Here is a 143,279-nt window from a genome sequence, read left to right on the forward strand (position 1 = left end):
AGAGCAGGAGCCCCGGCGCCAACTGGTTTTCCCGTCCAGCCTCCGTGAGGGGTTGTGGGGCCATGGGCACCACCGGGTGGAACCCAGCTCCCATTAGTCCTGCCCATCTCCCAGGGAGGGCCAGCGGGGCCACATGGACGCGGTCCTCCCTTAGGCAGGGCCGAGCAGGGCCACCGCTGGAGGGTGCGCAGGCGAGGGACTGGGCGAGTGGCCGCAGAAGCGTCTGTGCTCCGCGGCGGGGATCTTCTCTCGGCTCATCAGCCCAGCCCCAGAGGAGGAGAGGTGGGGAGGGGGAACCCTGCAGGCAGGGCAGGGGTCGGGCTTTGCCCCTCCCCAGTAACTGCGCCCCCCAACACACACAGAAGTTTCTGGGGTGGGTCTTCAAACCTCCTGGGCTGCCAAAACGTGGGCTGCGGCCGCTCCCTGCCAAAATGCAGGAGCAGCTTCCTCCCGCAGGCTGAGCAGAAAAGGGGAAAGGTCGAATCTTAAAACCCCCGGCCTGACCGGCCGCAGGCAGGACCTGGGGAAACTCCGACCAGACCCCATCTAAAGCGAGGTCGGGCTGGGCCCCCGGCGTGCCAGGTGGGAAACTGAGCCCAGCGAGGAGCAGGGCGCCGAGGCCGGGACCCCCTTCCGCGCGCGGGCGCAGTCCCGGGGCGCGTTCCCCGGCCTCGGACCCCGGCGGCGACCCGCGCCGACCTCCGCCTGCGCCCCGAGGGAGGCCCGGACCCCCAGCCCGCAGGACCGCGCGCCGCCCCTCCCCGCTGGTCCCGGCGAGCGCCTCGCTTCCCCTCCCCCCTTCCCGCCTCCCCGGCCCGTGTCCCCGCCTTCCCCGCGGGCGACGGGCGGCGGCGGCGGCGGCGGCGGGAGGAGCGGGCCGAGCCGAGGCAGCCCGGACCTTGCGCGGTGCGATGTAGCGAACCAGCGGGGACCGGAGCTGCGCGCACAGCCGGAGACGCAGCTGGATCCGGGGCCCCGGCCGGAGTCGAAGCCCCCGCGGGAGCCCGTGGCGAGCGAGCCCGGAGCCGACGAGCCGCGCAGGCAGCGCAGCGCGCGTGGGTAAGAGTCGTTGGGCTGGGGGCGCTGGGTCGCCGCGGGGTCGGGGCGCACGCGGGGAGGCGGTGGCGGATTCCGCACGGTGCGCGGCGGGCGCTCGTGGGGCGCGGCGGGGGCGCGGCACCCAGCGCACCGAGCGCCCCGCGCTCAAGGCCGGGCGCCATCGAGGCAGCGCGAGGAGCTGGTCCCTGCGCCCAGCGCACCGCCCCAGCCGCCGTCGCCGAGCGAGCGCTGCCTCACCTACTCGGTGTCCCACCCCGCGCTTCGGCCTCGGGGACCCCGGGGACCCCGGGGGCGCGGGCCCCAGCCCTGCGCGGGGCACGGCCCGGGCCGCCCTTCGCAGCCCCCCGGGGAGGCGCAGGCCTCGGGGGACCTCCAGGAGAAGGCGCTGGCGGGAGGGCCGCCCGCCGCTTCCCGCCCCCCGCGGGACGGGGCCCCCGCACGAGCCCAGGCGCTGGCCCCTCTGCACGCCCGGGGACTTCAGCCGCAGCTTCGCGTCAAGAGGGTATTTTTTTTCTAAACGATACCGCTTCATTCGTTGGTTCGTTGGTTCCTTCGGGCAGCCACGCCGCAGAAAAGCCACAGACGTCGGCCGGAGCCCCGGCTCTCTTCGCCGAGGACCCCGCCGCCCCGCCGCCGTGCTCCGAGGCGCCCCCAGCCCACGGCGGCCTGCCCTCGCCCGCGAGGGTCGGGCTTTGCCTTACCCAGACAGAAACCCCAAATGCTCTTCGCAAACATCCAATAAAGACATTCCCGCGGCTTCTCCGGGGTACGGTTGCTGACGCGGGGCTCCCGAGCACACAGCCGCTTCTCTAGAACCGGGTCTTGGAAGTCTGGGATTGACCAGCCTCCTAAACCGGAGCCGCCTCGGCGGCCGTCAAGCGCGGGCCCTGGGGCCAGGATCGCAGAAATGGGAACCCAGGGCTGGAATCCTGGTTCCAGGGTTTTCTGATTTAGGAATCCCTTGAATCTAAAAATATTTGAGCACGCTTTTCTGAGAAACTAAGGCTTGCGTATTCTATTGGCATCCCAGTGGCCTCTGACAGCCATGGGGCCGGAGGAAGGCAATCCCAGGTTGCTGTCCACTTGGCCAAAGACGGCAGGTCTAGGGTACTGGCTAAAGCTACAGGCAGCAGAGGCAGCGGGCAAGGGGGACCTGGCGGCTCCCTCCCCTAACCTCATACTGCTTGAGCTCTTCATCTCTGCTGGAAAAGGAAAAGAGGTGGATGGGGGCATGGAGACCAGGCTGCCAGGACTCCAGGGTGCAGAGGCAGCATTTGTTGCTTATCCAGCCAGGCTCAGAGTGCCCTTCTCTCAGGAAAGCAGCTCCTGGGAAGAGGAGGCTGTGGTAACAGCATAAGCTGTAAGTTCCCCCGCCAGCCTCTGCCACTTGCCCAGGCTTCTCTGCCCCTCCGCTCAGCCATTCTCAGGTACCAGAGAACGACCAGTGAGTGGACGCGGGTGAGCCATGAGGCCAGCCCTGCCAGCTGCTGACAGAGTTCTAAGTTCCATGCTCCTGCGGGCACCGCATTCAGCCATCCTGCCTGAGTGCATCCCAGGTCTCCACACCAGGAGAGGCTGGGGGAACCCCAGAGAACAGGAAGGCTCGGGCTAGGGACTTTGGAAGCCTAGAGAATCCAGAGAGATGGTTCCTAGCCCCTACCTGAGCACCCCTTTTCCCCCTCACCCAGTAATTGCTTGTATTCAAAGAAACAAGAGCTTTTATTGGAGGGGGGGGTGTAGACCAGACTGAAGGAGGTAGGTGGTCCCAGATGCACTCCCAAAACTGGGTTTTCTAGTTTGAACTTCTCCACGGCCTAAGAGGCTTAGGGTTGGAATGTCCCAGAGAGTCATGGATGGCCTCGAGGGCAAGCCACAGCACATTCCTTCCTTTTCCTAAAATCCCTTGATTCTAGTGCAAAGATTAGGGCAGGGTACCCCCGAAAGGTGGGTGGAAGGATGTCTTCCAGGGAGATCCTCCAACTACTCTTCCCAAGTAAAATTGCTAAACCATTCTTGGGTACAGAATCTGTTTTGAGTGAGCCTGGCCTCAGGAAAGGTCCCTATGGTGACTACTTCAAGCCCCACAACAGGCCAGGCTCCTCTGCTCAACCCAGCTAGGACTCTAAGCCTCCAAATTTCCTGAAAGTCATAGAATCATTGCTAGCTCTGCGTGGCCTGGAGGGATGGGGAATAGGGCACATGGTTCCGTCTCCAGTAAGCCCCCTTCCCTCCTCTCCTCCTATCCCCATCGCCAAGTGAGCTGGTAGGAACTGCTGAGTCCCAGGTCAGACATGGAAACGGGGGCACACGGCAGGCCAGGCCTTGCCCAAGGTCACACAGCAAAGCTGGGAGAACAATGAACCCCTGCTTTTATTTCTGAAAGGGAGCTGCCTCCTGTCCTGTGTGTGTGACCTATGTCTGTGAGTCTGCATGAAGCCCCTTCCCTGCCTGGGATAGTGCCTAGCAGAGGGTGAGGTTGAGGAAGAGGACAAAGTGCCCAGGGCCCTTCTCCAGCCAGCACTCTAGCAGGCCAGGGCATCCTCTCCGTCAATCCCTTCCTCACCCCTTGCTCATTCAGCACTGCCCGAGCCCAGCAGAACAGACTGCCCTGGGCTGTCCCTACTAGTCTCAGTCGCTCTGTGGGGCTCCGGGCCCGGGGACACGGAGCTTCACCCACAGTAGTCTAAGGGCCTTTCCATATCCACACAGCAGGCATCAAGATTTCCAAATAGAGGGACCATTGCAACTGCCTAGAACACTGCCAGAGGCTCGGGTCCAGAGGAGCACACAGCAGGTGCTCAATAACTGCATGAAATGCATCAACAGTGAGGGAGGCAAACCCCTCAGAGGGGACAGGTAGAGAGCTGCAGAGTCACAGAACAGTCTCCATCTGTGGAAGATCTGACTCTTACACCCTGTGGACAGCGAAAGGCTGGGACTCAGCCTCCGAACGCCCATAGGCACACCATTGATTCCATGTCCCCACCCAGGAGGGTACTGTGCTTCCCACACTGGCCTGACACTTGGCAGACTTAGGACGTGCCCTCCTGTACCCTACCAGCCCGATTTTGCGCTGAGCAGTGTTCTGGAACCCAGAGGTCAGCCGTGTGTGCACTTATGTGACTATACCCAACACCCCATGGGTGGGTGTAGTGAATACGGGTGCATCTGTGTATGCAGCACACCTATGTGGGTAGGTACTACATATGTGTCTATGCATGCTCCTGGGTCCTGTCTGTGCCCAGACAGGCTGGGTCACACACTGTCCTTGAAAAGAGTTACCTGCTGCAGCAAGAGACTCAACCAAGAAATATGGTAAAAGATGAGGTTGAGGGCAAATGCTGGGCAACCCTACTTCCCATGTCCCCCTCCTGCCACCCTCCCCCCAACACACATCTAAGATTACCTTCATGGGGGGGGGTCTCCACGCAGAGAAATTCCCCCTCTGGGAGGAAAGGAAAGGGCTGGAGTTGCTGAGCCTCCCTAACCCAAACCCCTAAGATACATCCTCTGGCCTCAGACCCAGACCCTGACCATACAGTCAGAGGCACCCAGAGAGAGTGTGCCACCCCTAAGGAGCTCTGCTTTCTCCCAGGACCCAGAGCTGGGGGGGGTCTCAGGCTAACGCGGAGGGGTGAGAGGCGGGCCTGTTGCCACCCTGCACACCTTCCCCCACATCCACACCAAGTAACTCAGCCTGAGGCTCTGGGTCTCCTGATGAGCCAGGGTGAGGGCTAGAAGGCAGTATCTGAAGAACACCCCAGATCCTCACCCCCAAGCAGAGACACTCCCTCTGCCCCAGGAACAGATGGGGATGCACTGGGCCCTGTGGTGAGGCACTGCACCTGGAGAGTAGAGCAGTGCTTCTCCTCCGGGTTACTGTCCTGCCCAGCGCTACTCCCATCTGGGGGAGTTGGTCAGCAATTGAGGGGAGGAGGGCAGCCTGGGGTCTAGCTGTGGCCAGAGGCACGGGTCAGGGTCGCACCCTACCACCCTAGCTGCCGTCTATTTATTCAAGACTCTGAGGGCTCGGGGCTGGTTAACAATTGTTCGGCAAAATCCTTCAACAAACTTCACTGTCATAGGAGGACTCCAGAAGGGGATCATTCTCAGAGGTGGGGAGGGGCCCCCCCGCGGTGTCTGCCCCCCAGGAGGCCTCGGCGGTGCTGCCGCTCAGCTACTGCTGTATGAGAGAGAGAAGCTCAAAGGCGGTAGGCTTCCTGGACTGCGGACTCCGGGCTGGGAAACTGCAGGCACCTGGCCTGCTCGCGAGGCCAGGTGCCTGCAGCTCTGGAAAGCCCAGAGGAGGCCCCAGATCGCTACAAACCTGCCCTGAAGGGGGCAGAAGCCAACCCCCTGGCTGCCAAGGCCGGGGCCTGGCTGATTCTGCTGGACTGGTGCAAAACAAGGGAAGAGAGCCCTGCAGAAGAGGCTGTGGGGCCTGGCGGGGCTCTCGGGGTCTCCTGCTGCACTCGCCAGAGGCCTGGAGCCAACAGAAACGTTTCGTCTGATTAGAAGCCATCAGTTCAATCCCAATCCCGGAAAATTGACTGCGGTGCAGAGGGGGAGGCCAGAGAAGCAGCCTTGGACGACAGGGTCCAAGCTAATTAGGAGGCAGCATCGGGGGCCCATTAGAACGCAGGCTGCTGTCACTCAGCCGGGCTCAGGTCCCGGGAGAAGAGGCCGAGGAAGGAGGGGCCAGCGGCCCCTCGACGGGGACGCCGCCGGGAGCTGCCGGAACGGGCCCCGGGCTCTGCCCCCGCCCTGGCGCTGGCTCGGAGGCGCCGGCTCCGTGCGATCCTGCCCCGGGAACATTCTCTCGTCCCGGGCTGTTCTCGCCGGGGGCTGAGGACTTCGAGGCGGCCCAGACAGGAGTTGATTCTGCGCAAAACAAGTCATCTGGGGCTGGAGGTGGGCAAGAGCCGCGCGGGACTCGGAGACCAGATGCGTTTCTTTTGTGCGGCCGAGGGAGAAGTCGGTGTGTCAACGGGAAGGAGGGAGCGGCGCGGCGAGGCCGCGGGGGGTGGGGGGAGGGGGCGGGGAGGCGGCGGGAAGGTGGCTGCGGCGGGGGAGGGGGACGGGGAGGGGGACGGGGAGGGGGCGGGAGGGGGAGGGGGAGGGCACGGCCGGGGGAGGGCGGGCGGCTCGGGGCCGGATTCCGCCCGCGCTCCCTCGCTCGCCGGCTCCCTCCCTCCCGCCCCAGCCCCCTCCCACCCGGGCCCACCCCACCCACCACCCCTGGCGCAGGGACTGCTGGAACCTGGCGGTGCGCGCTGTCGCTTTAAGACAGCCTCTGCCGGCGCCGTACGGAGCCTTAGAAACCGGCCCCGGATCGGGAGCCGGAGCCGGGGCCGGGCGGGCGGCAGAGGCCCGAGCGGCGGGAGCGCAGCGCGGAGCGCGAAGCCGGGGACCCGCTCGCGAGAAACCGCTGCCGCCGCCGCCCGCCCGGCCCCGCAGCCCCGGGCGGTCCATGGGGCGGGCGCGGCGTCGCTGCGGGCCCGGGCAGCCCTGGGGGGCAGCCGCTTAGGCGCTGTGCTCTTGTCCCCGCAGGTCGCAGCCAGGGCGGCCGGGCGCGCCCGGCCCCGGCCCCGGCCCCGGCCCCGGCCCCGGCCCCGGGAGCGCCCGCCGCGGTCCCCGCCTCCATGGACGCCTTCAAGGGGGGCATGAGCCTGGAGCGGCTGCCGGAGGGGCTGCGGCCGCCGCCGCCGCCGCACGACATGGGGCCGGCCTTCCACCTGGCCCGCGCCGCCGACCCCCGCGAGCCGCTCGAGAACTCCGCCAGCGAGTCGTCCGACACGGAGCTGCCAGGTAAGCGCGGCTCGGCACGGAGCGGGGCGGGGAGCGGGGCCTGGCGCCCGCGCCGCACGCTCGGTCCCCCGAGCCCCGCGAGCTCCGGGACCTCTTCTTCTCCCGTCCTCCGCGGCCCGGGAACGCGGAAATCTGCGCGCTTGATAAGACGGAACTCCGTGCCCTGCTCCCAGCCGGTGCCCACGCGCCCAGACACCGGCAGATGCAGGCGCCGACCACGGGGGGGGGTCGGCCCGACAGCCCCTCTTGATCCGGAGCAGGCGGAACAGGAAGGAAAAAATTCGGTTTGCGCAGCGAGTGCCCAGGGGGCCGCTCAGACCGCAGGACCGTAGATGCAGAGAGGAACGGGGCGGCGGGCGAGAGACGCTGCCCAGGGAGCCGGGGTCACGCACCCCGACGGGCGGTGGGCGACGGATGGAGAGGGAGAAATCCAAGAGAAGGGGTGGCGGGAAAAGTCAGAAAAACAGACTGCGGGGAAGGGGGGACCACCTCAAGTAAAAAAAAGAGGGCAGCGAGGGCGAGCGGGCCAAGAGGTGCGGCTCCGCTGGCGGGCAGGCCCCCCTCGTGGAGGGAGCCCGGCCCCACTTGCGCCGCGGGACCCGGGAGCCGCCAGGCCGCCCGGCCAGGGCCCCGGCTCGGCTGGGGCGCGTCTCCCTCCGCGCTGCCGTTTTGCCCCCCGAACTCGGGCTTCTCCCCCGCAAGCTGGCGGCGAGCGGGGCCGGCGGGTGGGCGGTGCGGGCGGTGGCGCGGCTGATCCTCGGCCGCTCGCGGGCCCCGGGTCTCCCGCTCGGATCCCGCGCTCCGTCCCGCCGGGCGCCCCGTTCCCCGGGTCGTGGGCGCCTCCGCTGTGCTTTTTTCTTAATCCACCGCTGAGTGTTTCTCTACGCGTTTTTAATCTCTATTTGTTTCTGTTTTGCATCTCTAAGTGACTTTCTCTGAGAGGTTCTGTTTGCTTGGCTAAAAAAAGCAATCCGCGCTGGACTGGACTTTTGTTTTCAAAAGTTTGAAGCGTGGCCTTTGGTTGGTTTTTACTTTTTAAAATCTGGAGAAATGTACAGCGAGCGATTCCTTTTTAAAACCAAATCCGTGAGGATACATTGAATTTTTTAACTGTGTTTTTCGATATAGAAAGAATCACTGCGCGAGGCGTATTTCTCTGGAATTTAAAACATCCACATGCAGCATTATTCTTGGAGATTTTTAAAAGTCAATCCAAAATGGCGCGTTTCTCCGGGATTTTTTTTCAAAATCCATTTGCAGCACTGTTAGTTTGGTAATTTATCTAACTATAGTGTTGTATTTCCCTGCGACTTAAAGACTATCCCTAGAAGGGCATTAATAGGAAGGGGTTAAAAAAAATCTATCTACAACAGTACATTAAGTTTTTTTTTTAATCCCGGAGAAATAAATGCCCACATCTGCCTGGAGTTTATACACGTACAGCACTGTATTTAGTTAGGGGTCTGTTTGCACGGAGGTTTCTGGATTCTTAATTTGCATTTGCTCTGTGTTCCTATCTGCCTATTTTTAATAGTTTGAGAGCCTTTCCATGGTGTTGGGATAGAATTGAGTTTATCTGGGCTTCTGTATTTTGTTTTTGATTTTTTTTTGTTTGTTTCCATGTGTCTATGACTGAATGTGTTTTGTGTACCCTGAGAGAGCGAGAGGCTAGAGCCCCAGGTCACCTAGACAGAGTGTGTCGGTCTGGGCTGCCGCCTGAGGGATTTTTCTGGGCCTCTGGACTTGAGGCCTGGAGCTAAGGCTGAGAACACAGCTGTGTTGTGCCTGCCCAATGTGGCTCCCACACAGCCCTGGGGAGAAGAAAGTAGAGGGGCTGCAGGTTACCGCCTGGCTCCTGCTCCACCGACTCACTGGCTTCAGGCTAGCCAGATTTGATATTAGTTCAGAAGAGCAGAGACACCCCCAGATTTAAATGCCTAAAAGCCCTCAAAATTTCATACATTTGCGGGCGACATAGGCAGTAGGGCTTGAGCCTGAGCCGAGCTGCAAGGGCAGGCCCTGCCCAGTGGGGAACCTAGGCCCCAGCCTCGGGTTCCCTGGCTCTTTGGGGCGTGCGACCAAAGGTGACTAGTGAGGATCAGGCACCCGACAGGCTCTTTCCAGCGGGAACAATGCTAGGGCTCCTGGCGGGAGGAAGGGCCGCCAGCGCTGATGGCTGGCGCTTCGGTGGAGCCGGGACGGGGTGCAAAAGGGCATAAACCCAAGGTGACTAGAGCCTGTCCTGCCCGATTCAGAGAAGGAGCGCGGCGGGGAAGTCAAGGGGCCGGAGGACAGCGGTGCGGGAGGCGCAGGCTGCGGTGGCGCGGAGGACCCCGCCAAGAAAAAGAAGCAACGGCGGCAACGCACGCACTTCACAAGCCAGCAGTTGCAAGAGCTGGAGGCCACGTTCCAGAGGAACCGCTACCCCGACATGAGCATGCGGGAGGAGATCGCTGTGTGGACCAACCTCACGGAGCCGCGCGTGAGGGTGAGCCCAGCGTGCGCGCCCAAGGGGACCCGTGCGGACCGCTCCTGGCCGGCTCTGCCGCAGCGCTCCAAAAGCTTTAGACTTTGTCGGCGCTCAGACTTTGTCTCCGTCCCACCACTCTCCACCGGAGAGGAGGATTCAGCTTTAGGCCCGGGTGTTCCGGCGGCTCCTGCTGTGCCCTTTGGTGGTTAGAGCCTTCGGCCGCTGCCGCCTGGCCTATCCTAGTGACCCTCAGGCTCTACTGCAGCCTCACCCCAAGATCCGTGGCCCCAGGGGAATTTCCCCTGCCCTGCAGGGCCCAGACCCCATGCGAATGTTACCACCCTAGACTGCACGGAGGATTCCCTGCCAAGGGGGCCCTCGGAGCTGCGGCCCGCCTTCCCCCAAAAACGAAAGGGAAAGGCAGGTCTTGCCTGGCAACCTGGCAGAGGCCTGAAGGGTACCTAGGCTTGCAGGTCTCAGAACCTCCTGGGGCAGTGGTCCCAATCATAGCCTGCTTCTGCAGAAGCTCAGCACAGTCCCCACCTGACTGGTCTCCAGCCAGTCAGCCAGTGAGTAGCTGGACCCTTTCCCTGTTGCCCTTTCCTGTAGGGCTGGGGTCAGGTGAAGGAGGAGCAGCTCTGGTGGAAGAGTAACCCTCAGGTCCAGTCCCTTTGGAGATGTAAGATCTCTGACCCGTGACCAGACTGCACCCTCCCTCTCCTTGCTCTTTTTGGTTTCCAGTAAAAGCAGGAGAATAGAGGTTCTCTTGCCAGAGCCACAAGAGTATCATTTCTTCTCTGAGTGCGCAAATATTTAATCAGATAACTGGGAGGACGTCCCAAGCCAGCCCAAAGTGCTACCTGGCCTACTGACTCCCTGCTATAACCCCAGTTCTTGCCCCCTCCCATCAGGCTGGCCAGCCCAGTGGGACACGAGTGAAGACAGCACTCAGTAATCCTGTACTCACTAATCCTGCCCGGGTTTATGGTGGTAGGGGTGGTGTGGGGGTGGAATCAGGCAATCTCAGTGCGGGGAGGATTGGTAAAGGCTGAGATGCAGGGGTCTGGCAGGCTAGCTCAGGAAACTCAGCCCAGTGCAGGAGGAGGGCCACGGAAGATAGAGGGCACACAGTATGAGAATGGGAGGATGGGCAGGGACCAGGAGTGGGCAAAGAACAGGTTCTTACTAAATTTTGTGGGAGAAAGCGGAGGGGGGATTAGAGAGAAACTACTAAGAACTGAAAGGAAATTAAATATTTGCAGAGAAACGTATTTGGCATATATGGAGGCGGCAGGAAAGAAATTAAATAAGGGAGGGTGAAAGGATCAAATATTTGAGAAAAATAAAGAATTACCTATTTAAGAGAAACGGTGACGGTCAGATATTTGGAAAGACGGGGAAAACTAAATATTTGGGGAAGAATCAAAAGGATCAAAAGTGAGGGATAACGGAGAAAGGGGACTGGAGGGAAAAGAAAGCAGTTCAGATAGCGGGGTGGACCAAAAGAAAATAAACATCTGGGGCAAAAATGAGAATATCAAAGATTCCCAATTAAGATGGGTACAGACTATTCGAGGAATGAAAAGGTAGATGAAGAATGAAAGGAGTCAGGAGAGCCTGTATTTCAGGGAAGAAAAATACCTTTTGTATTAGAGGGAGAAGAAGAAGAATGGAATATTTAGGAGATAGACCGGGATCCCTTTAGGGGAGAAGGCGGGAGACGGAAGAAAGCAAACGAATATTTGCTAAAATAAAAGAGGATCGATCCGTATTAGGAGAAGACATAAGATTTAACTCGGGGGAGAGGATATAGATCAGAAAAGGGGATAGAGGAAAACTTTTCTGGGGACCTGGGTACAGGAAATGAACCCTTAACAGGAGCGCAGCGGCAGGGGCGGAAATCACGAAGAAAAGAGACGAAATTCGAAATTCGGAGAGAAGGCAGCGGCGGAGGGCTGGGGGTGGAGGGGGTGGGGGTGGGGGTGGGGGGTGGCGGGACCTTCCCGCCCTCGGCAGCCCTGACCTTTCTCCTGCACCCTCCCCCCAGGTCTGGTTCAAGAACCGGCGAGCCAAGTGGCGGAAGCGGGAGCGCAACCAGCAGCTGGACCTGTGCAAGGGCGGCTACGTGCCGCAGTTCAGCGGCCTGGTGCAGCCCTACGAGGACGTGTACGCCGCCGGCTACTCCTACAACAACTGGGCCGCCAAGAGCTTGGCGCCGGCGCCGCTCTCCACCAAGAGCTTCACCTTCTTCAACTCCATGAGCCCGCTGTCGTCGCAGTCCATGTTCTCGGCGCCCAGCTCCATCTCCTCCATGACCATGCCGTCGAGCATGGGCCCGGGCGCCGTGCCCGGCATGCCCAACTCGGGCCTCAACAACATCAACAACCTCACCGGCTCCTCGCTCAACTCGGCCATGTCGCCGGGCGCCTGCCCCTACGGCACGCCCGCCTCGCCCTACAGCGTCTACCGGGACACGTGCAACTCGAGCCTGGCCAGCCTGCGGCTCAAGTCCAAGCAGCACTCGTCGTTCGGCTACGGCGGCCTGCAGGGCCCGGCCTCGGGCCTCAACGCGTGCCAGTACAACAGCTGACCGCCCCGCCAGGCCCCGCGGGCTCCGCGGCCGGCTCGGCGCCCGGGCGGGGCGGCGCGGAGGACCTGCAGCCGCGCCCGCGCCCCCCGCGCCCCCCGCGCCCCCCGCGCCGCCCTCTCCTCCCCACCTCCCCACCTCCGGGCTGGTTGTGTGTTTGCTTTTCCGGACCCCACTCTGCCCTCCCAAACGGGACGAAACAAAAAGACGTCGGAGAAAAGTGCTGCGGAAAAAAACAAAAAACAAAAAAACAAAAAAAACAAAAACAAACAAAAAAAAAAACGGATGAGTTGCAATTTCCCTCGGGATGGCGCGGGTGGTGTGCGTGTTCGCTCCCTCGGGCCCGGCGGGCGGTTGCGCGGAGGGGACGCGGCGCGGGAGGCCGGCGGTCCGGGGAGGACGCCCTGGCAGCCCGCGTTCCCGCCGCGCTGGCCCCGGAGCGCGCGGCCGCGCCTGCGAACTGGACGTGCGGAGCCCGGGCAGGCCGGCCCCCGCCCCGGCGGAACCGGGGCGCCCCCTCCAAGCTGGGCCCGGCCGAGCGTACCTTATAGCTCGATTCGGATCCGAGTTGGAGCGGGCGCTGGGTCGGGGAGGAGGTGCGCAGCTGGGGTCGGGGACTCGCTGCGGAGGGCACGCGCGGCCACGGCGCGCCGCCCGGAGCCCTCGGCAGCGCGAGCACCGGAGTCCCGTGGAGGCCTACGGAGCCCCAGCTGGCGGTGCCGAGGAGGTGGCGGGCGAATGGGGTGGGCTCGGCTCCTAGCGCCCCCGCCCCCCGCCCCGCGCCCCGCCGAGCTTCGCCGCAGGCCCGGACCCTCCGCTCCGCTCTCGGGCTGGGAGGCGGCCCCCTCGGCCGGGCGCAGAGCCCCCTGCTCACCGCCCGCCGTGCAAGAGTCGAGCCGGGAGAGCTCGGGGCGCGGCCGGGACACCCCCTCCCCACCGCGCCGCGCCCACTTTGCACACCCGCTCTCCGGCCCGCGCCCCTGTTTACAGCGTCCCTGTGTATGTCGGACTGACTGTATAGAATTATAAATCTGTCTATATCGACTTGTCCATGTACGTCTATTAAAACCATAGTACAAGCGTGCTAACCACTGCCGAGCCCGACTGCTTCATTGAACTGAGGAGGGAGGCGGGTAGAAAGGGAATGCGCCACCGCGGCCCGTGGGTAGGGGAGAGGAGCCCTGCGGCCGCCTCCTGGGGGAGTCCGAGGTGCTCTCTCTAACCACTGCAACTCCTGCCCTGCTCAGCCAGCCTCCACCAGGGCCCTGCTCCGAGCTCCCTCTGCGCGCCGGCTCAGGCGGATGCACCGCTCAGCCCTAGCCAGCACCCCCACGGACACTGCAGACTTTCTTCCCCAGCTGTGTTGGCGGCACCCCGAAGCCCTCAGGGTGCTTTGTGGCCCTTGACCGCCCAGACAGTTGCGGTGAGGGCCGCTGAGAGCTCCTTTAAGTGCTGAGGTTGCGTTTTCCCCTGTGGGCCCTGCCCTAGCTGTGACGGAGTGTCCAGGATCCCCCAGTGTCTAGTCAGGGCCTCCCTCAGCCTTTTCTCCTAGAAATCCCACTCTGGGGCCTCCAGCAATGCTGTGCTGGAGAAAGTGATCATTGCACAGAATTAATGTCTCACTTCCCTTCCACCCCAACTTAGCGGAAGGAGGCTGATGGTGCTTCCACCCTCCCCAGGCTTTGGAAACTACTGAACAAGACCAGCCTTTAAACTGCCTGTAAAATTCTGCTTCCCTTAAGTAAGTCACTTCCAATGGCAAAACAAAATGTTTGCAGCTGCAGCGGGGGAGGAAGGAGGGGTTTGGTATTCGGCTGCAGAATCACCTTGTGACTGGGATTGGCACTGCCCTGGAGCTGGACCCAGGCTAGCCCTAGTCGGAAGTAGGGCACAACCATAGGCTTAATCATGAGCTAATAGCTGGAGGGGCCCTGTGCCCGCATTCTCAAACCAGGTCAACACTGCCTCTGAGGTCAGGAGTGTTGTCCCTATTATATAGATGATGGAACTGAGACTTCACCATGCTTTGCAACAGGGCCAAAGTCACAGGGAGTCAACCATCTTTAGATTCCAAAGCATCTTTCCACGGTCTTCCCACATTTAGATGAGTGAGGAAGCGTCCTTCCCGGAGAACGACCCAACCTAATGCTGTAGGACTGACTTATAGTGTAGGGTTTGAGGCAGGCCAGAGGAGGGAGGAGGGAAGGCTGGGGCAGGGGGCTGGAGCCAGACCACCCCTCCCCCCAACAGCTCCAGTCCAGAGCTCCGACCCCTTACTCTCTGGAAACATAAACACAATCACATCTGGACTCAGAGTGCCTCCCCTAGCCTCACACATCTGCTAAGGCCAGGGGGGCCCTGGTCTCAGTGGAGGGCAAAAGGCAGGAGAGACCTAGGAGATGGCACCCGAGGAAAAACAGAGGCAGAGAGGCCTCTCCTGAAAGTCAGGCCCAGCCTCAGGTGACTGTGGCCAATAAGGGGCTCTGGTGGAGCCTCCAGTGTGGCTTTGGGGCCACAAACCAGACAGCTGCAGATATGGGTGGCAGGGGAACAAGCAGTCCCAGAATGACCCGATCACCCACCAAGGGCAGTGTAAGACCCTATCTTGGGCTCCACCCAGCTCTTCTGACCCAGCTTTCTGGGGCTGCAGATAGCAGTATCCAGCACTTCCCAGCTGTACCAGCTACAGGATCATCTCCGAAGGAAGCCTGAGGAATATATGGGGCTCTGAAAGCCCAGTCCTCAAAAAAAAAAAAAAAAAAAAAAAAAAAAAAGGTAAAAAGTCCTGGTCCTCATCTACCTGAAGAAAATTGGGAAGGGGGTGTCATTCATTCACACAACATTTACTGTGTTCCTGCCCTTGGTGCTCAGGATCGAGTGCTGGAAAACAGTTCCTGCTCTCATGGACAAGTAAACAAACACGTGTATAATTACAAACTGGGCTGAGTGCTTTTGAAGAAAAAGAACAGGGGAAAGGAGTGGTCTGCCTGGAACAGGGTGCTCAAACCAGTCTGTTCCGCAGAGGCGGGGCTCTGTCTCTGTCTTGAGCGCTATCATCTCTGGAGCCGGTTCAGGGTCCAGGGCCCAGTGCTGAGTGTATCCTCCTCATGGGTCAACACTTTTACCTGCACAGTGACACGAGGAGGAAGAGATCCACCATCGCCTTTCCCTGATGAGGCCAGGTCACTTGCTGGAGGTCCCCAGCGGGAAGTGATAGAGTGGGTTCCAGCCCGGGCAGTGCCCACTCTGCCTTCTGCACTGGGCTGCCGCCTGCCATGCACCATGGGCAACATGGCAGGAAGGGAGAGGAATGTGACCTTGAAGGGATCATGACTTCCACTGGCCACACATGATGAACCCCAGGAAGGAGAAAAGCAGATCTGGTCCTTGCTTGGTGCTGGACACCCCAAAGGGCTGCCGCAGGTTTAGAGTTGTGAATTAGAAACAGGCGGGTCAGAGGCTGGTGCCCAGCACTTTTCTGCAGGCACAGTGGGGTATCGAGGCAAAGTGCACAACCACCAGAGTGCCCAGTCATTGAGAGGAACCCAGTTACCTCCCCTAGCTTTATGGCCCCAGCCAGGCTGTAGGCCTCCCTCGGTGCCATGGCATCCCTTCGTACAGCTGCCAGAATCATCTAGAAGGGGCAGGGAAGTCACAGCTGGAAGATCCGCCCGGGAGGGGGCACTGCCCAGCGAATCTAGGCCCTGGAGATGGCTTGTGTCGTCCTCTAGCTCCACATGCCTGAGCCTGCTGCTGCCCTGGGAAAATGCAGCAGACACCAGCAGGGTTCCTGTCCCAGTCCCTGGGAGCCAATGGGGGAGACAACAGTAAGGGTGGCTCATGCCCACCAACCTCCCCATCTCCTGGGCCAGTTACTTGGCCCTGGCATCCCTAGGAAGCTTTGCTGTGGTCTTTGAGAGCAAGGGTCTGAGTCCCGGCTCCCCCTCTGAGTTGCCTTGGACAAGAGACAACGTCTCTGAGCCTGTTTCCTCTTCCATAAAAGGGAATAAAAATCACTTCACATAGTTGTTTAAAGGATTGAAGGAGATAACACATAAGACACTCGTTATGGGGCTGGCATATGGTTATTACTGGTAGTGGTGGCAGTGTTATTAGAGCAACACATCTTGCCTCTCCCCGTGAGGGCCCAGTTCCCCACTTTCCACACTAACAGGGCTTCTCTAAGTGTCTCAACAGGGAAAATGTCATATGGAGCCCCACTCCGTTTTTCCCTCCAGCTTTGCTTGGTATTGTGGATGTGAACCACAAATGCCTTTCCCACCACATCCTACCCAGGGACCCATCCTGGCCTTGGACACTCAGGAACCCAGCCCATTGTCCCCTAGCCAGGGACTGGAAGGCCTGGAGGAACAGGGCCCAATCCCTGCTGTCCACTGGGCCTGAGGAGAGGCACACAGGCAGTCAGGACTCTGAGAGATGAGCTAGCGGAGCAGAGGGGGCCTTCAGCCCAGAATTCTCCACTAAGGGGTCCCTGCAACATGGGACAGAGAAGCCTGGATGCTTCATTTGTGCTCTATCATCTTACTGATAGCTAACATCAGGCCCTGAGTCCAGGCCCCACGAAGCACTAGATAACAATTACAGGCTCACTCCTCAGGGGAGGGAGGGGCTCCTTCTCACAGGGAAAGACACTGAGGCTCAGAAAGAAGCAACGGGGGGATCCCTGGGTGGCGCAGCGGTTTGGCGCCTGCCTTTGGCCCAGGGCGCGATCCTGGAGACCCGGGATCGAATCCCACGTCGGGCTCCTGGTGCATGGAGCCTGCTTCTCCCTCTGCCTGTGTCTCTGCCTCTCTCTCTCTCTCTCTCTCTCTCTCTCTCTCTCTGACTATCATAAATAAATAAAAAATAAAAAAAAGAAAGAAAGAAGCAACGGCTCGCCTGTGATGCCACACTGAATGAGACACAGGTGGGACTCACAATCCAGCCCTCTGATCCAGGTCCATGGTCCCCTCCACTGCACTGTACACTCTCTTGACATTTGTACTGGGCAGCAGGGGATCAGGGGAAGGGTAAACAGTTATAATCCATTTCAATTCCTAATAAAAAGCTGGGCTCAGGCGTGCTCTGGGAGAGAAAGAAAGGCACCAGGCCCCCAGCATTTGCCTCCACTAAGCTCACTTGGCTCTGGAGGGAGGGCAACAGAGGGCACAGGTGACAGGGAGCCTGAGACAGCCCTGGGATGAGGGCAGCAGAATGGTGTGGGCAGGTGAGGGCACAAGGAAACTCTCTGGCTGGCGAAGGCTGGAGTATCAACCATCAAATCCAAACTCCTGTCTCCTTCAGTACTACAAACCTCTCATTTCTTAGATGCATGCTTCCAGTTGGCCTTCCTCAGGAAGCCCTCCCAGGCTTCCCCCCAGCCCTTGCTGGCCTGCCTCCTTGCCCCCTCACCACAAAACCCCACTCCTCACACTCCTGTGTAGCTGGTGTTGCCCAGAGCAGGTGTCTACCTACTGTGTTGCTATAGGAACTTCAAGAGACTCAGCCACCAGAGCCCAGCCAGGCTGGTGGGAGGGGAGGGGGTGCTGTGACCTGGGGCAGAGGAACAGGTCAAAAGCAGTTGGGGTGGGGGAGCTGGCTCTGGCTGTCTCCATCATGTGGCCACATCTCACTCTGCACTAGCCCCTGCTGTGCACCATACATATTTTCTCTCTCTTTTAAAAAAAAAGAAAAAAAAGATTTTATTTCTTTGAGAGAGAGAGAGAACGAGAGGGAGGGAGGGGCAGAGGGAGAAAGAGAAGCAAACTCCCCACTGAGCAGAGAGCCCGATGGATGTGGGGCTCGATCCCAAGACCCTGAGCCGAAAGCAGCTGCTTAACTGACTGAGCCACCAGTCGCTCCTATTTCTCTTATGTCTCATTTTATAGATGAGGACGCTGAGGCTCAGGCACGTCATGTAACCTGTCCAAGGGCACACAGCTTTCAGGGACGCAGGTCCCAGCCTGACCACAGAACCAACAGCCCTGTCTAGTGTGGACACAGCCTCCCAGAGGCAGGGCACTGGCAGCTAGGCGGGGAGGCTGCAGTCATGGAGAGTCAGCACGCAGAGGCGGACAGGTGTGCACAGCGGCACCTGGAGAAGTGTCTGCACCCAGTCACACTGGATAAACACCTGCTGAATAAAGGAACTGAGGGCCTGCCTTCCCTTCCCCCTCACTCCACAAAACGTATCTTGGCCCTTTCTCCCTCCCCCTGCTCCTTTCTAGCCTCTCTCTTGCTTCTTTCCTTCCTCCACACACACTTACTCCTTGCTCTCAGCACAGGCAGCTCTGGGCACTGCTTTTAAAGGTGAATCAACAGGGGCACCTGGGTGGTGCAGCTGGTTAAGCATCTGAATCTTGGTTGCGGCTCAGGTCCTGATCTTGGTGCCCTCAGATGGAGCCCCACATCGAGCCCTGCAAGGGGCTCTGCACTCAGCACGGTGTCTGCTTGGGATTTTTCTCTCTCCCTCTCTCTGACCCTCCTCCTGCTTTCTCTCTCTCTCAAATAAATAAACCTTTTTTTAAAAAAAAGTTAATCGACAAAAAACAAACCACCCAATTCAAAAATGGGCAAAGGATTTGAATGGACATCTCCCCAAAGAAGACAGATACATGGCCAATAAACACATGAAAAGATGCTCAGCATCACTACTCATTAGGTAAATGCAAATCAAAACCACAGTGAGATACTGCCACACATCCATTAGGAATAAAACAAAATATCAAGTGTTGGCAAGAATGTAGAAAAACTGGAACTCTTATGCACCCATGGTAGGAACATAAATGGTACAGGTGCCCTAGAAAACAGTATGACGGTTCCTCAAAAAATTAGACATAGAATTATCATATGATCTAGCGATTCTACTTCTGGGTATTTACCCAAAAGAAACAAAAGCAAAAACTCAAAAAAAAAATACTTGTACACCCACGCTCATTGCAGCATTATTCACAGTCCCAAAACGTGGGAGCCACCAAACCTGTCCATCAGATGATGAATAAACAAAATGGGGTCTATGCATATAATGGAATACTATTCAGCCTTAAGACAAGATATTCTGACACCTGCTACAACATGGACGAACCCTGAAAACATTGTCCTAAAGTGAAATAAGCCAGACACAAAAGGACAACTACTGTGATTCTGCTTATCTGAGATACCTGGAGAAGGCAAATTTATGCAGACAGAAAATAGGAAGACGGTGACCAGGGAGGTGGAATGGTCATGGCTTAATGGGTACAGAGCTTCATTTTGGGATAATGAAGTGTTCTGCAGATGGATAGTGGTGATGGTTGCACAACAATGTGAATGTAGTTAACACCACTGAACAATATACTTTTAAAAGGTTAAAACAGAGGGACGCCTAGGTGGCCTCAGTCAGTTAAATGTCTGCCTTCAGCTCAGGTTGTGATCCTGGAGTCCCGGGATCAAGTCCCACATCAGGATCCCTGAGTGGAGCCTGCTTCTCCCTCTGCCTGTGTCTCTGCCTCTCTCAGTGTGTCTCTCATGAATAAATAAATAAAATCTTAAAAAAAAAGGAAGAAAACTGAACAAGACAGGCTATAAAACAGTATATAAGCACCATATCGTTTTTGCTCTTATATATGCAGAGGGAAATTCCTGGATGTGCAGAAAATGTTAACACTAGCCACTTTGAGGTGGTGGGAAATGAGGGATTTTTTTTCATTTGTCCTTTCCAAGCGTCTTGCACTAAACATGTGTTACTTTTGTAATGTGACATGAAACAATGAAGATTACTTTAAAAATACAAAGACCTGTGATCTGCAGGACAGGGAGTGACATGCCCAGGGGTCCCTGTCCTCACTCCAATGGGGTCAGTCATCACTGGCCTGGAATGACATGTCAATCCTCAGGATTCAGCCTCATTTGGGGGCCAGTGTGACAAGTATCAGGTAAACCTTTGCTGTCAGATTTTTGCAGAAATGAAATTTTTGCTTTCAAATACATTCTTCTTTAAATGGAGGCCAAATTAATAGGTGCCAAGAGGAATGTTTGGAGAGAATAATAATTTGTAACTCTCTCTCTCTCTCTCTCTCTCTCTCTCTCTCTCTTTGGCTAAGCAAAAGAGGGGGGGGTCAGGGTTTAAAAATGGCTATTGTAGGCAGGGAGTCTATCCTTGTCCCATGTGTCCCTTCCTGCCCCCCTTGGTCCCCCACCACAGGTCCTCCAACTCAGCAACCTCTGTGCACTCCTACCTTGACTGCACACACACACACACGCACACATATGCACACAGGGTGTGCCTGCCAGCCAGCATGATCATGGAATCTTTATTAAAGAGGTCCAAATTACCAAGGTTTTACTACACTACTAAAAATAGTCATGCTTACTTAGCCTGCTTAATAAGCACACCATTTCTAATTTTTCTGCCTGAGTAAACTGAAACATCATTCCAGAAATACATTTTTACTGAAACAAGAAGGCTTGTTTTTTTCTTCTCCGTTCATATATTTTCCCCCCTTTCCCCTTCTCCCTCCTCTCCACCTCTCTCAGCTCCCTCAGCTCCCTGCCCCCTCCTCATTTTTAAATTTCAAAACAGAAAGGGGGAGAGTAACAGTAATTTGGACTTGGCTTTCACACAAAATGGGCCAATTTTTTTTAAGTGTTGGTAATTTGTCCTGAAAATGGATATAGGGAGTGGGGCGGGGGAAGCTTTGAAGAATGGGGTTTTACGAGAGGAAAATGAGGCCTGAGTGTGCGGGAATGTGTGCTGCACCTTCCCCTCGTGCCTGGGACAGTGCGGGCACGTGTAATAACCACAGCTAATAGCACCATTATTGCTATTATCACATTATATTATTATGATCCATCAGAATCAGACAAAGCATATTAACCCATTTAATTGAACCAAGGGCTTAACGTCCCAGTGACTTCACGGAAAGTGCTTGGCAAACTCTCCAAGACACTGTAGCCACAAAGCAGCCGGCCACTTTGCTGCTTGCCAGCCTGTGGCAGGGCCCAGTGAGGGTTTCCCCAAACTGTTCCTGCCTGTGGCCTATCTGGGAACCTTCCAGGACACACTGGGATGGATGCTTATCCCCACCCTTACTCCAGCCTTTTCATGCACATACCTCTCTGTCCCGGCAGATAAACGCAATCTAATAAAGGATAGATTTACATGAAACACCCCCCCACACACACACACACATACACACAGTGTGGCCCAGGACCCCTCCTCCATCTCCAAAGCTGCCACTCCTTTGGAGTCACCAAGGCATACACCATCCATGGTGAACGCCTAGCTTCATGCCGACACTTCCAAAGCTCCTTGACTCTCCCATAGTCCGGACCCCAGGGTGGGGCTGCTGAGGTCACCCCTGGCCACCCCCACCCCAGGGCCACAGAGACTCGCCCAGCCCAACAAGAGAAGGATACTAGCAGAGCTGCAGCTGGTCCAGGTGCCTGGGGGAGGCCTGGGCCCCCCCAGCTTCCAGCCCCTAGACTGGGCTTTTCTCCTCTCTGGGGCCTGGCCTTCCCTTCAATGGACCCTGAGTGTCCCCCTCTGTAAAACAGGCGCTGGGCCTGCCTGCTTGCCTCGTGGGCTTCGAGGTCAGGGTTTGAAGAGACCCTGGATGTGACCAGTATGGAAGGTTCTGGGGTAGGCTCTCTCCTCTCACTGACTACCTATGGTTGGAGACTCTCTACCAGCTCGGTCTCCCGCACCTCCACCCCGTCCTCCACCACGGTGGCCCTGCCAGCCAACCCTAAGGGAAGCAGCCTGCTTTATTTCACTGGGGATGACAACACCCATGAGGCTTTAGGAGGGCTACTGCAACACCCCAGATCCTCCACTGGGTCAGGAGCTACCACCTGAGTGACATGGCATCGCCTTTCCACCCTGATGTCCATGTCCACTGGGCCTGGGGTGGCCGGGCACAGGATGGCCCTTCCTCTGCCTCAGCTCAGCTGACGTCCAGGGAGTGTGAGGGCCCAACACAAGCACATCACAGAGATTGAGAGTATGGGCTCTGGAGTGAGACAGTTTCAAGTCTCAGCACCACCACTCTAGTGCCACATCCGCCTCTCCAAGCCCCCTCTCCTCACCTGCAAAATGGGGAGAGTGATGAAAAGGCAGAGTGTTTGGCACCATGCCTGTGACACCAGCTTCAGCTCGCTCCTAGGTCTGTACTGCCCACTCCTCCTCTATCCCCCAGGACTCGAAAGCTGGCATAACTCAGGCAATCCATCACTGGCATCCAGGTGTTAGGGCAAGACTCCCAGGCCACCGCCCCCACCCACTGGGACTGAAAGAAGTATCTGTGGGTCTGAGTTGAAGGTCAGGTACAAAAGGCCAACGGTGAGAGCAATCTGGGAGGGCTTCCTGTGAGAGAGAGCCTGGCCCTGAGCCTCAAAGGTCAAGTAGGACTGGAGTGCAGGAATGGAGGAGTACAGACTGAGTCCTGGCAAAGGGAGCATGGGAGGTTTGGGGTGAGGAAGGGGGAGAGAGAGTGGGGAAGTCCTACGTGCCAAGCGAGGGGAGTGAGGCCTCTCCTGGGTGGCAGGAATCCAATCTGGCCAGGTTACTGCCCTGCTTCCATGTTGCCAAGCTGAACACTCAAGTTCCTCAGGATCTGGCTCCAAACTACTTCCCCAGTCCCACAACACCACCACCCCCACACCCCATACACTGTGGTCACATTTGCTAAGCCCTCTATAGCTCTACCATCATTCCTTCGTGCATGGGGTTCCTTCTGCATGGAATGCCCTTCTACATGTCACAGGTACATGCGCACACTCTCCCCACCCAGTTTAACATTTCATTCAAGGTGAAAATTGTGTGATTTTCCCTGATTATAGCATACATATTCATTCTTAAGATTCTTAAAGTTCTGGGGCACCTAGGTGGCTCAGTCAGTTGAGCATCTGCCTTCGGCTCAGGTCATGATTTCGGGGTCCTGGGATCGAGCCCCGCGTCATGCTGAGCAGGGAGTCTGCTTTTCCCTCTCCCTCTGCCTCTGCCCCTCCCCTGGCTCACATGCTCTTTTGCTCTCTCTCTCCCAAATAATAAATAAAATATATTTTTAAAATATTTTATTTATTTATTCATGAGAGACAAAGAGAGGCAGAGACACAGGCAGAAGAAGAAGCAGGCTCCATATAGGGAGCCCGATGTGGGACTCGATCCCAGGACCCCAGGATCACACCCTGGGCCAAAGGCAAGCACCAAACTGCTGAGCCACCCAGGGATCCCCTAAATAAAATATTTTTAAAAATTTTTTTAAAGTTCAGAAAAGTGTGAGGACAAACTAAACCACCTGAACGATGTCCTCCCAGATGTCCCTCTATCTACATATGTGTGTAGGTACACATACATCATATATGTGCACACACTGCTACATACAGGATATCCTGTCATGCGTTACTCAAGAAGCCACTTTTTTCACTCAGTATGAGATCAAGAACATCTATTCTTATTTTAAAAAATCACTATTTTTAAGAGCCACATATACAGATTCATAAGAACTTAACCAGCATCCTCACCAGTGGGCATTTAAGTAACTTCCTATTTTCCTTTCTTTTTTTTTTAAAGGTTTTATTTATTTATTCATGAGAGACACAGAGAGAGGCAGAGACATAGGCAGAAGGAAAAGCAGACTCCCCGCAGGGAACTTGATGAGGAACTTGATCCCAGGATCACCCCTGGAGCCAAAGGCAGATACTCAACCACTGAACCACCCAGGCACCCCAACTTCTTGTTTTCTTCCACTGTCTCTCTATTATAACAGGCCACAGTAACATCCTTATCCATGCATCTCTGTGCACTAGTCATTTGGCACCTTGGGGTAATTTCAAGAGCAGAACTGTTGAGCCATGGGAACACGCACATAAAATCCAACCTGCGTTGCCTTAGGAGAAAGCCACACCTATGGGCATAGCCAGAAGTGGACAAGGGGGCTCATTCTCCATATACTGGCCAATACTAGGTTTTGTGTATTATCTTTGCCACCTGGAAGAGAACAAATATTGCATTGCCACTTTGTATATGTGGTTTTATTTCTCCTTTTCAAAACAAAATACAGATGGTGTCATGTATGTACAGTTCTGTGACTGGCTTTTCCCACCTGCCAACTTTCATTCCTTTTCTGCACACTCATTCAAGGGTCATGGGCAAAGCCACCTACTCGAGCCAAGAGACTCACAAAGTGCCCCCTTTGGGTGCCGACAGCTTCTACCCTTGCTCATGAATTATCTGTGGGTGCAGGGGCAGGCAGAGAGCCAGAAAAAAACAGACCTCAAGGTCAGCACCCAAGGTCAACCTTCTGGGTACAGAAACGGCTGGGGCTGCTCTACAAAGCACTGACAAGGCTGGCTCATCCCACCTGCCAAGTTCACTCCTGCTCGGCACATCCCCTCTGATGGCCAAGCCTCCATGTGGGCACACTTCACTGAAACCCAGGGAAGGGTGACTTCTAAGCCAAACCCTCTGCTGCCCAGGCTGTAATTTCCTGATTAGGCGCAATAGTCACAACCCTTTCATGCACACCGACTGCTTCTTGCCTTCTTCCTCTCCATCTCTGAGGCTCCCAGGGCCAGGGGACACTGGGCCAGCAGACTTCAGAATCGGGCCCTGCTCTGAAGGCAATCATGGCTTGAATCTTAAAATTCAAAAAATAGCTTTGAAAAGAAAGATCAAGGTCACTGTGAGGCTGGAGAGCAGAGGGTATGTGTGTAGCCTGCATTTTGCCCTTTAATGACAATCCTGGCCAAGTGATGGTCCCTGTGAGTGCCTGCTTACCCACTTATAAAATGGAGCTAACAGTTCCTTAGAAGATTGGTGCACAGCTTCATAGGAGAAGGGCACACGCGCCAGACTTGCATGGCTGTGAATCCTGGTTCTTCCTCCGTAGTTGTACAGACTTGAGGCAGGGAGTGGTTTCCATCACCTTTCTGAACCTCAGTTTTACCAGTTTAATGGGAATAACAAAAATACCTTAGTGTTGCAACAAGTCTCAAATCATGTATGTGAAAGTATCTTGTAAACACAAATGCCGAAAAAACAGAATAGAAGGCGTTGTTTCCTCTGTCAACAAAGAGAATGGGCTATACCTTCAGAGCCTGGGCCTGAAGCCTGATTGGATGCCTCCTCCTCTGGAGGCCTTTTTATGAAGAGGACTTTTTATCCCAAACCACCAATCTAGGTAGGCATCAAGGTCCTGCTGGGGAAGGAGGGAGTCAAGGGCTATGTGTGCTGAACTGTGGGGCAATGGGGTGCCTCTGTTGTGAGAACATCATTGTCCCGTCACTGGTTTACAGAGGCTAGGATCAGTCCAGTTTCCCAAGAGTTCTAGAATGGACTCTTCATATCTCTTTGGCTTCTTCCACACTTTGTTTTCAGACTTTGGTTTCACTTCGCAAAAATCCAGCCACATGTGGTACCACCACCCCCAGGGCCACTTCACCTAGAGGCTTCTGAGCCCAGCTGGGGATTCAGGCAGTGGTTTGCAAAGCCCTCTTTAACATTTCCCAATTTTAGTTTGAGAAGTCTCTATTAGACAGAATGATCTTTTGGCCAAATATAATCCAGATTCCACATGGTCAAATCTATTCAGGGGGTTCCATTTGTAAAGGGCACAGTTAGCAACCAAAAATCATCCTAGAATGATCCCAAGCATGACCTGCCTCTCTCAGAGGACATCAGTGAGGATCCAGTTCCCACCCCCTCCAAGGACACCTGTCATGTCCATTTCTCCTCTTTGCAAGCCTCACACTCCAGCTGGGTCAGAACCTCTGCTTAAAAGTCTCTGACTCTTGGTCCTCGGCTTTTGCTTTCTTCTTCCCTCCCTGTCCCAGTTCCTGTTGGTGTAGATCCACCGTATCTGACTGGTCTCTTCACCTGCTCTCTGTTCACCCTTTACCCTGATTCTCCATCACGGAGAAGAGACCTAGAAAGTACCAATTGAGAAAGCATTCAAGCTCAACAATTCTCTTCCCTTCCCTGTCTAGTCCTGGCTCTCCCCCAACCCCCCAGCACTTTGTCACCTAGAGTCTATAGTAAAGTCACAGACAGAACTGAACAACGGTGAGGGGTGGGGCTGACCAGCGGAGCTCCGGGTAGCAGAACATGGGGAAGAGCGGGGCAGTCACATGTGGATAAATCTGTCTTGGTCACATGGGGTCCCCTTTCTCATCATTTCCCAAGCCCTGGGACTAGAACTAGCAGCCATCACTCTCCCTTCTGGGTAGCCTACTTAGAAATTCAGAGCCATCCTCTCTCTTGAGAGCCTGTGAACCAAGTGAACAGGCCTAGGCAACCTGGGGCCAGGCACAGAGACCAAAGCAGGGAGAGAGACTACTGAGAGTGGAGTGTGACTGGGTAAAGGGCCTTTTAAATTAGGAGGGGTCCTGTCTCATCCACATTTGAAGAACACACAAGGTGTGCAGTTTCTAGCATTTCCGTAAGATTTCTAGGGGCTGTTGGAATAAATAGAAGAGAGTTTATATTCTCACTCACTGCCCGGATCTCCATAATATAGGGACTGCTTCCTGCTGTGGAATCAACAAGCAGTTAAAAAAAAAAAAAATCCGGCCACCTTCCAAACACCTCCAGCCTTGGATTCCAGATCCTTCCCACAGGAGCTAGGGGAGGGCCTGAGTGTGACCAAAAGACTCAAGCCCCAGGTCCCCGGCATCCCAAGACAGCTACCAAACCGCCAGGCTGGCAGAATGCAGATGAACGAGCCATCTGGGGACAGCTCTGCTGGATCCGAAGGCTGGGGGTTGGTGAGGAGGGTCCTGCTTTCCACTGCCAGGCCTGGGCAGGCAGAGCACTTCTGCCCCAAGCAAATCAATTGAAAGTCGTGGCCAAGCCTGTTTGAATTGGTGAGGACCCAAGTGGGAATTCCAATCTGCCAGTGTTTGCTCTGCAGACGAATAGAGCCAAAGAGAAATGCTGCTTTGGGACTTTGAGCCAAATATCCGCTGGCTTGTTCTGGCAGCGGTGCTGGGCCAGCCCTCCACACGTCACCCTCTCCCGGCTCTCTGCTCTGTGACAACCTTCTACTTGTGCCCTTAAAGGCGGCTCGCCCCGGCACACCGCAGCCCAGTCCTGTGCCTGGGACTCCCCTGTGGGACACAGGCCTTCCAGGTCCCGCGCCATCTGCCCATTCCATGCCAGCTCCCCGTAGAGACCCCTTCACCGCCCACCCCCAACACAGGTTCCTGACCTCTGTTTCGTGCTCTGGGCGCCACCCTGGTGTTGGCCCCGTGCTTCTCTGCCCCTGACCAGCACGGCCCACTGCAGCTGGCCACCCAGCAGAGGCAGAGCTGACAGCGAAGCAGCACCGGCCACAGCTGACCACAGCTTTCCTCACAGCCTCACACATGTTTCATTTGATCCTTAGAAGTGGGTCCATTTTATCAGCCCATTTCTCAGAGGAAATAGCTGAATTTTCAGATCTGGCACCTTGCCTGAGGTCACCCAATTACAGAATCCTGACCTCTACATTCCAGAACCGTGGCACTTTCCGACTTACCTCCCTGAGGCTGATTTTTTAATCTTTTGTTCACATCCAGGGACCTAGGGCGATTCTCAGGATTCCTGGTGAGACCAGGGGAATGTGTTTTCATATTCTCCTGAGCAATGTAGGCACACAGCATGCCAACCGTGTGCACAATACAGGCAGGCAGCGGCAATGTCTGCTTTGCCTCAGGCCTGAACCGGAGCCCTCCAACGCACCGGCATAAGGTCTTCTGCGCCTCAGGAAACAGCGAGGCTACAGCCCCTGCCCTCAGAGGGCTCCCCTATAGCATGATGATGGGTCTCACCCTCCAGCGCAAGCCTTCTTCGTGCTTTTACACGATTTTCAATTTTCAATTTGGCCCTGAGAGTGTGAACATTTGCAAATGCCAATGACCTGAGTATCTTAGAAGACATGTGCTCTCTGCATTCAAACAACCGTCACTTCCTCAGCGAAAATCTCTCCTCCAGTCTGGCTGGATTACTGCTTCCTCCACATAACCGAGGGCCCCAAGAGAACCAGGACTGGACTGTGGGTTTCTCATTACAGTACCCCCAGGACCCAGCACAGCTCAGTAAGGAGGAGTCGAATGTATGAACAAAACCATGAGGAAAGGTTTCCATGTGCCATTGTCCCAAGGCCTTGAAGGCGCTGTCACCCATAGTGGGAGACCATGGGTCCACACAGGGATTCTTCGTCCAGCTGCTCTGTCTTACCCCATGTGTTTTCTGCTGACCTGACTCCCCAGTGTGGGTCTGGGGCTTTGTTCCCCTCAACTATAGATGCCAGTTTCCTACTCCAGCTCCACCCAGAACATACTCCTCCCACTGTCAGACAGGGCACTGCTAAAGTGATGAACCTCCAGAACAGCCCCCAGAAATGGGAGCAGAGGGGCAGTGCAGGGCCTCTGGCCTGGCCGGTTAGGAACCAGGGGTGTCATTTCAACCAATCCTGCCCTTCCTATGCCTTCAGAAGATTCCATCATGCTGGATCGAGGTAGTGCCAGGACAGGGGCAACCCTGCTAGTCACGTGGCCAGGAATGACACAGAAAATGTCACCTTTTAAGTGAAGAGTCCTAACTAACCATAGGAGGGGCAACAGCCCAAAGGGCCTGATACTGCTGCTCCGTGGACACCATATGAAATGCCCCAGCACTGCTGGTGGGTCACTGCCCCAGGCCAGGCTACTGTGAGCTCCATGCCCACACAATACAGTCCTACTGGTCATGACCACACCCATTGCAGCGTCATTACCACTGTGAGCCTAGAGAAAAAGCAAAGTCAACTTCCAAAGAGGGGTCCCCATGGGAGTAGGTACATAGAAATATTGCTCTACCTGGTGTAAGGCACCCACAAAGAGGAGCCCAGCTTTAAGAGGTCCCAAGATTAGTGTGGTTATACCAGCCCAAAGAAGCCATACACACTTATGAGGTTGCTGGAGGCCTTTCTTGGTCTGGGGTCCTCCAGGAACCCAGTGAGTCCTCGCTGCTGGGGTCAAGGGATGAGACAGCCAGTATGACCCTTGGATGTGGCTTCTAGCCAAGGGCAAGTCTTGAGCATCCCTCTCTCCACTCCCCAGGCCTGACTGCATTATGTGGAATGGGGAGCAATCAGACTTCATGGGTGCCTACCCGGGCCCAACCCCCAGTGGCAGGCAAATACCATGATCCCAAGTAACTGCAGAGAGGGCAATTCAGAAAGCCTGTGTTGAACAAGAGACTGGCTCAACCTGCGAGGCACCTCAGTGCCTGGCTTCCCACGCCCTCTCTACTTCTCATCAGCCTTTTCTGAGGACTGGGACTGCTTCTTCTGTGGCAGGTCTTCAAGCATCAGGCTCAACACGTGTACAATCTCGTAGTACAGCTCCTGAAGCCTGGAAGAGGAGCCAGAGGAGAGGGGGCCTGGGCTCGGGGCGGGGACTCCATGCCACCCCAGCCCCACCCCCCACATGCTTGCACCTGTGGATTCACCACACCTGGTAGGTATGGGTTCAGGGAAGAGCAGGGACTGTAGAACTGGATCAGATCAGCTAAAATCCGGGTCTGCTGCTCTGCCTGTGGCCCCCAGAGTAAGTGATTTTAACCCATGTGTGGGGTTGGAGACACTGTGTGAAGGTGACCAGACACTGCCTGGCCCCACTCTTAGGCCACAAGTGGATGTTCCCTGACCCCCTCCTTGGAGTTCCTCCAGCCTGTGAAGCTCTCCAGGGGGCTGTTGTCACGAAGCCACCCTGCTCACATTCTCCCTCCCTTCATCAAGAGCTCACTGTGACTCCTTGTGCTCATGCCCCTCCCCTTCCTATTCAGTAATGGCCCAGGTATAACTCCAGCTGATGCACATGTAGCATAGCCTTGAGCCCAGCCAACTCAAAGCTCCACACACTGTTTTTATAGAATCAGCTCCCATGTGGCAGATGGAAAAGGGGCAGACACCTCCCCAGAGTCCCAAAAGAAGGTTGTGTCAGAACCAGGCCAGGAGCCTCAGCTCCTGCCCTGCCAAGCAGCACTCTTTCCTCTGACTTCTCAAAAGGGGGCAATGAGAAAGGGGCTGGAAGAGTCCAAGGGACCAGCACCTTGATACCAGGGGAGGGGCAGGGGGACAGAGGCCTCTGGGTCACAGGCCTGTCCATATGGCAGCACCGCCCCTGTGCACACAGAGTCCTACACCCCCAAGAAGGACCTCGCTTCACCCACCCTGCACATCGGCCACCGCCCCCTGGCTCTCCCAGACCACCTGCCTTGGCCCCACTCTGAAGGAAGCCTCGGGACTAGGAAAGGCCTGATTTCCAAGGGACCAGGGGCAGCGGGGTGGGTACTGACTTGTAGACTGTGGTGTCCTGGTTGTCCAGAGTGGACAAATAGACATCAATGAAGGGCAGGCTGGTGCCAAAATCATCCAAGACCATGGGGTCTGTGTGTCGCAGGGTCTTCTTGAAGTTCTCCACCAGCTCACTAAAACTTTTGTAGTCAGCGTTTTTCTAGAGAGGGGAGTATAAAGAGGGCAATGGAGACGAAGAAGCAATAGCCAAGATGCAGAGAGACCTGGGGACCCTTCACAAGGGGCCCAGGCAAAGGCCTGAGCTGACTTTTGGGTTCGCCCTGACTCCTTCCAAGCCTCGATCCCCCTGACCACCATAGCCTCATAAGCCACCATCACTGAAGTGAGTACAGCTGACATGGAAAAGAGCCAGGGAGAGCCCAAGTGTGGCTGGGCGTGTTCTCACTGTGCCCTGGACAAATGGGCATGGTCCAGACAGATGTCTCTAGCTCAGAGAAGGGTCTAAGGAGTGATGCACTGACTGCACAGGGGAGGAAGGGTGGGGATTCAGGACCCCCCAGCAGAGAACCCAGGGCTCTGCAAGAGGAGCTCAGAGAGCTTAGGCTGAAAAAAGAATGCTCCCTCCCCAAGCTTTCACAGGTGTATCGTGCTTGACAGGAGACCTCCAGCCTGGTGTGCTTATCCTCACTCCACTTTAGAAAAACCAGGAGCACCTATCAGGACCTCCATGACCTCACTCAACTCCGTGAATGGGGCCTATGGACTGCCTGGTGATCAAGGAGCCTCAGTCACAAAAGCATTCCAGGCAGTGGGCCTGGCAGTGGAGTTGTGCCCAGGGAGAAGGGAGAAACCATAACTATAGTTCTCAACTCTCTAAGAGGTCCAGAGAAATACAAAAATATAGAGAATAAAGCCAAACTGTGGAAAACACAGAGCATTGGAACCTGCCCAGCCTAAGACCAGAGATGCCCAACACCACCTGCTGTCTACACTGGCCCCAAGGGCCTCTCTGTGGTCACTCCTTCAGGTCTGATGGTCCATGTGCCTGGAAATGGCCTACCTGCATCTGCATCAGCTTGCTGACCTCTTCCTGCTGCCGCCTTACAATCACCTGCTTCTCTTCCATGAGCGTCACATGTCTCTCCAGCATCAGCTCCCGCTCAAACTTTTTAATGGAGTCCTAGAGAGTGGAAAGATGGAGGCAAGACACAGGCTTTCACTGCCTTCCCACCCACCTACCCCCATCTTTCTTCTTCCCTAGCCTTGCATTGCTCCTCAGCAGGATGAGCCCCACCCCATACAGGGCCAGCCTCAACTCAAGCTGCCATCTGCAGTTGCAGTGACTCCCCAAGCCCCTGTCCTGCTGACTGCCATCACGAGACAGGAAAATGCACTGGCTCAGGAAGAAGAGCAGGGCTGGGGACAGGAGGGCCCACCTGACCACCTCCCCACCCCGTCCTGGACACTTAGCCTATGGCTCTGCCTGCCACACCTAAGCTGACCCCCTAGCCTTACAAGGGCAGCCTCACCTCAGTGTGAATGATCATTACACCCACAAACATACTGAGGAAGACGAAGGAGGCAAGCAAGATGAAGGTGATGGTGAACGTCCGGCTGAGAGGCAAGTTCCGACTGTCCAACTGCTCCTGCAGGTCTGTCCAGCCATCAACCTGCTTGGGCAAGGCAGGGTGTGCCCAGGGGCAAGTGCCAAGGCTCATTGGGGCAGGCCTCCTCCTCACCTGTGCTACAGCAGCCCCAGCCCCACTGAGGAGGCAGCTGGCTCTGCCTTCACATCAGCCCCTCACCCACTGTCCAAGGCCTCCAGTCCATACATGGTGGCTGGGGATGCAAGGCGCCACTGGATATAGACACTATTGGCCAAGGTGCCCTGGAGGCTCTTCTCCAAAAGGCCTCCCATCCTTCCAAGAACTATATTGTCTCTCTGCAAGGCCCTCCTTTGGAAAGATCTCGGAGTCTACCCTTCTAGACTTGGGCTTTGCGGCTTGATTCTAGGTGGATTTGTGATAGCCTAGTCCCAAAAAGGCTATGTGACATGGGCTTCATTTCTAAAGTAAACTTAATCCAAAAGTGTTCTCTTTTGAGAACTCTTTTAAAGTTTTACAACTCTGTGGGACAAATGGGAGTGCTCTAGGGAGTCACAAGATTAGAGGGAGAAATGGACCCCTGGCCAGGGCCCTGGCCTCTCCTGAGAGGCCAGCCTTCCACTTCCCCAGCCCAGCTGAGTATCTGAACATGAGGAGGACCCCATGTGAGGCCCAGCCTGTCCACATACCCAGCTGGCTCTCCCTTTGTAAGGCCTCTGCCCCCACCACTGTTCCCAAACACAGTACCGTGGCCAAGCTGAAGAGGGTAAAGAAGGCCACAGCCAGGTTCCCCCAGTTATTCGGGTCACCCTTGTCTGGAACTCCAAACAGGCAGAAGCCCAAGATAGCGAAGATGTACATGAGGAGGAAGAGCAGGATGAGCACGGAGGCCACGATGTAGGCTGTCTGCCCCACGGCAGTGATGAGTGTCTGCAAGGCAGAGGTACTGGGGCTAGGCCAGATAGCCAGGCTGGGTGGGGCTCAGTGGACAGGTCCAGTCTGCCCAGACCACAGCTGTCCCCAGTATCCAGTGCCAGGCCTGGCACACAGTAGATGTTCTATAAAGGGTTGGATGGATGGATGGATGGATGGACGAATGGATGATTGTGAACTGTGTCCAAACTGAAGGCTGGACCAATCCAATAGTGGTTGATTGGTGCCTGGCCTCTATCCTCTGTCACTTGTGGGCAGATGGTGCTGGTTGCCTCAGGCCTGGGTGTCTCTCCAGCAACACCACTGGCCACTCCACTTGAGCCCTGGCCTGCCTTTGTGGTCATCCCAAGGTTTCCTGCTCCTGCCTCTCAGCTGAGGGCCAGCCCTGAACTCTCCGCCAAGCCCAGGAGGAGTAGGGGAGCTACCCTGGGAGTGGGAATGACAAAGGCTGAGAGGAATATGACTTCCCATTCTTTCTGGATCCTGTTTCAGATGCCCTAGAAAGTGGGCATTTGGCTTGCCTCCACACAGCAGATGCCTCCTCATTGTTCACTCTCTACACTCCACACAATAGGTGCTTAAGACATAGTCACCTACCTAGATGCTGCCACAGACATGATTTCAAGGCAGGTGACCATTATCATTTGTCACATTTCAAGATGAGGAAGCAGAGGCTCGGAAAAGCAAAGAGCCTTGGCCAGCATCACATTCCAATATAGTGGCAGAGCTAGAACCAACTCCTGAGCCCTTTGCCTTGTGCCACCAACTTCAACCATTAAAGCCTCATTTTCCAGGTCCAGAAACCATTTATTGGCTTCACACTATGAAAAGAAGCACTCGAGAGAGCTGGGCCCCAGGACAGGGAAGTGATGACAGTTTGGGATAATGTGGGAATCAGAAAGACAAGCTGAGAGCCCCGGCATTACCCTACGTGTGGACTGGCCTGACAGCCGCCCACAGAGGTGAACATTTCCTCTCTTTGGGAGAAGAAAATCAAGAGGTGAGATGTACAAAATTGCCTCCCTCCCTGTGACACAGAGACAGAACTTCTTTCACAAGAACTACTGCAGGTAGAGAAGGAAGTGGCCATGAGAAAATGCTACACAGGCATACAGTACGGATGACGTCTGCCCAGGTGGGCCCGGAAGGGGCAGCCCTGAGCCAGAGAACCTAGAGCACCAGGGACAGGAGAGTGGAGGACTGGCCCTGGCTGGGGGCTGCACTTCCAGGCCAGCGTGAGGCCCAGTGCAACCTGAGGCCAAAGCTGAGCAGCCTCGAGAACAACAGTGGAGAAGAGGTCATGCTCACCAGAAGGCCTGACATGTGGGACTCCTGACAGCTGGCCCTGACAATGTCCTTCAAACACAATCCAGGCGAGCTCCATTAGTCTGCAGTTCAGAGGTACAGAAATCCAGTCCTAGTGGATGACTGCCCAGAACCCCACAGGCTGATGACTCCTCCCCATGGAAGTCCTGGGCTTTCAAAGCTATGACCTGGTTCCCATAAGTGCCTGATTCTGAATTCCCAAATTCTCTGGGGAAGCAATTCCTAGCCGCTAGCTCAGCCATCCAAAGCTCTAGGTTAAGCCACAGCTGCCCTCCTGGCCCTGGGGCATTCAGGGTAAGGAGAAGATCTTGAGGCATGGCAGGTGCCCAGGCCCGGCCACTCTGAGAGGGCCCTTCTGTGCCACTGCTTAGATGTGTGGAAAGTGATGAGCTCCAAGAAGTAGGAGCCCAGCATCTGATGGTTGTCCTTTGGGCCTAAATACAGATGAACAGGGGTAGTGTGGCCTCCTGGTACCCAGCCAACAGAACCTCTTTGTGTGCAAAATAACAAGGAACTATTTCCTCATTGTCCAGGTTTATTGTCATGGGGGGGGAGAGAATGTCATTTTAATTAATCAGAGGACAGGAGCCAAGAATTTGCCAGAGTACCAGCTCTGTGGGCTTGGAGACTATGACTCTGTTAAAACATCATTTAGACTTCAAGGAATATAAATTAGCACAGAGGTACAGGTCCCCACCTCCAGCTCCACCTGGCCAGTGTACAGAGGATGTGTAATCTAGAGTCACTTCTGTGCTCCTAGGGATCTGGGGTCCTATGATATTCCAAAGGCCATAGGTGAGCCACAGCCAAGTGGCCTGATGATCCCCAGGGAACAACTGTGGGATATGAGGCTCTGCTTAATGACAGAAACCCCTGAGGTCAAACATGGGCCATATGTCTGTGTGAATATTCTATCTGCATGCCCATGGGTCTCTGTTCATGTCTACAAGAACCAAAGGCTGTGGTCACCAAGCAAGCCAGGCTGAGCCTTGGGATAGATGTTGGCCAGCGGGAAGGGCTGTCCTCTCCTTACTAGATCCCTGCCCTGCAAATAAGGGTTATCCATACCACGCTGTAAACCTCAGGCCTTAGCCTCTAACAAGGCTGCCACAACATAGTTAAGATGATGCACTTGGCAGACAGCTCATGCCCTCAGCTTCACAAGGAGTCAGTCTGGGTCACTGTCCCTGCCCCAGACCTCAGTCCTATATGGTTCCCTCCTCCTCACGCAGCCCTGGGCTTCCTTTCCCTCAGCTCACAGCCATCACCTTCTTCCTCACATGTTTCCCACCAGTTTCTGCCACTTTCATTCTGTGCTGACTTCTCTCCTGGCCTCACCTGAAAACTCTTTCCTTGGCAGGACATCATTCCTTAGCAGCCCTCTCAAGGGAGGCTGCCTATTCTTCCCAGCCTGATTCAGGAGGTCACCCTTGCCTCTCTCTCAGAGACCCTATCTCCATTGGTGAAGCCCCTGCTTCTAGAAAGAGCCAGCCTTCTAGCTAACCATTCCCCTTCATGTCTTGGAATCTCTGCCTGCAGGATCCACAACATGCTGCTGTCATCCTCGAGGCCTTCAGTATCCCTATGGAATATCAACCATCCCCCAGGCCTCTTTGTCCCTCAACTCCTTCATCTCTAGTGACCTTTGCACCAAGTTAGGCCTCCACTATCTTGGTGTCTGTCCAACACCTGCACTAAGCAGACTACATTTCCAATCGCCTGATTGTGCCCTCAATCTGAGGTATCTATCACCCAGTATCCGCCTCCCAAGGACCTCCAGTCTTTTTTCCTGTCCACATGGACTCCAATGCCCGGCACCTCTGAAACATCCCTCCCCTGCTTCTAGGACACATTATAGCGTCCATCTCTGGCCTACAAACAATGGGAGCCACTCTCAGGTTTGAAAGGAAGGTCCAGGTCCAGAAACCAAATCATCACCATGATTTGATGTACCCTTTAGAGATTCTCCCCAGCTGCAGGGGCATTTCTGCCCCAGGGCTCTTGCAGGAGTATGGGAAGCCAGTGCAGGAATCCTGATGAAGGTGGGTGAGAATGGTGAAAAGATGATGGCCAGTGGGGGCAGGGTGGGGAGGGAGGAGGTGAAAAGATGTGGACAGGTCACTAACCACGTAGGAGGCCGTGCAACAGGACTTTGAGACAGAGGCGTCAATGCTGACACTCAAATTTATGACCTGGCAGTTGAATGGGGATGGGGCACAGCCTTCACAAAAAGATATAATACAGAAGGAGGGGCCGGGGTCTGGGGATATGATTGGGGGAGAGCGATGACTTCCAGCTTAGACAGGATGGGTTTGAGGAGAATGTGAGTTGTCCAGGAGGCTGTGAGTCTGAAGGTCAGAGAGAGCCATGGGCAGGTGAAGATCCCTGAAATGTGGAAAAGATCACCCAAAGAGGATATGCAGAGTTAGGGGAGTGGCGAAAAGAACTTAGGGTATAGTCCTGAGAAAACAGCACATATAGACCAAAGCAAGCAGGCACCCAAGAAGTGCTCATGAGGCTGGAGGAACAGCAAAAAGAGGCAGTGACAGGACAATGGAACTGGCCAGTGGACTTGGCAACAAAGAGATTGCTGACAACCTCAGAGAGGCTAGTTCCTTTGGAGGGAAGAAGCCAGGGCACAAATGACCAGTGAGGAAGCAGGGACTAGGAGTTACAGACACATCTTCCCAGGATGCAAGGGAAGGAGAGGAGAGGAGGCCTGGCCTGAGTTTGGGAGAGGACACACAGCCATGGCACTACATGAGAGCATGAAATGAGTGAATGGGGATCTGTGGCAGGGGAAGCTCTTTAACATTCTCATCTTGTCCCCCAGGCCTGGGACCACTAAGTGTAGGGCCCAGGTCCTAGACAGAAGCCCAGGCCTGGCTGGGGGCAATCTCTCAGCAGAATAGGCTGACACACACCCTAGCTGGTCAAATGAGTCCAAAGCAGCCCCTTTCCGGAGAAGCGTGGACACAGGGCACAGTGCCAGGGAAACATACTGTCCCCGAGGTGAATGCTCAATGGCAGGTTGGGTCAGCGATTAAGCTTTTTCTGATACCTTCTGAGCAAAGAAAAACTAGTCACCTCACGACCTCTCAGCGGGAGCACCATCTCTAGAGCTGCCTGAACAAAGTAATGAGATTGTTCTCATCCAGAGAAGCAGCAGATTTTTAGCTGTATGGGGAAAGCATACAACTGAAAGTGTGTGACCAGTGCCACCAAAAAGCAAGAGACCCCTGGGAACATAGTTTAAAGGCCTTGCACCATGTAGCATGGGAGAGAGGAAAAGTTTGTGTGGCCACTGGAGCCAGCCACACCTCTCAAATCTCAGCTGTGTCATCTAACTGCTGAGGGACTGTGAGTCTCAATTTCTCCATCTGTAAAACAGAGATGATGACACTTTTCCTCATTAAGATTAGGTGAGGTACCATTGGTAAAGATCAACCTGCCATACAGTAGGATTCAGTAACTGGATGATGGTGGTAGAATGATGACTTCATCAGGGGCTAGTGGGCAGACATGGCACCCCTAGGTCACTCACCCGGATGCCACGGCTATAGGTGATAAGTTTGAGGATGCGCAGGGATTGCATGCCATCAGCAATGTTGAGGTAGGGGTAGTGCTTGCCCTTGAATCTTCGGAGACCGTAGGGGATGAAGATTGTGATGATGATGATTACATCCAGCAGGTTGTAGCCATCTTTCCAGTAGTTGATGGGGTCCACGTAGAGCTTCATGCAGAACTCGGAGCTATAGACGGACACAAAGACCAGCTCTGAGACCTGCAGGGATGTCAAGGGTTAGATGGTCAGGCCAAGCTGCAGCACCCCATAGTTCTGTCCTCTCCCTACCTGGGGCACCCAATTGGCTGTGTGCATCTTGGGGAGAGTGTACTCCTAGGTCCCCTGTGTGTGAGGGAAACCCAAGCAGAGCCCCAGGCATGCAGTGGACACACAGTATTGTGCCTGATTCTCTTCCCCTTCTGCGTCTCCCCTCCCTGCAGCCCTCAGCCCTGGGGGTCACACCCAGGTCACACCCAGGGTGTTCAAGAACGACGGACTGACCAGAAAACAGAATGACCATCTAGACCCCAGTATAAGGCAACTCAACATATCAGGTGACCTGAATGTAAGCTTTCCCAAAGAGAAGATCCCAAGAGTTTTCTGGCCCACCTGAATATTCAGGAATAAAGATGAAATACTCAAATATCTACTAATATATATTAGTAATGTTCATCACAATACTGAAAATCAGTTAACTACTTCTGACGAACATTCTGCTTTTTTCCCACTTTTACACTTGATGAAATAATCTAATCTTATTCAAATTTTCATGCATCTACAACTCCAGGGACATTTTCCCAAAAGGTACTTCCTGAGTCATCTTACTTTTTCCTTATTATCAGTGCATTCACTGAGTGAAGCAGCTCTGATTAAGCATGAGCTTTGATTAAGCATGGCCTGCATGAGCCAAGCAAGAACTGTTTTAGCATGGAAAAATGCAACCATGAATAAGACCAAAAGTGTTCAGTGCCCAGGAAGCTTATGATCTAGTAGAGGGGAGACAGAAATGAATGCTCAAACAAATACACAGAAAACATAACATCAGGTAGGAAGGAAGGGAAGAAAAGGAAACAGCCAAAGGAGATAGGACTGGGCAGGCCAGGGAGGGAGGAAGGCGCCCAGCAGGTATTTTAGAAAAGGTGGGGAGTGGAAGCCTTAGAATGGAGCCATAATAAAAACTGGGATGAAGTTCCCCAATGGCAAGTATGAGAGCCTTCAGGGGAGCAAAGATTGGTTCAAAGAACAGAGAAGTTAGCATACTAGAAGAGAAAGGGGAGAGCAGAGCAGGAAATGCCATTGGAGGGGCAGGCCACATAGGGAAGCCCTTGTAGGCCTGGTGAGAGCTTTGAAGTTTAACCCCCACCTTGGAGGATTCTGAGCAAGGGAGTGATAGGAACTGATTGGCATGTTTAAGAGACCTCCGTGGAAAAGAGACTGGTGGGAAGGCTGGCAAGACTGACGACTAGTGGGGTGGGGGGACTTAGGGAGGAAGAGGCAGGTGGCAGGCAAATGATTAGACTGGGGGTTGGTTGGCATCGAAGGGAAGAGGAGAGAGTGTGTGTTTTGGAGGCTACCATGTCAGGACTTGGCTGCCGGAGTTGGGGTGTTCAGGAAAGGCAAGAGGCCAAGGAAGACTTTAGTGCTTCAGACAGAAGGGTCAGCGGTGATGCTTTCCCGGAGATGAGTTTGGGGTGGGCTGAAGTGGGCTAGAGAGAGATTCTGGAGGGAAACAGAAAAGATTGTGAGATATGTCACCTTTTCAATACATGTCAGATGCTACCACTGGAAAATGTAACTCAAGCCATAGCTACCCACTTAGATAACATGAAGGCAGCTGGTGTTTTTATTTGTCCTGCATACTTGTGTCTGTGGCCCCCTACTTGGCAACCATTTACATACCTTTCTATTTTTTAATGACTATGTAATATTTAAGATACACAAAAAGGTATAAAGAATAATATAATGAACCATATACTACCATCCAGCTTTAAGAAATAAAATATTATTACCATTGTAGGTAGTCTCCACTGACCAAGTCCTTTCCCTCTCACAAAAGTAACCCTACTGTAAGTCGGCAGCAGGTCATGCTCATGTATTTTATACTCTTACCACAAAGGTACCCCAAAAGTACATGGCATTTTTTTGCATTTTTTATACATTATGGAAACAGCATAGACCCTGAAGTATTCTTTGGCAATTTGTGTTTTGTTTTGTTTTTCATTTAAAATTATATTCAGGCACCTGGGTGGCTCAGTCAGTTAAGCATCCAACTCTTGATTTCAGGTCATGTTCTCAGGGTCATGAGATTGAGCCCCATGCCCATTGGGCTCTGTGCTTGGCGGGGAGTCTGCCGGAGGGTCTCCCTCTCCTTCTGTCCCTCCTCCCACCAGCATGCACACGCACACATGTGTGCTCTGTCTCTCCAAAATGGATAAATCTTTTTTAAAATAAATAAAACTACGAGATTCATCTATGTTGGTATGTGTAAATGTAGTTTATAGTTCTACTACTATGTAGCAACACCACTCATGAAAATACTGTAATTTATTTAACCCGTTACCCATTGGGTGATATTTGGCTTGTTGGTAATTTTTACTATTGCAAACAACCTAAGAGTACAAAAAGGGTGAGTAAATTCTTGTATGTTTTATCATATCCATGTGTAAAGCTTCTCTCAGTTATATACCTCGGGGTAGAATTAGCAAGTTGTAGGATATGAGTAACTGCAACTTCACTGGATAGTGAGATGTATTTTCTGAAGCTATTGTACCAATTTAATACCAGCAATGTTCCCACTGTCTTCCCTGCTAACCAACGCTTCCCACGGCTGAGCTTCTTCATTTTTGTCAGACTGATGAATATTTGTCATTTCTCTAATTAATGAAGTTGGATGTCTCTTTATATGTTTAAATTGTAAACCACCTGTTTCTTATCTTTTGCCAAATTGCCTGCTGGGCCGTTTTCGGTTTTTTCTTATTGGCCTACCAAATGATCACTTTTTCAGATATTCTGAATCCTGATTCTTTACCCGTTATATGTACTGAAAATATCTTCTCCTACACTGACTTATGTTTTCACCTTTTCAATGATCTTTTGATAAACAAAAATTTAAAATCTTAATGGAATCAAAAGAACCAAACTGTTTTTTCATGACATATATTTTGTATTATACAAAATACAAGCTTTAAGAAAGCTTCCTGGGGCACCTGGGGGCTCAGTGATTGAGCGGCTACCTTTGGCTCAGGGTGTGATTCCAGGGTCCTGGGATTGAGTCCCACATCAGGGGACTCAGCAAGAAGCCTGCTTCTTCCTCTTCCTGTGTCTCTGCCTCTCTCTCTGTCTCTCATGAATAAAAAATAATTTTAAAAAAATCTGTAAGAAAAAAAAGGAAAACTTCTCCTCCCGAGATTATTATAAATATTCTATTCTAAACATTCTGAAGTGTCACTTTTCACACTGGGTCTTTAACCCTGTTGTGTATGCTGTGAGGCAGAGATCCAGTTACATGCTTTTCCCACACACACACCCTATGGTCCTAGTACTGTTTCTAGCAGTAGGTAACCTTTTGCCCCTCACCTACAGCGCCCCCTGACAGGTACCAGGCCTCTGTATGGGCCAGGGTCTGTTTCCCAGCACTCTTACCCAGCACTTCTTGCACTGGCTTCTTTGCCTACTACGTCATCACTCTTGCCTTCTCTACTAAAGCTCTACACAAAATTTTATCTGGTTAAGTCTACCCTGTTCTCCCCCTTTTAACTTTCAAAGTCATCTTATTTGCTTTTTCTCTTTAATTCTTTTTTTAAAAAAAGATTTATTTATTTATTTATTTATTTATTTATTTATTTATTTACTTATTTATTTATGATAGAGAGAGAGACAGAGGCAGAGACACAGGAGGAGGGAGAAGCAGGCTCCATGCCGGGAGCCTGACGCGGGACTCAATCCCGGGACTCCAGGATCGCGCCCTGGGCCAAAGGCAGGCGCTAAACCACTGAGCCACCCAGGGATCCCCCCCCCTTTTTTTAAAGATAGATTTATTTATTTATTTATTTATTTATTTATTTATTTATTTATTTATTTATGATAGACATAGAGAGATTCTCTTTGTTTCTCTAAATTTTAGCATCAGCTTTTGGCAACCCATGAAAAACACACTGCCTTTATTTCTTATTGGAATTGCACTGATTTTACAGATTAATTTGGGAAGATTGCATCTCTAAGAAATTGAGCTTTTCTTTCCATGGTCTGATAGATCTTTACATTTGTCTTCTTTAATGACCTTTATATATTTGAATATTGTTTTCTCCTTAAGGATCACATAAATCTAGGGGCACCTGAGTGGCTCAGTCAGTTCCTGAGCCACTCAGGTGCTCGGGTCATGATCTCAGGGTCCTGGGATAGAGCTCCAGGCTGAGCTCCCTGCTCAGTGGGGAGCCTGCTTCTCCCTCTGCTCTTCCCCCACTACTCATGCTCCTGCTCACTCTCTCTCAAATAAATAAAATCTTTTTTAAAAGATCACAAATCTTTTATTAGATCTATTAGATTTTATTACATCTTTTGTCTAAATACTTTGCATATCTTGCTATTTGAAGTGCTGTTTTACAGTTAATATACTAAATGTAATTAATTTTATTTATTAATCATATATCCAGCAAACTTACTGGACTTAGTATTAACTTTATTAACAATTTTTTTTCAGATTCTTTTGAGAGTTCTATGCAAAAATGACAGTATTTTTCTAATCCTTAAAAGAGAATACTGCTAAAGTTTCACCACTGAGTGTGAATTTTGATCCAAGTTTTACAAAGTACCCTTAATTGGGTTAAAAATAAGCCCTTTCTATTCCTAGTTTGCTAAGTTTTTATCTTAAAGGATATTCACGATAAACTTTTTTCTGCATCTTTTGAAATTATCTTTTTTCTCCTTTAATATTTTAAGCTGGTTAATAAAATATGTAGATTTTTCTAATACTTGCATTCCTGAGAAAAACAAACCTGGCAACAACATATACTCTTTTTCATTCATTTTCTAATTCAGTTTCCTAATGTTCTGTTTGGGATTTTGTTTTTTTTTTAATTTTTTTTTTAAGATTTTCTTTATTTAATCATGAGAGCCTGAGGGGGGGGGGCGGGGCAGAGACACAGGCAGAGGGAAAAGCAGGCTCCATGCAGGGAGCCTGATGTGGGACTTGATCCTGGGACTCCAGGATCACTGCCTGAGCTGAAGGCAGGTACCAAACAGCTGAGCCACCCACAGATCCCCATGGGATTTTTGTGTTAATGTTCATGTAATTGGGTGTGATTTTCTTTCTCATACTGTCCTTGTCTAGTTTAGGCATGAAGATTATGTCAGCCTTACAAGATGAACTATATGTGGGCAGGGTAGGTATACTCATTTATCTGATCACTTGCAAGCATTTTATGTTTGAAATTATATCTTCCACGAATGTAAAACCATCTAGTACAGGTTAGTTTGTAGGTTTTGTGGATAAAGTTTTAGCAACTAATTCAACGCTTTATACCCATTAAAAGAAATATAAGGACATATAAAAATTATCTCAGTTTTTTGCTTTTTTGTTGAAAGTCAGTTTTGTCAATTTTTTCTAGAAAATTATCTTATCTCAGCTAGGTTTTCAAATTTATTGACAAAATTATTAGATTTCTGACATCTACTGTATCTGTTATTTTAATTTTAAAACGCTAACATACATACATACATACATACACAAGCAAGCAAGCAAGCAAAAAAACAAGCTAGCTAACATGAGGGTACATGGGTGGCTCAGTGGTTGAGCACCTGCCTTTGGCTCAGATCATGATCTCAGGGTCCTGGAATCGAGTCCTGCATCAGACTCTCCGCAGGAAGCCTGCTTCTCCCTCTGCCTGTCTCTGTGTCTCTCATGAATAAATAAAATATTTTTAAAATAAAATAAAATACTTACATGAAGATATGCTGAGTGAAATAAGTCTATCAGAGAAAGACAATTATATGGTTTCACTCATGTGGAATATAAGAAATAGTGAAAGGGCTTTTAAGGGAAAGGAGGGGAACTGAGTGGGAAAAATTAGAGAGGAAGACAAATCATGAGAGACTCCTAACTCTGGGAAACAAATAAGGATTACAGAAGGGGAGGAGGGAAGGGGGCGTGGGGAAACTGGGTGACGAGCACTAAGGAGGGCACGTGATGGGATGAGCACTGGAGGTTATACTATTTGTTGGCAAACTGAACTTAAATAATTTTTTAAATAAATAAAAATAAAAAATAAAACGCAAGCCTAGGGGCGACTGCATGGCTCAGTTGATCAGCCATCTGCCTTCAGGTCAGGTCATGATTCTCGGGGTCCTGGGATCAAGCCCCACATCAGGTTCCCTGCTCAGCAGAGACTGTGCTTCTCCCTCTCCCTCTGACCCTCCCCTCTGCTTATACTCTTGCTCTCTCAAATGAATAAAAAATCTTAAAAAAAAAATCCTAAGATGATTCAGGGCTGCCATTTGTCTTGATTGTCTCATGAAGAAAGTTATTTTATCATCGTTTTCTAAGATCAAACTTTGGCTTTATTAATACTATTGAATCTTTGCTTTTCTTAAAAAAAGATTTATTATTTATTCACGGGACGCAGAGAGAGAGATAGAGAGGCAGAGACAGGTAGAGGGAGAAGCAGGCTGCATGCGGGGAGCCTGAATGTGGGACTCAATCCTGGGTCTCCAGGATCACACACGCCCTGGGCTGAAGGCGGCACTAAACCGCTGAGCCACCCGGGCTGCTCCTTTGCTTTCTATTTCATTAATTTTTGCTCTTATCTTTATTATTTCCTTTTTTCTACTTTCCTTCTTTTCTTCTACTTTTCCTTCCTTTTTCCTTCTTTTTGATTTTATTCAGTTGCTCTTTTCCAAAAGGTCAGCTCATAAATTTTTTAAATTGAGGTATAATTCGTGTACCATAAAATTCATCATTTTAAAAAGTAAACTTCAGTAAGGGGGGTTTAACTTTTGAGTACTCATAACCTTTGTTTTTGATTAGGGTAAAAAATATATATATAACATGATAAGTACACATTTAACCATTTGTAGGTGTACAATCAGTTCAGTGGAAGTAGTGCATTCACAATATGGTACAACCATCACTACCATCCATTTCCAGAACTATTTCATTTTCTCAAGCAGAAGCTCTGTACCCAATAAGCAGTATACCTTCACATTCCCCTCTTCCCCAGCCCCCAGAAAACTCCATTCTTTACGTCTGTGTGAATTTTCCTGTTTTAGGTACTTTATATAAGTGAAACCACACAATATTTGCCATTTTATACCTGGTTTATTTCACTTGGCATAATGTGTTCGAGGTTCATCCATATTGTAGCATGCATGTATCACAATTTCATTCTTTATAAAAGCTGAATAATATTCCATTTTACATATAGACCACATTTTCTTTATCTATTCATTTGTCAATCATGTGTCATGTGGCGATTCATGTGTCCACATGATTTGCTTCCACCTTTTGGCTACTGTGAACAATGGTGCTATAAACACTGGTGTACAAGTATCTGAGTTTCTGTTTCCAATTTTTTTGAATATACACTTAGAAGTGGAATTGCTGGATCATATGGCAATTCCATGTTTAACTTTTTGAGAAGATGTTCTCTAGAGCTTTTACATGATTTAACATTCCCACCAGCAATGCACAAATGTCCTAATTTCTTCATGTCTACATCACTAACACTTGTTCTTTTCCATTTTGCAGTTTTTGTTTTCATAATAGTTGTAATAATTAGGGTGTGAAGTTGTATCTAATTGTGGTTTTGATTTGCATCTCCCATTCTAAAGGGATGACTAGTAATTCTGAACATCTTTTAATGTGCTTATTGGTCATTTACTATCTTCTTTGAAGAAATGACTATTCAAGTCCTTTGGGCATTTTTTAAAATTTAAATTGAATTTACCAACATATAGCATAACACTCAGTGCTCATCTCCTTTGGGCATTTTTTTAATTGGGTTGTTTATATGTTGTTATTGTTATTACTGTCAAGTTGTGGGAGTTATTTATATAGTCTGCATGTTAACCCTTTATCAGATTCAGGATATGCAAATACTTTCTCCCTTTCTGTGGCTTATCTTCTCACTCTCTTGATAGTGCTCTTAGACTCACAAATGTTTTTATTTAATGAAGTCTAATTTATCTACTTTTCCTTTTGTGGCCTATGCTTTTGGTATCATCTCTAAGAATCTATTGTCAAATTCAAGGCCATAAACATTTACCCCTATGTTTTCTTCTAATAATTCTAGCTTTTATACAGTTAATTTTTTAATACAGTGTGAGGTAGGGGTCTGACTTTATTCTTTGAATGTGGATATCAGGCTGTCCTAGAACCTGACAAAGACACTATTTTTTTTAAAGATTTTATTTATTTATTCATGAGAGACACACACAGAGAGAAAGAGAGACAGGGAGGGAGAGACACAGGCAGAGGAAGAAGCAGGCTCCATGCCGGGAGCTCAATGTGGGACTCAATCCAGGGTCTCCAGGATCAGGCCCTGGACTGAAGGCTGCACTAAACCGCTTGGGCCACCTGGGCTGCCCGAAGGCTCTTGCCCCAACTAAACAGTCTTGGTGTTCTTGTCGAAAATCAGTTAGCCTACTTAATTTGGTTTTATCTCTAGAATTTCAATTGTATTCCATAGGTCTATGTTTATCCTTATGCCAATACCACAGTTTTTTATTATATCTCTGTAGTCTAAAGTTTTGAAGTCAGAAAGTACAAGTCCTCCAACTCCATATTTCGTATTCAATAATATTGTTTTGGCTATTCAGGGCTCTTTACACATCCATATGAATGTGGGTATTCCTTTGTTAGGAGGCTTTTGATTAGTAATGTAGCCTCTTTACTTAATATAAGTCTGATCCAACATGTCAGTCTTCTATTTTTCTCTTGAGTCAGTTTTGCAGTTAGTATGTATCTTGTAATTTGTCCATTTCATCTAGGTTGTCTAATTTGTTGGCATCCAATTGTTTATTCTTCTCTAACCCTTTTTTCCTATAAGGTCAGTAGTAAAGTCCCAACTTTCATTTCTATTATTAGTAATTAGAGTCTTCCCTTTCTTTAGCCAATCTAGCTAATACTGTCAATTTTGTCAATCTTTTTTAAAAAAAAGGAAATTTTGGTTTTCTCTCTTCTCTATATGTTTATCTCACTCTAAAATTTTTTATTTCCTTCTTTCTGCTTTCAGTTTGTTTTGCCCTTCTTTTTCTAGTTCCTTAAGGTATAAAGTTAGGTTACTAAGGTACGATCTTTTTCTTTCCTAATGCAGGCATCTACAGGTATGTATTTCCCTCTGAGCACTGCTTTTGCTGCATAAGTTTTATTGTTTTAATTGAAGTATATTGAAATACAATTTTATATTAGTTTCAGGTGTACAACAGTGATTTGACACTTATATACATTATGCAATTCTCACCATAGTAAGGGTAGGTACTATGTGTCATCAAAGTTATTACAATATTATTGACTATAATCCTTATGTGTTATGCTGTGTGCTCATTTTCATTTACCTTACTTTCTAACCTCCCTTGTGATTTTTTTCTTTGACCTACTGGTTATTTAAGTTTATTTCCATATATTTGAACATTTTTCCAGTTTTCCTGCTATTACTGATTTCCAGTTTCATTCCACTTTTGTCAGAAAAAATACTTTGTATGATTTCATATTTTTAAATTTATTACACCTTGTCTATGGCCTAATATATGGTCTATCCTGGAGAATGCTCCATCTGCATTTGAGAAAAATCATTGTATTTTCTTGGTGAATTGACCCTTTTGTCAAAAATCATTGTATTTTCTTGGTGAATTGACCCTTTTGTATTTTGTCAAAATACAATATCCTTGTCTCTTGTAACAATTTTTCCCTTAATGTCTATTTTGGCTGATATTTTAAACCCATCTGAGCTCTCTTTTCATTTCTACTTGCGTGGAATAATTTTCTCCATCCTTTTTTTCTTGGTGAATTGACCCTTTTGTATTTTGTCAAAATACAATATCCTTGTCTCTTGTAACAATTTTTCCCTTAATGTCTATTTTGGCTGATATTTTAAACCCATCTGAGCTCTCTTTTCATTTCTACTTGCGTGGAATAATTTTCTCCATCCTTTTTTTTAAGATTTTATTTATTTATGAGAAACACAGAGAGAGAGAGAGAGACAGACAGACAGACACAGGCAAAGGGAGAAGCAGGCTCCATACAGGGAGCCTGACGTGGGACTTGATCCCGGGTCTCCAGGATCATGCCCCGGGCTGAAGACAGCACCAAGCCACTAAGCCAACGGGACTCCCCTAAAATAATTATTGATAAAGAAGAAATACCTCTGGCATTTTATAATTTTTTATATGTGTCACATCTCTTTTGTACCTCAATTTCTCTATTACAACTCTTTTTCATGATTGATTCTTTTGTAGTGTACCACTTGGATTCCTTTCTCTTGTCTTCTTCTATATATTTTTTAGTTCTTTTCTTGGTGGTTACTTTCATGATTACATTTAGGCTCTTAAACTTCTAACAATCCATTTTTAATACAACCTTAGCTTCAATAGTATATAACAATTATTTCCTTAGAATTTCATCTCCCCCTTTCACGTTTTGTTGTCACAAAACACATCTTTATACATTATGCACCCATTAACTATAATTATTGTTTTATGCATTTTTATTTTAAATCATATATACACATAGTATGTGTATGCACACACATACACATACACACACACATATATATAGTTACAAATTAAAAATATAATACTGACCTTTTATATTTACCTATGTAATTACTTCTATAAGTGGCTTCAAGTTACTGTCTAGTTTCTTTTCTTTTTTAACCTTCTTTTTGAAGATTTTATTTATTTATTCATGAGAGACAGAGAGAAAGGCATAGGGAGAGGGAGGCAGAGGGAGAAGCAGGCTCCCTGTGGGAAGCTCCATGTGGGACTCAATCCCAGGACCCTGGGATCACAACCTGAGCCAAAGGCAGACACTCATCCACTGAGCCACCCGGACATCCCCGTTACTAACTTCATTTCCACCTAAGACTACCTTTAGCATTTTGTGTAGAGCTTCTACCAGCAAACTCTCTCAGCTTTTGCATATCTGGAAATGTCTTATTTTCTCTCTCTCTCTCTCTAAGTAGGCTTCATGCTGGATGTGAAGCCCAATGCAGGGCTTGAACTCATGACCCTAAGATCAAGATCTGAGCTGAAATCAAGAGTCAGATGCTAACTGACTGAGCCACCCAGGTACCCCTCTCCTTCATTTTTTGAAAGACAGTTTTGCTGGATATAGAATTCTTGGTCAACAATATTTTTCTCCCAGTGCTTGATATATGTTCTGTCACTTTTTTCTGTCCTCCACAGTTTCTGAGAAACCAGCTGCTAATCTTACAGATAATTCCTTATATGTGGCAAATTGCTTCTCTCTTGAGAGTTCAAGATCCTAAGATTCTCTTTGTCTTTGGTTTTTGACAGCTCAATTATGTGTCTCAGTGTGGATCTCTTTATGTTTGTCCTTGGAGTTTACAGATTCTTGGATGCATATATCCTTTACCAAATTTGGGAAATTACTAGCTACCATTTTTGTTAAATATTCTTTCTGCATCTTTCCCTCTCTCACCTCTCTTTCTGGAACTTCCAATATGTATATGTGGATATGTTTGATTGTGTCCCACAGGTCTCTTAAACTCTGTTCATTTATCTTTCCTTTTTTTTTTTTTGTTCTTTTTTTGTTGTTGTTCATTTATCTTCATTCTTTATTCTTTCTGTTCCTCAGACTAAGCTCAAAAGATTTGTCTTCAAGTTCACTGATTATTTCTTCTACCTACTCAAGTCTGCTCTTGAATTCTCCAGTGAATTTTTCTGTTATTGTACTTTTCAGCTCCAGAATTTGTTTGATTCTCTTTGGTTCTAATTTCTATCTCTTTATTGACATTCTCTTTCTTGAGACACTTTTTCTGGTTACCTTTAGCTCTTTGCCCAAGGTTTCTTTTAGCTCCCAGAGCATATTTTACACAGTGGACTTATTAAAGTCTTTGTCTAGCAATTCCAATGTCTATGCTTTCTCAGGGACAGTTTCTATTCATTTCTCCTGTATAAAAGCCATACCTATTTGTTTATTTGCACACTTTTTTTGAACTAGACATTTTAAATATAAGGTAGTAACTAAGATTTTAGTTATTAGAGAGAGAGAGAGAGAGAGAGAGAGAGAGAGAGAATGAGTAGGAGCAGAGGGAAAGAGAGAAGCAGGCTCCTTGCTGAACAGAGATCTCCATCCCAGAATCCTAAGGTCATGAAAAGAGCCAGAGGCAGATGCCCAATTGACTGAGCCACCCAGGTGCCCCTACAATGTAGTAACTCTAAAAATCATATTCTTCCCTTTCCTCAGAGTCTGTTACTTTTTCTGGATAGTTGTTTTTGTAAAATTGTATTCTTTGCAGGGTGCCTGGCTGGCTCAGCCAGTAGAGAATATGACTTTTGATCTCAGGGTTGTGAACTCAAAGCCCCACATTAAGTACAGATTTTAAAGATAAAATCTTAAAATATTTTTAAAACTGTATTCTTTGTCATATGTGGTATTTGAAGTCTCTTCCTTTAGCTAGTGTTTAAAGAGAGATTTTCTTAAATGCTTCAAGTGAAAAGAAGAAAAGGAGGGAGGGAAGAAGGAACAAGAGAAGGAAGGAAGGAAGGAAGGAAGGAAGGAAGGAAGGAAGGAAGGAAGGAAGGAAGGGAGGGAGGGATAGAAGGAAGGGATAGATTAAAGTAGACAATACAATTCTTTAAGAACGAAGTCTGCTTGCTCTACTGCTTCTGGACCCAAGGAGACCAGAGTCCCTCACTGAGAACTCAAGCTGCCATCTTTAGGACTATCACCATGCTGAAAAGGGGAGTGGGTCAGGGGCATATAAAAATGTTGCAAAGTTTTCTTCTCTTTTAAAGGTTGACTCTTTCTTGGGGCACCTGGGTGATGTAGTTGGTTAAGTGTCCAACTCTTGGTTTTAGTTGAGCTCATGATCTCAGTCATGAGATCAAGCCCTGCAACAAGCCCTGGGTCATGCTCCATGCTCAGCAGGGAGTCTGCTTAGGATTCTCTCTCCTTCTCCCTCTGCCTCTTCCCCCAGCACTCACGCTTTCTAAAATAAATATTTTCTTAAAATAAAATTAAAAAGTAAATAAAAGTTGACTCTTTCTTGATTCACGGTTTACTCATTTGCTATAAGCCTTTGACTATTTTTCAGAATTCTGACAGTTATTGCCTCTTTTCAGGTATTTTTTTGTGGGTAGATGGACCCCTTAGAGCTACCTACTCTACCATTTTCACCAATATCACTCCTTCATTTTTGAAGGATGGGTTTTCTGGATGTAGAATTCTTGGTTGACAGTCTTTTTCTTTCAATACTTTGAAAACAACACTCCACTGCCTTCTGGCCACTGTAGTTTCTTGGGATAAATAAGCATTAATTTTATTGAGGATACTTTGTATGTGATGAATCACTTCTCCACTGGTACTCTCAGATTCTTTGACTTACAACAGTTTGTTCATGATGTGTCTAGATGAATTTCTGAATCTTAGAGTTTACTAATATTTTTGGATGTGCAGATTAATGTTTTTTCATCAAATTTGGGGAATTTGGGGCCATTGTTTCTTTGTATTTTTTCTGTCCTTTCTCTCCTCTCCTTCTGGGATACCATATTTGATGGTGTTCCACAGGTCTCTGCTCATTTTCATTCCTTCATTTTTTCTTTCTGTTCCTCACATTGGAGAATCTCAATTAATCAATCTTTCTGTTTTTCAGTTTCTTCCTCTACTAGCTCAAATCTACTATTGAATTCCTCTAGTGAAATTTTCAATTATTGCACTTCTCAACTAAGGAATTTCTATTTGGCTCTTTTTAATAATTTCTCTATATTCTCTATTTGATGAGACATTCCTCTCATACTTTCTTTTAGTTCTTTAGATATGATTTTTCTTTAGTCCTCTGAACATATTTACAATAGCTAATTTAAAAAATCTTTGCTTAAGTAAGCCTAAGAGATGGGCTTCCTTGGAGACAGCTTCTACTGAGTGTACTTTTATTTACTTGTGTGGAGGCCATAAATTCTGGTTTCTTTGCATGTTTCATGATTTTGTTGTTGTTGGAAAGTGGACATTTTAAATTATAGAAAATTGGAACCCTGGAAATTAGATGCTGCCCTCTCCTTAGAATTTTACTGTTGCCATTCCTTTTTTTTTTTAAGATTTTATTTATTTGAGAGAGAGAGAGAGAAAAAAAAAAAAACATGAGGAAGAGTAGAGGGAAAGAGAAAAGCAGGCTCCCCACCAAGCAGGGAGCCTGATGCAGGGCTCAATCCCATGACCCAGGTCATGATCCCTGAAGTCATGACCCATGCCAAAGGCAGATGTTCAATCAACTAAGCCACCCAGGTGCCCCCCCCTTTTAAAGGGACTTTCCAGAAGTACTTCTGTGAAGTCTGTATTCTTTATCATATGTGAACAAAGTCTCCATAGCTAACTTAATGGCCTGCTAATAAATGGATAGATGTTTCTATAAATGTCAGGACCCACTAAGTCTCTGAGCCTTTTCTATGAGGCTCTGAGTGTTGGGGCATATATTTAATGTTCTAGCAGTTTACATCTCTGTCTCAGCCTTCATTTTCTGCTTGCAGAGTCTCAAGATTTTCCAAAGGTGAGAGATCAGGGTCTTCTCAGAACTTTCCTGATGCCTTCATTGAGATCTTCCAAAATAGTAATAATTTCTCAGAGTTTCGTAGCTAATCAAGGTTTTTCATGCATGTTATTTCCAATGACCTCACAGCCATCCTGTGTGTATTAATAACAGTGCTTTACAAATGTTGAAGCTGAACAATTTCGAGATTAAGTAACTTGCCAAAAACCTCTGCATCCCTTCCACAGCACAGAACATCCCTGAGGCTTGCAAACCAGGGCCCTACAGGATGTATGTTTTGTGACCCATATGGCCTCTGGAAGGCAATCAAAGGTTCAGATTCCTCAACTCAGCTTTTTCCCTGACTCCTATCAAGTCCTATACCTAACATGATGTTCTACAGTCCATTACCAAACACTATAGAATATTGGTGTGGATGCACTCCCATACCAACAAGCTCACAGCAGTACCAAATGAACATTGATCCTCACATTTCAGGTGTTGATTAGGGTATTCCATCACCTCCATGATTTCTGACCCCACATTATGTTGATGCAGGCCATTTTTACCACCAAGAAAGAAATTTGTTATTTACCATAAATAAAGAGTATATTTTTAACCATTTTATTTTACAACAAAACATACATATAGAACCAAATAAACAAATATATAGCTTAATAGACTGTTACAAGACCAATACCCCGGTAACTATCACCTAGGTCAAGGAAAGTAACTTTGTTCACCAGCCATCCCAAAAGTCCTTCCATGTGCCCCATTCCAATTACAACTTCCTTCCTTTCCCCCAAAGTGACCACTATCCTGATTTTCATAGTAATCACTCTCTTGCATTTCTCTATAGATAGGTACCCCTGTAGATCCCTGGAACTAATACTTTAGTCTTCTCCTTTAAAATTTTAAAAAATTTGTTAAGTCTTTTAAGTCTTCCATTCCTTTTTTCCTTTCAGTTTACTTGTTCATGAATCCAAGCAGTTTGACTGGTAGAATTTCCAGTCTGGATTTTGCTGACTACACACTCATGGTGCAGCTCAGTATGCTCCTCTGTCATCTATTTCCCAGAAGTAGGCAGTTGGATCCAAAGGCAAGATCAGATTCATGCTTCATCTCTTTGGCAAAATTTTAGGCTCTGTTCTTTCATAGCAGGCATATGTCTGCTTGTCTCTCCTTTTATGACATATGGTAGCAGCCACTCATACTCATTGCCTAGATTCATTACTTCACCAGGGGTTGAAAATAGTGATATTTTAATTCTACCATTTTTTCATTTATTAATTGGGATACTTTACTAGAGTTTTCCTTACTGATTATATGGTCACTCAGTAATATGGTTCGTGTAAGGTCAGTAATGGTTGATTCTTTATCTTAATAGTTTTTTAAATAAAGGATTAGTTCTTTTTTACTCTCCAAAAGCAACATTAGTTTTCTGGTTTCATTATAAACTTATGGATTGTTTGATGAGTTTCAATCCATTGTAATTATTATCCTTATCGAAGCTCAAAGTGTCCCATCTTTTGCAAGTTGGAGTCTCTTCAAGTAGTCTCCTAAGTCCTTTTGATAGGACTCCCATAATCTTTAATAGCTTCCTTGTTATGTGTATGACAAGATATTCCTGATTCATCTGTATATATTTTGCCTTGACTGGCAGTCAATCATTTCTCTAAGAATCCCTTAGAGAAACAGCATTTCAACATCACATTATGGGCACTAAAGATGCATAATTACTGAGTGGCAATGTTCTCGGTTTTTCATGGTTAAGGATAAAATACTTTAGTAATTTATCCTGACATTTCCAACTTAAATGTCAAAAGAAAGTTTTTAGTTATCTTTGTCTTTATCTGTTTGTCCTTTCTTCCATGAGTATCCTAGTTCTCAAGAGCACTGAAGATAATAGAACTAAACTGCCACATATTTACCCACCTGCTTTATCCCATATTATAGACACAACAGTTTCAAAATGGCACTACTACTAGTGTCTCCACTAAATTGACTTCTAAAAATGGTTTAAAATTTGTTTTGCTTTAACTCTCCCCATTCTCCTCCAGTTTTGAGTCATACTGTATCTTCACTGTCATGGGATAGATTCATTATATGCTTTCTTCTTGTTAACCCACAATTATGATTAGTTCTACCAATAATTATAATTAGCATTCACCACCCATCCTAATGTTGATGTGTCTCTAGTCATTTTGGTTGGATGCAACTTATTCTTTGCCAGATTCCGAAGTAGGGGCTTAAGGGAACACTATCACCCAAGTGTTTTCATGATTATTGACAGTTTCTGTGTGCGTATGTGTGTGTGTGTGATCTGAAAGTCAATTATAATGGATCTAGAATTCTTGGTTTACACTTTCTTCCCTTAAGTATCTTAAACACGTTACTATTTTCTTTTACCATACAGCATTATCACGGCAAAGCCTGCCAATACTTTCCCTTTCCTTATCAGCCCCTTTGCCCAGATGCTCACAATTTCCTCCATCCAATTTTTTACTAGAATGTCTTGGTGTTTGTTGTTCTAAATCCATATACTCAGGGGTGCAACACGTGCTCTTTCAATAAAGAATTTCAATTCTTTTATTTCAGGTAGCATTTCTTATAGATTTGCTTGCCCCATCCCTTTACTTTTTGTTTCAAATTCAGCGACTCTTATTATCCTTATGTTGGATCTTTTCTTCCCCCCGTTTTTTCTTTTTAATCTTTTTTTCTTTTTCTTTTTTAACTTTAAAGTAATCTAAACCCAACGTGAGGGGTCAAACTCACGACCCCAAGATTAAGAGCTGCATGCTCCACTAACTGGGGAGCCAGCCAGGTGCCCCTTCCCTCATTTTCCATATTCATCATTTTCTCTTGAATCCTGTTTATTTCTTCATTTCTGATTGAGTTTTAAAAATCTCCCCCATTGGGGATCCCTGGGTGGCTCAGCGGTTTAGCGCCAGCCTTTGGCCCAGGGCGCAATCCTGGAGTCCCGGGATCGAGTCCCGCGTCGGGTTTCTGGCATGGAGCCTGCTTCTCCCTCTGCCTGTGTCTCTAACACTCTCTCTCTCTCTCTCTCTCTCTCATGAATCAATCAATCAATCAATCTTAAAAAAAAATCTCCATTAATCCAATACTTCTAAGCTTACCCATTATGTTTAATCACTCTTAGTTTCATCTTCATTTTTGAAGTGACTTTTATTTCTAATTCTTTCCTGAGTTTTGTTACCTCACCTCTGTTCTTTCCTATCTCATATCATTTTCTTTCCTTCTTTTTAAAAAGATTTTATTTATTTATTTGACAGAGAGAGCAAGCACAAGCAGGCAGAGAGGCCAAGGGAGAGGGAGAAACAGACTCCCCACCAAGCAGGGAGCCCAACGTGGGGCTCAATCCCAGGACTCTGAGATCATCAACTGACCTGAAAGGCAGACACTTAACTGAGCCAACCAGGCACCCCTTATCTCATGTTCTTAAACATTTACCTTGTTTCGAAATAAAATGCTACAGGTTTTATCTGTTTTTTGGACATGTCTTTGTTGTGGGCTTCTACTATCTACATGGATATTATTCTGTACTTCATTCTCTTTTCTCGTTTCATAATTCTGTATGGGATTTTACCTCAATCTCTTTCTAGTATACTTTTTTATATGACATTAGTTTTCCTGAACTTTTATTTTTATTTTATTATTTTTTTTATGATAGTCACAGAGAGAGAGAGAGAGAGAGGTGCAGAGACACAGGCAGAGGGAGAAGCAGGCTCCATGCACCGGGAGCCCGATGTGGGTTTCGATCCCGGGTCTCCAGGATCGCGCCCTGGGCCAAAGGCAGGCGCTAAACCGCTGCGCCACCCAGGGATCCCTTTTCCTGAACTTTTAGATGCTATGGCTCTAACTTCACATAACTCTACTGTTTTGATGGTGTGTTTTAAGATGTGCTAGCTTGATTTTTAAGGTTTCTTTGTTCCATTCCCCTCCTCCAATTTTATCTGGGCCTTCTCTTCCTTCAGCTCTGGGTCTCTACCCTGCTCAATTTTTATTCCACTCCCACTATTTCTCCTAAGTGGGTGGAGAGCAGGGGGTGTGTCCCTGAAGGGAGCCCTAACTGGTCAGTCTTCAAAGTTCACAAGGTTTAGACTGTTCTAGGCCCTTCAGAAATTACTATGAACCTCTTGTACTAACCCAGTACTGGACTGAACAACACTCTTCCCAATATCAAATGCTGTACATCAATAGATGAATGGATAAGAAGATGAGATGTGTATACACACACACACACACACACACACACACTGGAATATTACTCAACCATCAAAAAGAATGAAAGCTTTCCATTTGCAACAATGTAGATGGAACTAGAGGGTATCATGGTAAGTGAAATAAGTCAGTCAGTGAAAGACAAATACTGTACAATTTCACTCATTTGTGGAATTTAAGAAACAAAACAGATGAACATAGGGGAAGGGAAGGACAAATAAGACAAAAACAGGGAAGGAAATAAACCATAAGAGACTCTTAATCATAGGAAACAAACTGAGGGTGGTTGGAGGGGAGATGGATTGGGGGAAAGGGTAATTGGGAGATGGACATCATTAAGGAGGGCATGATATAAGTAGCACTGAGTGTTATATGCAACTGAGGAATCACTAAATTCTACCTTAAATTAAGTAATTTAAGATTACTTAAGTTCTACATTATATACTAATAATACAGTATAGGGACACCTGGGTGGCTCAGCGGTTGAGCATCTGCCTTTGGCTCAGGGTGTGATCCTGGAGTCCCAAGATCAAGTCCCACATCGGGCTCCCTGCATGGAGCCTGCTTCTCCCTCTGCCTGTGTCTCTGCCTCTCTCTCTCTGTCTCTCATGAATAAGTAAACAAAATCTTTAAAAAAAAAAACAACCTAATAATACAGTATATGTTAATAAAAAATGCTGTTCTCATATCAGCCCATATTTTCCAATTACTATTTTTTTTAATGTCCTCTGCTTCCTCTCAGAGACTAATACTGTGCAGCTGTGGCTCAGAGTAAGGATACCTTTTTAACTAGTTTTGATTTCGATGCTGCCCATGGGTTTTTGGTTTTGCTCCCAAGTTGCTCATTTTTTAAAAAGATATATGTATATAATATCTCACACTGACTGCTGAGTGTGGAGCCTGATACAGGGCTCAGTGTCACAACCCTGATATAATGACCTGAGCCAAAACCAAAAATTGGATGCTTAACCCACTGAGCCATCCAGAGACCCTCCAAGTTGTTTTTTTTACTACACTTGATCTTAGCCAAAAGGCCGAGAAGTGATGCTTTTTTTTTTTTTAAGAGGAAATTCAGAGAGACTGAAAAACCATGTCATCACTGCTACTATTGCTATCATGTTTCTAGATTTTAGACTATATTTTTCAAGTCCTTGAGAGTTTTTTCTATGGAAAATTTTCTTGAACAAAATGTCTTAAAATTTTTTAATGTTTTCACCAATAAAAAGGATGAAACAGAAGTTAACCCATTTTTTCTGCTTACCTCAAAAAGTCTGAACAAGTTGTATTTTGTGTTATAATCAGTCCACAAGACTACAAAAAAGGCATTCAGTGAGACGATGCTAATCATCATTATCTTAAAGAGACGACTCATTATGACTCTCTTCACAAATGCCTGACATTGGGTATCTTTCCTCCTGTCAAAAAGTTGAATAAGAGGTGTGATTATCTTACAATAAAACTAGATCCCAAACATTACACACTTTTTGCAGAGACTAGGGTCTGCTTTATCCCCTCTGTCAATATAAATTTAAAAATATTTTTAAATCGCAACACAATGCAGGGCACCTGGCGGGTTCAGTCAGTAGAGCAAGTGACTCTTGATATCCGGGTCATGAGTTTGAGCCCCACACTGAGTACAGAGATTACTTAAATAAATGCATTTTTTTAAATTGTTACACAATGCTAATTGAATGACCAATAAAATATGTATGATGACTCCTGAGTTGATCTGTTCCCACTTAGTTACTTAGTTCCTTTTCTTTAGACCTCTGGGGTGGTGCGGGGGAGAGGTTACCAGTTCTTCTTAAGCAAAACAAAACATTATCTTCATTTACTCATTCAACAAATTTTTACTGAGTGATTACAAATGCCAAGCAAGACAGCAGATAGCAGGCACTGTGGATACAAGGTGAACAAAACTAAATATTGTCAGTCTAGTAGGAAAAACTGGTAATAATCAGATCATCACCCATACAAGTGCTCACAAATCAATGATTAAAAAACTGGACACCCTAAGAAAAAAATGGGCAAACACACAGTCAATTCATGAAATAAATACAAATGGTAATGAACTTCCTCCAAAATGTTTAGTAGCATTACTAACCAGGGAAATGCAAATTAGGTACAATGATTGTTTTTGCTTATGAAATTAGCAAAGACTTGGGGCTCCCTGGGTGGCTCAGCGGTTCAGCGCCACCTTAGGCCCAGGGCTTGATCCTGGAGACCCGGGATCAAGTCCCACATTGGGCTCCCTGCATGGAGCCTTCTTCTTCCTCTGCCTGTGTCTCTGCCTGCCTCTCTCTCTATGTCTCTCATGAATAAAAAAATAAAATCTTAAAAAAAAAAGAAATTAGCAAAGACTTAAACATAATAGTATCTAATGCTGGCAGTAGTTACTGTGATGAGGCAGTCTCATAAACTGCCTGGGGGCATGTAAATTGGCCAACTCTTCTGAAAAGCCTTAGTACTGTTTGTATCCTTTGATCCAAGGAACCTATCCCAAGAGAATGCAATCTGGAATAAAGTGGCTTTGGCCAAACATGTTCATCCCACCATTATTTAAGTAGTGAGAACTTGGAAACACTTTAAAAGTCTAACAAAAAAGACTGGTTAAGTACATTATGGCATATCCATCTCATGGAATATTATATAAATACTAAAATATGCCTATGCACTTTCTATGGTTTAAAAAGATGTTTATGATCCACTGGGTGGCAAAGGATAAAAACAAAACAAGATACACAATTCTCTACTCAATATTATCTCAACTATGCAAAAACAAGTAGAAAAAACTGAGCAGGAAACACACCAAAATGTTGATAGTGCCTGCCTGTGGATGGTGAGCTTACAGGTAATACTTTTTTTTGGTTATTAATATTTACCTGTGCTTTCCAATTTTTCTCAAAATCATGTATTACTTCCCCCCCACTATATGCAACAAATTAACACACTCTCCTAAAAGTAAATAAATACAGAATGTATATACTTTTATAATCTATAAAAACAGGATGTATAATTTTGTCTCATTTGAGGTCTAATACCTCCAAAAAAACCTTCAAATTTTCTAACATAGTAGCTAATAAAAGGAAAGTAAGAAGGACGAAAAGATAAAAAGGACTAAACTGAGTCAAATGCAGTATATGGGTCAAATGAGAGAGTGACTGAAGCTGACTTAACTAGCCAGTCATGGTATTAAAGCCAAAGAAGCAAAGTGTCTGGCTGAGCCTTCACCAACCTTACCAGTCACAGAAGGCCAGTCCTCAAGGGCACATACCTCGTTTTAGGCAGCGGAAGAGTATGTTTGTGAAGAAGCTAAGAGAACACTGGCAGCCTGCTCCCCTAAGCTGCCATCTGCACATTTCTTAAACAAACAATAGAAATAAAGAATATTTACTGAAATTTCCCGAATCTTGCACAGAACACCAGTGATGGATTATCCAACAGTGAGCTGGAAATGACTCTTGTATCATTCTGGTAATGAAACTGTTGAGACATTTTCCAAATTTCCAATTTTTATTCCTTGATTATCTAACAAAAAAATCTCTGCTTAGGGATTTCCTTGGCATCTAGATTCTAAGAAGCCAGAGAGCAAAGCCCAGGAAGGGAACACTTTGTTTATGAGGTCATTCTTGAACATTCTAGTACCTTACTAGCCTGGAGGCCCCCAGAGTCAAATACTACCTGGCTGATCTCTACCATCCACATCCTCTTAATGATGTGTTAGAGTAAGTTAAGGGTCATATAAAAGGGAAGAGCAAAGTTCTCTGGGGCTCTAAGAGCTAAGAGCATACACATCCAGGGCACAGGACTGGAAACAGCAGGATGGACAGAAAAGATTTCTATGGATCTGGGGCTAGAACACAAGAAGTGGGAGGAAAGGAACAGAGGTTAGTCATGCCCAGCACTAGGTTATGGGGCGGGCGGGGAGGGGGGGTATGTAATGTGCACATATGACTCTCCTAGATAGAGCGTAGGAGCTCATGAGCCTGTGGGTCAGAGATATTTTAAGTACAGGAGCAATAGTGTTTCTGCTCTGTTCAATTCTTGGGATCAGTATATTCTCCTTGCTTTCCTTCTTTTAATCTCCTGCAAATTTAGACAGAGCAATCTGGGTAACCCTTTGTTGTATTAAATCTTCAGTGGCTAAATTGATCATAGTCGTAAAAACATAACTTCTTGAACCATAGAACAAGCAAATGATCACAATATCTCTGTAGTCCCAGGCATTCTGAAGCAAGTGTATATAATTATTCTTGGTAGGAAAATACTCTTGTCAACAACCAATATACTGAACTGGGAAATAACATATTTATTCAGCTCCTCCTATACCTCCTACTGCCTCCTTAGGGGGTCATATGCCCCCTAAGGCCTTCTTAGCTAATGCCCAACATCCCCACAACAGCCCTCTGAAGCAGCTGCTGGGAAACAGCCTGACTCAGTACTCCACCTGAGTCTGTTTCCACCTGCCCCATACATCAATATGCCTATTCAAGTTGGGACACAGAGAAGGCCCTTGGTACATGTATGCTGTATGAATATACAAATGAATGACATCAGGGGTCCTTATGCTCACTCAAGCACCTGAGTGAGCATGGTGGGAGTCCATCTCCAGGAACCCCAATGGTATACTTCCATACCTTCCCTCTTTAAGCATCAAAAGCACACTTTTGGAGAGAAATTGAGAGGAGATTAAGAATATAAAGAATTCTTTCAAGATGCTTGGAGGGGTGAGAAAAGATGGCCAGCTGGAAGCGCAAAGTCCAATTGTTGTTAGTATACATCAGCACAGCTAAGCACAATTGAATGTGGTCTCTGAAGTCACTGAGGAAGATATCTAGTCTGGGAATGGAACTTCAGCTGGTGAGTAGAATCAGAAGTGAAAAGCTTCTCCAGGGCCAAGTGAAATCATCCATATTTACTCATGAAGAGACGGGCACAACAGATACCCTGGACAAGAAGCCAAAGGGCCATCTATCTCTTTTGTCCTTCCAGCAGCAACTCACATCGTGCCTGACTTCTGCATCACCACTCCAGCCACACACAGCTGGGGAAGTCAGCAGTCAAGCACGCAGGCATGGCAGCTTGGTGGCTCAAGTCCCGGGGCCAAGTGTCATTCCTTTACTTGTCTCAAGAACTGGCAATGAAACAAAAAGCTCACATTTTAGAGCCAAACCCTATTCCAGCTCTTGGTGTTTTGCAGGAAATTCCACAAAATTGAAAGTGATAGAATTTAACCAGTGTCTTTTTGAACACTGGATGAGAAAGCATATAGACTGTTGCATAATTAAACTAGTCCTGCAGGACATTAATGGGAGTCAGGTTTGTGTCCAAACACAATATACACACTGCTTCTTTCTCTAGAGCAAAAACATAAAGAACCATCCTTATTCTGTTTATCCAAAGATTTCCTAACTCCTATCGATGCCAGAAAGTAACCATTATTTTCATAACATTAACTTCAGTTTAGAAAAGGGAACTGTCAAACATCCCGCCACCTGTTTTGTTACCTGTGGAGGTCATACAAGGGGTCATAGTTCATGTCTTTGTAACTCCTCTCTACGCCAGAGATCATTTACAAAGAAAATGGAGGGAAATCGGAAGCTTACTGCATCAGAAAAAACACTGCCATCGCACAAGGATGTGGAATAGAAGGGAACCCAGGAGTCTCCAACTTTGACAAGTGTCTTCTGAACTGAAATGTCAGTTACTTGAACAGTCTGGAGATTCGTTCTATTGCCATTTACCCTAGTGAGTACTTCCACAGCCTTTTACTATGGGATCGCTGATTCTCTAAAGTCTGTGAGTTCCAAAAGATGCAACAACCCTTAACAAGGACCTTACATCAAACCTTCATGGAGCTGCTAATTAATAGATGCACTCTTGGGTCTTCACCACTGCAGTTACAAGCTCTATCCTGCTCTCTCCACCGTGCTAATGTGTGGTATAGGTTAACAGCCAACAAGGTGAGCCTCTCACGCCTACATTCAAGATAAGGGGAAAAGTTTCCATTCAGGGTACAGTGAAACAAATCAAATGACACCAAAAGGAGCAAACAAATTCAGAAAGTCGGATACTCCACAGGACAACAAATGATCCCATTTTTACAGTAAGTCAATGACATGCGGAAAAGGGAGCAAAGGGGGGAGCTTGCTCATTGTAGATTGAAATGACAGAGACCGAATGTGATAGGTGAATTTCATGATTAGAGCAAAATTACTGTCCATAGGCATTCCTGACCTTCAGGGAAATCTGATTTTGCCTGGGTGTTAAGTGATACCAAAGAATCATGGTTTATTTTATTAGGTGTAATAATGGCATTATGGTTTATACAGGAAAATGACTGTATTATCTAGAGATATTTACTGAAGGATATAAGGGTAAAATGACATGCTATTAGGGATTTTTACACTTTAAAGCTATTTTAAAGCTTTTAAATGCTTTAGCAAAGAAAAATGAAGAATTCTATGAAGTAACTGGTATAAAATCTTGGTAACTGTTAAATCTCAGTGCACAAGGGTTCGATGTATTATTCATTCTATTTTCTTTTAAGATTTTTATTTATTTATTCATGATAGACAGAGAGAGAGAGGGAGAGAGAGAGAGAGAGAGAGAGAGGCAGAGACACAGAAGGAGGGAGAAGCAGGCTCCATGCCGGGAGCCCGATGCGGGACTCAATCCCAGGACTCCAGGATCATGCCCTCGGCCAAAGGCAGGCGCTAAAGCACTGAGCCACCCAGGGATCCCCTCATTTATTTTTAAATATGCTTAAACTTGTTCATGTTTAAAAAATTCATGTGAAAAAATTAACTGAGCTAAAAATCTTTGGTAATAAAATGTATAAAAGTTCCAAAATCTATAATATAGGAAAGAGTTTATAAAAACACAATACAGGGTGGTACCTGGCTGGCTCAGGTGGAAGAGCATGTGACTTTTGGTCTCACAGTTGTGAGTTCAAGCTCCAAGTTGAGGATAGAGATTACTTAAAAAATAAGATCTTAAAAAAAAAAAAGTTATGCCTTTTCCTCTAAAGTAAATTTCTAAGAGGCAATAATTCTGGATCTCCCAACAGCTAAAGAACCTGGGTGTCTTTTGTCTCTCTTCTCTCAGGTACTGTCAGACAGTACCTGAGAGTGGTACTGTCTCCCCCAAGCCAACAGACTCAATCAAGAACCGGCTTCAGAGAGCTCAGCCTCCTTGTCCTGTTTCCATATGGTTTCTCGGACTAAGGCCAAGGTTGGGTAGGGAGGGGAAGGTTTACTTGTTGTAACATACAGATTTTTCTGGTCTCTGAAACAAGGTGGGTTACAAAGATGATCCCTATTAAATCCTGCTACCACAATGCTTCAAGGGATTAACACAACCTCCTTGGACATATATATTATTTTAATCTACATTCTAATCTTATTAATAAGTATATTCCATAGGTGCCTAGGTGGCTCAGTTGGTTAAGCATCTGCCTTTGGCTCAGGTCATGAGTCCCGCATCGGGCTCCCTGCTCAGTGGGAGCCTGCTTCTCTTTCTCTCTGTCCCTCCCTCCATCTCATGCTCTCTCTCTCATTCAAATAAATAAATAAATTTTTAAAAAATTAAAATACATTAAAAAAAATAAGTACATTCCTAGGGTGCCTGGGTGACTCAGTTGGCTGAGTGTCAGACTCTTGATTCCAGCTCAGGTCATGATCTTGCAGTTGGGAGATCAAACCCCACATCAGGTTCCGCACTCAGTGCGGAGTCTGCTTCAGATTTTCTGTCTCCCTCTTCCTCTTTCTGATAAATAAAATTGTTAAAAAATAATAAGTACATTCATGAGTTCCTTCAAAGAACACCGTAACTGTAATTTTTAAATAGACAATTTTTTTGTTTATTTTTTATTGGGGTTCTATTTGCCAACATATAGCATAACACCCAGTGCTCATCCCATCAAGTGCCCCCCTCAGTGCCCATCACCCAGTCACCCCATCCCCCCACCCACCTCCCCTTCCACTACCCCTTGTTCGTTTCCTAGAGTTAGGAGTCTCTCATGTTCTGTCTCCCTCTCTGATATTTCCCATTCATTTTCTCTCCTTTTCCCTTTAATCCCTTTCACTATTTTTTATATTCCCCGAATGAATAAAACCATATATTGTTTGTCCTCCTCCGACTGACTTACTTCATTCAGCATAACACCCTCCAGTTTCATCCACATTGAAGCAAGTGCTGGGTATTCATTAAATAGACAACTTTGCATTCCATTTTTACTCCTATCTATGACACACAGAATAAACAGAGTTCAATCCTGTATAAAAGCTCAGTAGCTTCTAACTTGGTAGTAACAGACCCTTAGTTCAGGAGTCACAAACTACAGATGATTTTCAAAAATGACCTTTAGTTCCTCTTTAAAAAAAAAAAAAAAAAGATTTTATTTGTTTATTCACGAGAGACACAGAGAGAGATGCAGAGACATAGGCAGAGAGAGAAGCAGGCTCCATACCAGGAGCCTGATGCAGATGCTCAACTGCTGATCCACCCTTAGTTCCTCCTTAAAAAAAGAAAGAAAAAAAAAAAAAAGATCTGGGGCACCAGGGTGGCTCAATGGCTGAGTGTCTGCCTTTGGCTCAGGTCGTGATCTGAGGTCCCAGAACTGAGTCCTGCACTGGGATCCCTGCAGGGAGCCTGCTTCTCCCTCTGCCTATGTCTCAGCCTCTCTCTGTGTGTCTCTCATAAATATATAAATAAGACCTTTAAAAAAAATCTTATTTATTTATTTGAGAGAGAGAGCACAAGCACGGGGAGGAATAGACAGGGGAGAGGGAGAAGCAGGTTCTGGGTTGAGTGGGGAGCCCAATGTGGGCTGTATCCCAGGACCCTGGGATCATGACCTGAGCCACAGGCAGAGGCTTAACCAACTGAGCCACCCACGTGCCCTGACACTTAGTTCCCCCTTAAGGCAGTAAGTCAAATAATGAACTGCCAAGTTGGTCACTGTGACGGTGAATCCTTATAATGCCCCAAGTTGCCAGAGGCCATGGATAAGACACTTAGTCTTCTCCTTCAACTCCCTCTCTGAACAGGATATAACACAAGGTATTGTTACCCAATTTCTGTGGCTTTTGTAATCTAATTATGTAACTAAAATAGCTACAATCCAAATCAACTTCGGCACCATAAGATTGTTATATATGGTTAAAACCCTTTATCTACAGAGTTCACCATTCTTCTACTTCTAATTATTCTCCATCATAATGCCTTGGTAAAGTCACCATAATCACTTAAACTTCTGGGTTATAAAATGTGTGCATACTCTCACATCACAATTTCCAGTCTTTAAGAATGTTACTTCTTGGGCACCTGGGTGGCTCAGTTGGTTAAGTGTCTGCCTTCAGCTCAGGTCATGACCCCAGCACCCTGGGATCAAGTCAGGGAGCCTGCTTCTCCCTCTCCCTTTGCCTGCTGCTCCCCCTGCTTATGCGCGCTCTCTCCCTCTCTGTCAAGTAAATAAATAAAATGTTTTTTAAAAAACTAAATAAATTAAAATTTTTTTAAAAGAATGTTATTTCTCTCTGTGAATATTGTGAAAATAATTACCTGAGTTGGTTTACCTCATGTATATGATTAGAAATAATGAGAAATCCTCAGGCCCAAGTTTAATCATGTTGTAATTAAGCACTGATTGTACAAAAGACTGTTCAAAAGGTGAACTTAAATTGACAACTGAGTTCGTTTATGTCAACTGCCTTTCACATACATGATGGCTAAGAGGCACACAGGGTCTGCATTTTCCAAGAAATCACACAGAAGCAGCTGCTTTGTCAATAAACGTGGCCAGTTTCACATCTCTCTTGGTCAGTCCGCCACAGTCGTGCGAGGTTAGGGTTATCTGCACCTAAGAAACACAGAAGCAGTTTTAAAAAGCTAGAGCTACAATTCATGCTACTCATTTTTGGTGGTTCACAAGTCATTTTATTATTCAACATTCACATTTAACACACAGTGCAGAGATTAAATAATTTACAAAACACTACATTATGAATAAGTGCAGCATTTCCAAAACCAAGTCTCCTGCAGGGGCACTGTGGGCTTCAGGCTGGGCCCAGCAGCTGCCCACAGATAAAAAAAAAGGTCCTTTCATGTGAAGGGCAATCCAGTTGCCGGAATCTGTAATCTTGTCCCTCAAAAAAAAGAGACAGACTACGGTTCCATTTTGACTCCCATTACTTTAATTACACAACTATTTTAAGGCCACTGAGAAAAACCAAAGTATCAAATGTAGTATCTTAGGAACTACAGTCAGAAAAGCCCATTTCCAAATTAGGGAAATGGGCGGGGGTGGGGGGGTGGGGGGTGGAGGAACAGACTGTGGCTTCTAGAAAAATCAATTAAAAAGCAAAAGTAAAATTATGGGCAGAGAGAGGCAACTAGGTAAGAAAGGTTTATCATGGTACCTGCGTATTCTGAATTATTCCAATAAATCACAAGTACATCAGAAAATGTTCTTTCTTTCAAAGAGAGAGAAAAGAGAATCATGCAGAAGTCTAGATAAGATACTTCAAATGGCATGACCATAAAGGCAAGAACATGGGGGGGGGGGGCGGGATGACTGTTCTTACTTTGAGCCCCCTTCAAAACTACTTAAAATCTTTCTTTTTAGCCGGCTCTTTGTCTAATGAAGGTCAGTTCCCACTTAGAATGTAGAATTTAACAGTTATTTTTAAAGCACAGTTCTTGAGTAGTTATTTCAGTAAGATAATAAGGCCATATCTCTCTTATTTGCTACATTACATTCAAATATTTACCTTAGGAGAGTTTAAAATGTATCTGCATGGCTGATTTTCAACTTTAATTCAGAAGCCTTATTTGGCTGAACTCACATTAGTTTCAGTAGAAGACAAGCATGAAAATAAAAGAGTTTTGTCACTGCTCTCTTGAGTAGATCTGAGAATTTGTTACTAATTTGCAATAATACACAGGGATTCACAGCAAAAGAATAAAAGAATGCTTTCCTAAGCACAATGACACTTGACACATCATTGCACAGGATAACAAGAAAGAATGAAATTTCTTAAACTTCACAGTGAAGGTGATCCCCAAATAAGGCAATTTAGTTACCTTGTTGTACACATTGAACCATTCCGGGTGATGATTCATCTTCTCTGCTTGCAAGGCGACTCGGGACATAAAGCCAAATGCCTGCATAAAATGAAGCTGAAACTGATTAGTGGCACTGCCTTCTACTCTGGACCTGCCCGAGCGAGACCAGAGCAATCCAGCCCGATAAAGACAAGGCTAGGATCCTTAGGGAAGCATGCAGAAATCAGAAATGAAAGGGATTGCTCTCCACAGAGTTGGGGTAACGGTGTAGCAGGACCATGACCTGCTGGCTCAATGTTGAAAAACAATCAGGCTCAAATAAACAAACCAGGAAATTGGTCTCACCCAGTGACCTGTCTGGACTATTTAATTGTCCTCAGGACAAGACTCGCCAAAATAGCACAGGAGTAATTTCCCTTCAACCAAGTACCCTGGATCTCACTACCTGGCCCCAAAGCTTCGGGGCTACTTTTCTTGGGTCACAACTCCATTGTGTTTGGTGAATAGGTTGCTAACTAAGGCATCAATCCCAAAACTATGGAAAAATATCTTCCAAGTTTGTCTTCAGTAAAAGCGCTGGCAGAACTGAACACCTTCCCCATCCTATCTCCCAGACAGGGCAGGATGGAATAAAAGACTTTTTTTGACATGTAAAGTGAGACAGGGAAGTCTGGCTTGCCTGCTCTGGGTCTCCTTGCGATTGCTCAGCAATGCCATGTGGAACAGAACACACTCTTCCTCAGGGCAGAGGATGGCAGATTTAGGCACATGAGTAACAGTGGCCCTGTAGGGCTCTGTCTCCGTTCCACAGGGAAAGTGCAAACCTAATTTTGCTAAGCAGAAGGTAAACCTGTCCTGAAAGGACAAAAAACTTTTCTTTTGCTTGCTTTCCAGTTTTTATGAAGGCAAATGCAAACAATAGGAGAGTCTGTCTCTAATGTGTCCAAAGGCAGAAATATTTGGTAAGACTCTTAGGTAATGGTATATTAACTACAAATTTACAGTGGAATTCACAGGGCAGTACTCATTGTAGCCACATAAATAAATATTTAACTACATTACCCCAATCCAGAAAAACTGATCTGATGCTAGCTGAGCTATGCTTTTTGGATCACCAAATTGACATAAGAGCACATTTCCAAGTAAATAAGCAAAGTATGGAAGATGCTATTTTAAACCATTCTGTTACTCAAAATGGTTCCTATGTCAGAACAATTGTATTCCAGATAAAGGCTCCCATTTTGGCCTTTAATTAAAGGCCTAAAGGTTTTCCCTGTCAGGAAGAAAATTCAAGCAAAATCCATCTAATCACTCAAGGAATTATCAGTGGAAAAAAAAAATATTCACTCTCCTACTACCTCTTAATCTCATAATCTGATTCTCCAGATTCTGTCAAATGTGCAAAGTCTGTTTTAATTATCCAAATACAGAGTTAACCTGCGTTAAATGGTGTACAATGAGAATTTTTTAGTCTGTTTGCCTATAAAGCATTATTCTTATTTAGCTTTAAAAGACTTTCATACTAGCACAAAAACAGATACATCGATCAATAGAACAGAAAAGAGAACCCAGAAATGGGCCCTCAACTCAATGGTCAACTAATCTTCAACAAAGCAGGAAAGAATATCCAATGGCAAAACAAACAAACAACAACAAAAAAAAAAACAGCCTCTTCAACAAATGGTGTTGGGAAAACTGGACAGCCACACACACAAAAATGAAACTGGACCATTTCCTCACACCATACATAAAAATAGACTTAAAATGGATGAAAGACATAAATGTGAGACAGGAATTCATCAAATTCCTAGAGGATTTTGCACAGGCAGTAACTTTTGTGATCTCAGCCGCAGCAATTTCTTACTAGGCACATCTCCAAAGGGAAGGGAAACAAAAGCAAAAATGAACTATTGGGACCTCATCAAGATAAAAGCTTTTGCACAGCAAAGGAAACAGTCAACAAAACCAAAAGACAACCAACAGGATGGGAGAGGATATTTGCAAATGACATATCAGATTAAGGGCTAGTATCCAAATCTATAAAGAACTTAACCAAACTCAACACCCAAAGAACAAATAATCCAATCAAAAATGAGTCAGAAGACACGAGCCAAAGAAGACATACAAATGGTTAACAGACACATGAAAAAAATGCTCAACTTCACTCAACATCAGGGGAATAGAAATCAAAACCATAGTGATATACCACCTCATACCAGTCAGAATGGCTAAAATGAACAAGTCAAGAAACAAAAATGTTAGAAAGGACGTAGAGAAAGGGAACCCTCGTATACTGCTGGTGGAAATGCAAGTTGGTACAGCCACTCTAGAAACAGTATAGAGATTCCTCAAAAAGTTAAAAATAGAGCTATTCTATTAACCAGATTGCACCACTAGGATTTACCTAAAGGATACAAACGAGGGATCCAAAGGGGCACCTGCACCCCAACATTTACAGCAGCAAAGCAAACTAAGGAAAGGGCCCAGATGTCCATCAGCAGATGAATGGACAAAGAAGATGCAGTATATATATATACACAGAGGAATACTATACTCAGCCTTCAAAAAAATGAAATCTTGCCATATGCAATGATGTGGATGGAAGTAGAGGATATCATGCTAAGCAAAATAAGTCAATCAGAGAAAGACAATTATCATATAATCTCACTCATGTGAAATTTAAGAAACACAACAGAGGATCATAGAGGAAGGGAGGGAAAAACAAAACAAGACAAAATCAGAGAGGGAGACAAACCATAAGAAACTCCTAATCGTAGGAAACAAACTGAGGGTCACTGGAGGGAAGGAGGGTAAAGGGGGATCGGGTAACTGGGTGATGGACATTGAAGGCACATGAGCCCTCAGTGTTATATAAGGCTGATGCATCACTGAACTCTACCTCTAAAACCAATAATACATTATATGTTAATTAAATTAATTTAAATAAAATTAAAATATGTCCACATACACACACAAAAAAACTTTCAAAAAAGTTAACCACAATCCCTGAGAAATAGTAACACAGTCATTAAGGGCATAGGCTTCTGGGAATCCCTGGGTGGCTCAGCGGTTTGGCGCCTGCCTTTGGCCCAGGGCGCGATCCTGGAGTCCCGCATCGGGACTCCCGGCATGGAGCCTGCTTCTCCCTCCTCCTGTGTCTCTGCCTCCCTCTCTCTCTCTCTCTCTCTCTCTCTCTATCATAAATAAATAAATAAATAAATAAATAAATAAATAAATCTTTAAAAAAAAAAAAAAGGCATAGGCTTTTGAGCCAGGGAGGCCTGAATTTAAATTCCATCTCTACAACTTGTCATGTGAGCCTCAGTTCTCTAATCAGTAAATTGAAGATAATAATAAAAAGCTCACATAATCACCCTAATTAAAAATGAGATACAGGCAGCCCGGATGGCTCAGCAGTTTAGCACCACCTTCAGCCCGGGGCCTGATCCTGGAGACCGGGGATCGAGTCCCGCGTCGGGCTCCCTGTGTGGAGCCTGCTTCTCCCTCTGCCTGTGTCTCTGCCTCTCTCTCTCTCTATCTCTCATGAATAAATAAATAAAATCTTTTAAGAAATAAAAATGAGATATAAGATACAAAAGTATCCTAGCACAGCACTTGGCACTGGGTAAGAGATCAATAATGGCAGATACTGCTACCCCAGACTGCTCTGGCCAAACTGCACATGATAAACTTTATAAAATGTAATGATAGGTGAAAAGCCCTCCCACGGCCTTAAGAATCTAAGATTTCAGTTGTTGTCTCCCAGAAGAATAGCGCTTTCCTTTTCCCACATGCCATAAATAGAGACTGTAACCCACACACAAGGAAATAGATAACACACTATAGGGTAATCCCCTGATGCACACTGACCAGGGAAAACAGCCTAATGACAAGATACTAGTTGGGTAAAGTCAGTCACCATTCAAGTTCTTGGCCCTGTGGCCATCATTTCTTTGAACTATTATCTTAAAGGTCCAAAGTGATGTTTAGCATCCCTAACAACTTCCAAGAACCAAGTGGATCAAGGGATGATTTGAACATAGAAGTGCTCCTCAAATCTTTGATTACCAGCATGCCATCAGCATGGTAGCACAATCTATTTTAGCACAGAAATGACTTCAAAGAAAAAGCTCATTGGGGCACCTGGTGGCTCAGTCAGTTAAGCATCCAACTTCTGATCTCAGCTCAGGTCTCAATTTCTCAGTCCTGACTTTGAGCTTCACAATGGGCTCCACATGAGTGAAGCCTACTTAAAAAAAAAAAAAAAAAAAAAAAAAGAGAAAGAGAGAGATATAGAGAGAGAACACCCAGATTCTAAGAAGTACATTGATCAAAGAAAAACTTTCTACCATATCTACATACAATGTGAAAAGACACTTCCAAAGATCTTCCAAATTCATGTATTCCTCAGCTTTAAATGTTTCCCTTCAACTATCACCTAATATTTGCATTTAATAAAATAACACAAAGCCTGATAAACAGGATCTACTCCTAATTTTTCCCTAGGGAAAGAACACTTGCTCCTGCTCTAGAAGCAAGGAGACAATTTCAAAATCCTTCTTCCATGTAACAGAACCAAATAATCCCCCAAATATTTATATTTTTAAATCCATAAATTAAAAACATTCACAACAATACACACTCAAATTAAAGTAAAAGGATTTCTGCAAGGAAGTGAAATGAGTGGAGAGGAGAAGAAAAAAAGCAGAACCTCAAAAGGGAATTTTGATTATCTGTTATTAATAAAGAAGGAATATGACTAAACAGCAAAACTGGCAGATGGTGAAAAGCAGCTGTCCTTTTTTTTCTACAATTTCTTTTTAAAGCCCTAGCTACTTGTTCCCAGGATGCCAGTTGGAACCTACAGGCCTTGAGCTAGCTAAAAGTCTAGGCTTTCTAAAACCATTCCATCAATAAAAACTGCAAAAAGCCCAAGGCAGAATATATACCACTAACAACCCAATAAGAAGCTTAGATGACAGGACTAAAAAAGTGGAAAAAATGAAACTGAAGTCAGCAAGAGTTTATAAGAATTAGAAAATAAGTACAGAAAACAAAGTAGATCTAACATACAGATAAATTTTGCGAAAAAGGGCCTCCTGGGTGGCTCAGTGGTTGAGTATTTGCATTCAGCTCAGGTTGTGATCCTGTGATCAAATCCCAAATTGGGTTCCCCACAAGGAGCCTGCTTCTCCCTTTGCCTGTATCTCTGCCTCTGTATGTTTCTCATAAATAAATAAATATTTTTTAATTGTAAAAAAGAGAACTATAAACATGGAAAGAAATGAGAGATGTAATTCAAAGAAATTTTCCAGAAATAAAAGATTTAAACCTATAGATTGTAAAAATTTAACCATTTCTAGATATCCTAGTTAGGTTAGTGAATTTGAAGAGGCACATCAGCAGTGAGCAACTAATTCACTCAGCTCTAGGAATATATTTAAAACAATTGTGGGGATTGTAGTCATGGAATGGAATGCAAATGTTATAAACTGTTAAAAGATATGGAGAAAAAAGAGAAGAAATAGGGAAGACAGATGAAAGTGTAAAAAGCCTGAAAGCTGAGAGATCACAAGCATATTTCAAGGTATAAAACTAAGCACTAGAACTAAAAATAAAATGTAACAAAACTGCATGGTGAAGGGAAAGTAGGAGAAAGTAGAAGTTTAGTTTTGATACTGCTTGCTTAGTGGGGAGACCACTATCTAGAGAAATGCTGTATATGGGGAGCCTGGCTAGGTTGGTTAAGCATCTATCTACAGCTCAGGTCATAATCCCAGGGTCCTGGGATCAAGTCCCATCATTGGGCTCCCTGCTCAGTGGGGAGCCTGCTTCTCCCTCTCCGTCTGCCTGCTAGTCCCCTTGCTTGTATATGTGCACTCTCCCCACCCTGTGGTTCATGAGAACCACAGAGAGAGAGGCAGAGACATAGGCAGAGGGATAAACAGGCTCCTTGCAGGAGCCCATTGTAGAACTCAATCCCAGAATTCCAGAACTCCAGGATCATGCCTGAGCCGAAGGCAGATGCTCAACCGCTGAGCCACTCAGGCATCCCAAATAAAATCTTTTAAAAAATAAAAATAAATAATAAATAAATGCTATCTAAAGAAGTAGAGGATTATGTCTGCTATTTAAAATTATAGGTAGGGGATCCCTGGGTGGCTCAGCGGTTTAGCTCCTGTCTTTGGCCCAGAGCGCGATCCTGGAGTCCCGGGATCGAGTCCCATATCGGGCTCCCTGCATGGGGCCTGCTTCTCCCTCTACCTGTATCTCTGCCTCTCTCTGTGTGCATCTGTCATGAATAAATAAATAAAATCTTTTTAAAAAATAAAATAAAATAAAATTATAGGTCTAACAGTATCCACAAGAATAAAAATAGTAATGGAAAAATTCACAATTAAGTGAAAGAAAACACAAGTAAAATGAAGCAAAGAAAACACAATCCATATTATGATTTAAATTAAGGGAAAAAGGGATGCCTGAGTAGTTCAGTGGTTGAGCAGATGTCTGCCTTTTGCTCAGGGTGTGATTCAGGGACCCCGGAATTGAGACCTGCATCAGGCTCCCTGTAGCAAGCCCTCTGCCTATGTCTCTGCCTCTCTCTCTGTGTGTCTCATGAATAAATAAATAAAATCTTTAAAAATTAAATAATTAATGGCAAAAAAGTATATTGGTTGCATCATATTTTATAAGACCAAACATCTTTCCAACCAATAAATGTAAAGAGCCATAATACAACTAATTAAAAAACAAAAAACTTGGGGCACCTGGCTGGCTCAGTGGTTTAGTGCCGCCTTCAGCCTAGGGCCTGATCCTAGAGACCCAGGATTGAGTCCCACGTCGGGCTCCCTGTGTGGAGCCTGCTTCTCCCTCTGCCTGTGTCTCTGCCTCTCTCTCTCTCTATGTCTCTCATGCATAAATAAATAAAATCTTTTAAAAAATGTAAAAAAAATTGCTTAACTTATGATGAAGTATATCCACAATGAAGATTGAATAATTTTTTTCTTTTTTTTTAAAGATTTTATTTATTTATTCATTCATAGAGATGAAGAGAGACAGAGTAGCAGAGACACAGGCAGAGGGAGAAGCAGGCTCCAGGCAGAGAGCCTGATGTGGGACTCGATCCAGGGTCTCCAGGATCATGCCCTGGGCTGCAGGCGGCGCTAAACCGCTGTGCCACCGGGGCTGCCCTTGAATAATTTTTTTAAAAGATTTTATTTATTTATGCATGAGAGACACACACAGAGGAGAGAGAGAGAGACAGAGAGAGGGAGAGAGAGAGAGAGGCAGAGACACAGGCAGAGGGAGAAGCAGGTTCCATGCAGGGAGCCTGACATGGGACTTGATCCAGGGGAGATGTGGGTTCACGCCCTGGGCTGAAAGCGGTGCTAAACCGTTGAGCCACCGGGCTGCCCTGAAGATTGAATAATTGTGATGCTATACTACAAGTAACACAGCATCAAAATCAATGAGGCAGAAATGGCAAGAAATACAAGACAAACAGAAACATCTGTAGTGGAAACTTTACTTACTATTTCCTAACCCACAGCACAATAACCAAACAAAAGGAAGATGAACTACTTAAATATATCATTTAAAAAGTAGATCTAGTCCACAAAAAAAAATAAAAATAAATAAAAAATAAAGTAGATCTAACCAGTATACTTTCAACTCTAAACAATAAGAATATATCTTTTAGGGATCCCTGGGTGGCGCAGTGGTTTGGCGCCTGTCTTTGGCCCGGGGCACGATCCTGGAGACCAAGGATCAAATCCCACATCGGGCTCCCGGTGTATGGAGCCTGCTTCTCCCTCTGCCTGTGTCTCTGCCTCTCTCTCTCTCTCTCTCTCTCTGTGACTATCATAAGTAAATAAAAAAAAATATTAAAAAAAACTATTTGGGGATCCCTGGGTGGCGCAGCGGTTTGGCGCCTGCCTTTGGCCCAGGGCGCGATCCTGGAGACCCGGGATCGAATCCCACATCGGGCTCCCGATGCATGGAGCCTGCTTCTCCCTCTGCCTGTGTCTCTGCCTCTCTCTCCCTCTCTGTGTGTGACTATCATAAATAAATAAAAATTTTAAAAAAAACTATTTAAGAATATATCTTTTAAAATATCTACTTAACATTCATAGAAATTGGGATGCTTAGGTGGCTCAGTGGTTAAGCATCTGCCTTCAGCTCAGGGCGTGATCCTGGGATCCAGGATCCATCAGGCTCCGTCCAGAAAGCCTGCTTCTCCCTCTGCCTATGTCTCTGCCTCTCTCTCATGAATAAATAAATAGAATCTTAAAAAAATAAAACACTGTTCCACAAAGGAAATCTCAATCAATTCCAAAAAGTAGAAATAGTGCTGACAACATTCTCTGATAAAATTAAAAACAAAATGAGAAGGCAGAAGTAGCAAAAGTACTATCTGGAAATGTTTTTAAATTCTTTTAAAGTCCTGATTCAGGGATCCCTGGATGGCCCAGCGGTTTGGCGCCTGCCTTTGGCCCAGGGCGCAATCCTGGAGACCCGGGATCGAATCCCACGTCGGGCTCCTAGTGCATGGAGCCTGCTTCTCCCTCTGCCTGTGTCTCTGCCTCTCTCTCTCTCTGTGACTATCATAAATAAATAAAAATTAAAAAAAAATAAAAAATAAAAAAATAAAGTCTTGATTCAGAGAAGAAATCAAAACAGAAACTGAATAGAAATTATTAATGTATGCACTATATATAGGACACATGTAAAACAGTAATCAGAATAAACACCTTTAAATAGTTAAATTAAGAACAAGAGGAAAACAAGAATGAATATAAATAAAGAGAGCAGGGGATCCCTGGGTGGCTCAGCGGTTTGGCACCTGCCTTTGGCCCAGGGCGCGATCCTGGAGTCCCAGGATCGAGTCCCAGGATCGAGTCCCGCGTCGGGCTCTCGGCATGGAGCCTGCTTCTCCCTCCTCCTGTGTCTCTGCCTCTCTCTCTCTCTCTTCTCTCTATGTCTATCATAAATAAATAAATAAATCTTTAAAAAATAAAATAAAATAAAGAGAGCAGCAAATGTAAATGAACAGCAAAGAAAAAAATGGCAGAACTTATAAATCCAAAAGCTGAAACAATTATGTATTAGAAAACTGGCTACTTCATTTAAAGACAAACAAAAGGATATGGAGAAAAAGTATAGATAAATAAAACAGGGGCAGCCGCATGGCTCAGTGGTTTAGCACTACCCTCAGCCCAGGGTGTGATCCTGGAGACACAGGATGGAGTCCCACGTCAGGCTCCCTGCATGTGGCCTGCTTCTCCCTCTGCCTGTGTCTCTGCCTCTCTCTCTCTCTCTCTCTCTCTCTGTGTGTGTGTGTGTGTCTCTCATGAATAAATAAATAAAATCTAAAAAAAAAAAAGGAAATGAGAATAGAGAAGTAACTACAGATAAAGGAAATTTCAAAACATACAAAAAAATAAATTTTAAACAAATTCAAGTATTTATACAAAGAAATTTCAAAACATAGGTAAAACAGTTCTCCAATAAAAATTACCCCCAAAAAATATCAAAACTGACCCCAGAAGAAAAAAAACATATAAACAAGAATAACACCAAAAAATGACAGTTCTAGCCATTTCACAGAGACATTCTATAAAACCTTGAAGGCAGAGTTAACTCTAATACTAATTAAACTGTTTCAGAGCACAGAAGGACATTTTCCTTTTTTTTTTAAATAAATTAATTTTTTATTGGTGTTCAATTTACCAACATACAGAATAACACCCAGTGCTCATCCCGTCAAGTGTCCCCCTCAGTGCCCGTCACCCACTCATCCCCACCCCCCGCCCTCCTCCCCTTCCACCACCCCTAGTTCGTTTCCCAGAGTTAGGAGTCTTTATGTTCTGTCTCCCTTTCTGATATTTCCCACACATTTCAAGAAGGACATTTTCAAATTAGTTTTATAAACCACCATAACACTATGCCCAAATTCTCACAAAGATAGCATATAACAATGAAAGTGCAAGTTGATCTGATATTAAGTGAAATCTTAAAAATAAAACCTAGCAATATACTAAAAGAACAAAGAACCATGAGCAAATGGGATTTATTCTAAGAATGCAAGGAACGTTCAATATAAGGAATATACTCATATAATTTACCATATTAATAAATGTAGAGGGAAATCATATGATTTCCATAAATTCTGAAAAGATATTTGATAAATTCAGTATTTCTTATGTATTAAAATTCTTAATGAATTAAGAATATATGGGCCTCTCTTTTTGTGGTTATCAATGGTTTTATTTATAACAAGTAATGAGTACAAAAATTGCTTTATATTTGAAGGGTATATAGGAGCATGTAACCACAGCATCAAAATATATATACCAAAATTGGCTACTTGGCTAATGTATCACTGTTTGTTCATAATAGCAGCAGTTAGGAAGAACCCAAATTGGACCCTTCTTTAATAGACTATGTTCTCGGTCTAAAAGGTTATATTATTCTTAAATGGAAAACACTAAAAGATTCCCATTAAAGTCAAGAATAAAACAAGCCAAAAAAAAGATCTTTTACACAAACAACTAACAAGAAAATATATTGGAAGAAAAGATCCCATCTAAAGTGGCACCAAAAATCACCTAGGAGTAAACTTAACAAGAAATATATGAATTCTATTGGCAGAAAACTTTAAACCATTCCTAAAAAAAAAAAAAAAAAACGGCAAATCTTACATTAAAATTTTTTTTCTATATGGCAATAAAAACCAACAAATGAAATTAAAAGATAAACAAGCCAGGTTTGCAGTACGTTATTTCCTTAGCATATAAAGAACTCCTACAAAAAAAAAAAAAAGAACTCCTACAAATTAATGAGAAAAAGATTAACCACCAGTTTTTTAAATAAGCAAAGGACATAACAGGTAACAAAGGAAGCAAATGGTTCCTAAACATAAAAACTGTTCAGACTCATACATGTTCAGAGAAGCACAAATTAATACTAACTTTTACATCAACTATATCTCAGTAAAGCTGCAGGGGGTGGGAACTAAGTTAAACTTACCAGTTTGATAAAGATCAAAACGTATGATAATATTCTGTTGATGAGGGAGGCCTGGGTGGCTCAGTGGTTGAGCGTCTGCCTTTGTCTCAGGGTGTGATCCTGGGGTTCTGGGATTGAGTTCTGCACCAGGCTCCCTGCAGGAAACCTACTTCTCCCTCTGCCTATGTCTCTGCCTCTCATGAATAAATAAATAAAATCTAAAAAAAAAATTCTGTTGATGAGCATACAGGAGAAAAGGCACTCACACGATGCTGCTGAATATTAACAATATATCATCACTCTGGAAGAGAATCTGACAATATCCACCAAAATTAAAAATGCCTATGCCTTTCAGCTAAATAACTGCACTTCTAGGAATTAATCCTGCAGGAACACTTACATATAACTTGGAAGAATGGTAACTGCAGGGCGCCAGGGTGGCACAGTTGGTTCAGCCTCCAACTCTTGGTTTCATCTTGGGTCATGATCTCAGGGTCCTGAGATCAAGCTCCATGTGGGGCTCCATGCTCAGCACAATGTCTGCCTGGGATTCTCTGCCTCTCCCTCTCTCTCTGCCTCTCCTCCCACTGTCTCTCTCTAAAATAAATAAATGGCTTTAAAAGGGTGGGGGGAATGGTCACTGCAGTACAGCCTGTAAGAGTTACAGGTTTTAAAAAGCTAAAGGTCCATCAGCAAGAAACTGATTAAATATAGGATGGTCCATTTACACACAGGAATACTATGCAGCCATTAAGAGGAATGAAGAAACTATCTGTTGACATAGAAAAACCTCCAAAATACATTACTACATGAAAACCAAATGCATAACAATAGTCTGTGAATTGTACAAAGGAGAGGAAACTATATGCATGAATACCTCTGCAACCATACATGAGAGATTGGTAATTGTGAATGACAGCGGTGGAGAGGGGAAACTGGGTGGCTGAGAAGAAGGGACCAGAAAAGACTTACTGTGTCTTTGGTGCCTCTGAATTTGTGCCACACAGATACCTGGTCTACTTTTAAAAATTAGTTTGGGGAAAAATGAAGACGTCATGCAAATGAAGATCTCACTCTAAAGGGAACTGAGATAGTGCAACATATGTAACCTGGTTCATATTAAAATATTTTGGCTCATGTTAGCTTCTTAACATATGCCTACCTGTTTGGGTGGGTTTTTAGTGCCAATTTACAACATAGTTTATCCATGAGCCATATTCTATTGAGCTATGGCCATTTCAAACAAACATATGGCCAACAAATAACATATAATGGCTGATAATAGTTTCAGTCTTTCCTCTTTTGCAAATTACAAACATTTTATGAACAAGTCAATGAATGCATGATGAAGTATGACTTTTTAAGTCACTCTGCCATATTAAGGAATGTAAGCACAACAATCACGGTAAATTGGGCCCAATGAAGTTTGTCATTTGGAAATCTCCAAACCATCAGCAATTAAAAGATTTTTCCATGAACCCCAAATCAAGTATTCCTAGGGAACTTTAATTTTTCTTAAAGTTCCTTTTGTTCCATTTTATTCCATGAAAATATGAAAGACTATCAGATGCACAAAACCAAAACAAAAACCCTGTATCAATCTGTGAAATGTTTAACAGAAGTACCCTGAATGTAAAACGCAGCTTCAGCCCAAGTAACATGTACAATTTATTAAAGTTCTAAGACTTAACTTCTAGCACATATTTACAATACAAATCTTTCATTACCCAGAGCAATTCTCTTTGATAGATGTTCTTTAAATCTGCTGCCTTTTATATTTTGATTATAGACTATTGTAATTATGCCCTAAAAAAGAACATATCTCCCACTAAGAAAATGAGCACCAGCGACTCCAAAGTAATTTCCCCAGTACAATCTCCATTAAGCCTCTAAATACTTCCTTTACTAATTCAATGAATTAGAACTCTATTGTTTATGAATCACCTTTATGTTTGTAGGCCTACAACTCTTCTTTTAGAAAACACAATTGCTATGGAAGGAAAGGATATTTACGTCTGATTAGAAATGAAAACACTATTACATAAATCAGTTTGGGCATTTCTTCACGTCTTGAAACATGATCGGCAATTTAGTCTAATTGGTGATCAAGGAAACTATCTTGTGATCAATTAAAGTAATTACCAGATTCCGGCAATACAACCTACCTTAATTTCAGCTAGAGTCTGCACTTCTTCAACTTTAATTAAAAATAATGAAAATTATTAAGCAAAATGCACGGCAAGATCATTGCCAAGCACGCACATGTCACAGGACGGGACCTTCCCATGGTGTTGTGACTGATCAACCACATAAACACTGCCTGGTGCACCAAGAAAAGGCATTCTTTGCCCCAGAATATTACATGACTCACCATGACTTTCTCATGGAAACACTGTTAACTGTTCTAGCCACTGCAAAGGGAACATCAGATACTAATTTGCCAGCAACAGAAGAATACTCTGGACTAGCAACATGAGAATTGTGAGGAACAGACCAACCAAAGATGATCCATGCTTTTTTTCTCCAAAGTGTCATTCATATTTTGAGCATGTTGGTCTAGTGCAGAAATGTTAGGGTCAGAGACCTAGATTGAAATCCTAGTGCTAAAAAAAAAGAAAAGAAAAGAAAAGAGAAGAGAAGAGAAGAGAAGAGAAGAAAAGAAGAAAAGAAAAAGAAAGAAGAAAGAAATCCTAGTGCTGCTATTCACTAGCTATCTGATTTCAGAGAAATCACTTGACATTTGAAGCAATCCTCAGTTTCCTATTATGTAAAAATGGAGTATGTGCCAGGCATTCTATGAGACGCTCAGTGAATGCTACTGATTAATATCATCACCAACACTTTAACTTTACAATGTCTGGGGCCTAGACAGAAAGATCCTTTCCAAACCTATGAGAAGAACCACTGAAGACCAAAGAAATTCACCCTCACAAGGATGAAAAATCAGAAACCTACCGAAAACTGTTTCTCTAAGTAAGTATCCTCATAGAAAGATTTCCAGTGGAAATGGTAATCTGTCGGTGAGCATATGAGGCAAGCAGGTGATTCCTGTGTCCTTGAAGAGCCAGACTAAAGACCTTACCTGAGGACCAACACCTAAGCAGTTTAGTATGGGTGTCTGGGGACAGACACAACCCCCACCAATCCCAGGCCACTACTATACCTGCCTTCTAATTGATCCACTGTAGAGAATTATCTCCAATAATTCATGCCAAGACTATCTCACTTTTCTCTTAAAACTGGCTTCTGGGATCCCTGGGTGGCGCAGTGGTTTAGCGCCTGCCTTTGGCCCAGGGTGCAATCCTGGTGACCCGGGATCGAATCCCACGTTGGGCTCCTGGTGCATGGAGCCTGCTTCTCCCTCTGCCTGTGTCTCTGCCCCTCTCTCTCTCATTCTATGTGACTATCATAAATAAATAAAAATTAAAAAAAAAAAACTGGCTTCTCCGAGGCACCTGAGACAATGCCCACAAGGTACCAAATGAGCAGCTGGCTCTACTGTACTGTAGGCTAAATTAGTGGCCCTTTAGCTGTTGGTAATAAATATACAACCTGTGAGGTAGCATGCTCACTTCTAAACATTACCCTCAAAAGCTGTGCTCACAGAACCATAGCATTCCAGAGCCTTACAAAAAAGTTCTTAAGTCATCATTTTTGGCAATTATCGTAGTATCCCAAACAGCCATGTGGAAAAATAAGATAGCTTTTAGCTAATTATATGATACTATCTTCAAAAATATACTGTTAAATGAAGCAAGGTGCAAAACAGTTTTCTTTTGCAGAACTAGGATTTATAATTACTTTAGTAAATTCCTCCTGAATTCCTAGGCTAGATGACTACTCTTTGACAGAGGTCTACTAGTATCCACGCTTCTCCAGGCAGCAGAGTTGAACCAACATCAACACCTCTACCAACAATTATACCTAAGAGCCCATCATTTCTGTTCTGTTTTTAAGGAAAGTCCTCTAACTAGACAAATACCACATATCTGATGTGAGCCAAAGAAGCGCTATGGACAAGAGGATCACAAGCTGAGAATCTTTTCCCTAAAAAGACATGACTAATTTCCAAATTACTCTGCATATAAGTTTAAATTACATTTCCCCGGGGATCCCTGGGTGGCGCAGCGGTTTGGCGCCTGCCTTTGGCCCAGGGCGCGATCCTGGAGACCCAGGATTGAATCCCACATCAGGCTCCTGGTGCATGGAGCCTGCTTCTCCCTCTGCCTGTGTCTCTGCCTCTCTCTCTCTCTCTCTCTCTCTCTCTCTCTGTGACTATCATAAATAAATTTAAAATAAAAAAATAAAATAAATTACATTTCCCCATATCATCATCAGCTACTATGGGGCATATCAACAGCTCTGTCTGATTAGCTTCTTCTGAAATTTCTCACAATCCTTCAGTTTTGCTCTCTTGGAATCAGCACACCTTACCAGTTTCCTATCCATCATTTCCCTCTAAAGCAAAGTGAAAATATGGGTTTCAAAATCATCCCAACAGGAATCCACTAGAGAAGCCATTTACTTGGAGTTCCCTAATATCAAGTAACTTCTCATGCCTCCCTGTTCTCTCTGCGGCTGCTTATGACCACCAGTTAGCTGCTTGGGAAAAGCCTCATTGGAAGTTGTCTTTCCTAATCAGCTGATAATCCCTGTTTGTTATCTTTCAGGAGTCTCATGAAATAAGAGGTATGGCAAAGACTTCCAAATATTTTTTGCTTTGTTTTAGTCAAATTAGAATTCATGAATTAAATCCTTCAAGAATTAGAATGCAGGCTCCTTGTCATTGTCACCATTATACAATTTATAAAAATTCAAATTTATATAGAAAAATATCCTTAGGCTTCAACTTTATGCATCCAGATCACTAAGATATATGGAATATCTGGCAAAATACATTTTTAAAAAATCAAATAACAGGCAAAATGGCAGTCTACTCCCGACCTTTTCTTCTTTATAATCAACTGGCTCCTTTTAAAGAGATGCTACTACTACCTGCACTATGTGATTCCAATATATTATCTTACATGAAACTGTCCTGCCCTATTATTGTACCTAAGTTTAAATAGAAGGCAAAAAAGCTTCTGCTCCAATTGGAGTATTTTAAATTAAACTGAAAGTCAAGATCCTCCAACAATAAAACCAAAAGAGTTGAAGGAATAGAACAAGGGCTCAGAGCAGAAAGAATACCTACTCTCACAGCATGGGGTAGGGAGAGATGGGACTCAAAAAATACTTTAAAGAAACAAAGCAATACCTATTTGGCTTACCTGTCCAGAAAATACATTTTCTATGAGCAGTACACATTTTGCAAAACAGAGTCTCATCTCACATCAAAATCTGTGACTGTATAAAAAGGTCTATCCCACCATCAACAAATTCATACTTAGTCTTTGCTTATTTCTATATTGGATCAATTCTCCTTTTAAGGGTTTTTAAGTACAGTTTGATGACATTGGCCAATATCTTCTGTGAGAAAAATATACCACTGAAACATTCAAGCCCGATCAGACCTCCAGATAATTCAGCAGAGGACCTCCAGCGATAGACGGCTGCAATGCATCACTGCAAGCAAACAGCCTGCCAGACCCACTTCTCAGAAAACATTGCCAATCCAGAAGAAGCCTGGTGAAGAAGGAGACCATCTCTTAAGTCATCTGTATTTATTTGTTTCAAAGTGCACACATAGGTTGTGAACTTGGAAAGGTCCCTGAACCTGTCAGAGTCTTCAGACACTGAGCTAAAGCAAACCACAAATATATTCAGAATTTATCCTCAACCTGTTATGATGAGGCTTAAGGAGAGACCTTCGGATAGTTAAAAGATTGAAACTAGGGACTTTTTTGTTTCTGTTTTAGACAGTATTACTAAAGAATTGAAGAAAAATCTCAGGGCTGGACACACAGAGAGAGTAAAACAGACTTAGCACTTACCCTGCTTTTGGTATCAAAAGACTCAGAGGGTCTGGTGGATGGTGTCATCTCATCCTGAAAAGTTCTAATCCCAGCTCTGTCTCATTCTCTGGCCTTGAACGAATCCTAAACCTCACTCACCTCTCCCCGTCCCTGTAAATCAGAAGCTCTACTACTTAGCTTCACTGTGCAAGGTGTTCTCATAAAAACATGCAGAGTGCTTTGCACAGAAAACATATTACTGGGCAATACTGCAAAGGTTCCAATCTGCTTGAATCCTACACAAAGTAATTTTATGCCATTTTTTTCCTCTAGAAAAGTTGCTCTGTGTGGCCAAGTAAACTTGGTTGCATCCTGGATACGAAGGAAAAAATTAAGTCTCTGTGATAAAAATTCACAAGTAAGGCTAACAATTCAGGAAATAGTAATGGACAAAAGAAATCTTTAAAAGAACAAATGCTTACTTAGGTCAATTCTTTCTACAGTACTCCTATATAAATTACCTTAGCTTCAATTGTTGATCACGTTGGGTTTTTAGGGTTTGGGGTATTTTTTTTAATCATTCATAATATCCTGAGGAGGGGGAAAAACAGTTTGTTTTCCTGGAAGTATATAAATGGGAAAGTTGGCTTTCCCTCTTTCAAGCAGGCTCCCATCCAGTCCCACCATGGAGCAGCTGCCTTCTCTGTGCACGTGAGGGCTGATGGGCCAGCAGCACCCGATGAAGCTCCATCTCCACACCAAGACCTGCACAGCTCGCCTGCAACCCCACCGGAGAAGAACACCACCGGCTCTCACACACCGGCACAAAGAAGACACAGAGATGTTGCTGGAGAGGGAGTACTCTGCCACTTGATCCAATTCCTCAAGAGAAATGCTTCCCTTTTGTTTTTCCAAAGTTTATTATTGCATACCTTATGCAAATCCTACTTTCTCCATCAGGCCATAATATTTGAGAAAAACTCAAGTCAAATTAAAGGCTTCAATAGCCTTGCCAAAAGCACTGTGATTTTCCTATAAAAAAATTATTCCAATTTGTTGATCTTACAGAGGATGAAACATACTGTAACAATCTTCATAATTTATGTCCTGTTGGGACACAAAGATTTAAAGTAACATAATACAGAGCCGCATCATGGCTAATCTAAACCACCTGACCAGATAAACACCAGCTTCCCTTCTCTCCTCAGCAAGGGCATTTCTGTTTATTGTCATATCATTTCCTCATTCTAGGAACATGCAGAATAAATGCAGCCAACCTGCATTTCAGTGGGAGGCTGAGCTGGCCTTTCCCATGTCAGGAGGTTTGTGTGCACACAGGTACCAGTACAATGTCAAGGGCTTACAAGACAGAAAACAACCCAGGAATTCCACCCTCAAAATCATTTACAACGAAGCAAATATGGATTCGTCCAGTACAATCTGGACCAGGTGTAGTGTTATAAACCACAATCTTTGGGGTCTTTTTTTTTTTTTAACGTCACTGAAGAGGTAATTCTTTCCAACAAATTATGGTGCTTACTATGAGCCAAATTTTTATAAATGCTTCAATCATGCCTCTTGCTATGTTCACAAGCACTCCTATTCTGATTAACTAAACTGAAACACCCAAATTAACCAAGATCTTTTTGGAGGTGAGTAATCTTGGTAGAAGAAAAAGACAAAGAGCCCCTGCGGCACTGACCATGGCCATTTCTGGTGCACAACAACACAGGACAGATTTCAAATTGGGAGGTTTCTCCAGGGTCCAAATCCCTTCAGCCCTTCTCACATATGCAAACCTTACTGGGCAGAGCAAGGTTTTTCAGGGGGACTTAAGGGAAGGGTTTAAAGTTTCAATCGTGAAAGAAAAAGTGCAGGAACACATGTGCATTCGGCAGATAACAATTCACTGAAAATACTTTAAAACAAAACAAAACGCCTGTCTGACTGAATTTTTATAAACGTGGTTGTGGAAGAGGAAAACAAACAATTGTTTAAGGATGGTTTCAAATGCTGCTCTCTGCTATTACTGAGAATTTTCAAAGCTTTTCATGCTCCATTGGAAACGGCTCTGCTTCACAAGCTGTTCTTGTTGGTCCTGCCAAAGAAATGGTCTGATACACTTTATTGCAAGTTTATCGATTTGCTTACCCAAGCAAATATATATAATTACCTCTGCCTATCAAGACGGGTGTACAATAGGATTCCTCCACTGAAAGCAGTGAGATGATTAAAAGACAATGGGATGGGGGCACCTGGGTGGCTCATTCGGTTAAGTGTCTGCCTTCAGTTCAAATCATGAACCCAGGGTCCTGGGATCAAGTCCACAATTGGGCTCCCTGCTCAGTGAGGAGCCTGCTTCTCCTTCTTCCTCTGCCCCTTCTCCTGCTTGTGTGCTCTCTTGTGCATTCTATAAAATGAAATGAAATGAAATTGAAATGAAATGAAATGAAATGAAATGAAATGAAATGAAATGAAATGAAATGAAATGAAATGAAATATAAGGGGATGAGATGGATTAGCAGACACCAGGCATGTGGGTCCCCCACCCCAGTTCCACTGGAGTGGCCACTGCAACGTCCTAACCCAGTTCCACCAGTTCCAGAATGTGCAGAACCTGAGCCAACCTGACCAGCACAGTTTTTCACTAAGATGTGTACAGGAATGAACACAGCAAACAGATACAATTTGTGTCACAACCTGGAGCCCTTTGATTTGTGAAATTAAATGGAAAATAAATCTTGTGAAATCAAACAGAAAGTATTTTTCAGACAATACACATTCCGTAATGGGTTTGAATTTAACATTCTGCATTTTGTAAAAATTTAAGGTGACAGATTATAAACAAGCAATATTACTGGCGACATTACAAATTAGTGCTATCAATAATAAGTTCTGGTAAAAGTAGGTCTTTTGCCTTAAAGCACTCACACCTTGGACTGAGACCCCACTAGCTAATTCTTGTTTTCATTATGTTTATACATCTTCCCACACTTCTAGAACCACTTCAAAATCAGCTCACAATGCTCTAGGTCACTATGCGGTTCTCTGATGATGAAGAGTCTTATCCAATGAGCTACAATGTGACTGTCCTCAAGCCTTGACTTGTCACAATCCTGCATCTTCATTTTTTTTAATCTGTATGCCAAAGAGTTATCCTAGCAATTACATTTTTAGATCTATACCCTAAGGAAACTCTCACATCTGTACATAAGGAGACATAAGGATGCTTGTTACAGAACTGACAGTAATAATGAGCAGTGCCAAGAACCTAAATGTCCATCAATAGGGGCACCTGGGTGGCTCAGTGGTTGAGCATCTGCCTTTGGCTCAGGTTGTGATCCCAGGGTCCTAGAATAGAGTCCTGCATCAGGCTCCCCGCAGGTAGCCTGCTTCTCCCTCTGCCTGTGTCTCTACGCCTCTCTCTGTCTCTAATGAATCAATCAAATCTTTAAATAAATAAATAAATAAATGCCCATCAACAGGGGGAATGGATATTTATTTACAATTGTATTTCATTTTCAGAGGAATAGAACATTTAAAAACAAAGTACTATGTGAGAAGCAGATGGAAGAGTATTAGTCTAGGAATCCAAAACCTGGGTTCTATACCCATACCTTGAGCAAGCTACAACACTTGGCTGGGTTAAGACTCCCTATGGACACTACAGGAGGTGATGTGTACCAATCACATAGCACAGTCCCTTCACACACACAGAAATGTTCAATTAAAAAGAACAGCAGCTAATAATGATAGCACATCACCATCTAGCAGGTTGATCATTTTTATTTTACAGAGAAGAGAACTGAGGCTGCAAGAGTCTAAGTCATGTGTCCAGAATCACACATCTCATCAAAGGTGAAGCTAGGATTCGAATCCAAGTATGCCCAACTCCAAAGCCCCCACATGTATATATCTAGGACAAATCCCTGAGGTCAGGTTATACTTTTTCCATTTATTTCCTTTACCTAAAAGTTAATGATAGCAAAAATAAGTTTCCTATAGTTTTTACTTTCAAAGTTTTTTTTTTAAATATTTTATTTATTTATTCATGAGAGACACACAGAGAGAGGCAAGAGACAGAGGCAGAGGGAGAAGTTGGCTCCATGCAGGGAGCCCAATGTGAGACTCGATCCCGGGACTGTGGGATCATGTCCTGAGCCAAAGGCAGATGCTCAACCGCTGAGCCACCCAGGCATCCCTTTCAAAGTTTAATACAAGAGAAAAATTAAACAGAACAAAAACTTTAGAAAAAGGAAGAACTTTTATAAATTTTTTCCTATGCCTTTCCCCTCAACTGTCATAGTACTATTCATTTACTGTGTACCCTGAACATGAAAACATCCTACTCATTTTTCAGTTAGTTCCATGGTCTTCTTTACTTCTTTTTAGAAGCCACACAATCTCAGAGAGAATGCGTCATCTTCTCTTTGAGAAACTATTTCATGTACACAATTCAAGCACGTTGGAGACATGGATACCAAATATGTCTTTCTAAGTCAAGCCTTCTGAACATTAAGACTCTTTGAATTCTCTATCAATACATTGTGGAGTTTTAGGGGCAAAACTAGAAGACCAACTGTATAATTTGAGGTCTATGGAAAAATTGAGACATCTTTCTTTAAATCTTTTTTTTCAACACGCAGTAAAAACATTAGATAATATGATAAAGTCCTCTTTAGCTGAGCACCTATTAAAGCAACCAATTAGCACAAGTACTGTGCCAAAACCATGACAATTGAACCTGTAAAAACAAACACTCCACCCAACAAACTTCAAACAACAGGGACATTGTCGTCAAATCCTCCAATATGCAGGGAGAGTACGCTGTGGAAAGATCCCCACAGTAGACTTCTCTGAGACCAAGGTTCTTATTGTCAAATATTTCTTCCAGCCACATGTGTGAGTTGCCACTCACCCTTCACGCTCAGCTCTGGTTTCTCCAGGAAAGAACCACTGGCTGAGCAGCTGTGAAAAGGCCAAGCAGTCAGGAAGCAAAACTGCTATTATGTAGCTCTGACTTTAGTGCTTAGAGAAAAGAGTACAACAGACATCAAATGATCTCCATCTTAGGCTTTCAAAATGATGACACTGGTAGACCATAATGAGGTTAAAGTCTCCATTATTGTCTTGCTCCACCTAATCTTCCTCAGGCACCAAGTGCAAACTTGGGGGCCCTGCCTGCCCTGAGATATATTCTTCATCAAAACCTTGAGAATTATGAGCAATTACAAATTCAAATACAAAAAATATGCTGAGCTGTGATTGTGGAGAGTGGGCATGAGGTCAGAAATAAATTCAGGGGAGGTTCTGAAAGACATGTATGATCCAGAGTGCCATGTTTTATGAGACCAATGGGGTTGGGGCTGGCAGGGACTGCAGCACTTAACTGGCCCAAACCCTCAAGGCTCAGAAAAGCATGCCTTGCAATTTTTAGTTTGAATTAATTTTCTCCACTAAACAACTAAAGAGATGTTCTGCTTTAACTTTAAATCCTTCTGAGCCCACACAGAATGTTATGGAAAAGTGCCTAAATGGTCCTGTGATACACAAAGTCCAGAAACAGAAAAGGGGAACGTGTGCTCGAGGTATAGGCTTAGCACTCCCAACTTGGATACTTATTCCTCCCTGCCAGCCTTGACTTCCCCACTGCAACAGTAAGGGGGGAAGACCAATGATGGCAGGGTTCCTCCTGCTGGGTGATGTGATGACCAGAATACAGAGATAAGCTCTGTGTTCGATGATGATGATGATTATGATGATGATGATGATGATGATGATAATAATAATAAGAAGAAGAAGGTTATTTTTTAAAGCGATTTTTTTTTAATTTTTATTTATTTATGATAGTCACACAGAGAGAGAGAGAGAGAGAGGCAGAGACACAGGCAGAGGGAGAAGCAGGCTCCATGCACCGGGAGCCCGACGTGGGACTCGATCCCGGGTCTCCAGGATCGCGCCCTGGGCCAAAGGCAGGCGCCAAACCGCTGCGCCACCCAGGGATCCCGAAGAAGAAGATTATTAAGATTCTTCTCAGAGCACAGACTTGGAGTCTCCTTCAGCCAGTAATCATACTATTTAGGAAGTAAGGGTTTGTTTTTTTTTTCATGGTACTTAGGAAACAGTCTAGAGTTCTTTGGCATAAATGATCTACTTTGGATCTCAGAAGTGTTTTTATATGAGCTAGTAAAACTTTAAGGTAGTTAAGTATCCCATTTATCTTTCAGTTTCATATACTAGGAGAGCGGACACCAAGTCACAATTATCTGTCCCAGCCTTTCCAGAAAGAGCACTTTTGAACCTTCTTAAGTGTTTCATCTGTTGCCTTCCTTAGATGCAGTGAAGGCTTTGGGCCTGGAGATCATGTCCACACATGGTGGGTGCTGCAGAGGATTTCTGCAGTCACTGCTTTTTTAGCATAGACTGAGGTGAGGCACTTTGCATTACTTTCTCCTGACTGCCTCAAATTTCAGTTAAAACCTCCTTCAAAGATGATGAAGCTTCCTTTAACTCAGCAGATGACCCACACACATTATTACATGGGCATAACAGGTTATGGATATAAAGTTCTAAAAATTCCACAGTCTCAGACGAAAAAGTTGAAAATAAGAAAATCAATGACCGTTATTAACATAAGCTTATAATTAAGTTAGAAATCCTGTCTGGCCACTGTCTGTTTGTATACCACATTCTAAGAAGGCAGAGTATTACTGACCAATGATAACTAAAAGAGAAGATTCTAGGTTGGTGTTTTCCCTTGAAATTCAGTACTATTCAGCACTTTCTTTAAATGTATTTCCTTTAAACAGTAAATATAGTCAGATATATTTCAAATATGGTGTTTCTTTAAAGACTAACACTGTAAGAATGGATTTAACCTGAGGTGCATGCACGTCTCAGTCCTTTGTATACCGAACTCTTGATTGCAGCTCTTGATCTCAGGGTTGTGAAACCAGGCCCCCACATCAGGCTCTGCACTGGGCATGGAGCCTGGTTAAGAGTCTCTCTTTCTTTCCCTCCTCCCTCCCCCTGGTCCTCTACTAAAAAAAAAATGGATTAGCTTAAAAAAATCCGCTCACCATTGACAATAGAGAAGATGATGGTTACATGAATATATCTAATATTTACAGTCCCTTTAAATAAAGTCTTGGGCTTTCACAAGTATATATAGGCCCTACTTCATTGAGAATCTTAAAAAATTAAAGGTAAACATATTTTTTTGATGCAACACCTTTCTGTTGCCACTTGTAAGTTTATTAGTTAGTAATGAGTAAGTTTGGTCCCACCAAAGCAAATGGGAAATGATTTGGGTTTTAACTCAATAACTTAAAACCTGGTAATAAGTTCCTTTAATACCATTCTACATATACATTAAAAGCAATTGAATTTTCTAAACCTAATGCTTGAATTTCAGACAGCATTCAAGCATTCCTAACTTCACAACCTGCTAACTCTGTCCCTTCCTCTGCACAGCACCACCTCAGCACCAGCTTCCCAGCCTCTATTTGCACAAAATTAAGTCAGAGGTTCATTTCCTTTACCCAAACTCCAATCCAAACTCCAACCCTGTGCTCCTCAAGTGTCCCACCCAACCCACAAAACCACCATGTAACGGTCTCTGCTCCAAAGGGTGATGACACTCAACAGTGAAAATCGGCTCTGAAACTCAGTGTCGCTGAGAGCCACACCATATTACAGAGGCTACGTAGCCAGTGAAAAAGCGACCTCAGAGTACCTCTGCTGCCACTTCTCAGTGAGAAAATCACTTTTAGAAGCTAGTCAAAGCACCACATGGGGGGCGGCTAACAGAGCCACAGCCGGTTTCATATCTGGTACCCAAGGCAGTGACCAGAGTGACAAAGCCCGAGATGCGCATGACGATAAATACTGCAAGGCAGCAACACGGTAGGCAGAGAGGCTACAGAACTGCAGACCAAGAAGCAAAACCTCGAACCCCCACACTCCCAAAGCTAAAACGTTTCCTTGTGTGAGAAACAGAACCACCACTAACAATTTTCGGAAATAATGTTTGAATCTTGGCTCAATTGGATAATTTTGTTCTGCACCAAAGACAATTCCATTCAAATTCCCAAAGTCTACGGGTAGATCTATACTTATTTCAAGATATAGTTTCCTTCCAAGCCCAAAGAAATGAAAGGCAGAGACTGGCAAAAGAAAAAAAAAAAAAACATGTAGAAGATGGTTTGCCATTTTATGAAAAACGAATGAAGAATTACAGTCACATCACACTGATAAACTGAGAGGCTGCCAGTGGTTTTCAGGGCAGATGTAACATTTTACCAAATGTGATTGTTTGTGAACGAAATAATTCTGATCAAAAACTTAATTGCAGCCAAAGTGAGCCCTGGGCTGTGTCACCATAATCCAGTCTGACAGGAAGCAGTGAGTGGAGATTCCTACTGTGAACGGAGCACATGTGAAAGGTCAGCTCTGGCCTGGAACTTCAAAACCGTTAACGTGTAAAACAGTGTGCATTAGAGCCCGGAACGGCTAACCACTGGATTAGCGGATGTCCGCTGTGTGGGTCTGATGTGCTTTTGGCAGGTAATGGTTAATTTGTAAATAGGTAAGGTATTCTAACTTTCTTCTGTGCCTCTTCCCAACACTGGTCAGCAGAGCCCATTCTTAATTACAGACCCAGAGTATTACAATATTAGATGTATATAACATAGACTCACTATACCAAAGTTTTGGATTTTTAAAGGTAAACTTATTTTTTAAGAATTTGGTGAAGGAAAAGTTGCATGCAGTTAAAAAAAATGTTTGCTTGTATAATGAATGAAAAAATGTTTCACGTAAAATCTGTTTGTCCATCCAACACCAACTATATAACAACAGTCAAAATTTGCCAAGTGAGGATTTCATTACTAGAAATATAAACTTTACTCATATATACTCATATATACTATCATCTGAAAAAACAATTATACAATGCTGTTTTGCATGGCTTAAAACAAAATTCTAAAATGCAGTTAAGTACCACAGTTTTCATTTCTCAATGTGAGATGTTATTAATGAAAGAACCAAAGTAAACATGTTTTATGAGCCAGTGTATGCAAAAGTGCTTTATACATATTTTGTGCTATAAAAGTTGGCCCATTTGACTTTAAATTAGCCATTTCTACCATATCTAAACCAATTACAGTAACAGAGTATTAATGAGTGATAAAAGCTGGCACTGGGCACTTCAGTGATTATTTTAGGATTTAACTCATTTCTGAGTTAAGGGGAAATAATACTTCTCTTTGAAAATAAGCAGGTCTTCTAAAATACATTTTATTTTTGTTCTCAAAATCAACCTTCTAAGGCTGTGTCTTTGGTAGCTGGACAGATGCGGCTGCTGGGCCCTCTGTAGGCTAAACCTTGGGATCCTGAAAAAGGCTAATGCGGCAAGGCAGACCCATTGCATGGCCAGCACTCTCATGATTCCTATCTCCTCCAGAACATCAACTGACACATTTATTTATTTATTTATTTATTTATTCATTCATTCATTCATTCATTCATTCAGAGAGAGAGAGAGAGGCAGAGACACAGGCAGAGGGAGAAGCAGACTCCATGCAGGGAGCCCGACATGGGACTCGATCCCGGGTCTCCAGGATCACACCCCGGGCTTCAGGTGGCGCTAAACCGCTGTGCCACCGGGGCTGTCCTCAACTGATACATTTAAAAACAAAACCACACATATGCTTCTAACTGCAATGGAAGATGGAGGAGAAAAACTAATTGTGGCCAGCAAAATCTCTCATGTTTCCACTTTCTGTACAGGATCTGAATCCTTTAACGTAACAGGAATATTTGGCATCTCCTGAACAGTCTGTCCCTGAAAATACAGGATATGCATGTATACCAATCTGGTGCTCTGTACCAAGCACCTTTCCAGACTCTGGGCCCCGTGACACTGTCCCTGTCCCCCTAGGAGCCCACAGTGTGGTAGGAGAGGACAGAAAGGCCAACTGTGAAGACCTGGTAAGAAAGGAGGTAGAAGAGTAAACAACTGAGAAAGTCTGGGTCAGAAACTGGTGCTGGGCACACCCATCTTCCATCTTCACCCCTCTTTTCCACATACCTCTGAGTGGACACTGCACTGGCAATCCAGGGTCACAAGGGCAGAGGGGGGGAGAGGGCAGCTGCCCAAGTTAACCTAGAAGTGGACAATGATGTCATGATTTACCAACAAAATATTTTACAAGGCTCCAAACTGCTCATTATGGAAATTTTTTATACTGTTAAGTGATTAATTACACCAGGTAACACACTCAATGTATGTAATTTTAGCCTCACTCCAAATTATTTCTTCCATGCACTACCACCTTATTCTAGGCTACCATTCCCTTTGGTGAGGCTCAGGCTCAAAGAAGCTTGCAAAGGTCCCTCCAGAAGCATGATCAGCAAGGCAGAGATGCCTCCACACTGAGCTCCAATCTAACATGGGTATGCCCACTCAGGGTTATGAACCCAGTCCTGAGGTCCTGCAGGCTGCCTCACCCATGGGATCAACCCTAAGGACTCTCTCAGGAGCAAGACGACTGCTCATAGACGCTGATTATATCTTAATTAGCTTATATTTGTTTACATGTCAAAATACAGAATGTCCAGAAAGCTGAACTTATGCTTTCATTCAGTTCTGGACTATAAGTTAGTTTTCACGAATCCAAAGAAATATGTTACTGGTTTCTTTTTAAGGACTCACGTTCAAATGGGAGGATGCCAAAGAAATTAATCATTCAATTCTTATTTGTAGGAGTAGATTATCTGTAACTTGTAAATTATTTTGATTTACAGTGAATCATTATTGTATCCATAAATGCTGGAAAGCTGGTGAACAACATGATATAACAACACCCCAAAATAATTTTAGAACTGCAGGTGTACAAATCATAACATGTGGGAGATGACTCAAAGGATAATGGGGAATAAAACAGCTTAGAAGGGTCACATAAAGGAGGGAAAGGGGTGAGGGCATGCACCCCAATTTTCCAAGATGTCTGTAAAACCAAACTACTCATTTCTAAGCAGATGCCGTGGAGCAGTCAGGCATGGGCAGCAGAGTCAACAGTTACGTTCACACAAGGGAAGGCAAAATGCTCCATAATTTACAACAACCCAATCACACTGCTCATTCTTTTGAGGTTAAATGCTACTGACATAAGCTACACCTGAATCCAATCAATGCAGAGACGTTGAGAAGATTCACACGAAAGGGCTAAATTTGTCACAAATGGGTTGGTTTCCGATCTTAATGTAGCCAAGTTGCTTTACTCTGACCTCCATTGAACAAATCAACTTAATGGGCACTAGGAGTGCTATAAAACTTAACAATGGAGTGATTTTTAACTTTTAAAATATAGTTATGAAGCAAAATGTTGGATAGCTCCTACAATACTGGAAATCAAATTAAATCTAGATGTTTTTTAACAGTCTTGACAGATATAATCCTAGTTACCATGTAAATTTATGGTAAGCTGCTGTGATATTAGCCACAGGTGCTACTTTTAATATATGAGCCGCATCTGGCTGGGAATAGAATTTCTCAGAGGACTGAAAATGACCTCACTATCAGACAATGGAAGGGAAAAAAACAAGACCACTGTGGCATATAAAAAGCTGAAGATGTGGTCCACAACTAAATATTTCACATAAAATTCATTTTAACTCTGCAGTTATAGGTTAAAGGATATTATGCTTTCATTATCTAAAAAGCATAGATATATTTCAACCAAATAGCCAAAAGATTAAGAATGTAAGACAGTTATGAATGCCCTGGCTACATACATAATACTGGTTTTCCAAACTTTGATCAATGTCAGAAAAATGATGCACGAAGACTTAAAAAGAAAATTCTTTCATGGTTCCCAAGAACACAACATGATTAGACACCACCAGGCATACCAAACCAAGATGTAACAATTACTGATCTCTATGCAGCAGCAACTCTCCAGCACCTGGCCAACATCACTGGCTGTGTTTTTAAAGTTCTTTGGAGTCATTCATCACACCCAAGAAAACATTCTCATCAGGTAAAATTAAAAAAAAAAAATCACTACAAGTATTTACCATTCTGAGTTTTAAAACTGCTAATATCACCCATAGACAACGACAGGGAGAAAGCACAAGTTTTTCTTACCTAACCAACTCAAAAATTAAAAAATGAGTATGTATAAAACATGGAATTGTTTCCTTTTAAGAAACTATTCCTGAACCATTTGAAAGCCATCATTTGCTAGAGAACTGGCAAGTGTGGAAATGTGATAAAGGATTTACAAAGATTTAATTTCCTATGAAATAACTCTTCCCGAATTAAACAAGCCTTCTTTATCTGAAAAACATCTCTAAAAGAGAAACATTTCTATGAAAATATTCCCTACATCATTCCACTGAGCTGTGAGAATGGTAGCTACAAAGCCCTGTAACATAACATTTTCCTTCTGACCTTCTCAAGTAACTTGAAAGGGCTTGATTTTTTAGCTTCAGGAGATCAATCTAGGTGATGATTTCTATTTACTTTAAAAAAAAAAAAAAAGTAACTGGACCTATGGCTGATCTCCAAGGGCATCAAGACCCTGAATATCTTTAACCTAAGAACAACCTGGTAAGACTCCCTGATACTTTTGTAACCAACTGGCAGCATGAATATGGATCATTTAGAAAAGGTAGGGTCACAAAGCCTCATCTGTGAAATCTGTGAAATGGTGGATTACTGCAGAAAAGTACTGGTTAAATTACATATGGCCTTTCCGTCCAATGGAATAGAGAAAGAGAGAGAGAGACAAAGAAAAAATACGTATAAATATACATCCCACTATATATATACACACACACAAACACACACACATATATATATCCCATCAATAAAAGTCATGAAGTAAAATATTTTTTGACAGAGAAAAATGTTCACTATACATGAAGGAAAAAAAGTGAGCAAAATACATCTACACTATGACCCCAAACCTATATAGATACATACATACATACATAGAAGTTATAGATTCACACATACTGCTTTTTAAGCAAGCAGAAAGATTACAGGTACATTTTTCTTCTTTGTACTTTTTTTGTGCTTTCCAAATTATAAAACATACTATGCCATCAGAAAAAAAATGTAGTTTATTAACAAATTAAACATACTACACAGATGTAACAGGGTGCTGTCATTCCCAGAGGAATGAGAAAGGCCTGGCTGAGGTCCATGGGGTATGCAAGTAATGCATACATGTTAAACCCTTCAACTGAAACCTTGCAGTTGTAAATAAATAGGAAGACTGAAGAAACTTGTTCTCGAGCTTACATAGTAGAACCACACTTTAAGACATCCAGAATTACAAATGCCCTCTCTTCTACACATCTCTATCCACCGCTGTATGGTCAGTGGCTCAGAAAGCTGGCGTCTCTCGGTGCAGGACAAGTTTATCCTCTTACATAGAGTTCTAATTTGCCAAGTAAAGTTTTTAGCTTTAACTCTATAGACCTTCTTTCTGGAAATGACTTCCCCCTTCCAAGCTGTAGTCGACTTAGGGCCAATAACTGAATGAACAAGTATTATAAATGACTGTTATCAGGGCAAGGCATGGAGAACCATGCAGTAATTTACAGGTCAAAATCCAAACAATACCTAGCTTCTCTTTTCTTCAAAATACACAAAGAACATGTAGCCTCCTTTAGGCCCTCCAAAATAGGCATTTTATCCTAAATGAAGAAACAGACTTGATTTTGAACTCAACAGCAGAGTTGGTCATTCAAAAGTCTAAGATATTCCGAAACAGGAAGCCCATCCACATCTTGAATTATTCCACAACCCTTCGAAATACAGATCCGTGTTAGACAAGAGCTTTGGCCTTAGGGCAGGAAGCCTGGCCTGGGAAGGAGACTACTGCCTCCTTCCTCAGTCAAGTCTGAGCAGGTTGCTTAACTTCCCTGTTTCCACCATGACCAAACTGGCCTATATTACCTCCCAGGACCCCAAGAGAGACCTACCATCACCTACTGGATGCTCAAACACTCCTTGGTTCACAAAAACTTTTGTGATTCTCCAAACTCACAGAAACAAATGATTTGGCTACATTTCAAGTAAATAACGCAACATTAAGAGTTACCTATATACAGGGGCACCTAGGTGGCTCCAACAGTTAAGCATCTGACCTCTGCCTCAGGTCATGATTTCCGGGTCCTGGGATTGAGCCCCGTGTCGCATCATCCATCATCGCATCATTCAATGGGAGTCTTCTTATCCCCCTCCCTATATCCCTCCCTCTGCTCATGCTCTCTCTCCCTCTCTCAAGTAAATAAAATCTTTTAGAAAAAGTTATCTGTATACAGAATGACCTTAAAGTAACATTTTTCACTTAATATTTGTATAAATAATTCCCAAAAAATGTATTCAATGAATTTATAAACTTTTCTACCTAGAACACCAGGAAGTTATTTTTTTTTTTAAAGTTGGCCAAGAGTGCTAGACCAGTGGTCATAGAAAAAGGGAAAGAAAAAAAAAAGGACCTGGGATTAAAACAAAAATGAACACCTAATTGATAGCGGTAAACAGGTCTGTGCTAGTCTCCCAGCATTACACTTTCTGGAAGCTTGGAAGAATCTGCCATGGGCTCTCAGGATACCAAAATTCACAAAAGACAAAACTGTGGGTAGCCGAAGCTGTGAAGCCAAAATCCTAAGTGTTAACTTCAGCCTCTCATTATTGATGCAATTTACTACAGATACCACAAGTGGCCCATTTCCTTCTCTGATACTTCAAAACTGCAAGCTGAACAAAGACAATCAATGCTGTTCTTTTGGGAAGTGCACCATGCCATCACAGATCATCCCTCATACACAACTACTTAGCGGCCAAAAATACCAGTCACCATTAGGAACCATCTGTGTCCAAAAGCAAGAAATGAGGGAGGGGGTTAAGTCCCTAGTGAGAAAGGATTTTAGGTAATAACCTGTAGGAGACAAACAGATGAAAAATACAACTCCCTGGGGCTAAGGGCACTGGCTAAGATCATCTATGCTGAACCCATCAAGGGACCTCATGTATTCAAAATATACCTAGGTCTATCTAAATTTAAAAAGAAAACAAAACAAAACAACCCACCTAGGTAACCCCGGGCTGGGTACTGTGGTAATGTACATAAGCACGACCTGAGTCTCGGGCCTCAAGGTGCTTGTATCTTAGGTGGGAAGAGACAAAGGTGAGTAGCTACCTCCCCCTGTTGCATGATCTAATCTGAACTTAGTCACATCGTAATTCTGTCACCGGTTCATTGTTAATGTGGGCAAACCACTTTGACCCTAGGCCTTGGTTGCCTCATCCCTTCTCGGTCTAATGTTCATGAACTCATCATCAAAACGATGCTGATAGAACACCACAAACAAGGTAACCCAGGGGCTGAATTCAAAATGCAAGAACAAATAAGACTACTGTCTATATAACACATGGGCTCCCTCCTTTCCAGGCTGGCCTGTACAACCATATCATCCAAACCATCCTCACCATGGCCTTGATGGCATCTGTGGCACTTAATACAGCAGTCATCCTTTGGTATCTCTTGGAGTCTCAGCAGAAAAAAAATTCCTCTCTGCCTTTTTTTCCCCCTCTCTGCCTTTTAAAACACCATCCTCTTTGGGATTCTATGATACAACAGCAACCTGACTTTCTTCCTGTATCATATCACTAAGTCTTTCTCAGTCTTCTGCTCATCCTCTTCCTTTCAACCCCTAAACGTACTAAGTCCTAAGCCCCTTTCTCTCCTTGCATTACACTTTCTGCCTGAGCGGTCTCCTCTATTACCTTGGCTTTTTTCCACACATACCTACGACTCCCCAGTTACCCACAACCCACACCTCTACTCTAAGTCCCGAACTCAGACATAAAACTGTCTTTTTGAAGTTGACATCTGGACATCTCCTGGCAACTCACACATAACAATGTTCAAACCAGAAGTCTTGATCACAGCACCCCCATCATGTTCCCCTCCCATACTTCCCCAGCTTAATAAAGGCCACTTCTGATCACCCAGACCCTCTGGAAGTCATTTTTAACATCCCCTGCTCATCTTCCTCATCACCTATCACCACTCCTCCCTAGTCAGAGAATCTTAGATTTTCCATTTATAAAAATTATGTGTGGCACCACTGGCTTCTGCTCATGTAAGCTCCGAAATACAGCTCCAACCCCTCCAGCTAGCTCTCTGCTTGGCCTGTGTCACTGCCACAGTCCCAAATCCCCTGCTGGGCCTACCCTAATGATGAGGTCTCACCTGGATGGACACACAGCCTCCTTCCTATCCCCCCATGTGGCCTTTGTCCCCCGCTCCCTTCCACTCCATCCTTTAAGTCCTCTAACTGGTCTTGGTAGAAAAAGCATCAGTCCTTCATCCTCCCCCACCTCCTTCAACTACGAAGTCCTTCCCCCCATGCCAAAGTCTCGAGATACCCCTCCTGTTTCCCATAATACCTCACAATGGCCCCTCTTTGCATCCATCCCACTATCCTCGTGCCTGTGTGTGTCCTCTGAGACGCTTTCAAGAACATCAGCAATGCCAAAAGGAGAGGCAAACGCCACTTTCTTACTAGACTGTGCTCCAAAGTCACTGTCAGGTTCCTAACTGAAGATGAAGCATAGTTATGTTGATGAATTTGATGTCATGGATAACCACATCAGTCAGAAAATCGTGAACCTTACGGGCAGGTCAAATGGACAAGGGGTGATCAGCCCTAGATCTGATGTGGAACTCAAAGATCTAGAAAAATGGCTGAATAGGGGCTCCTGAGTGGCTCAATTAAACCTCAACTCTTGATCTCAGCTCAGGTCTGGATCTCAGGGTCATGAGCTCAAGCTCAAGCCCGGTGCTGAGATCCATACTTGGTGTGGAGCCTACAAAGGAAGAAAGGGAGGAGGGAGGGAGGGAGGGAGGGAGGGAGGGAGGGAGGGAGGGAGACAGGCAGACAGACAGACCTGCTCCCATCCCTTTGATTTCATTGTACTGACAACCTAAGCTGGCATCATGGACCACTAAGAATCAAGAAGAAAACACAGGAAGGAAAATCCTGGGAATCTTTTCCCAGGAATGTAATACATATGTGCAAATAAAATGCCTCAAGGGACAAAGGGAGGGGGATGCATCACCTTCTCAGTTCCTTAGAGAGACCTTCCATGATGGTTCTCCTCAGACTGAATTAGGTCTTAACCATTATTCTTTCTCGTAACACTCTTTTCCATTGGAGAGGCAGCATCCATTCGGGCAAATGGTTGGGATCCGCCTGAAGTCAAACCCCAACTCCACTGCTTACTAGCTTAATCTATTTTTTTTTATAAATTAATTTTTATTGGTGTTCAATTTACCAACATACAGAATAACACCCAGTGCTCATCCCGTCAAGTGTCCCCCTCCGTGCCCGTCACCCATTCACCCCCACCCCCCGCCCTCCTCCCCCTCCACCACCCCTAGTTCATTTCCCAGAGTTAGAAGTCTTTATGTTCTGTCTCCCTTTCTGATATCTCCCACACATTTCTTCTCCCTTACTAGCTTAATCTAAACCTCAGTTTCCAATCTGTAAAATGAGGAAAATATTCTCTACTCCACTTCACACCATTTTGTGAAGATTAAGTGAATAAATACATGCAGCATCTTTACAATATAGTGCTTGGTTCAAGGTTAAGTGTTCATTAAGCATTAGCTAGTAGGATTTTCCTCCATGGCACTTAACATAATTTACAATTATATAGTCATTGCTTTATTTGTTTATGCTCTCCCTCCACTCCTAGATCTAGTGAGCTCCATGAAAATGCGGACAATATCTGTTTTACTCATCACCGCACCTCCAGTGTCTAGCTTAGTACCTTGCCTACAATAAGTGCAGTCACAGCTTATTAGTGCTAAGTGCATAAGTGTTAGGAAAAACTTTCTAGAAGTGGGTGAGATGTGGACATATTGGCCTAAGATAGGTGGAATGGAACCAAAGAAGGTGAATAATGGCTTAAAGGAAGAAAAGAATTGAACCAAGATGCTGTGGGTCATGGCTCCAGCTCCAGCTTGGCCACTATTTCATGCTCCATCTAAACCTCGGTTTCCCATGGACAGCCCAGGTTTGCTCAGCGGTTTAGCACCGCCTTCTGCCTAGGGCCTGATCCTGGAGACCCAGAATCGAGTCCCGCGTTGGGCTCCCTGCATCGAGCCTGCTTCTCCTGCCTGTGTCTCTGCCAATCTCTCTCTCTCTCTCTCTCTCTCTCTCTCTCTCTCTCGTGTCTCTCATGAATAAATAAATAAAATCTCTAAAAAAATTAAAAAATAAACCTCAGTTTCCCCATTGCTTCAGTGAAGGGGGTGACTAAATGACCTCTTAATGAGAAATATAATAAAAAAATAAATTAAAAAAATAAAAATTAAAATAAATGACCTCTTAGTTTTAATTTCTTTTTTTTTTAATTTTTTTTTTAGTTTTAATTTCTAAGAGACTTAAGAGGCCTCTGGCAGAGAAATAACAAAAGGTAGGGTTAAGGGCCAGCCTGTGGGAAGCTCTGAAAACTTCTGAGAAGGGGTGCCTGGGTGGCACGGACGGTTAAGCACCTGACTCTTGGTTTTGGCTCAGGTCAGAATCTCAGGGTCATGAGATTGAGCCAGCATCAAGCTCTGCAATCAGTGGGGAGTCAACTTCAGATTCTCTCTCCCTCTTCTTCTGCCCATTCCCCCACCCCATATTCTCTCCACCCCCCCAATAAAGGAATCATTAAAAAAAAAAAAGGAAAGAAAAGAAACCTCTGAAAAGATGGTGTCTTGTAAGATAAAATAGGAAGGAAATGGGATTTTCTGAGCAAAGACCAGCTTGGTCACAACAAAGCTACATGGAGCCCACCAAACACAGGGAGGTAAAAGGCTGTGAGAAAGCTTGTACAGGAGCTCAAGGGGGAGATGAGGTGAACCCAGACCCCAGCACAGTCTTGGTGAAAGACACTGGGTTCTTAGGAACTGATAACCAAGATAATTCTTCAGTTTTAGGTCTAGGTGCTCAACAGAATGGTGGTACTGCTGAAAGCAACAAGCAAGTTGGAGGAAAGAAAGCGAAGACTTTGATTCCTGAGATGCCAAACCCAGGAGAGCCGCACCACAAGGACCTGCCTTTCCAATGTTTAGTCCAGCTCACTGAACCACACCTAGGGCCCACACTTCCCCAACACATTACAAATAAAATGTGCCCCCCCTTTCCTATATCCTTCCTTAGCTCCTACCCTCAAAACAACCTATCAGACTTTTTTTTTTTTTTTTGTACCTACTATCAACCTTTCTCCAATTCCCTCTTTCCCCACTTTCCACCCCTGGTAACCACAAGTCTGATCTCTTTTTCTGTAAGTCCTTTTGTTTTTCAGATTCCACATATAAGTGAGATCATACAGTATTTGTCTTTCTCGGACTTATTTCACTTAGGACAATGTCCTCAAATGGTAGGACTTCCTCATTTTTTATGATTGAATAATATTCCATTGTAATATTACCACATCTTTTTTTATGTTATTTTAATTCCTGTACATTTAACATATGGTGCTTAGTTTCAGATGTATAATATAGTGATTCAACAATTCTAGGAGTGCCTGGGTTGCTCAGTTAAGTGGCTGACTCTTTGTTTCAGCTCAGGTTATGATCTCAGGGATGTGTGATGGAGGTCGGGCTCCACCCTCAGCAAAGAGTCTGCTTAAGAGTCTCACCCTCTCCTTTTGCCCCTCCCCCTGCTCCAGTGTGCTCTAAAATAAATATATTTTTAAAATTCTATACATCACTCCCAGTGCTCATCACAGTAAGTATACTCTTAATTCTCTTCACCTATTCTACTCATTTCCTACTCTCCCTCTGGTAACCATCTGTTTTTTCTCTAGAGTTAAGAGTCTGTTTTTTGGTTGGTGTTCCTCTTTTTTTCCTTTGTTCATTTAGTTTTTGAAATTCCAGATGAGTGAAATCATATGATATTTGGCTTTCTCTGACTGACTTATTTCACTTAATGTTCTACTTCCTAGTGCTACCTATGTTGTTGCAAATGGCAAAATTATGGGTGAATACGACCCCACTGTGTCTGTGTGTGCGCACATACATCTTCTTCTTTACCCGTTCATCTATCAATGGAACTTAGGCTGCTTCCATACTTTGGCTATTTTAAATAATGCTGCAATAGGGATGCCTGGGTGACTCAGCAGTTGAGTGCCTGCCTTCGGCTCAAGGCATAATCCCGGAGTATGGGATCGAGTCCCACATCAGGCTCCTTGCAGGGAGCCTGCTTCTCCTCTGCCTGTGTGTCTGCCTCTCATGAATAAATAAATTAAAAATCTTTTATTTTTTTTTAAATTTTTATTTATTTATGATAGTCACAGAGAGAGAGAGAGGCAGAGACATAGGCAGAGGGAGAAGCAGGCTCCATGCACCGGGAGCCCAACGTGGGATTCGATCCGGGGTCTCCAGGATCGCGCCCTGGGCCAAAGGCAGGCGCTAAACCACTGCGCCACCCAGGGATCCCCTTAAAAATCTTTTAAATAAATAAATATAGAGGTGCAGATATCCTTTCAAATTAGTGTTTTTGTACTCTTGGGGTAAATACTCAGTAATACAATTACTAGACTGTAGAGTAGTTCTATTTTTAATTTTTTGAGGAAACTCCATACTGTTTTCTAGAGTGGCTGCACCAGTTTGCATTCCCACCAAATGTAAGAGGGTTCCCCTTTCTCCCCATCCTCACCAACACCTGTTGTTTCTTGTGTTGTTGAATTTAGCCATTCTGACAGGTGTGAGGTAATATCTCATTATAGTTTTGATTTGATTTCCCTGATGATGGGTGATGTTGAGCATCTTTTCATATATAACTGTTGGCCATCTGAATGTCTGAATATTTTCTTTGGAGAAATGTATGTTCATGTCTTCTGCCCATTTTTTAATTGGGCTATTTGTTTTTGGGTGTTGAGTTTTATGAGGTCTTTATGTATTTTGGATACTAACCCTCTGTAGGGTAGTCATTTGCAAATATATTCTCCCATTCTGTAGGCTTTTAGTTTTGCTGTTTCCTTCACTGTGCAGAACCTTTTTATTTTTTATTTTTTTTAAATTTTTATTTATTATTTATGATAGTCACACACAGAGAGAGAGAGAGGCAGAGACACAGGCAGAGGGAGAAGCAGGCTCCATGCTCCGGGAGCCCGACGTGGGTTTCGATCCCGGGTCTCCAGGATCGCACCCTGGGCCAAAGGCAGGCGCCAAACCGCTGCGCCACCCAGGGATCCCAGAACCTTTTTATTTTGATGTAGTCCCAATAGTTTACTTTTGCTTTTATATCCTTTGCCTCAGGAGACCCATCTAGAAAAATGTTGCTTTGGCTGATGTCAGAGAAATTACTGCCTATGCTCTCTTCTAGGATTTTAATGGTTTCCGGTCTCACAGTTAGGTCTTTAATTCATTTTGAGTTAATTTTTGTGTATGGTCTAAGAAAGTGATCCAGTGTCCTTCTTTTGCACGTTGCTGTTCAGTTTTCCCAATACTATTTGTTAAAGAGGCTGTCTTTTTTCTTCTTCTTTTTTTTTTTTAAATTATTTATTTATTCATGAGAGACACAGAGAGAGAGGCAGAGACATAGGCAGAGGGAGAAGCAGGCTCCATGCAGGGAGCCTGATGTGGGATTTGATCCCAGGACTTCAGGATCACACCCTGAGCCAAAGGCAGGCGCCAAACCACTGAACCACTCAGGCATCCCGAGACTGTCTTTTTTCAATTGCATATTCTTGCTGCTTTTGTCAAAGATGAGTTGACCATATACTCATGTTTGTTTCTGGGCTTTCTATCCTGTTCCATTGATCTATGTGTCTATTTTTGTGCCAATGCATACTGTTTTGATTACGAGAACTTTGTAATATAACTTGAAATCTAGAATTGTGATACCTCTAGCCTTTAATTTTTCCAGATTGTTTTGACTACTCAGGGCCTGTTGTGGTTCCATACAATTTTAGAACTATTTGTTCTAGTTCTCTTTAAAACGATGTTGTTGTTGTTGCTGAAGTAATCTCTACACCCAATGTCGGGCTTGAACTCACAACCCTAAGGTCAAGAGTTACATGTTCTATCAACTGAGCCAGCCACACATCCTAATACTGCTGGTCTTTTGATAGACCCCTTCTTGGCTAAGTTTATCCCTAGGGTATTTTATTATTTTTGGTGTAAATGCACACTGGATTGCTTCCTTAATCTCTTTCTATTGCTTCATTATTAATTTTCTTTACACTGATTCTGTATCCTGTGACCGTACTGAATTAATTTGTCCATTCTAGTAGTTTTTTTGGTGGAATCTTCAGGGTTTTCTATGTATGATATATGCCACAACTTCTGTACCTATTCATTCATCAATGGACACTTAAGTAGCTTCCATGTCTTAGTCATGTAAATAATGGTGCCATGAACATAGGAGTGCAGATGCCTTCTTGAGTTACTGTTTTCATTTCCTTTGGATATATTCCCAGAATATATAAGTTAATGGAACATATGGTAGCTCTATTTTTAATTTTTTTGAGGATCCTCCATATATTTTTAAAGATTTTATTCATTTATCTCTGCTACCCTCTCTGCTGAGCAGGGAGGCTGATGCAGGGCTCAATCCCAGAACCCTGGGATCATGACCTGAGTGAAGGCAGATGCTTAACCAACTGAGCCACCCAGGCACCCCTCCATATTGTTTTCTAGTGGCTATGCCAACCTTTAAGAACCAACTCAAAACTCTCCTTCTCAAGGCAGCCACACTCTAGAGTACACCTCCTTCAGTTTATTACTACCTCACATTTTAGTGTCTGACCAACATGGAAATTTTAAAAATCAACTATCCTGTACAATTCGGATGTGCCACCTCCCCAACAAAACTGGAAGGTCCTGGTGCACCTAGGTGGCTTAGTCAGTAGAGCATGGGACTCTTGATCTCGGAGTTTTGAGTTCAACCCCCATATTGTGTAGAAATTACTTAAAAATAAAATCTGAAAAAATAAAAAATAAAATAAATAAAATAAAATCTGGAGCACCTGGATGGTGCACTCAGTGGAGTGTTCAACTCTTGGTTTCAGCTCAGGGTTATGAGACTCAGCCCTGCATTGGGCTCTGCACCAAGTACAGAGACTGCTTAAGACTCTCTCTCTCCCTTTCCCTCTGCCTCTTCCCTCTGTGCTCTCTCACTCTCTAAATAAAATCTTAAAAAATAAAATAGGAGCACCTGGGTGGCTCAGTCAGTTAAGATCTGCCTTCAGCTCAGGTCATGATCAATGATCAAGACCCACACTGGAGGGATCCCTGGGTGGCGCAGCGGTTTAGCGCCTGCCTTTGGCCCAGGGTGCAATCCTGGAGACCCGGGATCGAATCCCACGTCGGGCTCCCGGTGCATGGAGCCTGCTTCTCCCTCTGCCTGTGTCTCTGCCTCCCTCTCTCTCTGTGACTATCATAAATAAATAAAAATTAAAAAAAAAAAAAAAGACCCACACTGGACTCCCTGCTCAGCAGGGAATCTGCTTCTCCCTCTGCCCCTTACCCCATTCATGCTCTCTCACGTTCTTTTTTTTTTTCTCTCTCTCTCAAATAGATAAATAAGATCTTTAAAAAAATTTTTTAATCTAAAAACAAAAAAAAAAATAAATATTTTTTTAATCGGAAGGTCTGGGCAGAAATGGAATCTTGTACTTTTTTTACACTGCCCTTCCACACTCAGAGTGCAGCTAGTCCCTCAGTGGGTGCCAGCTCAAAGACCTCGCTACATTCACTGATTCCACCAGAGGCAGGCTCTGTGGCTCTCAGCAGGAAGACCATGTGGCTCCCTGCCCAGCCATGACTGGGTCTGTTCCAGATGCCTGGTATGTGTCCACGGCCAGAGTTGCAATGGTGAGGACAGGGCATTTGAAATCAGTTTGATGAACAATACGGTAGAAGGCCACAATCCTATCTTGCTGGCTGAGAGCAAACAGATTCATTAGTGGCCTTTGCTGCTTTGATAGGATTGATTTTAAGGATACAATTAAATGACCTCTGATTGCTCAACAGTGATACCTGGGTTACTCTTAAACAAGTGGAGCTTTGTTTGTTTTAGCTGGTGAATAGTGCCTTTCTCAGGGAAGTGTTGTCAAACCCATTTAAGGTGGAAAGTAATCCAACAGATAGCCCTTGGAAAAAAGATTATCCCCTGGAAAAAATAAATGTAAAAACAAAACAACTTTCTGCATCATAGTAGGATCTAAAAATCTTGCTGTAGGAATCAGAGATGGGAGTCTGATACCCACTGTGACATGACCCAGTGTGACCACAAGCAATCCCAAGGTTTTGGTCTAGTTTGGTGTCCTGTGAAAGTCCATGAATTAGTCAAAATGGCCCATTCCAGCCTAGATCAGAAGGGTATCAGGATGGTAAATTATCTGCAAAATGGGGGAGATGACATGACATGCTATTCTGTTTTGTTGACAAGAATGTAGGGGAAAGAGCAGAACACAAAGAGCTCCAAGATATGGAAAAGCCCCTCACCCATGTATCCACAGTGGTGGGCTGGATCCCTCCCGGGCGCAGAGGGCACCTGGTCATGCCCAGCCCCAGAAATGGTAGCACACCACTGTAGGAGAGATATCAGCTGTTGAGGTCACTCCTTCACATCCCAAGATCCATATTTTGAAAGAGCTGAATTTAAGTTTCTATGTCCTAATGCACCCAAACTGTACTGACAAAACTCTTGCTTTGCAAACCTGAACACTGTTTTTAATGGCTGTACTGAAGCAAAGGGCTGGTACACTCAAGGAATACAGACCAGAAAAGAATAAGACTAAAATACATTGAAGTTATTATTTGAGGTCTCTTTTAAATTATTTTCTGTAATTACTGAGCTGGCAGTCCATTGTTATTAATTCCTATTCAACCTATTTAAGCAGTCCCAGCAATGCAGGCAGAAAACAAATGCCTCCGTAATTTCCTAACTTTTGAGTGTTATTTTCTTGTCAGTTAAATTTAAAGCAACCCATTTCTGATCACATTATACCAAGTTAATCTCATCTAAAGTGCTTCGCAACCCCTAACAGCTACACTAAAGTTTTGTACTAATGAAAGCAATTTACATAAATGAAATTTATGTCAATGCATTTCATGAAAAATTTTTTATTTTATAATAACTTCAGTACTTATATGATAACATCTGTTGATATTCACAGTCTAAAGCTGGCAAAGATTTAAACCCACAACATTTTCCATGCATCATGTACATTATCTGTGAAAAGCAATAAAAAAAGCAATGAATGCATTAATCATACCAATATCATCTGCAAAGCATAAATCTGAAATGCCTTTCACGTCAGCTCAAACTGCTTTTTATTTTTTACACACCTGATTTGACGCCATCTGTAAAAGGGCAAGACAAAGACTGCTGAGGAAATTATATTTCTTGGCTGTTTGACTTTCACAAAATACTCAGGCTAAGTTCTGTAAACAGAAGATTTACTACATGACTAAGAAAAAGCGATGCAGTTAAAAGTCCATTTTTATGAAAGGCCCGTGTGATGGCCACAGCATTTTCACACTACACCGTGGCGCCATATTTGCATTTTTGACACCTGTTTTACATTTCCCCTTGTTCGTCCATTACATGAGTTTTCACAAATACACATCAGCTCTAAACCTATTTTATGAGATACACAGCAGAAGCAAGACGCCAAATGATACCATTCTAGGCTCTAGTTTCCCTACCCTGTAGGTCACCAACACTGCTGTCCCAGCCACCGCCTGACAACAGGAGCAGCATCCTGCCCAGGGCTCCTTGGAGCCCCAGGGGAAACTCCAAAGCGAACATCACCACGAATACACCACACAGATAGTTTAATTAGCTCCTCAAATGTTAGGTCAAGTTTGCTCAAATGTATATCTCTACTCTCCATTCCAGTGACAGTGGAGGAAGCTTTCTTGGGTTTCAAGTTGGCAGAGGCTACAGAACCCATCAGTGGGCACAAGTGGAGCAGAAGCCACCGTGCGTGGTGAGCATACAGGTTTTCACTTGATCTGGCTCCCAGACAGAGACATGAGCCTATATTAACAGCAGAGGACACTTTCTAAGCTACATGATGAATCAGCCTTGGGAACATCCTCCTGGGAGTGTTCCCCTACCTTCAACAGGCAGAGTGAGTTTCCACTTTCAAGAGTGCTCAGATGTGACATTTCTATTATTGCACTGCTGACTCATAACTTTGACGTGCACCAAGTTTTGGCTTACAACAATGAACAATGAAACCTGAATTAATTCTTTCACAAAGAGAACTGTTGAGAGCCGTGTCCCACTGAGGACTGTTAAGATTTTCATTAACAGTTGTCTTCTGGTATCATCAAGGTTTTGACTTCACTAAGTGTTTCAAAATGTTAACCATAAGCCTATTATCAGATTCCTCAATAAAACATTTTTATAAAGTAAGTCAGCAACAGTAACTTTCAACGGCTCTACAGCAGGAGCTCCAGGGCACAGGAAGGGAAACATTTTACAAACCCCAACTCACATATGGTGCTACTGCTGCTGGACACACAAAACAGGGTTCCCTGGCACCACCACCCTCATGGTCCCGGCCACTCAGAAGGCCCCTCCCCACTCCCCACCCTCTCGATGGCAGCAGTTATACCAACCACAATATGATAAATAAAAAGCCCAACAAATGAAGCTTGGACCTTGCCTGCAAGCTCTATCCATGACACGCTGTGAAGCTGAAAAGGGCCATTTTTGTAGGGTCAAAATGGGCTAAGTGTTAACGAGTTCATGTGATTCACTCTAACAAAATCGAATGCCTTGAGGGCTGGTCCACTGGAGGAAGCACATACAAGGAACGGGAGCTCCTCCAGGAATTCAGGGAATCCCAGGTCTTTCTCCGAAAGTTCAGTCCCTTTCTCCTGAGTCAAAAGTGTTCTCTATTACCAACTGGAAACTCCTTGTATCCTTCTCCTGGAATTCTTCATTCATCCAAAAGATACCAAACCAGGTGAGGTATCCCAGCGCCACTGCTTACCTATTCCCGACACTAACTTCTTGCCATGCTCAACAAGGGTGGCTCTAGCATCCCCAAATAACATAATGGGGGAGCCCTCCAAGGGGGCTATGCTACCCCAAGGTCAGTCCAGGATCCTGCCCTGGAGGGCTCCACCTGCTGGCATCCGGAAGAGCTGTTTACTGGGTTCCAAAGCCTCACCTGCTGCACCCACTTCCAAAGCTTCAAACTGCATCTGATTTTGTAGGCTCCCCACTTGGCCCCACACATGACAATACCTAACAAAACGGACCTTATGAGACACACCCACATTTCTAACTGAATTTTTTTTTTTATGCAGTCGCCCTACAGTTGCCAAACACCTAAGAATCAGTTTATCTGTCACTGAGGGACCGCTCTCTCCCCAAGTCTATGTAAACAGAAGGCAAAACTCCCTTACAAACGTGCGGAGCCCACCGTGTGGGAGTCCCAGCACTCAGAGCGTGGAGACCTGCAGCTCCAAGTCCCAGCAGCGCTGTGCCCAGACACTTCATGGATGCTCACCGTGCCCGTCACACTGCCCAGCAGCTCTCAGCTCAGTACTGGTCCTTCCCAGGGAGACACCACAGCTCCGGTGATAAAAACCTATAGCCTGGCCACCCACCAACACTGTAAGGACCCCCTGGGAATCCTGCTTTTATGGTCTCTAAATATTTGCACCCATCTGAGCTATCAAATGAATGTGGACTTTTTGCAACTAACCATACGCTGGAGTAAAACCACTAAGAAAAAAAAGTTCCAATGTATTTTGCTGGCTACTTATTATTAGAGGAAAACCTAGAATAAACCCAAAGCTTTGAGGAGCTTTTACCCAGGATCACTAAAAATTTTTCTAAAAGGTATGGTTCAGGGCAGCCCAGGTGGCTCAGCGGTTTAGTGCCACCTTCGGCCCAGGACGTGATCCTGGAGACCCAGGATCGAGTCCCATGTCGGGCTCCCTGCATGGAGCCTGCTTCTCCCCCTGCCTGTGTCTCTGCCTCTCTGCCTCTCTCTCTCTCTCTCTCTCTGTGTGTGTGTGTGTGTGTGTGTGTGTGTCTAATAAATAAATAAATAAAATCTTTGAAAAATAAAAAATAAAAGGTATGGTTCATCTTTTATAGCAATAAGAGGAATGAATTCTACAGCGAATTGTGACACCACTTCACGCACTGTTAGCAAACCATTTAAAGACTGTAACGCCCAACAAGTGTAACCTTCCTCCTGAAGATTTATTGTAGGTAAAAACACTATGTAGAAAACTGAAAAATGTTCATAATCTATAAAGAGGATAAAGAAGAATGTAATTTTTACCTGTATGTTCAGCTGAGACTATTTAAAGCATATGCTAACATCCAGGGTGGGCTGAACTCTGCCAAGGGAGAGAGGGGATCTGTTCTGACAGTGGCTCCCTCCAGTTTACAGAGTCAAGGCCAGGACAGGTGCTGCCACTGCCAGGAGCACAGGGGCCTCCCAGACTCTTGTTAAGGGCAGGGCTGCAGCCAGGGTAACATCGCCTCAGGGAGGTGTGCCTAGGCACACAGAAGTGCCGGCTCACGACAGAAAATTCAAGGCCAATGTCCTCATGTATCCGTTCTGTACACACAGATAGTATCTAGAAGATAAACTTCTAGATTAGGACAAAAGGTATGTGCATTTTAAAAGCTGATACACACTCCTCAACTGCCCTCTAAAAAGGTGATACCCCACTGACACCCCCATCTCCTCCCACATCACAGCTGCAACCCCCCTCCCACCAGCTAGATTCCAAGCCCCAATGTTTTAATTCCTGTCCTGCACATGCCCTTACTTCCCTTGCCCCTCAGTTCCTCCAGTGGACTCACTTAGCAAAAAGTACAGCGTTGGGGCACCTGAGTGGCTCAGTTGGTTAAGCATCTGCCTTCAGTTCGGGTCATGATCCCAGAATCCTGGGATAGAGCCTCGGATTGGGCTCCCTGCTCAGCAGGGAGTCTGCTTCTCCTTCTGCTGTTCCCTCTGCTTGTGCTCTCACTCTTGCTTTCAAATAAATGGATAAAAGCTAAAAAAAAAAAAGTACAGCTTTTATTAAACCCAACTCTTCAACTACTTGAATCCCAGTGCCCAAACAGCTGAACTTACGACCATAAATATCCAGTGACACTGAAAACTGCCTAGACAGTAACCACAACCCCCTAATTAGTGGACTGTCCTAGCCTCCAAGATGCCTATTCTACTCTTTTTCCAATTTTCCCAGATCTCCAACATTCCTCCCTCCCATTCCGGCTCATTCTCAATTAATAACCTCCCTAAAAAAATAGAAACCATCAAAGAGAATTATCTCTACTTCCCAGGACAAACGTAGCAACCAACCTTCATCTACATTTATATTTTCTGCCTTCTTTCCAATGACAGTGGATACACCGGGTGCCCTGTGCTGCTACTTGTTCATTCCATCCTGTGCTCTCTTGCCAACCACGTGCTCTCACAATTATCCCTTCTGACGATTCCCAAACCAGTATCTCCATTCTGACCTCCTACCTCACACATCCAAGAGCTGACCTGCTACCACCACCTGAGTGACTAGTAAGTATCTCACACCTGCCACATCCAAAACAGGATTCTCAACTCTCTACCCTGCCCCCATCTTCCTCAACTCAATAAATGACACCAACAGTACAGCCTATACCTCAAGCCAGAACCTTGGTATCATCCTTGACTCTGCTCTTCCCTCATATCCAATCTAACGGCAAGTCAGGATCGTTCTCTCTTCAAAATATATGAGGAACCCAACATTTCTCTCCATTCCACTGCTACCTCCATAATCCCCCATCACCTCTTACCTAGCCTGCCACATGGCATCCTAGATAGTCTGCCTATTTCCCCTCTGACCCTCCTATTGATCAGCCTGGCTGACCAGCGAGGGCAATCTTTTTAGAACATAACTAAATCATGGCACTTCTATGCTTGAAATCCCAACAGCTTTCTTACACAGAATAAAATCTAAACTTTTCACCATACAGGCAAGGCTCCAGGGCTCTGGCCTCTCCCTCTCCTCAGCCCCATCTCCTACCAGTCTCTCCTTTCTGTTCACTCCAGAACACAGGCCTTTTGGCTCTTCCTCCGTCAGGCCAAGATCATTCCTGCTTCAGGAATTTTATGCCTGCTTTTCTCTCCTTCAAGAATATTCTTCCTTTGGGTCTTCATGTGCTGAGCTCCTTCACATGATTCAGGCCTCGGAGGTTCCCTCCCTGAACAGGGCCTGTCAGACCACCCCATCTTAAGCAGTGTGCACACCCCTCCATCAGCCTCCATTCCAGTATCCTACTTTGGTCTTCTCTGTGGCACTTATCTCTACCTGAAATTATATCATCTACTCATTTGCTTATTTGCATATTGTCTATCTTCTCCATTAGAACAGGAGCTACCTGGGGATCCCTGGGTGGCTCAGCAGTTTGGCACCTGCCTTTGGTCCAGGGTGCGATCCTGGAGTTCTGGGATCAAGTCCCGTGTTGGGCTCCCGGCATGGAGCCTGCTTTTCCCTCTGCCTCTGCCACCCCCCCCATGTCTATCATGAATAAATAAATAAAATATTTTAAAAAAAAACAAAAACAAAAAACAGGCGCTACCTGAGCTTAGAATTGTGCCTGCCAGAAAGAGGATCTTAATAAATATGTGTTGAGTTCATAAATACTACATGTACAAAAAAAAAAAAAGCTGATTTTTAAGACTGTAACTGCATGAACAACTGATACATTGTGAATAAACTCTACTGCTGGAGAAAGACTAGAAAAAAAATGAACACTAGATGAAAGAAGTTGCAATAGTAATTGTTCTTAATTTATAACATCCTATTTCAGCATTTCCTCTGTTTTATAATAAAAAACAGTATCTTTTCTGCCCTAAACAAGAGGTTAGTGAGACTCTATCAGTGCGAGAGAATCATGACTCTAAACATAGGCTGTGAAACAGAGAAGGGCAACTCCTGACAGCCCGGAGCCAACCTGGCACTCCCATGGAGGTCTGGGATTAAACTTGAACATCAATACCAGATAAGGCCACTCCATGACCAGGATGGATTCAAACAAAAACACGATCACACTGCAAGGTTACGTGAACACAGAGAAAACATGAACATCGTCCACAATACAAAGTACCGAACACTCCCTCTCCCAGCTAGTGAGTACTGCTTCTTTGCCCATTTCAGCTTTAACCCACTGCAGTCTACTCTCCTTACTGGGAAGAGGTATTAAAATACTGAATCAGAGAACTGCCCATTTTCTAACAGCATCCAATCCAGACCAAACTATCCTTCCAGCACCATCTTCCTGAGAGGCCCCACAGCTCCCTGTGGTGTGCATTCTCCCTCACGGAAACAAGTACCACCGTGCTCAACTAAGCCCAGATGGGCCCTGGCGGTCCTGGCTGGTGGGCATCGACAGGTCTCATGACATCAGATGCAATTATAGGCCACTGTACATGCAGAAGTCGTAAGAGACCTGGCTGGAAAACTGACCCCAAGATATAATCTCAGCGCTGGTTCTCTGAATACATTCCCTGACATTGGCTGATTTTGTTATCTGCCTCCTTCTCCTAAAAGCTGAGTGAAAGAAATTTTTTTTAAAAAGTCAAATTAATAAAATGTCCTGATGAATACTGTTACAATTAATCAAGGATGCCCTACACAGCTTCCTTACCCTCCCATTTCTGAAAGCCACCCCAAGCACAGGGTTAGGGTGGGCTGGACAACTGACTCTTGGGCAGAGCCTGAGGCAACACCACTCAAGTACTTTAAGCCACATGTTCAAGCCTAATAAATTAGCCCAGGCTTAAAGAAGTCAGGCTGTACGCATGTAAGAATTTTAATAAGCCTGGAAAATGCTACCTAGAGCTTACACACGAGCTTACTGTACCAATGGGATTCCCTGCCACCAGCCACGGAGTGCTAAGCCCCTGACAAGAGCTGTCGAGTACATGGGGCAGCAGGGACATGGAATCGGCTTGGTCCAGGTCTCCTCAGGAGTTGGGAGACTCAAAGCAGAAGGCTGGCAGCCAGATGGATGGAGAGCAGAATAGGGCATGCAGCTCAGTGGAGCCAACGGCATTTACTAGGAAAACATGTTGAAGGTTTCTTTGGTGGAAACCTGGTCCTCACACACCCTTCCAGAAACCAGCAAACACTGTAATCAATGTCTGCATTTATCAAATGCCTGTTTATACCCAGAACTGTGTTAGGTACAATAGAGAGTTATTGAAGCAAACATGGTCTCTGCCTTCTAGATGCTGACACCTAATATAAATAAAAACAATAAATCTGTCCAGAGGATTACCAAACTAACTGAACAAACATGAAATAGTCAAAAGCACCAACTTTATATAAATGCAGTAGAGTAAGTGCTGAAGGGCAAGTCATGGGAGATGACTCTCTAAGCAGGGTGGGGCCCTAATGGAACAGTTACCTTGTGAAGGCTGAGTCCCCAAGGGGAGAGGTCAGCCCTTTAAAAAAGCTGCAAGGGCTGGCTCCCGGGCTGCGGGAAACGAGCCAATCAGAGGACAGGGTGAAGCTTGAGGGCGGATTTAGAGACTGAAATACATGTACAGGGAGAAAGAAAACTTGACCAGGGTCCAAGAAAAGTAGGGGAAATTAGTCCAGCAGGTGTATTTTTCTCAACTGCTTTTACTCAGGCCCTCTTCTGATAAACATAAAAAACTCATACTCCCTTTTAATGTTACTTAAAATTTGAAAGGAAACTAAATATCCTAACGAACACCAAACCAGTGGTTTCACAATCTGATTTTCCAAATGACAAAAACCACTCCCTTCCCCTACAGCTGAGAATCATCCAGTTGGATAGTAGCACCTGTCAACGAGGACAGAGCAACTGTCACTGAATTCTTAACAATCCACATGGGACCAGACAACCAGTAGTGTTAAAAAGACCTGCAGCCTACAGTGACACAAACAGATCATGGCACTAGGAAGAATATGTAATAATTACCTGATTAAAATTTTTAAAGGAAAACTCTTTGTAGATGGCATCTCTCTCATTTAATTCTGACCATCCTGCTGCTTTCAGGTCACGGATAACTTGGTTCCTCTCTTCTGTTGTCAAACCACGAGCATCTGCTGCCTATGAAAAGAACACATTTCATATCTGATATGTAGAAGTTCGGTTAAACCCAAACACATAATCCTTTACCTTACAGACAGATGCAAAAAATATCTTAAGGGCAACAATTTGTCACTATTTTTGGTTCCTTGGTTCTCAAAAAACATACAAAAACAAGGCTAGCTCTGTACAAAATAAGCTGCCTCCATGGAATGTTGTCTCATGCACCTTACTGTTACCTCAAACTTCACATTTCTGTGCCTCTGGTTTATTACAAGTACAACCATTAACCATGACCACTGGTCATCTTACCAATGGCCAGCATTCCGGGATGTGGGAAACTTGGTAAGCACACCCATGCAAGGAAACCCTGCAAGTCCACTGTCATGAGAATTAGAATTCAGGGCTCTATATTCATGGTCCACTGCTCTTTGTGGAGGCTCCCACACATCTTGGTAGACTTCACTGCTTATTCATATGGGTCTCAACTCTCTGGGCATACTATCCCCTTTCAGGTCTGATGAAAACTAAGCTCCAGAGAGGGGGGAGAAAAACAAATGTCCACTTAACTCAGGATTTGGGATAATAACTTCTAGGAGTCCACAGATCCTCTGGACCACAAGCAAAAAGCCCTTGCCTTAGTAAAGTGAGGTTTTTTCCAGGACACCAGGAAGACAAATCCCTCCAGTTTGGCCAGAGCACTGTCCACCCTGTTTCTACACTCACCCTGGTGATGAAATTCACAAACCCAGAGTTCTGTTGGTTAACAGGCCCACACTTCCAAGCTATTTGTTTTTTAAGGAAAGAAATCTAAACATCACGGCTAGAGAAAGAAGAGAAGGATACTGTAGGAGAAGTCAAAAGAGCTGAGCTCTCCAGCATAAATGCCAACCAATACTTCCAACCACATCTATTTTCGGAGCTAGTGAAGGCTCAGGTGAGAGAGGGACTGTCACCCAGAAACACAAAACGTATTATAAGGCGTCCTCACGAAATGCCAACTGGAGGCTGAGCTGGATCCTCCACTGTGAAAGTACAACTCGTTCCCATTTTAGAAATCCTGAAACCTTTTATCACTGACATTAATGTAATTAAGAGGGCAGAATCAGTGAAATTAAGACAACTTATTTTGGGCACCTGGGTGGCTCAGTGGTTGAGCCTACCTTTGGCTCAGGGTGTGATCCCGGGGCCCCGGGATCGAGTCCCACAGCGGGCTCCCCATAGGGAGCCTGCTTCTCCCTCTGCCTATATCTCTGCCTCTCTCTGTGTGTGTCTCTCATGAATAAATAAATAAAACCTTAAAAAAAAAGACAATTTATTCTAATAAAAGGAAAAAAAGGATGCTCATGAACCAATTTTGTTTCTGTTCCTTGCCAGGTAGCCACCCTTCCCACAACATAAGAAAAAAAATAAAAGAAAAAAGAAAGAAAAGAAAAGAAAAGAAAAGAAAAGAAAAGAAAAGAAAAGAAAAGAAAAGAAAAGAAAAGAAAAGAAAAAAAGTCTCTAATAGAAACATTTGAAGACTTCTTATCAAAACCAATTACTATTGGGGCACCTGGGTGGCTCAGTGGGCTAAGCATCTGCCCTCAGCTTAGGTCATGATCCCAGAGGCCTGGGATCAAACCCCGCATCAGGTTCTCTGCTTCTCCCTTTCCCTCTGCCCCTCACCCCATGCATGGTCTCTCTTTCTAACAAATTTTTTTAAAAAGCCAAACAATTACTATTTGTTTTTGCCTTCAGCCCAGGGCATGATCCTGGTTCTGGGATCAGGTCCCACATCAGGCTCCCTACGAGGAGCCTGCTTTCTCCCTCTGCCTGTGTCTCTGCCTCTCTCTGTATCTCTCATGAATAAATAAATAAAATCTTTAAAAAAAAAAAATCCAAAACACCTATTCGTTAGTTTTATAGTGACCCACTATAGGAAATAATCTAAAATTCTTATTAGTCACTTAAATATGTTAATTCAACCCCAAAAATTATGTAAAAGAATTTAAATTATCTGTGTCCACGCTGAGTAGCTGCCAAGAAAACCATTAACCATGCTGTGGGTAATGCAGCAGTCACCTGGAGTGAGCAAAACACGCCCGCTGAGCTGATCTCCACATTCTCCACCACACACATCCCCAATGAGGGCAATGGTATGTGCTCGGTACTTACCACAGGCGTCTGCCCAAGAACAGGGACTGAGTCCAGGACTGTGAAATGGAGCCACTTCACCTACCTAGCACAAATGGTCCCCTTGCAGACACACCTTCTGCAGAACCCTTTACGATGGGCTTAATTTTTTTTCTGCGGGAGATGGGGACAGGGATAGGGAAGAGCATAGGGTCTGGAGAGAATGAACTTGATTCAAGGCCTAGCTTTGTCACTTTCAGGTGCGGTGACACTGAACAAATCACTTAGCTTCTCTCAATACCAGTATCCTCATGTCTCTGTCTATGTCTATGGTGGGGGTATCACCACATCTACCTGTCAAACTTTTCTGAAAGGGTTAAAGAGATCTTGAATGTAGACACCTAGCATAGAGCCACCATGGCATGGTGGCAGCCACTCAAATCATGTCGTTTATTCATTCCTCTGAACCCTGTAATTTTACTGGATTATCAGCACCTTGGGTAGAGGTATGCCTTGGGACACGTTTAGGTGTCAGCAAGCGCTCAACTCGTGCTCTCTCACCTTACTGGCCACGAAACAGAGTCCATCATCATCATTAAAATCTTTTTTTTTTTTTTTTTTAGATTTTATTTATTTATTCATGAGAGAGCCAGAGAGAGGCAGAGGGAGAAGCAGGCTCCCTGGGGAAACCTGCCGCGGGACTCTATCCCAGGACCCCGGGATCACGACCCGGGCCAAAGGCAGGCGCTGAGCCGCCCAGGTGCCCCCGTCATCAAGTTACCTTAAATGAATCCCTGTTAAACAACTTTCCAACCGCCCAGGGGGCTCCAGCAAGCGACTGAGGATGAAATGGGAAGTCTAATGCAACATTTCCCCACTAGGTGGTGCTGCGTGTCCAAACTTTCCCTCAGGTTCATTTATCTCAAGACGTTAATTTCCAAGGCCGGTAAAGTGACGCGACGCTCTGCGGAAGAGGAAAGAATAGATCTGTCCCCCCTAAAATAGGTAAGTGTCACCGATAACTCCTCCTAAAGCAGCACCCGCACACCGCGCTGACCCCGCGCCGAGCCGGTCCCCGCTCTCAGCCCGCGCACCAGCGAGCACAGCGCCCGGGCTCGCTAAAGACAGCTTTACAGCTACTGTTCGTGCTCTTCTTTTTCTTTTCTTTCTTTTTTCTTTTCTTTTCTTTTCTTTTCTTTTCTTTTCTTTTCTTTTCTTTTTCTTTTCTTTCTTTTCTTTTTCTTTTTCTCTCTTTCTCTCTCTCTCTCTCTTTCTCTCTTTCTTTCTCTCTTTCTCTCTTTCTTTCTCTCTTTCTTTCTCTTTCCAAAATCGTCCTCGGTTTCGTTCTGGCCGGCAGCTTCGTAGACCGCGACGGGACACGTAAGCCCGGAGGTCCGGCAGGTGCCCCGCGCCCACACGCGGCTCCCCGCGGTCCGAGGCCGGAGGCCCGCCCGGGCCCGCCCGCCCCCTCCCCCCCGCCCCCGCCCCCGCCCCCGCCCCCGCCGCGGGGCCTCGCTCTCCTCCCGCCGCGCTCTCCTTCCCGCCGGCACTCACCGTGGCCGACAAGCTCGCGCCCCGGCCCCGCAGGGTCGCCACCACGAGCCGCGACGTCCCCCGCGCCGCCGCCATGGCCGCCGGCCGAGGGCTGCCCGGCGCGCTGCCTGCCTGCCGCCCGCAGGCGCCCACCGGGCGGGCCGGGAGCCGCGGGGCCGTGCGAACGGCCTCCAGCCGCCGGCCGCGCCGTCCTGCGGGCGCCCGCGCGGCCCGCCCCGGAGGGGCCCCAGGCTCAGGGCCGCCGACCGCGCGGGCGGCAGGCGGGCGGCAGGCGGGCGGCAGGCAGGCGGGCGGCAGGCGGGCGGCCCCCGCAGGCCCCGCAGGCCCCCTCCAGCCCCGGCCGGGAGCGGGGCGGGCGGGCTGGCGCCGCTGGCTGCGGGGGCGCCGGGGCGTGACCCACGCTCGCGGACGGTGGAAGGGCTCTGCGGGCCGGGGCGCGAGGCGGTGGGCGCCGGGCGGTGGGCGGTGGGCGGCGGGCGGCGGGCGTGGGCCGGCCCGTGTCCCCGCCCGCGGAGGGCCAGAGCCACCGTGGATCGGCCCGGGGCGCGGCTGCGAGCTCCGCCGTGCCCGCCGGGGAGTCGGGAAACCTGCCCTTCGTGCTCCCCGGAGAGAAGCGCCGGGGCGCGCTCCGCAGAGGAACGTACGCAGGTTATTTACGGTAGTGTGTGTGTTTCTGGAAAGGGGGGGGGTCTTTTATGTATTCACTGATTTTATTCTTCTTTTTTTCTTGCCTTTTCTTGCGATGGGACGCCACATGCCATAAAATTCGCCCTTTGGAGTGTACAGTTTACGGTCTTTTAGTATATTCACTTGGATCTTTTACTAGTTTAAGCAAATTAATAATACAGCCAATTTTTTTAGAAAGATTATTTATTTATTCATGAGAGACACAGAGAGAAGCAGAGACCTAGGCCGAGGGAGAAGCAGGCTCCTGCAGGAAGCCCAATGTGGATGTGGCATTCAATGCCAGGGCCCTGGGATCATGCGCTGAGCCACCCAGGGTTCTATAATATGATCCATTTTGCCTAAGATTTAGCCACATACTAGAGAATTTTTTCTATGCGTGCCCATTTAAGTTCAACCTAGCAGGTGCTAGCAGTTAATTTTTTTTCACATATCGACTGGGGAATAAGCGTTTTTGCCTTAAAATATCCTAAAATTCAGACTTATGGCTCAATCCATGTTCTTACCTTTGCCCACTTCACAAAAACTTAATGGAGGAATCTCTCTGCAGACCCTGATCAGATGTCACTGATCTCAAAGCATTCATCTAAGACATTCTAGTTTCCTTTGGTGCCTCAAGTGGGCAGAGACTGGAGACAAGATTAAAAGTTTCATTTCCAGTACTTAATTGGGTGTATACAGTTATGAAGAATACTCTGCAAACTTGCTTATTGAAGTGAGAACTGCAAAATGAACTGGTGGGTGTAAGGTAGCAAGAGATTCCTGATCGGGAGACCTGGGTGGCTCAACAGTTGGGTGCCTGCCTTTGGCTTGGGTCATGATCCCAGGGTCCTGGGATCGAATCCCACATAAGGCTCCCTGCGAGAAGCCGACTCCTCCCTCTGCCTGTGTCTCTGCCTCTCTGTGTCTCTCGTGAATAAATAAATCTTTGGAAAAAACAAAACTCCTGATTGTTTTCTTTCCCTATATCCACTGTAGGAAACTGGCATCTCAGCTCTAGTTATGAAAAGCAGCAGCAGTAGCACACTAGTAGGGCCCCCCGGGGAAGTGAGGAGCACCAGTAGGGGCTGTGAATACTCTGGCTTCACACCAAAGTCTCTAATTAGTAGAATTTAAGTTCCTTAAGTAAAGATTTACTGAGCAACTTCTTTATAGTGGATACTCTTAGGAAAGGCGGTCTCCTGCTCACAGGAGATCTTTTAAGCCCTGTTCACCCATGTAAGAATGGGCCTTGGGCCTAGAACACTTCCTTACCGATTGTGATCAAGAGCCCATGCAGCCTGTTCGAGGCTTAGCACCTTGTGTGGGAATATCCTTCCCTGATCCAGACTCAGTATATACTCCTTTATTCGTCTTAAGCATGTAAGTCAGATCGTCCTGGGGCACGCAAGTATTTCAGTATTAGAGACTCTGCTGGGTGGGGGTAAACTTGTGCTAAGGCACTAGGGGCCCTCTGGCCTTTGGCTGCTGGGGAGGATCCACTGGCCATGAGGGACCAACGCACACTCCCGGAACTGATCTTGCTTTGTCTCTTCTAGAGGTATACACACACACACACACACACACATATACATTAAAGGTTCAAATCCCAGCTTCATCTATTTACTGTGTGTGACCTGGGCAAGTTACTTAACCTCTCTCCATGCCTCCATTTGCTCATTTGTAAAGGGAAAATAATAATAGTACCGTTCTGAACCACTGTCCCTTCCCGCCAGTAACCACCCCAGCCATAGCTGTCCACAACATAAGCCGTAAACTCCTGCCCAACATAACATTCTGAGAAGGTGACTCGACTAAAGTTCTATTTCCATAGAATTTAAGTGCATTATGAAGTGAACTACTCTATCTGGAACACTGGAAACAATCTAAAAGTTACTTAGCAGGGGCCTGGGTGGCTCGGTCAGCTAAATGTCTGCTTCTGGCTCAGGTCATGATCCCAGTCTCCTGGGATCAAGCTCCACATCCAGCTCCTTGCTCTGCCAGCCCCTGCTCCCCCTACTTGGTGTTCTCTCGCTCTGTCAAATAAAATCTTTTTTAAAAAAAGTTTTTCTGTGGTCACATGTCGTATCTGAGTTTAAAGGATCTTAGAAACAGCTTTTCAAAAAGCTGGTATAAATTTCATGTTGTCCCTTTTCTACATGTGTCCTAAATTAGACTAGAATCAACTGTGGGCAAGAACACAGTGTTACATACTTCTTTTGGCTCTCACTGAAACTCACACAGTGCTAAGAACCTCTTAAGGCTGAATCAGTGCATGCTGGGTAGGTAACTGTGACTAAAATTTGAGTGATGCTTTTGCCTAGATCTGGCAATAAATAAGCTTTAGTTTGATGATAATATTTACTTTCTCCTAACATCTGTCCTATCCAGAAACAACTTAAACCACTTCAAATTCTTTCAATTAAATTAAACGTTACAAACACCAAAGTACTTGACTCTTTTATTTTCCCATCAGTTACTCAAGAAGGTCACACTTACCAATTCTAGTTATTCTTCTGCAACAGAACACTCTCCTGCACGGAGAGAAAAACTGCAAATGAACAGAAACCAATCTTCTTACACATATATAAGGAATCAAGAGTTTCCTAAAACTATAATGTGAAACTCCTATTTCTTCCTTCTATGAAGCAAACTGTCACTATCCACTATTCCACCTGAACACAGCTCCACATTTGAAACTGGATTACTCCCTTAAAACATTGGATTAGTCAAAACAAGAATGGTGAGCGCCACTGAATATTTTTGCATTTGCTTATTGCAGTACTAATTAAAACACCAATTTATAATTTTTAACACATTTAACAGTTCAACAAATGCATGATTCTTTTAATCTAACTGAAGTTGTAAGTCTACACTTCACTGGAGAAGATGTAAGAAAAGGCAGCACTGATTTCTGAAATTCCTCGTTCCGACTTCTTTCAGCCCATCACTATTCCACGTGTTCCTGCTCTTGTCCTGGAATTAGCCACCGAATGTTCTCAGTTCGAATGGTAGCATACATAATAAAGCTAATTAAAAAGAACAGGGAAAATACAAGCAGCCAGTCCACACTTTTGATCAGAGTGCTGGGAAGAGGGCCTATTTCATCAGCTTGCGTTACCACCACATTTTTCTTGGCTTCTATGCCTGAAAAAGAAATCAGCTGTTTCAAATCAGACAGAAAACATACCCGCTAAAGATCTTTCTCAAGCATTTTGTGTGGTATGCAAAAAGATATGTAGTCTTAAAATAAATACACTGGTGTATCTGGGACGGGTTTCACTTGTCTGTTGGTATAATCTATGTTTGCCTCTCCCCCACCACATCAAAGGAGCAGGAACCCATTCAGCTGTTCAAAGCCTAAATGCTAAAATTTTTATGAACTCCTCAGAAGGGTCTTAGTGCAGGGTAAGAGTTGTCTTTTGTTCTCTGTGACACCAAAATTCAACAAGTAACTGCTAAAGCTAGTCTCAGGAATCTACAGAATGTTTTCACAGGTGAATGAATGCGAAATTCAAAATGCCTTTAAATCATTTACTGAAAACATTGTTAGAACTAACCACCACTAAGATACGCCATTACCAAAGATGCTATCACTCCTCGATTTCTTTTGGGTTCTAGGTTTTCCTAGAACGTTGAGCAAAATGGCACCTTCTTTCCATATCCGTCTGATTGATAAGCAGGGGTATGGAACTCCAAGACTTGGAATAGCTAACTACCCACCAACAACCCTTTCACTCATATGAGGTAACTCAGCTCTTTGTTCTTTACTGTGAGATATAAGTAGATTTCATATAAATGTAAGGTGTGTTTTAACTTATTTTTATTCCCAGTAAATATACTTCAGGAAAAAGTGGGGTGCTCATAATTAAGACAGTCAAGCTTTTGAAGAGCAAACTTCTGCAAAGAAAAAAATTTCTTCAATATTTAGTGTTCAAACTTCTACAGAATAAAAAAATTAGGCTACATGTTTTGGCAAATATTAAGGGACTAAAAAAGCATCTGCATATGGGTGAATAAATGGAACACACAGCAACAAAAAAGAAGAAAATACAACTGTACCCACCAACGCAGATGAATCTCACAAAAACACAATGGTGACTGAAATAAGCCAGCACAAAGGAATCCATTCTGGATGTCTCCATTAATATAAAGTTCAAAAACAGATAACACTAGCCCATTGTGTTAGGAGTCAAGGTGGTAGTTATCTTTGCGGGCAAGAGTGCTGAGGGTGGACTGGTCACATTCTCTCTGGGTCTGAATCCTGGTTACTCAAGGTGTTCATATTGTGAAAATTTATCACCCAGCACACCAATAATTAATGCATACATTTGGGTAAATATTACACTTTAATGAAAAATGTATGTAAGAAATTACCTACAAGGGGCAGCCCCGGTGGCACAGCGGTTTGGCACCGCCTGCAGCCTGGGGTGTGATCCTGGAGACCCAGGATCGAGTCCCACATCAGGCTCCCTGCAAGGAGCCTGTTTCTCCCTCTGTCTGTGTCTCTGCCTCTCTCTCTATGAATAAATAAATAAAATCTTTTTTTTTATTTTTTTTAAATTTATTTATTTATGATAGTCACACAGAGAGAGAGAGAGAGAGGCAGAGACATAGGCAGAGGGATAAGCAGGCTCCATGCACCGGGAGCCCGATATGGGATTCGATCCCGGGTCTCCAGGACCGTGCCCTGGGCCAAAGGCAGGCGCCAAACCGCTGCGCCACCCAGGGATCCCTAAATAAATAAAATCTTAAAGAAAAGAAAAGAAATGTAAATGTTTAAAAAAAAAAAAAGAAATTATCTACAGGTGTATGGTATGTGAATTATAGAATAATAAAACTGTTTTTTAAGGGTATTGATAGGGATCCCTGGGTGGCGCAGGGGTTTGGCGCCTGCCTTTGGCCCAGGGCGTGATCCTGGGGACCCGGGATCGAGTCCCACGTCGGGCTCCCAGTGCATGGAGCCTGCTTCTCCCTCTGCCGATGTCTCTGCCTCTCTCTCTCTCTCTATCATAAATAAATAAAAATTTTAAAAAAATAAAAAAATAAAGGTATTGATAATCATTAAAATTACCTATTCATGTGAAGCTTGCCACTGATTGAGAAACTTTTAATAGAACCATAGCAGTTCACCAGAAAAGAAGGTTCGCATCTGAAAACCAACCTTGAATCTTTCACTTAAGAGCAGACAGGAACCCACAGAATTCATATACCTGAGTAAAATAAAATCCCTTGAATGGCATATTATTTCTACATACCCGTCTGGTTAAAAATGAAGACTTTCAGTGTTTCCAATGTTCGGTCCGTATGATTAAATCTAGCCATTGGTTTAGCTCCTTGAAATAACAAGATGTTGGGAACAGCTACGGTGCCAAACCTGGTAGAAAGGCTATCATCACAGAAAGAAGTCAGTCAGAAAACCAGGAACAACAGCAGGTTTTCTCACGCAGTTACCATATCAGAATGGATGGCCATAAATCCATTTTTTATCAGTTTATCAGTATCAGTTTCCTGTGACCTAGAGAGGTTTCTGATATTCGAACTCTATGCTTATAGCTCTTTCTGACCTTTTTCTTTCTTTCTTTCTTTCTTTCTTTCTTTCTTTCTTTCTTTCTTTCTTTCTTTTTCTTTCTTTCTTTCTTTCTTTCTTTCTTTCTTTCTTTCTTTCTTTCTTTCTTTCTTTCTTTTTTTTAAAGATTTTATTTATTCATGAGAGACAGAGAGAGAGGCAGAGACACAGGAGAGGGAGAAGCAGGCTCCCTATGGGGAGCCAGATGTGGGACTCAATCCCAGGATCCAGGATCAGGCCCTGGGCCAAAGGCAGACACTCAATCACTGACCCACCCAGGTGTCCCCCTTTCTGATCTTTTTCCTTATGGGTTAAATTTGGGGGCATTCCTATTCTGCTGAGTTGCTTTCTATTACAATAAGGCACTATTCACACAGTTATTCCATTTTTTTTTTTAAGTAAACTCTACCCCCAACTTAAGGCTGGAACTCACAACCTCAAGATCAAGAAGTGCACACTCCACTGAGTCTACCAAGCTTTCCCTAGTGATTCCACTATTTAAGTTGCTAACTGCCGAAAGTGGTCAGACCAGAAAATTCTAGTTCATGGACAAAGCATACTATGTCAATTTTTTTGACAAAAGAAATTTCAAACTCTCCAGAATGCCCATCTCCATCCTTCATATATGAGATTCAACTTAGGGTGAGCAGTTAGTTTGATTAAGTCAGGACCCGTGGATCTATGGTCTAGCAGACACACCAGGAAGTTCACCACTGGGGCAGGACTTAACATGATCTGAGTGCTACTGCTTCACCTTTACATAATACAGTCGGTCCTATAAGCTCTGGAGTCAAAACACTCAGGTTCAAGCCTCAGGTCTGTCACTGAACCAGTTGTGTGAGCTTCAGGCAGACTATTTAACCTCTTTAAGCCTCAGTTTCCCCCATTAGTAAAATGATAGTATTGGAAAATCAGGATTTATTTCTTTTGTAAACATGGTGTACCTTAAATATTAACATATGAGGCAAACACATGCCCCGGCCTTATAACAAGTCTCTACTCTCCATGATCAGCAGACACTGAGAGGCATGCACGGAGATGACAGAAGAAAGCAGATGATAAAGGCCAGCAGAAAACGGCAGGGTGAGACCCAAACCTAGAGCTTTAAGCTGGTGCTAGGGGCCAGCCCTGCCAGTGGGGTGGGGGGCGCTCCGTCCAAGTCTGACACTGACCTAGACTGTCCTTCCCACCAGTCTCTTACCTTGGGCCAGGACACCTAGATATTTCCCTGAAGCCCTTGTGAGAATTACTAATTTGCTGCGATTTCTTTCTCCCTAAACAAGTTTAGGTAAATGTTGGCAGTTACATTACCCACATGGAAGATCAGTAGAGTGCAAATTTTTACTCAAAATTTACTTGAAGGGTGCCTGGGTGGCTCAGTTGGTTAAGCATCGACTTGATTTAGGCTCAGGCCATGATCTCAGGCTCATGGGATTGAGCCCCAAGTTGGGCTCTGCGCTCAATGGGGAATCTGCTTCTCCCTCTCTTTCCGTCTCCCTCTGCTCACTTGTTCTCTCTCTCTCTCTCTCTAATAAATAATTAAAATCTTTTAAAAAGTCTGAGGGGACACCTGGGTGGCTCTGTGGTTGAGCGTCTGCCTTCAGCTCAGGGCATGATCCCGGAGTACAGGGATCAAGTCCCACATCGGGCTCCCTACATGAAGCCTGCTTCCCCCTCTGCCTGTGTCTCTACCTCTACCTCTCTCTCTCTCTCTCTCTCTCTCTCTGTCTCTCATGAAAAAATAAATAAAATCTTCAAAAAAAATTTTTTTTTTTACTCAACTTCATTTTTACCAATTTGACCATGTTCCAGACTTTCCAAAGTGATCCACCCACCACCTCCTGTAACCTGCTAAAGGGCATGTGATGCAGAGGAGGAGGGACACACTTTAAAACCCATGCACAGGGGTGCCTGGGTGGCTCAGTGGGTTAAACGTCTGCCTTTGACTCAGGTCATGACCTCGGGGTCCTGGGATAGAGCCCCACATCAGAATCCCTGCTTTGTGGAGAGTCTGCTTTTCCCTCTTCCTCTCCCTCAACTCATGTTCATGCTCAAGCTTTTTCTCTCACACACAAAAATAAATATTTTTAAAAAAATAAATAGGGCAGCCCTGGTGGCGCAGCGGTTTGGCACTGCCTGCAGCCAGGGGTGTGATCCTGGAGACCTGGGATCGAGTCCCACATCCGCTCCCTGCTTGGAGCCTGCTTCTCCCTCTGCTTGTGTCTGCCTCTGTGTGTGTGTGTGTCCCTATGAATAAGTAAATAAAATCTTTAAAAAAAAAAATAAAAATAAATAAATAAATAAATAGATAGATAGATAGATAAATAAAAACCCTCGCACAGTCACAGCCCTTGGGGGAAATACACATCTGAACAAAGCTCTTTATACCTATCTCACTGAACATCTAAAAAAGACAAAAGCCCACTGAATAACATAAAACAAAAGTAAACACCATTTTTTTTATTTTATTTTTTTAAAGATTTTACTTATTTATTCATGAGAGACATAGAGAGAGGGAGGCAGAGACACAGGCAGAGGTAGAAGCAGGCTCCACACAGGGAGCCCGACGTGGGACTCGATCCTAGGTCTCCAGGATCACACCCTGGGATGAAGGCAGCACTAAACCACAGAGCCACCCGGGCTGCCCAGTAAACACCATTTTAAAGGGCTACATTAATTCATTCATCAATTTATTGACTGTCCACTAAGAAACATGCATACAATAAATGTAAATAAGAGGAAAGAAAAAAGAGGGAGGGAAAGGAAAGAAAGAAAGAAATCCTGAGCAGACACACAACAGGGTGCTGAATCAGGCTGCCAAGGGGAGAAACTTAAACTGCAGATGAGTCTCAGGAGGGTTCCACATGTAACACTAATTTTGCTAATTCAGGCAGACCAAAACCCTGAAGAGTCCTCTGGCCCCTCCACTACCATCAAGCAGACCCACCTTTAAATTCCATCCTTAATGCAAACTGGTGCAGGCACTCTGGAAAACAGTATGGAAGTTCCTCAAAAAGTTAAAAATAGAGCTACCCCACCACCCAGCAATTGCACAACTGGTTGTTTATCCAAAGGATACAAACATAGTGACTCAAAGGGGCACCTGCAGCCCAATGTTTATAGCAGCAATGTCCACAAGAGCCAAACTGTGGGAAGAGCCTAGATATCCACTGACAGATGAATGGATAAAGAAGATAAAGTATATATATAAAGTCGAATATTACTCAGCCATTAATAAGAATGAAATCTGGGCAGCCCCGGTGGCTCAGTGGTTTAGCGCCGCCTTCGGTCCAGGGTGTGATCCTGGAGACCCGGGATCCAGTCCACATCGGTCTCCCTGCATGGAGCCTGCTCCTCCCTCTGCCTGTATCTCTGCCCCTCTCTCTCTCTGCATCTCTCATGAATAAATATATAAAAAAAAATAAGAATGAATCTTGCCATTTACATTGATGTCAATGGAACTAGAGGGTAGTATAGTTAAGTGAAATAAGGCAGAGGAAAATACCATACGATTTCACTCCATATATGGAATTTAAGAAACAAAACAGAGGAACATGGGGGAAGGGAAGGAAAAATAAGGTAAAAACAGAGAAGTAGGCAGCCCGGGCGGCTCAGCGGTTTGGCCGCCGCCTTGCAGCCCAGGGCCTGATCCTGGAGACCCGGGATCAAGTCCCACATCGGGCTCCCTGCATGGAGCCTGCTTCTCCCTCTGCCTGTGCCTCTGCCTCTCTCTCCCTCAGTGTCTCTCATGAATAAATAAATAAAATATTTAAAAAAAAAAAACAAAAACAGAGAAGTAAGCAAACCTTAAGAGACTTAATGCTAGGAAACAAAGTGAGAGTTGCTGAAGGAGAGATGGGGGGGAATGAGTAAATAGGTGATGGGCATTAAGGAGGGTATGTGATGTAATGAGAACTGGGTGTAAAAAGGAAAAAAAAAAAAAAAGAACTGGGTGTTACTTGAAATTGATGAATCACTAAAGCCTACCCCTGAATCTAATAATACAGTATATGTTAACCAAATTGAATTTAAGTTTTTTAAAAAATTATTAACTTAGTCATAGTAATTCACTCATTTATATAATACAACCCAGGGCTAGTTACTTACTTCTGTGCAAAATTGGGGGGAAATTATAGTACATATTCACTATACCCGTTTTGAGAACAAAATGAGATACAAATGAAAAGTACTTTCCCCAATGTCTAGCACATGGTAGGCCCTCCATAAACAATAAAACAATAGATGTAATTAACATAAAGATAGATAGGGAAGCCTGGGTGGCTCAGTGATTGAGCATCTGCCTTTGGCTCAGGGTGTGATCCCAGGGTCCTGGGATAGAGTCCCACATCGAGTTCCTTATGGGGAGCCTGCTTCTCCCTCTACCTGTGTCTCTGCCTCTCTCTCTCTGGGTCTCTCATGAATATATAAATTAAAAAAAAAAGACAAATTCCACCGTGCAGACAACAGTCCCTTCTCTTCAGGGGCCTCCAGAAAGTGAGTCTCAGCTCCCTGAGGAGTCTTTTCCACTCACCTTTGCCCATCCCTCCCGCTAGTCCACTTTCCATGCTCACACCTACATTCTCAGCTTTGAATTTAAATGACTACCTCCAAATAACTGCAACCATCATCCAGAAGGATGACGTGTAAGCTCTATTCAGGGAACATACCTGCTGTGCTGAGAAGCATCGAGTGCCAAAAAATGAAGAGCTGGAAATGCCCGGGGCAGAGAATTAAAATGAGGGGCCAAACTGGCAGAAAATCGGCACCATGGGGTGTAAAACAGGACCAGCGTGCAGTCACTACCATTTGGATTCAGAAAATCCATAAGGTCCTGTAGTAAAAAAAAACAAGTGTTAAAGTCAGCAGTAAATGTTCATGTACATTCTTCTGGAAGGATGCCCAAGAAAGTGGAAACACTGCTGCCTCCAAGGAGAGGAGGCAGGGACACGATAGGGAGACTACAGGATATCCCCTTAAGAACCTTTTGGGTTTGGGGGCACCTGGGTGGCTCAGTGGTTGAGAGTATATCTTCCACTCAGGTCGTGATCCAGGGGTCCTAGGATCGAGTCTCCCATCCGGCTCCCTGCGAGAAGCCTGCTTCTCCTTCTGCCTATTTCTCTGCCTCTCATGAATAAATAAATAAATATAAAAATAAAGAACCTTTTGGGTTTTGAACCATAGGAATGCAGGAATCAGCAGCAAAGTATTGGCAAATAACAAATCATAAACTTTCCTGTAGGCTTTCTTGATAGTACTACATAGCAATTTCAGTATCTTTCGGGATTCGTCAATTCAAATACTAAGTACCCACAAGGCACAAGCCATTGTCCCCACCTCTGACCTGTGCCTTTCACACATTCTAATGGCATTATTAAAGCACTGAACAGTAGATCCAGATCTGCAAGCAGTCAAATCAATGTATTTGCCCAAAGGCTAGTTCAATGACAGGGTGCGTCATTCCTGCCACCACCCTAACTCAGACTGCTGAAACTGCTCTCTCCTGGGCAAGTGTGTGACACTCAAGAAACAGTCCAGCAGGGCTGAGGCACACTGTTCACCAGGCACTAAGGGGAGGGTGTGAGGCCAGCGCGGACCCCTGTACTTCAAGGGGCCACGGACACTCCATATACCATTTACCCTCATTTAAAATAAGCAGTCATAGCGTGCAGAGCTAGGATTTCTTCTCATATTACATAAGCAGCCTAAACTCATCCTGCTACCTGACTCAACAATCCCACAGAAACAGTCAGACATTATCCTAGTGTTCTCTTTGGAATTATTATTTATCCAATGGACTGGAAAAGCATGGCTGCATTGGGGACAACTCCGGAGAAAACACTGGAATCATAGTCTTTGAAGAAACTTTTCATTAATATAACCTGCTTCCCAGGGGTATCACCAGTCTAAACACTGCTAACCACAATCTTAGTAATTCAGATATTTTGAACTTACCTCTGTAATAAATAGCTCATTTGGAAGAAGAAAAATGCTAGGATTCTGATGCTAAGTGCCTATCTGTCCAATGAGATTTTTTTTTTTTAAGATTTCTTCATTTATTTGAGACAGAGAGAGCATGAGTGGGGGATTGGAACGGAGGGAGAGAGAGAATCTCAAGCAGACTCTGTGCTGAGTGCAGAGCCCAACATGGGGCTCTAACTCACGACCCTGAGACCACCACCTGAGCTGAAACCAAGACTCAAACTAAACCAACTGAGCCACCCACATGCCCCTGGGATCTCCATCATGAGGCTTGGTGGATAGAAGATCCCAAGGGTGACTAGGCTTAAGCGGTCTACAAAGCATAATTGATAACTGACACTAGTTCTATTGCCTCCTCTCCCCTCCCTACAAACATGAGAGCAAAGTCAATTTTCACTGATGCAGCCGTCAGAAAATGATAAAGATCCCGACCCTCCGTTTGATAGCTGATAGAATATTAAATAGGAAAATCAGTATGCAGAAAAGGAGGAAGAAACTAAGCCATCCTTTCTTACCTGTGACATATTTAAAACCTTGAGAGTAAAGTTTTCTAAGCCGGTCACATTTCTCTCCTCGCAGTTCACCTTGGGAGATTTCAGACTTTCCGTGTTATTGGAGTCCTCGTGTGGGGCCGGGTCCGATTCGCCCACCTCGGGCTCTGAGTAATACTCCTCCTCTCTGTCCTGGAAGCTGGCCCCCGTGCCGTCCAGAGAGAAGAGGTGCTCTCGGAGGCTGCACCGCGAGTCCTCCTCCCCTTGGGCCCCGCAGGTGCCGCCACTGGGCTCGGAACTCAGCTTGTCGTCTGTCTCCCCGGGGATCACGGACAGCATCAGCACATGGTCGCCATCCGCGTCAAGCCCCAGGACCGTGCCTGCCTCTCCTGCTGACCTGTCCTGGCCCCCAGGGCCGCGTGGGTGCTCTTCCTCACTTGTGGACACGACTCCGGCCAGCAGAGCATGAGCAGGCTGCTCCTCCGACTGCAAGTGACTGCCTTCCTCAGCAACTAAAACATGCCAGCATGTTCCCAGGTATAAGTCACTTCAAAGTACACGCACCCCCAAAGAATTACAGTTCTCCTCAAACAAGAAATTTTCCCCTACCAAGAAAAAAAGGTAATCTTCCCATAAAACTATCAGAGGGCCACCCATCATTCTCCAGATCATGAAGAAAAAGGTACCAGGTTAATGAATGTCAGATACCAAATGGACAACTACATGCCTTCATGTGATACCTGCTATTTGTCCTGTCGATTATAAGCAAGAACATTCCACTGCAAATATTCGATTAGGAAAATATAACACAAATACTTCAACAATTTCATATGCTTGATGAAAATATCCAACAAAACAATGATGCCTTTATAGAAGATTCTACTATAGCAAGGCAACCTTGCACACATTATAACAGCTCTGAGAGCCCGGCAGGACAAGGGTCACCATCCCCACTTAACGGATGACCAAGCCGAGGCACAGAGAAGCAGCATAAGGCCCAACCCACGCAAGCTAGTAAGCAGCAGAGCCAGGTCTCTGAGTGAAGTCTTCTGACTGCTACTCCAGATCAGGCCTTATCCTGCCCCCATAATACCTCAGGGAGTGCTGTGCCTCCCAACCTGAGAACACTACTCCAGCCATACAGCAGCTCCTGCATGAAGTGGCCTCTCTCCTGCTTGCCACCCTTGGGAGTGCCAGGAGGTACACCCCACAGTGCCAAGGCAACAGCAGAGGTAAGGAGGACTTTCCTCCCACTTTTGGAGCCACTAGACAGGGAGTGGGCAAAATGTTTTGGGTAAGGGAAGACCCTAGGGAAGTCTCATTCACTGAGCAATCTCCACTCACCTTTTTCAACAGTGACTCCTGCCTTCCAACTCCCCTTAACTCAATAAAAGCAGCCAGACTCAGTGCCAACCACGGGGCAGCAGAAACAAATGAGCCCAGCTGTACTCAGACAAGCTCGCCTTGCGGCTAGGAAACCACCAGCCATGTAACAGGCTGTGCCCTGTCAACAGCATGTCACCCAAGTGTGAATAACCAACTGACTTTAAAGTTGGGGAGAGGTCTGGGAGCTTCCTATGGTATGCACACTTAGTGTAAGAGCTCAAAGAATATCCCCATAGAGACTTGCAGATTCATTCAGCCATTGAAAAACATTCTCTCAGAATCCTGCTTCTGGCTAAGTTGGAGGAAGAGAGACCAGATTTACCCTCCCTAGTGAAACAACCCCCAAAAGGCCAAAAATGTGCAAAAGTTTCAGGAAACTAGTTAGCCTGCAAGGAAGGATAGGGATCCCTGCAGAACAGGAAGAGAAACAAAGGAGGAGAGCCCTACAGGGGCTCTAGCTTACCACCTGAGGGAGTGCCTGCCACAGCTCAGGAAGGGGGGGGGAGCAGGACGAGTCCAGCAGACTCCTCCAGTTGAGGAGATGGTACTGAGGGTTCAGAGGGACCAAGAAATCTAGAGTTTGCAGGACAGAATAGTGGAGATGGGCAAGCTGCAGAGAGAGGACCCAGAGACCTACAGAGAGACCCCCATCAAACACACTTGTCAACATTTACATGGGAGTAAGCTCCCAAAGCAAAGCAAAGAACCACCCAAAAGGATCAGAGGCAACAGTATGTACCCACCACTCACAGAGAGCTGGGAGGAGTACCTGTTCTCACCAGCTAGACTAGAAAACCTCACAATTCACAGGGCACCGGAGAGAGGATGCAAAAGTAGTTGTGCACAATTAATCCTACAGTAAATACAGCTGTGCACCCATCTAGCAAACCTCAAAAGCAAGGCTCAAACCAGGCTCAGTTAACTTAACTGTACCCCAGGACAAAACTCATGAATATTTAGATGAACACTAAAATAATCTAGCACTCAATAAGATCAAACCTATGTCCGGCATCCAATCAAAAGTTACCAGGCATTCCAAAAAGCAGGAAAATAAGATCCATAATGAGAACAAGAATTAACCAACTAAAACTGACCCAAAGCTTGCAGATGTCAGAATTAGGAGATGAGGATATTAAAAAAGTAATTATAACTCTATTACTATTTTCAGAAAGTTAAGCAGGTATAGAAACATAAGATATAAAAGACCCACATCAAAATGCAAATCAAAACCACAGAGATCTCACCTCACACCTTTTATCAAAAAGACAAGAAATAACAAGTGCTGGGGATATGGAGAGAAAAGGAAACCTTCATGTGCTCTTGGAAGTAATGTAAATTGGGGCAGCTATTGTGTAAAACAGTATAGAGGTTCCTCAAAAAATTAAAACTATAATTACCATATGATCCAGCAATTCCACTTCCAGGTGGAACAAAAACACTAATTTGAAAAATATATGCATCCCATGTTCATTGCAGCCTTATTTACAAAAGCCACAGAAGCAATTTAGGTGTCTACCAAAGGAAGGATAAAGAACATAGAATCTATGCACACGATATCATTATTCAGCCACAAAAAAGGAAACCTTGCCATTTGCAACAACATGCATAGATCATTATGCTAAATTGAGATGAATCCCAGAAAGACAGATTACCCTATGCTCTCACTCACATGTGGAATCTTCATAAATAAATAAATAACTAGCGCAGAGATACAGAGAACAGACTGGTGGCTATGAGAGATGGTGGTGGAAGGGGGTGAAGTGGGTGAAGATGGGGGCACCTGGATGACTGTTCAGTGAAGCATCTGCCTTTGGCTCAGGTCATGATTCCAGGGTCCTGGGATGGGGGCACACATTGATCCCTGCATTAGGCTCTCTGCTCAGCAGAGAGCCTGCTTCCTCCTCTCCCTCTGCTCCTCCCCCTGCTTCTGTGCTCTCAAATAAATTAAGTCTTTAAAAAAAAAGGGGGGGGGGGATCACTGGGTGGCTCAGCGGTTTAGTGCCTGCCTTCGGCCTGGGGCGCGATCCTGTAGACCTGGGATCGAGTCCCGTGTCGGGCTCCCTGCATGGAGCCTGCTTCTCCCTCTTCCTGTGACTCTGCCTCTCTCTCCCTCTCTCTGTGTATCTCATGAATAAATAAATAAAAATCTTTTAAAAAAAGAAAAAGAGAAAGAGAGTATAGATGGTCAGAAAGTACAAACTTTCAGGTACAAAATAAGTCGTGAGAATGTAGATTCACAGTATGGTGACTCTAGTTAAGAATACTGATAATACTGCGTTGCATATATGAAAGTTACTGAGAGTAAATCTTAAAAGTTCTCGTCACAATAAAAAAATACTTTAGGGGGGGCGCCTGGGTGGCTCAGTCAGTTAAGCATCTATCTGCCTTTGGCTCAGGTCATGATCCCAGGTTCCCTGCTCAGCAGGGAGTCTGCTTCTCCTGGCCCTCTGCCCCTCCCCCACCCTTCCCCGTTCCTGTTTGTACACCCGCTCTTTCTCAAATAAATAAATTTTTTTTCAAAGATTTTATTTATTTATTCATGAGAGACACAGAGAGAGGCAGAGACACGGGCAGAGGGAGAGGCAGGCTCCATGCCGGGAGCCCGACGCGGGACTCGATCCCGGGTCTCCAGTATCGCGCCCCGGGACGAAAGCAGGCGCTAAACCGCTGAGCCACCCGGGCTGCCCGATAAAATAATTCTCTAAAAAATATCATAAATAAAATCTTTAAAAATATCTATATTTTTTAGGTGGGCAGCCCGGGCGGCTCAGCGGTTTAGCGCCGCCTTCGGCCCAGGGTATGATCCTGTAGACCCAGGATCGAGTCCCACGTCGGGCTCGCTGCATGGAGCCTGCCTCTCCCTCTCTCTCTCATGAATAAATAAAATCTTAAAAAAAAAAAAAATAGCAGGCCAAACGGACGGGACCTGAACAACGTGTGAGGAGCGGGACGACCCGGCCCTGCGGGGGTAAGGCGGCTGCCCTGGCCGCGGGTCGGGCCGGGCCTCCAGCGTGGCTCCTCCCCCGGGAAGCCCGGAGAGCGAGCTGAGGCTAGCAGCGGCTTACGCGGGGAGCCTCCTCTAGGCACGTCCGTCTGTCCTGCCTACAGGCAGCTGACCGAGAGCGGCCTTCTTAAAAAAAAGTGATCCGTCAGAGTGCAAAATAAAGCGTGGGCCCTGCAGGCGGAAAGGCAGGCTGTGACAGGCCCCGGGGAGCAAACTCCGGCTCGCGGAGCCGCGCGGCCCCGCCCGGACACGGAGCTACTCTCGCAGCCGGTCTCCTAGGTGGGTGCGCCGGGCGCCGGGAAGGTCGGCTCCTCGCCAGGATTCGTGTCGCCCCTAATAACGGGCGCGCCTCCGTAGGCGCCCACACGCTGCCCCTCGCGACTGACGGACGCCTGCGGCGGGGGCCTGCACGGGCTCCCCGCCGCCCCACCCGACCCCCCGCGGAAAGGGGTCGGGGCGCCGCGGGGCTGGGCGCGCGGGCCGGCGCCACGAGGAGCCGAGGGGCGCGCCGCGGGCCCCCGCGCAGGTGAAAGAGCGCCGCCCGAGCCGACCTCCACGCGCCGTCATTTCGCTCGCCGCCGCCTGCCGCCCCACCCCCCCGCCGGCCATGGCCACGGCCCCGGCCCCGGCCCCGGCCCCAGCCCCAGCCCCAGCCCGCACTCACCCTCCAGGCCGCGGGCGGGCGACCCCAGCACCCACAGCAGGACCTGCCACCAGCCGAGGAGCCGCATGGCGCGGGGCTGGAACCGTTCGGGACCACTGCCCGAGCCGCAGGGCAACGGGCGCTCGGCGAGGCGCGGCGCGGCGCGCTCCTGGCTTCCTGGGGGAGGGGAGCCGCGAGCGCGAGCACGAGCGCGAGCCCGTGCCGCCATCTTGGAAGCTGGCGGCGGCCGCGAGCGCCATCTTGGAGTCGGGCGGCCTGCCTCTGGCTTGTGGCCTCTAGTCCTCGGCGTCCGCTGCTGTTCAGGATCCCAGAGCTAGACACGTCCGGTCGTCTCGAGCTTTCCCGACCCGCAAGCCCTGGACGGGGTTCCAACACAGACCCGCAGCCCGCCTTCTTCGCGCGGAAGGCGCTCCGGCTGCGGGCAGTAGGCGCTGCGTCTGTACGGCGCCGCGTTCCGGGGCGGGAGAGGCTCCGAGGCCTCCACCGAGTGCCCGGAATCCCCGCCTTACCCCTCGGCCCTGCCTGCCGGCGCCGCGCGGATTCCAGGGTGCCCAGCTAAATTTGAATTTCGCAGAAACAACAAATAGGTTTTTATTTTACTCTAAGAAACATAAGGATTTTATTTTTTTTCTCTTTCTTTTTTTTAAGATTTTAAAAGATCAGAAGCAGGGGGAGGTGATAGAGGAAGAAGCAGGTTCCCTGCTGAGCGAGGAGTGGGCAGTGAGGCTCCATCCCAGGATCCTGAGATCATGACCTCGGCCTAAGGCAGAAGCTTAACCGACTGCCCCGCCTAGGCGCTCAGGAACATACAGATTTTCTTTTTCCTTTTTTTTTTTTTTTTTTTTTTTTTTTTAATTTGTAAGAGTGTACAAGGAGACGCTGAGACATAGGCAGAGGGAGAAGCAGACTCCCCGCGGGGAACCCGATGCGGGACTGGATCCCAGAACCCCGGGATCACGCCCTGAGCGGAAGGCAGATGCTCAACCCGGGTTTTCAATGTAGCTTTCTTTGTCCTGTAGTTGTATTTGAGGAGTCTGATAACCGTAATCCTACCTCCTGTGAACCCAGGGCAGGCAGTTTTTGTTTGTTGGTTGGTGTAACTAACCCACTCGCAGGGCAGTCTCCGACTCCCGGACCCTCCCCTCAGGCCCCGTCCCCGAGGAGGTTGGGCCACCTCTAAGCACACAGCCCGGGTGAGGAGGGGAGCTGGGTAGCAGAGGAACAGGGCTCCGCCTTCCAGAGCTGGGGGGCAGGGAGGAGGGACCTAAGAGAGCGTGCTGAGATGAAAACAATGAGTCTCCAGGTCAGCAGTTAGGGGGAAGGGCCTCCTAAAGTCAGTAAAGCAAGTTTTGGGCATCCTGCAGTGCCACATCAGTGCAGCTTTCAAACTTGCATTAAGTGAGGTTAAAAACACAGAAATAGATGTTAAAGATCTTACATCAAATCCTTGGTAGTTACTGTTGGGCTGGCGAGTCTGGGGACCTCAAAATGGCCTACCCGAGGCCAGCAACCCCCCAATAACACCGCCCTACCCCCATCTTTCCGCCAACGCCACCTTGCTGCCCTACCCTAACTTAGCTTACGAAACCCGTAACCTTTGCCCTAACCAAAAAAAAAAAAAAAAAAAAAAAGACCCGGAAAAGACCGAAAACCCGAAAAACATCACCAAATAAGAAAACCTCACCCCATATTTCCCTACCAACCCTCCCGCCAAAAACTCCTTATAAACCCTCCTGCGACCTGCCTGGGCGCGACTTCCCTGCTCTCTCCCCTGGGGGCCGCGGAACCTCGCTGGAGAGCGTGTCCCATTAAAAGCTTGTTTCGACCAACTTTTGCCTGGCCTCTCCATTTCACTACCGATCGGATTAAACCTGACATTTGGTGCCGAAACCCGAGAGGAGATCGAGGCCCCACGCTGGTTAGGGAGCCTCTTTCTTCTCACCACCAGGCTCAATGGCCCCCCCTGTGGGTACTTTTGACTAAACCTGACAGTTACCCCAACTTTGAGAGGGACCTAGGCTTTTTTTTTGGCCACGTGGTGAATCCCAACTTCCAACATTTTTTTTAAAGATTTTATTTAGTTTTTCAAGAGAAACACAGAGTCAGGCAGAGACATAAGCAAAGGAAGAAGCAGGCTCCCTGGGGGAGCCCGATGCGGGATTCGTTTCCAGTACCCAGGGATCACAAGCTGAGCCAAAGGCAGATGCTCAACCACTGAACCACCTGGGTGACATCCAGGTGTCACCCAACTCCAACATTTGTAAGAGTATATGGTTGGTCAGCAACTTAATAACTGCACCAGCCAGGTGCCCCAAACCTTGTTTTCTTTCACTTCTTCTTTCCCATACCCTTCATACCTAATTCAAAGATGCATAAAAGCCAATAGGACAGAGGATTAAGGGAGTTTAGGACTTACAAAAAGGAGAGTGATTTGATTTGTCTAGACACTCCGAAGTGAATGCTCTGTGTTTACTATCTCCTTTTTATTATGTCCTTTCCCTCCCTGTGTTTGTGCTTTAGCTGTTGGGACAGATATTCTGCAGATGTTAGAATTGTTGTCTTTGGTTACATACTGTGTATACACTCTTCTAATGACATCGCAGGAAATGCTGTCAACAGGACAGAATCCATATTTGGCTGTCTCACCACCAGGGGGCACTTGCATTTATTTTCAGCAAGAAAATTGCCTTCAGGTTTATCTTGAAACCCCCATTTTATTTTCATTTCTGAGGGGTGAAAAAGTTGACATCATCTTCTTCCTTTGGCTGAAATGAACTCTGTGTACCAACACTATTTGGCCTGGGATTGTTCATTCGTGTGAATGATAATAACTTGATAATAATTGGAATTGTTATGCATAAATACATGCCCACATACCTAGTGTTTAGTTTGTCCCTCTTCATAGGTTTGCCTAATTTGTTTTGAAACTGATGAGTCATGAGAACTACTCCTTCTCGGTGTTTTTCTCTCTCACGAACAAATGAGTATTTACTTTCCTTTAGATCACTATAGCAAAGTACATTTTCCAAAGACTGCCACAATGATATCCCTCCTCCCACATGCTGTTCTTTAAAATAATTATGCCCCTTCCCAGTCAACAGGTAGAATCAAATTCCCCTTTCCTTGAATCTGGGTGGGCCTGTGATTCACAAGGAGCCAGGAGAATGTAACAGTACGTGAAGAGATCCTATGTAACTTCTGAGGCTGCACAGTTTTACCCTCTTCGCTGGAAGATTTGCATGGAGGCACTAAACTGAGACACAAAGTAGTTGAACTGTCTTAAGCTGCCATGTTCTGACGAAGTTCAAACCAGCTTGCCCAGAGAAGTCCAGACACCATCACTCCCTGATCCCACTTATACTCTGCTCCGCCTTCGGCTATCCCTGAACTCCTACTGCCTAAGAGACCACAGCCAGAAATGACCTGACCCACAGATGCAGATATAAAAAAAAACTAGTGTTATTGGGATGCCTGGGTGGCTCAGCAGTTTAGTGCCTGCCTTCGGCTTAGGGTGTGATCCCCATCTGGGGATTGGATCCTGCATCTGGCTCCCTGCATGGAGCCTGCTTCTCCCTCTGCCTGTGTCTCTGCCTCTCTCTCCCTGTGTCTCTCATGAATAAATAAAATATTTTTAAAAATTTTTTTCCTTTAATTCCAGTATAGTTAACATAGAGTGTGATGTTAGTTTCGGGTGTTTAATACAGTGATTCATGAGCCTAGTTGAATGTTAACATTATCCTGAAAGGGAAATTTCATGAGTTGGCCATTCATTCCTTAATTATATGAATACTTGATATGACAATTATTATAACAATTATTTATAATCAGTGCATTAATTGTCTATTGCTACATAACAAATTACCCAAAACTTGGTGTCTTAAAACAGTAGTAATCATTATCTTACACCATTTATACGGGTTAGGAACTCAGGCATTGGCAATATCCCTGGCTTAGCTGGGTGTTCCTGGCTGAGAATCTCTGATGAGATTACATTCAGGATGGTGGGTAGTGCTACAGTTATCTGAATACTTGATTGGGGGGATCCCTGGGTGGCTCGGCAGTTTAGTGCCTGCCTTCGGCCCAGGGCGTGATCCTGGAGTCCTGGGATCGAGTCCCGCATCAGGCTCCATGAGGGACTTCTCCCTCTGCCTGTGTCTCTGCCTCTCTCTGTGTGTCTCTTGTGAATAAATAATAAAATAAAATATTTAAAATAAATGAATAC

General features: G+C 45.5%; 4 protein-coding genes and 2 pseudogenes across 8 annotated transcripts; 2 read left to right on the forward strand and 4 right to left on the reverse strand.

The window, feature by feature from the left end:
• Positions 1 to 6,688: 6,688 nt before the first annotated feature.
• PITX1 (paired like homeodomain 1) lies at positions 6,689 to 11,983 on the forward strand. The gene is made up of 3 exons (XM_055302441.1): positions 6,689 to 6,867; positions 9,123 to 9,355; positions 11,385 to 11,983. Exons 1-3 carry the CDS (start codon positions 6,702 to 6,704, stop codon positions 11,925 to 11,927), a joined length of 942 nt encoding a protein of 313 aa, XP_055158416.1. The 5' UTR covers positions 6,689 to 6,701; the 3' UTR covers positions 11,928 to 11,983.
• Positions 11,984 to 28,813: 16,830 nt separating this feature from the next.
• CATSPER3 (cation channel sperm associated 3) lies at positions 28,814 to 60,078 on the reverse strand. Its single transcript, XM_055302240.1, has 8 exons — positions 59,945 to 60,078; positions 57,812 to 57,965; positions 37,589 to 37,828; positions 32,533 to 32,715; positions 31,711 to 31,851; positions 31,242 to 31,361; positions 30,223 to 30,380; positions 28,814 to 29,276 (listed from the first exon to the last, which is right to left on the reverse strand). Exons 1-8 carry the CDS (start codon positions 60,043 to 60,045, stop codon positions 29,171 to 29,173), a joined length of 1,203 nt encoding a protein of 400 aa, XP_055158215.1. The 5' UTR covers positions 60,046 to 60,078; the 3' UTR covers positions 28,814 to 29,170.
• Positions 57,439 to 57,596, reverse strand: LOC129495325 (U2 spliceosomal RNA; annotated as a pseudogene).
• On the reverse strand, positions 57,944 to 121,486 carry PCBD2 (pterin-4 alpha-carbinolamine dehydratase 2). Of its 5 annotated transcripts, none has more exons than XM_055302244.1 (6): positions 121,302 to 121,438; positions 117,522 to 117,653; positions 94,609 to 94,683; positions 67,636 to 67,716; positions 66,275 to 66,412; positions 57,944 to 57,965 (listed from the first exon to the last, which is right to left on the reverse strand). In XM_055302244.1, the coding sequence occupies exons 1-5, from the start codon at positions 121,374 to 121,376 to the stop codon at positions 66,317 to 66,319; spliced, it is 459 nt and encodes a 152-aa protein (XP_055158219.1). In that variant the 5' UTR covers positions 121,377 to 121,438; the 3' UTR covers positions 57,944 to 57,965; positions 66,275 to 66,316. The 5 variants fall into 5 exon arrangements, with proteins under 5 accessions (XP_055158219.1, XP_055158217.1, XP_055158216.1 ...); XM_055302242.1 differs by lacking the exon at positions 57,944 to 57,965 and adding an exon at positions 64,230 to 64,317; XM_055302241.1 differs by lacking the exon at positions 57,944 to 57,965 and having other exon boundaries at positions 66,168 to 66,412; positions 121,302 to 121,436.
• On the forward strand, positions 100,996 to 102,389 carry LOC129494926 (40S ribosomal protein S15a-like; annotated as a pseudogene).
• Positions 121,487 to 124,409: 2,923 nt separating the features above from the next.
• On the reverse strand, positions 124,410 to 139,280 carry TXNDC15 (thioredoxin domain containing 15). Its single transcript, XM_055302381.1, has 5 exons — positions 139,058 to 139,280; positions 134,028 to 134,515; positions 132,201 to 132,364; positions 127,223 to 127,353; positions 124,410 to 125,111 (listed from the first exon to the last, which is right to left on the reverse strand). Exons 1-5 carry the CDS (start codon positions 139,263 to 139,265, stop codon positions 124,915 to 124,917), a joined length of 1,188 nt encoding a protein of 395 aa, XP_055158356.1. The 5' UTR covers positions 139,266 to 139,280; the 3' UTR covers positions 124,410 to 124,914.
• Between the last annotated feature and the right edge of the window lie 3,999 nt (positions 139,281 to 143,279).

Source organism: Nyctereutes procyonoides, unplaced genomic scaffold (genome assembly GCF_905146905.1).
Source record: "Nyctereutes procyonoides isolate TBG_1078 unplaced genomic scaffold, NYPRO_anot_genome, whole genome shotgun sequence".
Taxonomy (NCBI): domain Eukaryota; kingdom Metazoa; phylum Chordata; class Mammalia; order Carnivora; family Canidae; genus Nyctereutes; species Nyctereutes procyonoides.

Bases quoted from the DNA above. Each gene is read 5' to 3' on its own strand.
- PITX1 (XM_055302441.1), top strand. From the start codon at position 6,702: ATGGACGCCTTCAAGGGGGGCATGAGCCTGGAGCGGCTGCCGGAGGGG. The intron at 6,868-9,122 runs GTAAGCGCGGCT...TGCCCGATTCAG, and splicing joins GTCCGACACGGAGCTGCCAG to AGAAGGAGCGCGGCGGGGAA. The intron at 9,356-11,384 runs GTGAGCCCAGCG...CCCTCCCCCCAG, and splicing joins TCACGGAGCCGCGCGTGAGG to GTCTGGTTCAAGAACCGGCG.
- CATSPER3 (XM_055302240.1), bottom strand. From the start codon at position 60,045: ATGTCTCAACAGTTTCATTACCAGAATGATACAAGAGTCATTTCCAGC. The intron at 30,381-31,241 runs GTAGGCCATTTC...TCCCCTCTCTAG, and splicing joins GCAAGCTGATGCAGATGCAG to AAAAACGCTGACTACAAAAG. The intron at 29,277-30,222 runs GTCAGTACCCAC...CTCCTCTTCCAG, and splicing joins CAGGACACCACAGTCTACAA to GCTTCAGGAGCTGTACTACG.
- PCBD2 (XM_055302244.1), bottom strand. From the start codon at position 121,376: ATGGCGGCGGCGCGGGGGACGTCGCGGCTCGTGGTGGCGACCCTGCGG. The intron at 94,684-117,521 runs GTAATTATTACA...GTCCACTTCTAG, and splicing joins CCTTTAAAAATTTTAATCAG to GTTAACTTGGGCAGCTGCCC. The intron at 67,717-94,608 runs GTATGTGGAAAA...CATTTTATGCAG, and splicing joins AGTGCAGTGTCCACTCAGAG to GCATTTGGCTTTATGTCCCG.
- TXNDC15 (XM_055302381.1), bottom strand. From the start codon at position 139,265: ATGGCGGCACGGGCTCGCGCTCGTGCTCGCGCTCGCGGCTCCCCTCCC. The intron at 134,516-139,057 runs GTGAGTGCGGGC...GGCATGTTTTAG, and splicing joins GCCCGCCCGCGGCCTGGAGG to TTGCTGAGGAAGGCAGTCAC. The intron at 132,365-134,027 runs GTAAGAAAGGAT...TTTTTACTACAG, and splicing joins AGGTTTTAAATATGTCACAG to GACCTTATGGATTTTCTGAA.